At 45.3% G+C, this 144,179-nt stretch overlaps 1 protein-coding gene and 1 pseudogene across 1 annotated transcript; one reads left to right on the forward strand and one right to left on the reverse strand.

Moving 5' to 3' along the window:
* Nucleotides 1-4,956: 4,956 nt before the first annotated feature.
* Nucleotides 4,957-96,271, reverse strand: LOC119178107 (FUN14 domain-containing protein 1-like). The gene is made up of 6 exons (XM_037429266.2): nucleotides 96,135-96,271; nucleotides 77,696-77,715; nucleotides 55,656-55,749; nucleotides 18,237-18,312; nucleotides 14,647-14,766; nucleotides 4,957-5,141 (listed from the first exon to the last, which is right to left on the reverse strand). The coding sequence occupies exons 2-6, from the start codon at nucleotides 77,703-77,705 to the stop codon at nucleotides 5,061-5,063; spliced, it is 381 nt and encodes a 126-aa protein (XP_037285163.1). The 5' UTR covers nucleotides 77,706-77,715; nucleotides 96,135-96,271; the 3' UTR covers nucleotides 4,957-5,060.
* Nucleotides 96,272-117,703: 21,432 nt separating this feature from the next.
* Nucleotides 117,704-120,814, forward strand: LOC119178038 (uncharacterized; annotated as a pseudogene).
* The last annotated feature ends 23,365 nt before the right edge of the window (nucleotides 120,815-144,179 follow it).

Consider the following 144,179-nt stretch of genomic DNA (forward strand, 5'->3'; position numbering starts at 1 on the left):
ATGTTTTTTTTTCCGTGCGTCATTCGTGCGCAAGCGGTGCTCTGCACATTTTCATCTGCTTGTCATTCTCAGCATTATATTTCAAGTTGTTGCTATCAAGTTCATTGCTTCGCTATTGTGGCGAAACTGTGACTTTTCTTAATTTCGGACAACCGTATTGTCATCACTGAGGGAATATAAGACTAGGCGCTGATGGAAACTCTCCGAGACCACGGTAGAGTGTACTAGAAGTGTCGAGTGGCGTGACCGCGCCTCGCGACCTGATCCCTTCCGCGTCGCCTGCAGCGGCGGCGCTGCAGTCGAATAGTACTGAAAGAGCCACGCGCCGCGTGCAGAAATTGCTATGCGCTTTGGCTCCTCCATCGCGATTTCTTGATGCAAATTTCTTCGCACCTGCCCATCATTCATGTCTAGCACATGATGCCATAGGCCTTGAAGTATGACACGCCTATCTATTGAATTTGAGCTCCATAAAAGCCCTTGTGAAAGATCGAAAGTAATTCAAAAAGGGTGTGTCTTATACTGATTTCTTCTGTCCTAACTCTTTCCTTGTTGGTTAAGCGTCTACAATATTCAAAATAACTTAGCTGACTTATTGCAAGTTAGCTGTGCTCAGAAAGCTGTGAGATTAAAAAAACAAATACTGTGTCACACGCATGCACAACCAGAAAGCCACAAGGAAAGAGGGGAGAGGAAGGGAATCTGAACCCCCTACACCAAGAAATGTTTTGGTAATTTAACGTTTTAGGGTATACTAAAATAGTTACAGGCATTCACAGCGACCACCATAGGCGTTCTGCTGCACACCACACCCCCTCAAAAAAAAAAAAAAAGAAATCCTGGGTAGCCCTGCTCAACACTAGTTCAAGTCTAACGTAGTCGGACGAGAAATGCACCGCCTAAATATAGTAGCTGTGCTAAGGGGCATTGAATGTGTGTGTGTGTGTTCATGTGTGTGTTTACTGTGTACGTAAACAAGGAAGGTAGATTTCTCAAAACAACATGTACTACTGCCTGCCTACACTTTTGACGCTTATTAATAGAATTACGCCTATAATACAAAACATCGTCATAAACTTGCTCGCTTGCAATGGCTTTACGCCAATGGAATATTTGGAAAGCAGCACAATTTAAGCTGTCGATACAAAATGAGAACTGGTTACAATGAATTTACACAGATTAATAGATGGGCTATATATACAATTGAGACTTTTTAATACTTTGAGTGTTATCTTAATTAAGTTTATATGTAACAAGCCTTTCGGAAAGCAATAATTATTATCTTCCACAAAACTGGCATGATAAAAAGTCATCGCCAATTAATGTTGTGACAACGTCACTTTCACTCGGGTTTCTCGTGAAACAATCGAGCGCATGTAGGCTCATGTGGGGGACACTATGCTCTGGATATCGTAGAGACTGCTGACAAAGTGAGCGCATGATTTAATCATAGTTTTGATACTTCTCTCTTTGCAGTTCGTCAGAAGCCACCTATGATGTAACGCAGCTCAAAGCGCTGATTAAGTATGGAGCTAGGCGGACCCATGCAAATTTCGATTGACATTTTTTTTCCTGGGTCGACCGGTTCTTGAAACAGTGAATGTATCAACGCGATTTCGGCGTGCCTGCATATTTACTCGTGCACCAAGGCGCGTAGCAGGTGCGTCCACTGATGAAGGCTCAGAAACTCATTAAATGCACTGAAAACGAGCGTCAGTTGCCGTTTATAGGAGCAAAAATATGAAACAGCTTGCTGCCTGAAATAAAGAAAGCCCAAAGTTTTAACACTCCTATAAAAATTCTTTATCTAAGCTTGAATGATGCGAGCTAACTTTGGGATTTTTTGTTTCCTGGCATGTCGCGTTGCAGTCACAGAAATACCATACAAGCTGGATGGTTACTTGATACGTGCGTTTTTCAAAATGCATGCCGCTGTTTTGGATTGTGAATCTCGTTGTGGCCTAGCAACGAATGTTGTATTTGTATTGCATTTGGGAATACGGATACTGGTATTGTTGGCTACTTAATATGTCTCCGAGTTGTCTTGTTTATGTTATTATATACACTTTAGTGATTTGCCTGCGTTGGTGCACCTTTTGACACTATCGTGATTATAGAGTTCATTGTCGTTGGGCACGAAAATTGCATGCTAAAAAATGCTAGTAGTACTTGTACGGTACAGCACCCTGTGTTTTGGAGTGTTAGTTTCTTTTTTATGTAACAGAAAGCCTGCATCACTGAATACATTTTTCTTTTTGGATCCAGGACTAGCCATTGACTACGGGTCGAAGCAGTCTGGTGATCCTTTGTATTGTATGATTCAACAAATAAAAATTCAAAAATTCAAAATTCAATTACATGCTTTCGCAGGCTCGGGCACGCGCGCTCCCAATGCAGACGTTCTCGTGATCTTCAGTACCATGAAACTGCAGCGCCGCCGCTACAGTCACCCGCCGGAGAATCAGCCAAGATGCGGCGCGGCCGCCTCGTTCACTTCACTGCCCCCTTTTAGTACACTGTAACTACGGTGACGACAGATCTTTGGAGGTCGGCTTGTCACGCGCTTCTGTCTTGCGCCGCGGCGCGACTTCGCAGGCTCGTAGCTTTGGTGGTTAGCCGATTAGTTCTGGCACCAACAGGATGGTGCATTCAATGCAATAATGATTGCCATAGCAAAAAAAATTAATGTTATAAGAAGTAAGGCTGGCCGCCAGCCACCTCTTTTGGATCCGTTATCGCGGAACTCCTACGAAACGCTAGTGTGAACAAATACTCCTGGGACAAGTGCTCTTTTCCCACAGTCTCTTCCCGTTAAAACCGCACTAATACTCGCCGAGATAGAAAGCACGAACACGATCGCGTCCGCCCTTAAAATTCAAGTTCAGTATTGCTACTGACCCCCCCCCCCCCCCCCCCCCTTCAACCCGCGTTTCATGCTCGTACGAGACGGGTAGTGTACTTTCTGTTTGAGCAATCGCTAGCAGTTCTAACACGCGGGAGATGTTAGCGCTTTTTAGGCGATAAGGGTGAACCGACTTATTTGATCTGTGCTTCAGCAGCGCTCGAGCGCTTTTACCAGCTCGTGAAAGCTAAGATGCGCGGGGGCATGTTATCAATTTGGACTCGTTAGAAACATGGCGGCAACGGCAAAAACCCACCGAGTGTCCATATAATTGTTATCGCAAAATAACGCAGTTTTTACTGTAAAATAAGTATTTTGGGTTAGTTCTGCTTTCAGTCCCCCTTCTGTTTATGTTGCATGTTTATTTTCTGAATTTTGTACCGAACCTGCACATAACGAAATCCTTTTTATAACACATTTTTCCGAGAATTTCGTTATATACCGGTCCAATTATTAAAAGTGAGGATGCTTTCCCGGTTCTCAAGTTGAAAAATGCTTCTGTGCTGGGGCCTTCTAGAGTGCATGAGGCATCCATGTAGATTACGGATTCTTCATTAGGCATACTTTTAAAGTGTTCAATATGCCGCTGAGTGTAGTACCCCCTTCGCTGATTGTCCGAAGCTTGGTTCACAAGTTCTGGAAGCGGCCGATAGTCTGTGCCATACGCTGGGCAATATTGCTGGGCCATATGTCACAGTGTGTATCTTTTGGTAGGTGCTATGTATAGTAGGTAGCGACCTCTAATTTAGTCCTTAGAATATCTGTTAGATGGCGGTACTTGTTTATAATGAAAAGATGCAAGATGATGGTACTTGGAGCGTTCCCTAGATGAACGGATGGACACAGATACAGACGGAAGAACAGGCAGACGACAGACAGAAGAACACGGCCAGCGGACGGACGATTCACAGTTTACCGATAAAACCTTCCGAAGCTTCGTCCTACTTATCATCATTGACTCCGTGGATATGCTGCGATATCTTTTTGTGATCACATTGCGAACAATTACTTTGAACAACATATATCCGATTTTCGAACCATAACGAACGGCGTGGCCGCGAGGCTGATTTGGTCACATTTGATGCGTCACTACTTAATAACGGCCAAAACTATGCAATGTTTCTTTACAAAAAATGGTAGATGATGTCCTTGACTTCAATCAGGCCATTTAAAAATAGCCTTCTGAAAAACTATTTTTTAAACAATGGTGTTTTTAGTAAACCACTTACATTTGATCACAATTGTGTACCAAAACAAAGTGCGATAAAAACTTAAAAGTTATTTGGTATGAAAGCGAAAGTATAAGTTAATTACTGAGTTTAATTATCCTGATTGTTTACCAGCAGGAAACTTTGTGTGGTTTGGCATGTTTGTAATTTTCTGCTTTGAAATGTTTCACTAAGTAAAAAAAAACTGTTGCGTCACAACATTCTCCATTACTTGCACTTCAACAAGAATAGATATCGTAATTGAGAAGCGCTCAGTTTTTTTACTAATATGAGCTCCGATTTGGGAAATCGCGAAATTTACGGAAAAGTGTTTTTCAACGTCTAAAGTTATATATGTATTTTTCAGGCAAACGTTTTTTTTTTTTACAAGACAATGTTCCATACTACTATTCCAGCGCCGATGCCAAGGTCTACAGTAAATTTTATTAAAATGAGCAATAATGATTAGGAGATCGTGCTCGATCTTACGAGGACACATCCAGGGGTAGTTAGGCGCCGATAAATAAGTTTGTCGCACAAGGTTATTTGTCGCACAAGGGCGGAAATGAAGCAGCTTTTCCATCCCTACATTAATCACTATGCTATATCGTGTCAGCGGGGTTTTCATTACGGCATCGCAACATTATCACAACTCCGAGTTATTGCAGATATTGCTGCCAGGACAACTGCGCACTGGCCAAGATTACGAGCATTCTTCGTACATTGACAAAGCACCATGCGATAACAGTTTCTCAACAACCAGTGATTCCTTTTTCAACTTTTAGGAAGGTTAATGCAGCTCTCCACCAGCACTGGAAACTCGAGTAATGCCAGTCTGCAAGGACGTTTCACTGGGGGCCATACTCTTGGCCACAAAACAATGCTACATCATTTTTATTGCAGACAAACGAAAACAATCTACTAAGTTAAGCAGCTTAGGGTGCTACTTTTCAGGAGGATGCAACACCCAGCAAGAAGCCACCGGCAAACCCTGTAGCCAGAAATACATTGTCCTTGACGAACTTCTGGGCCTGCAAAGATATTGGGAGAGTGAAGAAGGCAGAACACATTAAGTGAAAGAACTCCTGACCTGCACAGAAAGCAAACACTGGAAAAGCCGCATTCATAAACTTTTTTGTGGCTACAATTACAAGTATACGCTTGCACGGTACTCACTGGATGCCATAAATCATAGCTTTTGCAAGTTGGGAAGTAAGCACTAAGCCATTAATCGGCATTCGGTGCGCTTTGTCGATACTGTGGCTGAAGAAGAATGATGCTAAAACTGCTGCTTGGGTGAGTTAGTTTATAATTAGGATAGATTTACCGGCTTTTCATCATGTCCCCTTTGCGTCGCTTCGATGGGTGCCATGAAAAAGGCCTTGCGTTCAAAGTAACAAATCAGTTGACAGTTCACTGCTGTGTTATCCTTCATAAGTGCTGGGTCTTTTTGCGCCGGTAAATCTATTTTAATTAGGAATGCTGACTGAGCCTTTAATAATGGGTTGGAAGCATTCAACGACCCACTCATTACGCAATTTGTGTAGTGCAACACCCGTGGTGTTTATTTTATACTTTCCTATACTACATATGTTAACATAGCTCCTTCTCGACATGACAATGTCTTTTTGCACAAGAGTTTCGAGCACTAACATAGCTCTACTATACATAGAACACCACGGAGACGACCCAAGTTTGAAGCCCATTCTATCTTGGATATTTATTTTTTCTTATTTTTGCTCGATTGTGGCTACGGACAACTACAGCACCAGGAACTGCCCTTGTTATCTAACAATAGCTTTCACTGTAAAACTATTCAGTACAGCCGTGTCCACGTTTGGTATAGCGTGCGTGCCTTGCTTCGGGGGGCGACAACTTGCGGCTGTCACAAGCTTTGATGTGGTGTTACCAGGAGCATGTGCTGACATACTTTGCACAACATCCAAGTGGCAACGTTCAAAGATACTAGCTCACCGAAAATGCACACTCCCTCAGGTCGCTGTAGACATCTCGATTCTAAAAGACGACTCATTTCGATGGATAACATGCGCGTGCTTCGTGCTCGAAACAATGTGCACATTTCCCCGAGCTGTGGCTACACAGGACAAACTGGACGGTTTATTCACAACTGCTTGAGAAAATGATTAATGTGTGTGGCTTAACGCTCCGAAATTACGATATGATTATGGGAGACGGCGTAGTGAAGGGCTACGAAAATTTCTACCACTTCCGGTTCTTTAACGTGCACCCAAATCTGAGCACGCGAGCCTACAGCATTTCCGCCTCCATCGAAAATGTAGCCGCCACAGCTGGGATTTGATCCGGTGACCTGCCGGTAGCAGCCGAGTGATTTAGCCAGAAGACCACCACAGCGGGCTGATCGCTTGAGAAACCATGCACTGCTAAAGTGATGCAGCACACCTCCTGGCGCATACGTTAAAGGGACCCACAACTGGCCAGAATGCGTGATTAGATTCAGGTGAAAAGGAAAAGAGCGTGCACTATGGTGACAGGTGACAGGATACCTTTGGCGATTTGAGTAGGATTTATATTTTTAAATTGCGTTTAAAAGTAACGAAAACCCGGCATGTCACACCCCTAGCACAAGTGCCATGAACCACAAATATGAAGTCTTAACTTTGCTGTGATTACTTAAAAGTGAACCAGAATAAGCGCTTAAATTTTGAATATGTGTTATCATCCATTTTTGTGTTTCTATGCAGGTTACAAGATAAAAGAAGTAGAGCATGAAAATCGGCGTTTCTTTCATGGCCTCTGCAGGGAAATGGGTGCAGCTGTGCATGCACGCAGTGTTTCCGGAGTAGCGATTCCCATCGCGTTGGGCGCGTTGGAAGAAGCACGCAAGCTTGTGAATGCGATCGCTGCGACACGCGAAATGCCATTGACCTACTGCTCTATGGAGAATTTCTTCCACTGATGCGTGCTGCTAGTGGCGGTGATGGTGGCGGTCCGTCGGATTCGTTGCCATTGCTGTCGTCCGTCAAAGCATGTCGCTCTGGCATAACTTGATAAAGGTCCGAATTTCGCGCTCGCATGCGAGCCAATATTCATTCTTTTAACTTCCTCAAGTTGTCAACTGATGACATATCAAAGCCGTCCAACTACAGTCGCACGTGAACCATAGAGAAATATACTATATAAAGAGTGACCACTGGAGCCCTTTCGCGGCCCAGCTAGAAGGGGCCCGACCGACCGCTAGATGGCGTAACCATCTTCGCTTTTACCCCTTTGTTAAGACATGTAATAGCCTCTTCAAAAGGACATCAAATACCCAAGTTTGACATCAAGTTTTCGCGAAAAAGAAATTTATTAATTTGTGCAATTTTGATATCTGCTCTACATCATGTCCCGCTGATGACATTTAATGCCTTACAACAAAAGCAGTAAAGTGTAACTAGAAAGCGTTGTGTTTCTGCATTTGTTTTGCACAAAGAAGCACATTCATGTGGTTTAGATGTGCTGTACATGTATTTCCTTTGTGGAATCATGCATGTGAGGCATAGTGGTAAAGACACTCGCCTTCGGAGCATGAAGGTAATATTCAAATCCCAGCATTGGAAAGATAACTTTTTGTTACTTTATTTATGCGGAAGAAATTATCGGGTCTGACCAGCCGCTCGTGGCGCTTGGGCCGCAGGGCCCTGTAACAGACCGGACTATCTGCTATCAGCATTCGCCCTAGGCGATATTGTCTCCTCCTCCTCTCCACCGTTTCGTGCGCTTTACTTTCCTTACTTTGCTTTCTTTCCCCCTTCCCCGCTGTGAGCGTGGCTACTTAAGCCCAGCAAATAAACGGCCAGGGGTCTTTCGTCATGGCGAGGCCCAGCCAAGTGTTCATCGTCGTCTTGTCTCTGAGCTAAACGTTACATGGTGTCAGAAGTGGTCCTGACGTTCGAAATGAACCTCGTCAAGCCCCCGGAACCGCTGCAACTGTCCGGCAACATCAGGAAAAACTGGCTGGTATTCAAGCAGAAGCTGCAGCTGTTCATCACCGCTACGGAACCAAAGAAGCCCTGCCTATCGGTCGTAAAAGCAGCGATTCTTCTGAGCACCGCGGGGGACGAGGCACTCGATGTCTACAACAACTTCTCGTTTGCCACAGGTGAGAGCAGAGAAGATTATGACACGTTAGTGCGCAAGTTTGAAGAATATTGTGTCGACCAGGGTAATGAAGTCCACGAAAGGCACATTTTTCGACTGCGAACACAGGAAGAGGCCGAGCCTTTCAGCGGTTCCTACGGGACTTAAAAAAGCGAGCAAAGCTGTGCAACTTCGGTACGCTTGAAGAGTCCATGATCAGGGATCGAGTGGTGTTTGGGACAAATAATGCGAAACTTCGAGAAAAGTTGCTGAGTGACAAAGACTTAAACTTGCAGAAAGCAGAAGAAATTTGCAAAGCCGCTGAGCTTGCTGCCATTCAGAGCGCAGCATGGTCAAATGAAAGCCTGCACGTTGACTTTACATGCAGCACACACCGCACGAAGTTTGCGAATGGAACTCGGTGTCGAAATTGTAACAAGGTACATGCCCTTGAGCGGTGCCCGACGTATGAAAAAACTTGTTATACATGCAAAAAACGAAATCACTTCGCCGCATGCTGCAACAATGCGCGCAAGATAACCAAGGTTCACAAAGCCGAAGAAAGCGATGAAAATTTTGACATCTTGGGCATCAGCATTTGCGGCGCCACCGGAGACATAGGAGCGGATTGGATGGTTCGCGGAAAAATAGCCGGTCAGGAGATACAATTCAAGGTAGATACCGGGTCTCAGGCGAATTTGCTGCCCCTAATCCTGTTCAACCGAATCGCCCACGCAAGCACTCCGCGAAAGAGCGCCGCTGTCCTCACAGCATACAACGGCAGTGCAATCAAACACGTTGGCGTGGCGAACGAAGACCTCGAGATAAGCGAAGCACAGCATTCAGTCTCGTTCTTTATCGTGAAAAAGGGGCGCCAAGCCATCCTTGGCTTAAAGACATGCCAGCAGTTTGGTCTGGTACCGGTGACGACGAACGCCGTGAATGTAGGCGATGAGCAAACGAAATTCCGGCTTGCATTTCCTGACCTTTTCAGCGGCACCGGCTGCGTCAAGCGACCCTACAAAATGGTGCTACAAGAGGATGCCGTTCCAGTCGTGCAGCCTGCCCGCAGAGTACCCATAGCGTTGAAAGGACGCCTGCGACAAGAACTGCAACGAATGGAAAAGGCCTCAATCATCGTCAAGGTGGACGAACCAACTGACTGGGTGAGCCCCCTGGTAGTTGTGCACAAGAAGGATGGTACCCTTCGCATTTGCATGGACCCTAGAGCAGTGAACAGGAGCAATAAGTGGGAGCACTATCCTATGCATTCACGAGAGGACATAGAGAGCGAGCTGGCAGGAGCACAATACTTCTCCCGGCTCGACGCTAATGCCGGCTTTCATCAGATTCTTTTAGATGAGGCCACTTCATGAATATGCACTTTTGCGACACCATTTGGGCGGTACCGTTTTTTGCGTCTGCCTTTCGGAGTTTCCTCAGCCAGTGAGGTGTTCCAGAAGACTCTAACAGAGATGTTCGAAGGGCTGCCGGGAGTGCGCGTCTACGTAGACGACGTTTTAATATGGGGCGACTCAAAGAAAGAACACGACGAACGCGTCATTGCAGTGCTAAGGCAAGAGAAAGGGCTGACATTTATTCCAGCTAAATGCGTGTTCTGCACCACGCAGGTTGCATTCCTTGGCGATGTTATCAAAAGAGACGAAATTCGTCCTAGTCTCGATTTAATCGAAAGCGTTTGTGCCATGCCAGCCCCAAAAGATAAACAGGGTGTGCGCAGATTACTCGGGGTTGTGAACTACTTTCGAAAGTACCTGCCAGCTTTGAGCAACAAAACGGCGTTGCTGCGTAGCCTGGTGAAAGAAGCATCGGTGTTTGAGTGGACAACAGCCCATCGGCGCGAATGGGACCAGATCTGCGCAGCGCTCGCTAAGCCTCCGTTGCTGGCTCTTTTTGATGAAAAAAGAAACACTAAGATAACTGCGGATGCCTCAGGAACAGGTATCGGCGCTGCCTTATTGCAAAGACACGGGGATGACTGGCGCCCAGTGACCTACGCCTCAAGAGCACTGACGCCGAGTGAAGAGCGATACACCCACATAGAAAAGGAAACACTGGCAATTGTTGTCGCTTGTGAAAAATTTCATCAGTTCGTGTATGGACAAAGCATTACGATAGAAACTGATCACAGACCATTACTTGCGATTGCTGAAAAGAACATTGCAGATATGCCACCCAGGCTACAGCGGTTTTTCATCCGTCTTATGAAATATGATTTTTTGTTGCAGTTTGTACCTGGTAGGGACCTGTTACTCGCAGACCTGCTGTCTCGTGCCGCACTACCAACTGGCGGAGGCGACCAAGTCGAGGACGTGGACGTCCACACAACGCAAGTAGTCACCAGCATCATAAGCAAAGCGACTATGTTGCAGCTGCAGAAGGAAACCCTCGAAGATCCGCTTCTCAGCCGCACCATGAAACAAATGAAAGATGGCATGGCAATAGACGGCGTACTGAAACCGTATGCGGAAGAGCTATCCGTGGTCAATGGAGTGGTGCTAAAGGGTTGCATAGTTGTGGTGCCTAAATCAATGCGTGCGAACATTCTTGAGCGAATTCACGAAGGCCACTTGGGTATGAACAAGTGCAAAGCTAGAGCCCGTAGACTGGTTTTCTGGCCGGGAATGAGCAGTGACATTGAGCAACGAGCGCAAACGTGCAGCGTATGTCGAGAGTACGCATACAGTCAACCGAATGAACCCCTCCTGCTACAGCCAACGCCCGACTGACCGTGGCATCGCGTAGGCATAGACCTATTTACATTCGCTGGAGAACACTACGTAGTTGTGTTTGATGCCCATTCGAACTTTCCTGACGTCGAGAAACACAGAGGTACCACGGCGGGGGAAGTAATCGACAAGATATCTGCTATCTTCTCGCGATACGGCATTCCCAACCAAGTTTGTACCGACAACGGGCCTCAATTTGCATCGCGAGAGTTCGCGTCCTTCGTGCGCCGATATGACTTCAAGCATATTACCTCGAGTCCAGAGTTCCCACGGTCAAATGGCTTAGCTGAAAAGGGGGTACAGATCGTAAAGCGTATTCTAAAGAAAACCCACGAGTCCCGGGGTGATGTATGGCTTGGTATGTTGGCTTATCGATCTTCTCCCCTTGACAGCGGTCACTCACCCGGAGAACTACTGCAAGGTCGCCGCCTGCACGCCACTCTTCCAGAATACAACGTCGACGGAGGCATACCTGTATGAAAACAGCGACAGTCTTCCCGAGGCAGGCCACTACCACCCTTGGAAGCCAGAAATGTGGTCCGGATCAAACATGGAAGCTGGTCACGCCGAGCGAAAGTGGTACAAGAGACTGCACCACGATCACACGTGGTAAGAACGGAAGACCATGGGCCCCTGAGACGGAACCGACAGCACTTGCTGCGAACGGACGAAAACTTCGACGACAAGGTCAGCACCTAGGGTAATCCGAACCCCGACGCAAGGCCCCCGATGAAGTTCAGTGATGGACACCGCAGCAACAACACGCCGGACAACCCACTGGAAAGTCACCAGGTGCAACCAGCTCAGCCAGAGAAAGATTATAACGCCACCACTTCTCCAGACACTCCAGGAAGCCCACTGGCTGGCCTGCGCAGGTCAGGATGCCAGCGCAGCGAACCGAAGCGCCTTCACTACGGGCCATCCTTCCATCAAGTAAATGAGTGCAAAAGAAATTAGTGTTTTGAAAGTGTGTGAAGAGAAGATGTAACAGACCGGACTATCTGCTATCAGCATTCGCCCTAGGCGATATTGTCTCCTCCTTCTCTCCACCGTTTCGTCTGCTTTACTTTCCTTCCTTTGCTTTCTTTCCCCCTTTCCCGCTGTGAGCGCGGCTACTTAAGCCCAGAAAATAAACGGCCAGGGGTCTTTCGTCATGGCGAGGCCCAGCCAAGTGTTCATAGTCGTCTTGTCTCTGAGCTAAACGTTACAGGCCCTACGGGAGTGTCCGCTCTTTATGTAAGTATGTTTCTCTATGCATAAACTACCACGCGTAAATTGTAATTTACATGTAAATGCATCGTTTCGTTTTCAAAGACTTGGCTTAAGTTGAAAAAACTACCTGTGCACGGCCAAAAGTACTTGCAGAAGAATCCCCGAGAAAGTGCTGTAACTCCTGTAAAATGATTTTGCACGCTAGAAAGCAGTGGTCGCGGGACTGCAAACTTTACAAACACAACATTACGTGTCTTTACTTAGGCTTTTACTTTTCATCACTGCTGGTGTTACACTGGCGTATAATCGCTGTAGCGATCACATTCACTGTTTACATCATGTCTCCTTAAGACTTCATAATTGCCGCAAATAAAAAAATTCTGATTATAAATGCTTTACGGCATCCGCATTACCAATCCGTGATTACATGCTTGGACCGATAAGCTTTATTATCACTCAAGAAAACGGGTACCATAAATATTGGTTGTGGGTCCCTTTAAGTCATGGTCGTAAACACATTTTGAGCATGTTAAAATTATTGGCAAGAGCAGAGACCAAACGTCGCGGGAACTACGAAACGCCTCTAATAGATCCCTCGCCTGCGTCGGTGACAAATCGATTGATGGAGCTAGGCATGCTTCAATTGATATTTTGTGTATTATATGACGCAATACAAGTATTGGCAGCACTTGTGTTTTGGCCGACAGTCGGCCTCTTATCGTGTTCCAAAAGACAAGCTTTTGCCTTAATTATTAGAATATGTACTGCACAAAATGTGCGGTTGACGTGGGCATTTGAATGAGTTCGAAGCCAATTTTCTGCGCCACTTTTTTTAATTGTGAAGCAGTTGTGAATGATGGCTAATGACAGTTTGTCAGTAATCACCAGCGTGACCGCATGGGCAGTGATATTGTGCCAACGGCCGCTGTTCAGCCGGCATCCATAGCCACAATGTAACCTGATTGTCAACAATATGTGCATGAATTACCTTCAAACACCCTTCAAGAATAGTATTTTTTTACTTCTGGCCAGGGGAGAAAACATCATACATATTTTGAAAGTCATCCCACCGCTTTTCGTTGCAATTAGTGTGCGAAATTGCGACCTTTGAGCTGTTAGTTGTAGCATGCATATGAAAGCTGCTATGGTGGAATATGCCCACCGCTACAAAACTCTTGTTTACGACGTTGTTTTTGCTCGTGGACGCCATTCATTAGAACTTATAGCAATATACCGCTTCACTGCAAAAGTACAAGCGTGCTTATCACGTGCAAATAAGTCTGCGGCACGCCGCCTGCACCGGAACATAGCGCCGCATTTTGTCTACTACGCACAGAATGAGTGGCTTCACTGCACAGCCGTTGAACACAATAATGGACCTATGCGCAACTCTGTTCCCGTAGGGGGCATATAGAGTAACTATATTGACAAAGTGCAGGTGTGTGTGAAAGCAGAACAATACTGCTCAAAAGAGAAAGCACCACACAGACGTGGTTTAAAACAACAGATTCAACCGTCCACTTCCCTTTCGAAAAGCGAGGCGAGATCACGTAATCCCACTCTGCAAGTGACAGAGATTTCAGCTGCGCCCGCGCCTACAGTGTTGGGCCTCGTGCCCAATAGTGCAGCATGTTTTGTAGAAGAACTTCCGCGCTATTAAAGTGTGACACTTATCTTTGGTCGCTTTTATGTGTGGTAAGTGTTGCAAGTCAAGACGAGCATGTTCAAGTGGTTTTTAGGAGTTTTATTGGCTGTACAAAGCAGCGATCGCATCCATCAGCGTCGATCAGTCAGCGTCAGAGTCAATCGAGGGTCACAGAGGTTTCTTCAGCGCTGATCATTTCATGTAAGTATTGCATTTACATTTTTAGAGTATTAGCGAAAGTTTGTAGTGAGTATTTGTGTTCTTTATTATATCAATTGTGTAAGAGTACACTATATGCCTGTTTGTGTAAGAATACTTTGTGTAATGCTGTTGCCTGATGGTGCACATGTGTCTGCAGCAAGGCTTGAGATTGAATTCATTTGACACCTAGTCAGTGAAGTATTGAATGAAAATAGGTCTCCATTAAAATGTGACCCCTTTTTATGGGTCAGTTTTTTGAGCATCGTAAATGATGCGATGGTGACCAGTAATAATCGGTAGACAGTTTTCCCACAGGGTAAACTGCACAGGTGCTTGTCAGACAGGGCTAACTAAGGGCTATTTTAACGTTCTACTGCTCAATGCAAATGGGTTCACATGTATGCTATTTAGTAAAACTATAGGTTTCCACATTACAGAAGACTAAGAACATTTTGGGTAAAGAATGCTCGGTTGCTGCATGAAAGGCAGAAACTGGGAACTTGAGCACAGTTGGTGTAACTTACACTGCCCTTAACACAGAAAGGTGCAGAAAGGTTGGATCGAGGCAAAATGGCGCAAATGGCACTGTTTTACCACCACTGGTCTCATAGCACAGGCCTCACTTACCTCTTCAAGCAGCCTGGGCAGCTTGCCATCAGTGCGCCGTGCCAACTCATTTTGTGCCTGCTGCAAATCCTTGTTGAGCCTGGACCAGTTCACCTTCACGTAGCCCTGGTGCTGAGCCACCTGCAAACCAGCATCCAAGTTAGAGTAGTGGTAAACAAAATCTGATTGTCTCCCAACTCCACGGTTTGCTCCCCTCTTTTCACTTTGCTTCAGGGCCTTGCTACATGGCGTCGAAACTTGGGCGTGTTTGTCGAAGATTGGAGGGAACACACAATGCAAAGGAAGTGTTGTGTGTGCGCCGCCCTTCTTTGTCCCTGCCTTGCTTTCTTCTACAGCTTGCTACTCGGCAGTCCATTTTCTACACCACAATGAACCAAGCGGCGTTTTCATAAAAAGCAACCTTTGCAAAACTCACAGTTGGCCCAGTCCTCTATTTTTTCAGTGCCCGTGCGAAAGAGCGAATTTAAATGAGAAACAATCCTCGGCGTTGGCGCGGCGTTTTGCCGCCAGGCACCACCACCGAAGTAGACATGCCGCCGCATCATCTCTCGTGCAGACGATTGCCATGGCTGCATTTGAAGCTACAATGCAGTTCGATTGTATTCTCACTGTTAAAGTATAATGGAAATTTGTAAATGAAAATGGTGAAGCACTGGGCACCCAGCTAGTTTCAAAGACACGTTACGTTCACAGCTACTTGATTGAGGCGCTTGCGTATCATCTGCTAGGCCAATAACAAATAGGTCATGCAGTAATCGGCGTAAGATAGTTCTGTGAGAATGACATTCACTTGACTGAGAGTTGCTTGTTTCAATTACTGAAAGTCGAAAGCTTTTACCGGGAGATATTACTGAAAAGCTTGGGTACCTAATGTTCCCTGATGCTTGCTACAGTCTAGTGGTATAGCACATTATACGCAAGCCCGTAGTTCATGCGCTAAATTGTACGAAATGCCACTGGACTGCTTCCAGGGTGATCATCCGTTCCGTTCGCAAAGCTTTTCTGTATTACATGTGTTGCCACCGAGAAAAAGAAAGTGCCAGAGAATGAGGAACTACGCCAGATGATTCCACCATTAGAAAGCTTAAACAATAAAATTGTGGTGAAACAAAAAAAAAAGGTCACAGCTTTGCCGCAAAAGCAAAGCAATGAACGTGACGAAATTCGACCAACTTCACTTGACACGCTGAAGACGCTAAGTGCCACATTCTTTTCAAGACACCCACAATGAGGGAGTGCTATAGTAATAGACCACTTTGCTTGCACATGTGCAGGCTACACTTGCCATGGAACAAATCGCACGTGTAGACTGAATTATGCAGATCGTTCAATCATTTTCGAAAACAGCATTATTCAAGACATTTGCTGGGGTATGGCTTCACTGGCGATATTCTCTGTGCAAAGCTTGCTAAACTATAGCTGTCTATAAGGGTGTTTGAGCAGGAGAGGCAATACGATAGTGCAATAATATATGGTGTTGAACGTCCCACAACTACAATATGATTAAGAAAGATGCCGCAGTGAAAGACTCCAGAAATTTTGATTACCTGGGGTTCCTTAATGTGCACCTAAATCTAATAGGCACACGGGCCTCAAACATTTTCGCCTCCATTAAAAAATGCAGCCCCCGCAGTCAATAGCATACTGCATATACTAAGGTATTAATTACTGCTTCGTGTTATTACAAGTACCCCTATGCAAAAACGCCTCGGTGTGTAAGATGATGTAATTTTTCTTTCTTTTTTTTTTCAACTGCTACTGCTCCAACACCACCCCACTTAACATGCACGCCATATCAAGTGATCAACACAAACATTCAGTTTGCTAGTAGTATATAAGGTATTACTGCTTCGTGTTATTAAAAGTACCCCTATGCAAAAACGCCTCGGTGTGTAAGATGATGTGATTTTTCTTTCTTTTTTTTCAACTGCTACAGCACCAACACCACCCCACTTAACATGCATGCCGTATCAAGTGATCAACGCAAGCATTCAGTTTGCTAATAGTATATCAAACATACAGTTCCCGAGAGAAAGTACGTGCCACATAAAGACAGCTTCAAGTCTTTCATAGAAGCCTAATTTGTTCTACCTGAATTCCTTAAAGGGGCCCTGGAACACATTTTGAGCATGGTCAGAAAATGCTGCTGTTCAGTAGTAAAAGCTCCCGAGAACAGGCGAGCCAACTATTATAGTACAGCAGGCGGCCTGCAATTCACAATAATCAAAGTCGGCTAAAAATTACTTTCTCTTGTCTCAACAAGTGACAAAGGAACCTCACAGATCACTTGTAGAAGGCCTTCTATCAGACATTGACTGATTTGAACACGGCACGCTCAGTTGTTACAGGGATTGCTGCAGAAGCCCACAACTTGTCCAGACGTGGGTGTGCGATCACACTGAAAAAGCCGCATATTCGAAGAAAAAAAAATAATAAAAAAGTGCACAAGGTCATGAGCATGATGTATTTATTTTGCCCATGCCATCCCCCTCCTGCTTAGTTTCCAGCACTTTAGTCAGGGTGGGACAAGAGAGAATGCAATTGTATTGTAGCGTACGACAAATCTTTGTAACTCTGCTTCTGGACGGATTCTTAAAATTCTTGTGTCGTTGAATTCGTGAGGCAATGAGCTCTTCAAGCATTCCATGGTTACTTAAAAGAAAGTGTTTCAGGGCCCCTTTAAAGATGGAGTCCTATTCCTTTCTCACAAGAAATAAACTTGTTCACTACTTCCAGCTGTTGTACTCCCTGTGTTCATTGTCACCTTGCAGCACTCATTTGCCTTCGACAACTGGCTTAAAGGGGCCGTGCAACACTTTTTTGAAGTTTCCATAAAAGGGATTTTAAAAAATGAGCTTATTGCCTAACGAACTGACCGCTGCAAAAATTTTTGGAATTCATCGAGTGCAAGTAGAGTTATGAAGATTTGTCACGCGCTGCAAGTGCTTTCTTTCTTCTCTTGTCTCGACGAAAGCCCTGAAAGCTAAGCGGAGAGGGATGGCACGGGGAAAGAACCTCATGCACGCTTTGTGACCTTGAGCGCTTCTATGTTTTTTTTGAAAGCATGACTTCTTGGTGCGATTGTGCTCGCACGGATTCGTTGCGGCCTTTCGTGGCAGCCCCAATAACTCCCAAGCGCGCCATGCTCATATCAGCTAATAACATGATACTTGGTCCAGTGACACAATTACTTTTGAGTACATAGCATCATTTGTCGAGACAAGAGACAGCAATATTCAGCTGACTTTGAAAATCTATTGTAAATTCCAGGCCGCTTGCAGCACTACGATAGTGGGCTCATGTGGTCTTGAGAGCATTGACTACCGATAGGCAGCCTTTTCTGACCTTGTTCCAGAAGTGTTGCAGGGCCTCTTTAAAGTATGGTTCAATTTCGTCACAACCACTTGTACAATGTGACAACTCAAGCAAACTCCTTTAAAGAACCTCATCGCAGGCCTAAAGATCATGCATAGTTTGATACCTCAGCCATTCTTTCTGAGCTGGAAACACAGATTGTAGCACGTGCATTCTGTTGTAAATAGAAGAACTCTCAAGCATGAAGACCTTGACGGTAATGCAAAAGGGCACACCTGAAAAAGCAGCAGGCTACCTCCAATGGCAGTGGCAGCAATCTTGCCTGCCTTGGTGAAGATGAACCCCACACACCTGGGCATTTTAACAACAAAAGATATCTGTTCTCTCTCCAAGCTGCCCAATCACAGAGTGATCAATGAGCACAAAAGCAAATGTTTGAAAACAATGTTGGTGTTGGTGACAATAAAAATTTAGTCACATGTTAATGCCAGAATATGCCTGGCATGAAAAATGCTGTTGTTGCAGAGGTGCCTTGCACAGTCTTCTTTGTTGTACCAGCATAATGAGCTTCACCTTTTTGTCAGTATCAAAAGTGGGCTATCCTATATGTGCACCAATAGCATTCGCCACTTCTTTACCACGCAGCTCCACGAGCGATACTAATGAGAGGTCAATAAATGTTTAGTGGCGTGCTGCCTCTGACAGCTTGTACCCTACCACTGCCATTTGTGTTTAAAGGGACTGCTGAGAAATGAATGACCTCTTGTTCATGCCACTTACGTAGCTGCATGGGCAGTGAGGGACGGAATAAATTGGTGCACATGCCCACTGACATGCCATCGAGAAAGATAAGCAGGCCGACCATTGTCCACTGCTTACACTGTAGGATGTCAAAAAAAAAAAAAAAACATTGAAACAGCTATGTCAATGATGTAATTTAAAAGTATAAATTCAGCTCCATGACCACGAACAAACAATGAGGTAAGACGCACAAAGTACCTTATGTGTAAAGCTTATGGGAACAAGCTCTTCATTTGAGATGACCCGAAAAACTCCAGAACGCAAGTCCATGGCGATCAAGATACTTCGAAGAATGCCTGACACACTCCACTTCCTATGAAAAGATTGCATGTTCAACCATTCAAACATTAATGCTGGTAGCATTGTTAATAAATCTCAAAATCTTGTATTAGTTATCTTCAGGGCTGGCCAGTATCGAAGATACACGTATCTTAAATACTTTTTGGGTCTCTTGTACCTGTGCCGTGATACACCTCGCAAGACTAGTATCTGTATCCACATTTCCAGTACATTCACTACGATATTGTGCATCTTTCGATAAAAGATACTGCCATGGCATTACTCTCTGAGAAAACTTTGCTTTTCAGGCTGGCACTGGTGCCACTAAGCCACCGGAATAAATCTAATGGCAGTGATATAATTTTATCTTTCCGTCAGGCTCCATGGGTGAGGGCTGGAACTGAGGAGCCTGTGCCCCTTTTGGTAGAGCAGAGCAACACGACACAGCTCACACAGTCTCGACGGAAACAAAGATCGAGTGCTTGCCCGCGTGCCCTTTTTTTTTCTCTCAATTTTTAACCTTTTGAGTTTTCAGGGCACGAAATTTACATTTCCCACGAAGCTTTGGTAGCTACAGCAATGCATTTTGAAGACGATAGTGTTTCTTGGGGACCTTCGACGTAAAAATTTTGGTCTGTCTGTCTGTACATTGTCTGTTTGTCCACTCTTAACAACACTGGGTACTTGAAACGGCCGACCCCATCTACAGCGCCAACCAATGTTGCTCAAGGCTGAGCATTCATGCTTGTGCAATTGTCAATTAAAAAGCAATTATTGCGCATGTCTGCGGCACCATAACAACACATATATATTCTGCATGCACGTCTGTTACTAGAAAAGGCATATATAAGATATTTTAAGGACCGTAGCGCTTATCACGCTGCGCTGACCATGCAACGCTTGCACAAAAAGGCGAGAGTGTCCAACGCTTTCCTAAGACGAGACGGAGGTGGCACCTACCCATCGCCTTGCATTCTACACTTTATCACCTCTGACATGGGCGCGCACACCCGTCTCAGAGCCGCGTGCTTTCTAAGAAAACTGCCAGATGGCACTCATGTCTCACGTGTGAAGTGACTTGATGTGCTTGTTCGCCTCCGTTGCACGCTCGAGGCACTTTAACGCAGCGCCTCCAGAATACCATTCATTGATTTTCTTGCGCAGAACATCAAATAAATATCTTGTTCCTTCTCTCCACACGCAAGACTATCGTCTTTCGATGACGTTTGCAGATTACATGCAGATACAGGGCAAATTTTTTCATCTTGAAATTCCGTTATACCGCCGTCAGATATTGGTTGTGGTCAACGAACCAATGGGTGCACAGCATTGTACCTTTATATGGTCGTATTTGAAGTACACTTTAGGCACTTCTATGTCTGCACGCTTTGACGGATGGTGCAAACTGCAAGTGGCCGATGTGGCCAGCATTTCTCACTGAATTTAGCGCACCTAAAAAAATTGACGGCAGATCCATGAGGTGAATGATAATGAGATTGGGCGAAGCTCCTGGAAGTAATACCGTGAAATTTTCTTCCGTTAATTCGCCTGGTGATATGCGCACTTCCTCGCCGCTTCCCATTGACGAACGTTTTCAAGATCTGCTTCGCGACGTTGACGTGCTGCGCCGGCCTTTTGTTCCCATACAGCAGGATCTTGCTGACGCTGCCTTGCTGATGTGGCCTCTCGTTCCCGTACGGAAGGATCTTGCCGACGCAGACGTGCCGCTGCAGCTTCTTGTTTCTGTACGGTGGGATCTTGCTGACGCTGCCTTGCTGATGTGGCTTCTTGTTTCCGTACAGCAGGATCTTGGCGGCGACATCGCGCAGCTTCCTGGCCCGCTTCTGCCTCGCGTGCTCTCACTTCAGGGTCTTGTCTGCGAGCGCGCGCCGCCGCAGCCCTGCGTGCCCACCTTTCAGCATCCTTATCCATACGAGGGCACACCGACGGCAACAAGCATTGGCGACTACAAACCTGTATTGATATGGTTTTGATTATAAAACCATTGCTTTAGAAAACACCTGGCGTCTTTCGTTAAGCAGCTGGCGTCTTCTTTTTGTTTTGCTTTAGAAACATGTGGCGTCTTTTCGTTTTGCTTTTAGAAAATATCTGGCGTCTTTCGTTGGTTTATTTCATCAATCAACAGCGTTTTGAACAAAAATTTTTTATTGTGTAATCACGCACAGGAGAAATCTCACCAGGCACTACCTTAAAGGTAAACAATGACTGCTACTGGAAATGAGAGACAGCAGAAGTCGGCTTTTAACACTTCTACTTCTACTAACGTTTCCTAATGGAACATGCCAATGGCTGCAAATGGAAAATAAGAGATAGAAGAATTTGTCTTTTAGTTAACGCGCACGGTGCGAATTTGTTTTATTGTTCAACAACGCACAGAAGAAATCTCCCACCGGCACCACCTTGGAGGTCAAAGCGTAAGGCTGGCTGGTTACACACTACTACAACTACAACTACGAGGGACCAACGGGTGCCGCTATAAGCAGGTTCGCCCCTAAAAATTTCGAGGCTGGCTGGGCATTTTGGCCACCGCGGGCGCAATTTCGTCACACTTCGCGGTTTTGGCACAGCTCGGCACGATTGGAAAATGTATCAAATTGGCGCAATTGGCGCAGCTATTGCAACCCTGCTTTAGCCGCTTGGGAGCGCTACGTACCACAATACGTGCATTGACGACCGCACAAATTGTGATGCCGCTTTTCAGCGTAGAAGTATAGTAACACTGGTACCAATGCTATATCTAAGAACCGGCTAGTCACCACTAGAGACTTATCGAACTTTTAAACGGGAAATTCCCAACGGTTTATGTTAATACTCGGCTTGGTTCCCTACTGTTTTAGGCCAGGATGGAAGTATTGCAAACCAAGACTTATCGTGCCACATACGAAGAGGTAGACACAGTATGCAGTGTGGCTAGTCGGCACTAGAGACCTATCGAACTTTTAAACGGGAAATTCCCAACGGTTTATGTTAATACTCGGGTTGGTTCCCTACTGTTTTAGGCCAGGATGGAATTATTGCAAACCAAGACTTATCGTGCCAAATACGAAGAGGTAGACACAGTATGCAGTGTGTGTGGAGAGAGGAAACTGCCGAACGCTTGATAATGTTCTGTGAAAGGCTTCACTCTATAGTTCAGGATGATGACACAAAGTTTTTCAAAGCACTGGGGTTTAAGGACAGGGAGGGCAAAATAGGCTTAAAGAGGGTAGAAATAACTAGAAGAAGGTTCTCTTATTTGTAGGTACCATCAAGGCACGAGTGAAAATTAAATCCTTCACTACAAAGTACCAGTCCTTAACTTCACTATTTAAGAGAAAAAAAAAGATAAACCTAGTTTTTGGCTCACTAAGTATTACGGCTAGGTTGCATGAGCCGCCACCCGATCTAAAGGGTACAGCCATATCAATCCATCGATCCATCCATCGCGACTCAAATTTTTATTTAAGTCGCGATGGATGGATGGTCACTGCTGGCGCTGCTCGCAACTGTTTAGCATAGTTGCAAAACTATGTTTTGACTTTTATTGCGCTGTTATTTTGTTGCATAATGGCTTGATTTAACATTATTTCGATCGTCAACGGTACTGACTATCATATCGAAATAAAATGAACAGATACATTACAAAAACGTTTTTTTCCCGCTTTTTTTCAAGGCCAAAGACTGGGTTCATTATGCAAGTGGGTTCATTACTGCTGCAAGTATGGTATACTGTTGCAATGAGATTACAGTGCACTTTGCTTGTACTTTGAGTTAGTTTTTGAACACAAGTTAGCCCAATAATGTGTTCTCTATCTCTATCAGAGTGACTCCCGGCGGCTATAGCCACCAACACATGACAGGTCTCGGGTGTTTCTGGGGTGCACAAGTTCCTTCACTGAAAAAATATTGATTGCACATTGCATAGAACACAGATAATGAACAGTTTAGGCCAGTAGATAAGAAGAATATGAGAAGTAATTGCAGCCTTATATGCGCTCTATGTAAGCCTATATACACAATGTGCTGCAATAATCTCTACCAGGGTTGTTGGTGCCGTACACTGTGATTATGCATTAAAAAACAGTCTCTCATGGAGAAAGTCAAACTGCACACCGGTATTTGCAACATCATGTGAAGCTTCTTACTGAAGCTCGTGTACTTAGATGGCAACCCACTAGCTTTTTGGCAAGTGCTACAACGACTCCCATCAATTACTGAAATGACAAGCAAAAACCGTTGTTAGCGAAGTGTCTACAGCACAGTCCTGTTAAGCAACTAAAACAATTCCTAATAAGTTCTCTGGAAGTAAATATACTTTCACCAAGAACAAGGAAACTTTTGAGGAAATGCACATTTCGTTAAAATGAAATTGACCACTTGCAATAAAATGAGCACCCCCTATAGTGAAAAAAAAAAAAAAAAGGCTTTGCTCGTGCTTTGGTTGGGAACATCTTCACCAACTAAGATGCTCAAGACAGTGTTTAGCGGTTCACGTGCGCTTGTTTTTTGCCTTAGTGCTGAAAACACATGCATATTATTAAAAAAACAACATTGTTAAGGAGAAACACATTCGATTTACATTTGTCTAAACAGTGTGGAACGAGGTTTTCTAGCGTTTCAGCATGAGCAATGACCAAGTGAAGTAATACTTGCACTCTGTTACCTCGATTGTTCGCCAGGCTCAATGCGCCTGCTCCATCAAGGAAGAACACCACGTTACACACTTGAAGTTGACACTTGAAACGTTCCACAAAAAACTAGGTTCGGTGAGGGCGGCTTGATCACTGTCTGTGAGGTCTGGTGATTACGCAAAAACGGAAGGCTTTGTCGTTACTGTGGGTCACATCGGTGGGTCACATCGTTGGAACACACTGCCATTGTGTTGCCAAGGTAGATACATGGTGTTGCTGAAAGAGATAACTTTTATGTATAGCTAGAGCGTACTGCAAGTGTTTCTAATACACCCTAATATAAGCATCTCCATTTAAAATCACCAAAGCATCAAATTACAATGTAAATAAATGTGCGTTATGTGCTCGTAAGTATAAAAATATTAGAGGCAGTATGCTCTTTTCTAATATGCAACATTACGCTTTCTTCACGAGACAGGAGTTTCTCCTACTGGACATGAAGCGGCTATGCATCCAGCTCCTACTGTTATGATTATAAGATTACTCCTGGTTCTATCTGAATCATGATTCGTGCAAATGCGCGAGAACACATTCTCGCGTACGAACGGCAGTATTGTGCGATCTATTAGAAGTGGTGATACACAAGAAACTGTGTGCTGCAGTTCTACGCTATATTGATTCAAGAATGTTAGTTCGGCAGCAACGCCGAGCCGCGTGCACGAAACTCCTCTGTTTCGATAAAGGTTTTCTCCTATTCCGTCAACATACCACATGCCGTGATCCTAGCATCTTTATTTTCTGCATGTAGCTTCGCGGAGGGGAGCCTGACCAAGTTATCTCTCATTTTTTCTCGGTTTAGATGTGAGAAAAACCAGCGAAAACTCATGTAAGGACGAAGAAGGCACAATCAATAGCACAACTATCACTGGCGATTTTCGTAGGGTTTTCTTGAAGCTAAACATTAACTATCCGACTCCGCTCTTCCCGCTTTTTTTTCTCGCTTAAATATTCGCGTAGTGTGCGTGGGCCTGCTGACACCCTGCTGTGAAGTTTTTTGCAACGCGTGGTGCACATGTCTCGTGCAGAAGCCATATTTCGGGGTCACAACTGTTGGGCGGTAAGAGGCGTTGTGTTCGAGAGCGTTGATCACCACTATCATCATCATGGTTAGATCGGTAGCGCCGGCGGTGACCCCTGGCAGCAAGCCTTGATGTGGCACGAGAGAGTTCAGCGAGTCTCTATTTGACTGGTGGCATTGGGCGCGAACGGTTGTCTCTCCCAACGATACAACGGTGCACAGCACCGCGGGCCGTCTGACGGGAGTCCTTGTGAAGAGTCAGGTGTTGGCTACACTACCTTGTTTGTCATGTTGCTGAGTGTTGTGTGATATTGTGTAAGGTTGTTCAGGGTGTGGATCACAATTATGTTAAAATAATTCGGCTGATGATATCGTCGTTCTAAATGTAGCTAAACAAATGTGCGTTTGTCTTGGTTCGTTCCGACCGCATTTGCCGTCTTCGTTCACTCCAAGAGCGTTACGGCGCTCCCCACATCGAGACTCCACATGTGCTGGCATATTTCCCCAAACTATGAAAGCAAGGCCATTCAACCATGACACACAAAAACACGACCAGCGACTGGCTGGGCTCATGTTTTTCAAACAAAACAAAAATGCCTCTAGAGGGCGCTACCTGTGCCGTTACTGCAAACATTAAGAGAGGCAGCGAGCAAAGTAATAATAAATGGTGAAGCCCCCAATGAGTGGAAATTAAGCAGAATGAGCATGATCTATAAAGGAAAGGGGGACAAAGCTAATATAAACAACTACTGTCCTATAACAATGACATCAGTAGTTTACAAGCTGGTGATGCAGATAGTAAAAAAAAAAAAAAGACTACAGACATGGGTGGAGAATTAGGGGGTGCTGGGAGAACTAGAAAATGGGTTCTGTAAACAAAGGGGGTTGGAGGACCATCTGTTTTCATTGATGCAGTGTATTGAAACAGTGGAAAAAGAACACAGGCCATTGTGGCTGGCATTTCTTGATATAAAGGGAGCATACGATAGTGTGATTAAAGAAGACTTGTGGAGAATACTGGACACACTAGATGTGGAAGATGGAATAACTAATCTTCTAAAGGATATCTATGAAAGTAATAAGGTCAGGGTGTCTACCAATATGCTTTTTAAAACTTCACTTACTTTTCCAGGTGTTCCATGATGATTTGAAGCAAATTCCATGACCCTTACGCCTGCTGCTTGGAAAACTCTGAGCGCTAGAAACAGACCTTCGTGTGATAAAAAAAACCAGGCACTCATATAAAAGTAAATAAATGAACCACAAGTACTCTGACTGTTCTGAGCATGTGCGGTAAACATGAAGGAAAACATATCTGGCCAAAATGAAACCTCTGAGTGAGAGAGTAAGCAAGTTGGCTGTTTATTGTTTGGAAGAACCAGAAAGCAAACGTACGAGTTAAAATTAACTGCATCTAAAAGCTTAAAGGAGACCACGACAGTCCTACAATGCAGCTAAAGCAGCTAAAAAACATAGAAGTGGCACCATCTCGTGGCCTCTGTATAAATACACAGGAGGACGCCAGAGCACGGTCGATTCCGCCACTGGAATATATTCTAGTTCACTTTAATGGTTACAGCCCAGGCAGTTTATAGGATGTGGATTGCACTAAATTGAACTGTATTTACTATTTAGGATGTGGGTTGGATTGGATCTGAAGCGACATGGATTGCTGTGTTTACTATTGATTTGCATTCGTACCTAAATACCTTTTGTACATACTTTTCAGGAAAAAAAAAAAAACACTACTACTTGCATATTCTGTGCACCTTGCAATGAAGAATGATTAACAATGTCACAAGAACGGAGCGTTACTGCATAATTCTCTTTCTTTCATTGTTTTATTTTCTACAACGAGCACAGACATGTTGATGTTTTATTTCTCTGGGCTCTGATGCTTAGAGTTCGACAAAGTCCTCAGATGCCTGCAATGAAAGCTAAGGGGAGTGTTTAAAGCAATGACGTTTGAACATGTGCTGGCAAAAAGAATCTGTCAGGGTGCAACAACTCCCTCGATTCCATAGATTTATCACAGATGCTGGCGGGTTACCTTTGTTTGTGTACTCTTCTAAGAATATAAGGCTAAAAGGTAATCACAGATTTAATAATACCATCTCAAGAAGCTGAAACGAAAAATTTAGATGAAGTTACCGAACTCTACCCTTGAAACACGAGATGCCAGCAATAAGTGTGTAGCTGAGGACATCTGGCGTTGCATCGCTCATAATAATGATGATAGTAATAATACTAATCATAACAATAAAAGGCATGACATAGCCCGGCAATCTTCTGCTAATGGCAGTCCTAGTCGAACCAAAAGGCCTTCAAGCAGAGCCAAATCATAGTCAAGACAAACATGCACAAATTTACTAATGTGAATGATTTTGTGGTTGGAAAGTCGAATATGTTGCATGATATATAGAAGCACCAGACATCAACAAAGGGTGTGTACGAATATGGAAGCTAGGAAACGTTTTCGACCATTGTTGCTAGAATAGGTTCAGTATACAAACTGTGCCTCATTGCGCGGAACCACCACCGCTTCCCCTTCGGCTGGCGCTGCAGTCGCATCAGGATCCACTCCCAACCGGGCTCGCCCATGCGCCCGTGCTTTGTCCCCCATTTTTGTCTCTGCGACGTGTATTTTTCTTCGGTTGCCATGTGTTTGTAAATTTTCTGGTGCTCCATAGCTCTGTAGCTGGCGCAGTGACTGCGACTCCAATAAAGTGTTGTGTGTGCATCTAAGCTGACCAAGTCATGCCGACGTGTTGTGTGCCTGGTTGTACGTGCGGGTACCGGAACGACACAAGCCGGACGGTCTCGCATTTCTTTGCGGCTCCGAGCAATGACAAACAACTTTCGGCGTGGAATCGGGCCATACCCCCCGCCGACAAGGACATCACAACCAAGTCCAGAGTATGCTCTTTGCATTGTCATGACCAGGACATTCAGAAAACGTATGTGCACGTGATAAATTGAGAAACTGTCGAAATTCCAAGGGGTAAGTGCGGTCTCGTTGACAGTGCGCTGCCGAAAATCTTCCCTAACTTGCCCTCATATTCATCGAAGCCAGTGGAGAAAAGACGAAAACGAAAGTGAGAAAGCAATGGGGCCACCAACCTTGAAACTGCATCACCACCGCAATCCAAGCAAGCTTCTTACAGCACAACTTCTGCTGATGCCCTGGAAGACGATATGCCCGAGCTGTCCGCGCCATCGTTTAACGAAATAGAATGTGCAGAGCTGCCACCATCATGGCAAACAATCACCATAGAGAAAGACAGTAGTAAATTTGCAGCATTTTTCACCCTGAAGTTTGAATGTAAGACGCTGCAAATCGAGAAATGTGTTGTTGTGGGCAGCGACAGAGTGGCAACTGCAAGTGTAAGAGGCCGCGAGGCGAACGCTTTCATGAATGTGAACATTGAGACTATGCGGGACCTTAGTGACCTCGCGAGCAATGTGCACAAGCTTCATGCATGCTCCGGATACGATGTACAAGGCAACAGCTACATGTCACTCAGATGCCAGGTACTTTCCAAGCAGCCAGTGTGTTCGTTCTGTCATACTGAAAGAAACAGGCTTTTGAAAAAATCTCAAAAGCAAAAAAGGCCCGCCTGGAGACAAAAAATGTGAAGAACTTGCAAAAAAAAAAGAAATCAGGGCCACAGCTTCAAAGGTGTCATTCATAAAGAATACTATTGCACAACTAAAAGAGGAGCTGAAAAGTGAAATTTCTGCATAAGAAAGTAAACATTTAACGTCGCTTTCACCCCTTCAACAGCTGGCATTCAAGATGTCGTTGAAACAAATGGCAGCAAAGGGTCCACTAGGAGCAGGGTACTGAACTGCCTTCTTTACATTACAAGCCTGAAAGCCTACAAGCTGACCTTCTGGATCAACTTCCTTCTTGTACCAACCTGCGGCTGACTTGACCAAGTACTTTCAGGTGTACTGTGCGAGGACGGTAACAACCTTGTGGTCCTGCAAGCGCTCGAGGCATTTTTCGCAGACAAGCGTGATGTTGAAAGTATGGCGCACTCGGGCTTGATGAAATCAAACTCAGGGAGGGAGTCGAGATCAATAAGTCAACATACAAATTTGACGGCTTCGTAGAGTTCGAAAGCACAGGAGAGCAAAGCAAGGCTATCTTGGCTGACCACGCCCTTGTAATTATGTTTATCCCTCTATTTCATAATTGGGTTCAGCTAATCACAAGCTTTGCAACAAGAGGTGCAGTTTCTGGTGTTGTGTTGGCCAAGATTGTTGTCGAGTCAGTGCAGCAGCTTGAGCGTTATATTGCGTCAGCTCTGGCTGTTGTGAGTGATGGTGCGGGAAACAACCGATCAATGTGGACGCATCTTGGAATATCGGAAAAGCTGCATGAGCCTGTGAACAAGATTCCATATCCTACATTTGAGGATGGACACTTTCTTCGTTTCCTGTGTGATGTGCCCCACATCGTAAAGTGTGTGAGAAACCATCTCCTGGCGCACACATATGCTATGGTAATTGAAATAATATTGCATTAATAGTTGCTGATTAAATAATTTGGAAATAACATGTGTGAAACTTGGTTTTGTATGTTATCCCATTGCTTTTTCTACCAGGCTGGCTCCAACAGCATCAATTTTAAGCACTACGAGCACCTGTATGATGCTGAAAAGGACAGCCATCTAAAGATCGTTCCGAAATTGACCTCCTCCCACGTCAAGCCAAGCAAGCTGGAGAAAATGAGCGTTAGACTCGCAGCACAAGTACGTTACCAATGTCATCCCTATAGCTTAAATTCTCTGTGGAGTTTTTTTTTCTTCTTTATTTTGTTGGTATTAGGAATGCAAATACTTGACTTCTTAAAATATTTTTTCCAATTGCTCAGCAGGAGTGTCGCCATTGGGCTCAAGTTTTACAGGAAGCAGCGTGCACCAGGCTTTTAGAACAGTGAACGAATGGAAAATTTCACAATGCAACTGAATGACCTGTTCGATGCTCTCAACGCCAAACTCCCTGCTGCTGGCATCACTAAAAACTCTACGAAAATCCAGGTAACGGGCATTCATTTGCTTGTGGTTTGTGGCATCAAGCTGCGAGCCAAATATATTCATGGAGGCAATCGTTTCCCATGCTACAGGTGATAAAAGATTTCCTCATCACGCTGAACACGACCGAAAAGAACGGTATTGAGAGAAACACAAAAGTCTGCGTCTCAGCTGACGACAAAATCCCTCAGAGTGACATTGATGTCGGTGCTGGATATAATCACCCTCCTGCATCACAAGGACGTGATATGTGTGCTGACTGCAAAACTCAACCAGAACCCATTGGAAGTAGTTATTTCAGGTTAATCTGGATTTAGTCTGTGACTGCCTAGCTTTGCAATTTACATTTACAAATGTTTACTTTTTCTCTACTCAGCACTTTTTTGGAGTTGTGAGGTCGTTTAGCGGTGATGAAGATCACCCTACAATAGGACACTTCGGCCAAATATTTAGGCTTCCGAGTCTCTGCAATTCCTTGAATATGGCGACAAAAGGAAATGTGCTGGCAATGCTGATCCCGTTCTTGTCAGCATAGAAGAGAGCTTAGGCTCGAAAAGGCTTGAAGTTCTTCAGCAAAAAAAAAAACAAGAGGACAAGCTTGCATAGCTCACCCACACAATTGAGTTGGAGAAATTTGCCAGAAGAGGACCAGAACCAGCACAGTTATGACCGACCCACTGCAACTGATGCTGCCCTGTACTACCTAGCAGGATACGTAGTAAAGAAAGCAGGAAAGTTTTCCAGCTGCCATGACTGTAAGGCCACTCTTCTTGCCATGGATGGTGTAACACTTGCAGCCATTTTGACAGAGATGCGCTCCTTTGTGCCGGGTGCCCTCCAGCTGCCTTCGAAAGCTCTGACAGCACTGCTTACGTGCATTGAGAAGGCTATAGCTGTAAGAACCAAGTCAAACGTAGTGTTTGGAGACTTGTTTTGGTGCATTATTGAAGACTTGACCAAAGGCAGCAGCCTTGTAGAGGTTGGGTGTTCTAGCCATTCTGAGGAGCTCTCTGCATGTATTTCAAAATTTTATTTAGCAACTCAGATGCATTTCTATGTAAAGTTTCTACGGGAACACAGAGACTCGAGTGTGCAAGTTAAAGTTGCAGAAAGCGTGCAAAGCTTTTGTAGGGATTGGATAAAGCAATGGTGTCTGAGGATTTATGTGTTGATTGCTATACCATTGCAGTGGACATATGTACCGGCCATTACTTTAGATTTGTGGAGTGCAAACTTGAGTTTACAGAAAAATCAGAGGACAACCAGTGCATTTATCCTTTATTTTGTGGCAGTGTTAGTAGAAAGCAGTGAATACACCTGAATAAACTTATGAATGAAATCCCTGTTGCTTTGTTATTTTCGAATTCATGTGGAAACACTAGCAAGTGCAGCGGGCAAGATTTTCCCGCCAAGTTAGCATGAAGCAACATTTACATTGAAAAGGGGTGCTCACAAGCACGGAAGCCACGGGCGTTAGTTGCGACGCGTGTGCGTTTCTGCGCGAGTCGTTTGTGTTCATCGTATTTGGTGAATACAATTGTATTCGGCGCAATCGAGGGAGGTGGGGGGAAGAATCACATTTTGGCCCGAAATTTTCAATGATTGCTTGCGCATATATGCACGCATGAACACTGATGACGGCTGAACAAGTTGACCCCCTCCCCCTTTCTGAAAAAGTTTCTGACTACGCCCGTGGTTTGTATAGAAATACAAATTCGAAGTGTTTTGTAAATGACTCTCCCCATAGCCTTAGGCAAATTGCAACAAAGCATGGCATGTGGGAAAGCAGTGAACAACGTTACTAAAAGATAGCGAAACCAAGCACCAATGCCTAACGCCTCATGTTTCGGGAGCTGTGGACTCGAGACTGTAGAGCATGATGCGTTCGCATACTTTGAAGCAAGTACATTGATTGATTGATTGATTGATTTGTGGGGTTTAACATCCCAAAACCACCATATGATTATGAGAGACGCCGTAGTGGAGGGCTCCTGAAATTTTGACCACCTGGGGTTCCTTATTTGGAGCAAGTACAGAAGCACCAGTGGTTGAGATAAGTTGCAGCGATGTAAGTAAAGTTTCCCCCCCCCGGTTAAATGTGAATACACGTGAACATTGAGTGCCCGACTACAGCCTTGCGAGCGGCGAGGATGGATCTCGATGGAACGCTTTCGCCATCTACTCGTCAAACCAAAAACGGAGAAACAAGCAAAGCACTGCGCCGGCGGAGAGTTTGTAAACTGAACCTAGTCTAGTAACGTTGCTTTATTGAGCCCACATATTTCGCTTGAAACGAACAATATCCGCGTTACCGTGAAAATATACATTGTTCCAATGGCACAAAATCGCACTTACAACGAACATCTCTAAGCTCTGCCGATCGGTTACAGCGAACGGAGTCACAGTCTGCAACTTCCCGGGAAACCACTTTCGACCACCCATTAGGCATCGGCAAGGTGCCCATAGATTCTTATGGTGAATTCCATTGAGACAGCAGGAGTAGAGGGGCCGGGCACTGAGGAGTGGAGGGCAGAGCACTGGGAGCAGGGCCACTCAACCTGTCACTGGAATGCACTGCGCTCCCAGAGGGCAGGTGAGAAGGTGACGAGTAGGGAGACCATGTGACTGAAACATTCCAAGCCCCGGCATTTTCTTTGTGGGGAAGCAGCAAAATACGCCTGAAATCAGTCAGCTACATATTCTTCAACACTGTCAAAATTTGGGCTTGTTGGTGCATTGTGACGACAGAAAATACCGTGACGGAAAACCCAAAGGTTGTAGTAAGAAGCATCGAACTGTTTATGTTCCCTGTATCATATGCGTTGTTTATCGTATCCCGCTTTCTTGTGGTAAAGAGTATATTGGACAGACGGGCCGTTGTCTTAATGATCGATTAAGAGAACATTGTAATAATGTGAAAAACGGCCAGGGAAGTTGGTTGGCCATACATTGTAAATCCTGCGGCTGCGCGCCGATATTCAATGCATGCACTGTTATCAAGAGAATGTTTGACAAGCTAGCTAGAGAGATTATTGAGGCTGAGGCTATCGCTTCACTGGGGTCTAAGTGCGTCAGCACTCCCTCTCTTACGCTCAGTGATAAAGAATTGTATTTTCTAAGAAATTAATTTTTTGTGCGCATCATTTATGTCAAGTGATGTTATTTTTTTTGGTGATATAGGCGAGTGTGCGGTGGCAGTAAACATTATGTTGGAAGCCGTGTGTCCTCGTCTTGTGTCCCCGTTTCTTTGCGCTATTTTCTGTCGTTACATATTCTTCATTATCCTAATATCTAGTATGCTTGTGCAATGACTCATTCGGCAAACACCCAGTTCTTATCGTAGCCATCCGTACAAAACAGCGGCGTCAAACTACACATGGTTGCTACCAATGCGGCCGCGCTCGCCGGCTGAAGAAAAATTTCGAGGCTGTAACGTTCAAAGACCACGTGACTCGTCGAACTGCACCTACTCCGCTTTTCAGGCAAGAGCACTGCAAACTGCTCCTCGCTGTTCTCGGCACAGCAAAAGCACTCTCGCTCTACCAATAGATGACAGTGCTCCTGCATATGTGCAGAACATCGTTGGCGCAAACTTAAAAGACGAAAGAAGAGACTCGGAAAAGCGCACACTCGCAACTGATTTTTATTGAACCGAAGCTCGTCTTATAAAACCCGTCTTATAGCAGCGCTGTGTGTGGTTCTCTTCTTTGTCTCCGTCTTTTTTGTGCGCCGCTTTTCTTTGGATATGTATTCTTATAAAACCCTCATGCATGCGTACAACCACAAGAAGAGACCAACCAACTATAATCACAATCTATCAGATAGAAAATCAAATTCATTATCATATAATGACAAAGATGGAACACTGATACATTGTTCGCCAAATTGTCTAATAAACATCGTCTCTGCCAATTCACATGCCACTTTGTCTTTGCTTCTTAGCAATATTCTCGTACGGTGCAGTAGGTGTTCACACGAGCATTCCTTACAATGACGCGACAAATTCGAACCCGTGCTGTGTCTCATTGACAGTACATGTTCCCTTAAGCGATCGTTTATACAACTGCCCGACTGGCCAATGTACACCTTGCCACAACTGAGCAGCATCAAGTAGACAATGCCTACCAAACAATTCAAAAACTTCCTTTCATGCTTCTTTAAACAATGAGCACTTGGTACGCCACACGAACGAGCACAAATGCGCGAAAGCCTCCGAGGTGCCGAGAACACGACAGGGACCTCAAAACGAGAGGCGACGTGCTTCAATGAATGAGCCACTCTTTGCACATACAAAATGACAACAGGTCGCTTCTTATGTGTTTTTTTCCTTTGTGCCAGAATCGCCGGTGGCCTCATGTGACAATTTCTCAGTAAAGCTTCGCACACTGTAGTTAACACCAACAAAAAAAATCCGCAAACACGAGCCTGGTTATTTGCTCCCTAAAACTTTCATCAAGAACATGGTGGCAAGACCTAGTAAGAGCCAACTGTAAGTTTGTACTAGCAATGGCCCTTTTTACTACTTTAGAATGAGCGAAATGATGCGGCAAAAAAGCCTTGTGAGCACGAGGGTGATCTGAGCACGAGGGTCGTCTTTTAAGTTTGCGCCAATGATGTTCTGCACAGTTACACACCAACTAGCTAGACAGCATACGTTACTGAGCTCCTGCATATGTTCGACAACTGAAGCACGCCCGCTCTGAAGAGAGCACTTTAAGCGTGCTTTTGAGTGCTCCTGCACTCCCAATGGAATTTGCCATTATTGTTAAATGCCGACCCTGCCTCCTCGCTCCTCTAGTTGCCGCTCTCCCCGACCGCTTTTCGTGGGTCAAAGGAGCGAGGGGTGCGTGTTTTAACACTGCCACCGATCTTTGGAAGACCGGTCAGCTATCTCCCCTGTTTTTGATTGCTACCAGACCATTTGCCGACATCGTTGGCCATCGACTGTATCCGATCGTCTGCGTCTTGTCGTATCGTATCGTTCTAGTGCACGCGTGTGCTCTACCCTACCGACTCTGATAATTCGCGATTCATCACGTGTTTAGAACCTGTTCTCGCTCTCTTCGCACTGAGCTCAGCATGCCCTCAGCACGCTTGTGTAAGTGGAAAAACGGCGATTAATTAGCGCAGAACGAATCACAAAATATCGAAGTCGGTGAGGCCACGCAAACCTGTGCTGGCGCAACAAAACGGTTCTTTGACCACGGCCGTCAATGCATTGAACACCGCCACACACGCAGGCGGGCTCTTCGATTTTTAGGCCTCTGGAGAGGGTCAGTCAGCTAGTTCTGGTCCCGTGTGTGGGGAATGTGCGTGGAGAACAGTGTTGTGGTCTCCTGTGTGGGGAACCCGAGACACCCCGAAGCTGTCCGAAGATTGCAAAATCGAACGCTAGGACAGCCAGCGTAAACGTAAACAAACTGTACCGTCATAGCAGCAAATGAAACAATGCGTCGTGTGCGTGTTGATTTTTTTCTGCATTGTCCCTTTAGAAGCTAAGCTCGCCAAAAAGCTAAAATAATATCCTCAGGCATACGCATTTGAGGTACGACTTCATGTGCTCGCACGATCACTCGCTCCGTCTGTGAACAAAAGAGCCAGCTGGCGCACGCCGCCTCGAGAACGATGCAAAGTGAGTTGCCGCAAAGCTGACTGCTTAACAAGCTCCAAAGTTGAAAAAAAAAAAAAAATAACAAGCCCCCCAAAAAAACAACAAAGTTGTCTCCATGCGTGCGTACGAACGTGTAGTACATAACTTTTGAGGTATGTGCACGACGCAGTTAGCAGGCAACAGTTTGCCACGTTGTTCAGTTGTCCACAGGAGGAAGCTTCACGGAAAACATAACAAAAGCGATGAACAGTAGCCACCAAACTGACTGATTAAGTGTGCGTGTTTTAGCCAAAGGAAAGCTTGAATCATGCCTGCACCTGAAATACCCACATACAGACAACTGTAGACATGCTGTACAGAAGTGATGGGACCCTTCCAACAATGTACTTCTGATGCTTATGTCACATACTTAGGCGTACTTCATTTTATTTTTGCATTTTCAGTTTCTGTTTAAAAAAAACATGTTATAAGATCAATAAATATACAGGCAAGGGTTTCAAAGTAGAAAAACTGTAGTGAGATAATGTGCCTTTTTTATGGCTATTTTTGAGAGCAAGGCTCCCATAGCGAGTGCCATAATGTCAGGAAACGTATTTTTTGGTAGGTGTATCCTTTCACGTCTTTACTACGAAGCAATAGTTGTGCACTGCTTTTTTTTTTTTCACACAGCATTAAACTGTTTATTGTAGTTGCAGCGGAAAGAGTGGCTTTTTAAGCTTTGATCTATGATAATGCTTATTTTTGTGACGGTCGCACAGGCTACAGTCAGTTTTCACGACCAGGCTAAATTTTTCAGGATATTTCCCAACTTTTCCATCACTTTTCCAGAAAGGTATAATTCCCTGACCTTTCCAGGTTTTCCAGATTTTCCAGTTTGGTAGACAGCCTGAAGGTCGTTATAAAATGGAAAAAAGAGATATCTGAACTTATATAAACAAATGCGAGCTTCGACAAGGATGTACCTTGTCACCTTTGTTATTTATGCTTCATTTACAGGGACTAGAAGCCAAATTAGAGGGGAGTCGACTCGGCTTCAGCCTCTCTTTTGCCAAGCAAGGAAAACATGTTGAAAAGTCATTGCCAGCTGTGATGTATGAAGATGATGCAGTGTTATAGTCGATAACAGAGAATATCAGCAGGGATCGAAAGACATCTGCGGTAATGAGAAAGGTAGGTTAAATTTGAAGGTCAGTAGAAAAAAATCAGCAATCGTGATATTTAATGATAACGAAGGCAGTAAGCATAAGATACAGGAAGCCACGCTAGATATAGTGGACAAATACAACTATTTGGGCGTATGGATAAATAACGGAGCTGAGTACCTAAGAGAGCAAGCAGGACATTGCAGAAGAAAAGATGTACGATGAGTCTCGGGGTAGTTCTCTGCTGTTCGAGGCCAGAACGGGAGTATTGTGAAGCAAGACGTATAGAGCCAAACACGAAGGCACAAACTAGTTATATAGTGCGTGTGAAAAAGAGGAGATGGCTGAACATTTGATAATGTTCTGTAAAGAGCTCCACCCTATAATCTAAAATAATGGCGCACAATTTTTCAAAGCATTGAGGTTTAGGTTTAGGGACAGTGAAGGCAAAACAGAATTTAAAACGGGTAGAAATAACCAGGATGAGGCTAACTGATCGGTGGCTACAATCAAGGCATGCGTAAAATTATATCCTTCGACACATAGCGATAGTACTTAACTTCATGGCTAGGTGGCGTGAGCCGCCGCCCGATCTAAAGGGCAAAGCCGAATACATACACCATTCATCCTGCTCATGCGCAGTAGCTTTCCCGCAAACAGTCAATTGGCTACATTTAGACAAATTTTCAAGCAGACCTTTTTCTTCAAGGCATTTGATACTACACTATGGGGGTCTATTCACTTCGAGAACGAACACTGACATCGCTGCGGTCGCGGAGCTGTGACTTCAGGGCAAGAACTTGCCTTCTCCGCCGCCGCTTGCCTTTTTTTTCTGTGCCTGCCACATATACCCGCTCTTTAACAATACGCTGGTGATTAATCTTCAATTGCGTGATGCAAATTTCTCAAGATATAATGTAAAAGGTTTCGTAACTAGTGAAAGGAATTGAGGCTGTAAAAAGTTTGCATAATTTAGCTTAGCATAAGCAGACTCTCGTCCGAACAGCAGATCTACTGTAAAAATCCTTGTTTTCGTTGTGTACACCAAGAAATGTGTGCTATAGAAAATAACCTAAAAGGTGCTAACGTGATTACAACTAGGCATAGACTCCGGGATGAGAACATATTGGTTCATGAGAAATCTTTTAATGAATTCAAAACAAGGCTTGGCAGCACGACAGCTATGGCTGGACCTAACTGGCTCGTCTTTGCTTTGCAGATTTTCCTCATCTTACACTCACCGTTGCAGTGGTCTGGAGGGCCTGCTGCCTCCAGCGGCACACACGCCTTGACAGACCTCCCTGGCATTCGTGTACTGTTCCACTGCTCTGCGCTGTCTACGATGAATGTGGCGCAGAGACCCCCCGGAACTCAGCAGCACCAAGACTACTGCGCCTTCCACTTGCAGGGCGTGAGCACACCATCTGATGCGTTGAACGATGATAACCCACCCCCGCTTCTGGTATCGCACTGGGCCTTGCAGCGCCATCACACCATGACTGTGACGTCATCGATGATACAATGATACTACTACAAAAGCAACCAGCCTCGAGGATCACGGTGTAATGGGCTTGGTAACACGACAGCTATGGCTGGACCCAACTGGCTCGTCTTTGCTATACAGGTAACTAACTGCCATTGTTTGTTTGCCAAAAAAAAACTAGCTGTCGTACGCTTGTTGTGCTGCCCTGCCCACGATGCACGCGGAAAGTGTTTTATGATTGTAGTTGCATATTGCTTAAACTGTTACATCTAGCCAGTGATATTGAAGCTAATCCTGACACTCTCTCCGATTCTTCGTCCCACGAACTTGTCAGCACAATGAAAGAGCTGCAATCAGGGCAGTTGGCGATACTTGAGGAATTGAAATCAATCCGTCTAACGCTTTTTGATCATGAGAAACCTTTTAATGAATTCAAAACAAGGCTTGAAAAATTGAATCAGAGTGCTTGTCATTCAACACTCTTCAAGCCGACATGAAAAAATTTCACTGCTGATTGCGCAAGCCAAGTTTCTTCGCTGTCTGCTCGGATGAGTGATACGGAAAACAGGTCCCGTCGTGATATTCTCGTTTTCTTTGGTATTAGTGATACGCCAAAAGAATCTTGGCAAGAAAGTGAACAACTAATCCTTGATCTTTGCAAGACATCCCTCAGTCTAACTATTGAGTCCGGTTCTATTGAGCATGCGCACAGACTGGGTTCCTACAAACAAGGCAGAATTCGACTCATAAATGTCAAGTTTGGCAATTTCAAAGTAAAAGAAAACATTCTTTTTCAAAGTAAAAAATTTAAAAGATCTGTCTATGGTGTCAGCGAGGACTTTTTGCCGCAAACATGCTTAGCCCACAAACAACTAGTGCAGTTTGGAAAGGCTCGTAAACTAGACTTCAAGCTCCGATACGACGCCCTCTATTGTAATAACAAAACCTATATTTATGACCATACTGCGCAAAAGGTCGTTGAGCGTATATCCTAGTGCCAGGTTACACAACATAACAATCCGAGTAGCCTGCGCCAAACGCCCCTGCCATTCCTATACACAAATATCCGTAGCTTGATACCCAAGCGGGACTTGCTTTGTTGCCTCATTTCCTCATCCTCAAGCGATGTAGTCTTACTAACAAAAACGTGGCTTAACTTGTCTATCCTAGTTTCTGAGTAGTTACAAGCATTTCCTAATTTTGATATATTTCGTAAAGAAATACCTGATGGCTCGCGTGGTGGTGGCGTTCTTATTGCTGCTAATTGATCTTTGCTTTGCACGTTAGTAAACGTATAATCAAATCTAGAATTCTTAAACATATGTTGTAATGCTACATCGCCACGTATGCTTATCGGTGTCTGTTATTGTCCAACTAATAGTGCCAGCTCGTTCAATGAAAGCTTCGATCTATGCTTGCAAACCATAAAGGAAGCCTATTTCAACTCTCCCCTCTTTATCATCGGTGATTTCAACTTTCCTCTGATCAACTGGTCTAACCAAGCAGTCACGCTATCATAGCATCGAAAGTGATTTCCTGAACGCATGTTTCACATTTGGTCTATCTCAACTAGTCACTCAGCCAACACGCATTTAACTCATTCTTCAAACATTCTTGACCTACTTTTTACCATACACGCTGGCATCTGTTCCTCATTAACTTATCTCCCACCACTGAGTGATCACTGTGTAGTTCATGGCACCTTGACTAGTTATATAACTGAAACCAAGAAAACTACAAAAACCTTGATGTTGTATGACAAAGGTGACTACGCTTCTATGACTGATGAAATAGCTGTCTTTTGTGATGAATTCGAAAATCACTATCAATCATGCTCCATGAAAACTTACTGGTCAATGTTTAAAAATGAGCTGTTAGGTCTAACCACAAAATATATCCCCACTATTATTGTTAAAGAGCGAGCACAGTCCCCATGGTTTAACGGTAAACTAAAGAAACTCAATAATAAGAAAAAAAGACTATTTAGATCTGCTATGTGTTCCAATCCTAACACGGCTTAGGCTAAGTATTTCGCTGCAGCTAAAGGTTATCTCACTTCAAATACACAGGTCAAAAGTCACTTTTACGGGACCACGCTACCTTCCTAGCTGCACAACAACCCTAAACATGTTGTTCAGGAAAACCATTAAACCCAAAGAACCGGAAGGTATTTCGCTAATTGATTCTGATGGTTGCCCCATTGCCAAAGAGGATGTCGCTATTGTACTAAACAATACGCTTTGCTTGGTTTTCACCCATGAATCCACTCAGATGCTTCCTTCATATTCACCCTATGCGCATTTGCTCATGAATTGTATTACTTTTTGTCCAAGTGGCATTGTGGGAGAAAGCGAGCCGAACTGGAGGAGAAGGTTATTACTCGAGTAGTGGCCCATACAGAGGACAGCCCATAACATCAACCACTCTCTCGGAACCCTTCCCCAGTGTATACACACGGACTGCGCTCAACGGCAAAACGAGAAAGAGAGGGGGGGGGTCCTTATCCCCCCCACGAGTGCTTTGAAGATGCCGCTGCTATGTAGTCTCCGCAGTAACCCCTGAGGAAAGAACCAAGTCGGTTTCGAAATGTCAGATTTCTTCAAAACTTTTGGTTGGAGTCTAATTCATCTCCCAGTTTCATACCCAAACAGACAGACTTCTGTCGTATGTTTACATTCAAGTGACATTGTGCATATCATCGACAACTTAAACTCGTCAGCAGCTGGAAATGATGGTATCAATACCAAAGTGCTCAAAAACACCAAACATATAACCACTATCATATTATCGCTATTATTTCAGCAATCATTAGATTCAGGTCCAGTTCCAGAGGACTGGTGGATCGGGAAGGTAGTCCCAGTCTTTAAGAAAGATAATCGGTCATCTCCTAACAATTACCGTCCCATATCCATCACAGTGTCTGTTGCAAAATAATGGAACATATAGTGCACTCTAAAGTAGGGCATTTTTTGTCTACTAATAATTTTTTCCATACCAATCAGCATTGTTTTCATCCCGGCCACTCTTGTGAATTCCAACTGGCTCTTTTCTTGCATGAAAATCATTCTCACCTTGATAATAATATCCCCATTGATGGTATATTTCTTGATTTCAAGAAAGCATTTGATAAGGTTACTCATCGTCACTTACTGCTTAAACTTTTATGCCTGAACTTAAACCCCTCCGTGCTGAACTGGATTCGCAAATTTCTAACCCATCATCAACAGTTTGTTGTCACTAACTCTTGCAAATCTCCCCTTTCTCCCGTTCACTCGGGCATTCCACAAGTTACTGTACTAGATCCTCCCTCTTTTCAATTTACATTAACGACTTGCTACGTAACATCACCTCTACTATTAGACTATTTGCCAATGATTGCGTATTGTATCACCCTGTAAATGATGCCTCACATTCTTCCATTTCGCAGTCAGATCTTAACACTATATAGCAATGGTGTGAGGATTGGTTAATGTCGCTAAATGTTAACAAAACTTTCCTAATGACTTTTAATCGTCCTAAAGACTACATAGCTAACACATACTTTCTACACAACTATCTCATAGCTGCTACCAACACTACCAAATACCTAGGTGTTTATATCTCATCTGATCTAACATTATACATCATTAGCATCACTAACTCAGCTAATCGAGTTCTTGGATACCTACGTCGTAACCTTGCTTCCGCACCTGCTGCTACTAAACTAATAGTTTATAAAACACTCATCAGGCCTAAACTTCAGTATGCTAATGCCATTTTTGATCCTCATCAAGCTAACCTTTCCACAATGCTCGAATCCATTCAGAACCGTGCTACCGGGTTTATTATCTCAAATTACTCAAATAACATAAGTGTGTCAGCAGTCAAACACCAGCTTAATCTTCCTCATCTTGCCTCTCGCCGTAAAATTTCACGCTTATGCTTGTATCATAACCTTTTTCATTCCTCGCCACCAGGCAATGCATTCATCAGACCAGCACATCGGACATCGCGATATTATCACCCCAGTGCAGTATATCCCGTACCCCCAAAAACAAAGACCTTCCAGAAGTCATTTTTCTTTCAGACAGCACATGACTGGAACGACCTTCCCGCCCACATCGCCATGTCATCTCAGTTCGATCAATTTAAAAACGCTGTGAAAAGCCAAATTTTATCTTTATATTTGTGATCTACTGCTATTTTTCTATATTTTGTTATTGTTTGTACCCCTTTGCTTTTTTTTTTTGTTTCATCTGTTATGTTTTTTTTTTTTTTTGCACACACCTCATGTAATGTCCCTCGGGACCCTAGAGGTACTAATAAATGAATAAAGGAATATGTATACCAAAGTATTACAAACAAAATTAAGATGTTCACAATTCACTAAATACATGGCACTTTACGATGCAAGTTACGCCTGCATCTGCCAATATACTAAATTATTTGACAGAATCGCGCTTTCTCTAATGGCAGACTTAACATGAATCTGACTGTGGTAAGCACAAACTTTACATTCAGAAAATAAATGAAATAGTATTCCCGCACACAATGATTTAAGAAATGTTAAAATATGTCCGTTTATTCAGACCATATGTACATGTTTGTTGTTAACAGTCGCCAGAGATTGTGTAGTCGTATACCCTAATTTGCGTGAAATGCTAGGGTGATCTACTGCCGTGCCGCAAACTGTGATGTTCACTTCACAAGGGAACATCGCCGATAGCAACTATTCGAACACGCACACAAGAAAGTCGAAATTATTTCTTTCAATGGTGAAGCCAGCTGTTACATGGCCGAAGTAATATTAAAACAAATTTTGCTTTGATGAGGTGACGACTTGTCTCCAACGTCATGCCCACGAAAAGGTGAGACGTCCCCCGCTACGCCACCGATTGCCAAAGAGAGGGAAGACCACTCAACCCCTTTTTATCCGGTTCCCTCTTGGCTACGTGTCTCAATCGCTTTCCACATACAGCGATTCGTGCTGAGGCCGGGAAGTAAGAGACGTCACGATCTTTTCTTAATCATGGACGCATTTTATTCAATAAGAAGTGCAAATGGCGTTCACACATATTGTCTGTGAACATCTCTGTTACAGGAAATGGTAACACATCAGCAAATAATCACGACACGCGAAACAGGATACATAAGCGAGTAACGGTGACAGTACAACGGTGCCTCAATACAGAGTAAACATACGATGACACAAATGATAAAGTGATAAATTAATAAAACCGCGCAATGTCTCAATGTGCCGCATCCCTTCCTGCAAAGCTCGTTTAAGTAAGGGAGGTGAAGTTCGTCTCACAGAATGTCCATGTAGTCGGGGCCTCGGAGTTGGCTGCTCGAATCGGGGCCGAAGGTTGGTTCTTGGCGTCGAGGTCTGATCTGTCCAAATCGTCAGTGTCTTCATCGTCTTCGTCATCGTCGCCTACGTCGTGCCTCTCAGTGATTTCCATCTTAGCCCTTTTTCGTAACCCTCCATTCACTCGTCTCCTATCCCAAACTTTCATTCCTCATCGTACCGTACTTGCCCCAGTCATCATCTCATCGCCACTCATCGCTATCTCTTCGCACCTTTATCTTCCTTTTCCATTTCGTCTCTCTACCATCTCGAGCTCATCACATCGTATATCTCTGACTCTCCTCGTATCGTCTCGTAGTCCCTTTTTGTAGGACCCGACTCCGCCCTACCGGGACACCAAACCAATCGCCATTATCGACGCGGCATATTTTCTTGTCAGTCAAAGTGTATCACCTTCGACGGCCGCCCCCGCGGCCCAAACCAGTAGAAAACCCTCTACCAAACAAAGCCGAGCAAGTAACGATGTACAAACTCAAGCCTCAGAAAAAGAGATGGGCGAGCTGTCCCAAGACACTTTAATTACGGGCGAACAATGGTCCCGATGCTTCCGACAAAGTGCGTCGCCTGCTATGGCCAACGTCCGGAGTTTGCAGTGTTGTGCCGAAAAGTTTTCGGCCGAACCAATTTCCCCGGTTTCTGGTACTTTATGAGCCGATGTCCACAACGAGTCTCGACGTCTCCATGCAGCTCGGTGTCTCCCGCGAAATTCTCCGTCGTCGCCGCTTTTTGGTCATTCAACGCCGCCGGTGGCCATCCACGCAGAACGCAGTAATGAGCCCTGGAGCCACGGAGGCTGACGGAAAGTCAGACCCGACCCGGCACAGGCGCTGTGGCAGGGTCGCATTCCCCGAACCAACAAAAGGTGCTCTGCTGCTCCTTCATGCCACAAATCTGAAGGGTGCGCGCGGATTATTGCCACCATACACTGTCACACTGTCTGTAGACAACAAGGCGCCCCCCGGTCCTCGTGTCTGCGTGGGGAGGCCCGCGAGAACAATAGAAATAATCCTTTCAACTACTCCACTCCAGAATGCCCATTCGTTACACCGAAGGTTTCCTTTTCCCTTTTTTTTTTATGCGTTGGTTTAAGAAACGAGCGTAAACATTTTGAAAGAACCGGGGTTCAGTCCGTGTTTGCGGGGACGTCACAAAGGTAATCAACTGTAAGTAAAGTTAATTTATGAGGTGGATATTTTGACTGGTAGATACGAGTGCGACAGCGCTGTTGCTACGATTCCGCACGAAGACGGAATCTGACAGCAATGAGAATTACCGCACATAACCTCAATCGCACCTAACTTCAATAATTTTGGTGAAATGAAGCTCCAAAATTATTGCGAGAGAAACATACAACTGAACAAAGTGTCGAGTCAGCAAGTACACGAGAAAAATAGTCACAACAGCGGCGGTGGTATTCTAGGGCAGGCGCATTCGAGATATTTTGTGAGGCTCGATAATGCCCGCAAGCGGAGAGCTTGGCACACCAGCAAAGATAGATGCGTGGATTTCTGTAATACAAATAACACTAGATATGAGGAAACCCTCATATCTTTCATGGGAATGACCCATGAAAAGCTCAACATAAATATGTAACTATTGTGCCTTGCGCCTCAAAATCACATGATTATGCGCCAATGAGTTTCTTGTGCGTTTTTGCTTTTGGCACTCATAGGAATGCAGCTGCCGTAGTTAGAAATGTAATTCATCGTCGAAGTTAGCAGCGTGACACAGACCTTTTCACCTCTTTCGCATCACGTGCGATCGAGCGCGCAATTATGCAGAAGCAAAAATAAACATTTATTGTTTTGATTGATTTATATGTGGGATTCATATGTGGGATTCATATGTGGGAAAACCGCCATATAATTATGAGAGACGCTGTAGTTGAGGGCTCCGGAAACTTCGACCACCTGAGGTTCTTTAACATGTAACAAAATCTGAGCACACGAGTTTACAGCATTTTCACCTCTTGAAAATGCAGCCGCCATAGCCGGGATGTGATCCCGTGACCTGCGGGTCAGAAGCTGAGTACCCTAACCACTAGACCACCATGACAGGTCAATATTTATTGTTTCACTAGGAACATTACCGATTCTGTTTTTGTCGTTCATGTGCTGTTTGAGATGAGCAGAAAGAGAACGCAAACAGCGGAACAGCGCATGAAGCAAGCACATCACTATGTAGGTACGTAGCGGCGGGCATCGAAGAGTCCGAGCCGTGACGTCACTTAGGTCTCTCACCAAGTGGCGCCAATCGAACTTCTCGGGGCTAATAAGACCAAATTTGCAAATGTATCGAAGTATTTCAAAATACCATTGGCAAGTATTGTATCAGATACAATTTTTGCGGTAGTATCTTGTACAGTCGCCGACAAATTTTTCGGACTCCAAAATTCAAAATTGTTAGATATTTCGGACTTCACAAATGCACCGTCAAGGATTGCACTAATGCATTTTTGTGATCGATTTTTCGGGCCAGTTTATGTGGTAAAGTTAGATTTTCCAGACTAAATCAACTGTTATGAGCGATGCTGCTCGATCTCGAAAGCCACCATCCAGTCTTTTATTTTGCTGGCTTGGTCGACTTTGGCTTGCAGTGGCTAATTGCGTGGCATCCAAGATTAGAACCGCACACCATCTTCTAGTTTCGGAGGCCATGTCTGATCCTTCTTAGCTAGCAAAATGGCAAAACTTATTTTTCAGGCAACCTTATCATCATCATTATTACTGCGATAGGTTGTTTCTATTTTCTAAGCGCTTGTTTTTCTGGTCATTTCACACATGGTCGTGTTGGTGGTGTACCAAGTTGGTTTGAGCTGTCGTGGGCATCACATGCTCGCTACTGTTCAAGGTTGCTTAATAGTTTCGGAGGCCATGTCTGATCCTTCTTAGCTAGCAAAATGGCAAAACTTATTTTTCAGGCAACCTTATCATCATCATTATTACTGCGATAGGTTGTTTCTATTTTCTAAGCGCTTGTTTTTCTGGTCATTTCACACATGGTCGTGTCGGTGGTGTACCAAGTTGGTTTGAGCTGTCGTGGGCATCACATGCTCGATACTGTTCAGGGTTGCTTAATAGCACTCCGTGGTCACGGTGCTCAGCTACTAACCTGGAATACACGAGTTCAATCACGGCTGCGGCGGTAGCATTGTGACGGTGGCCAAATGCTGGAGGCTCGTGTACTGTCTGGTGACAGTGCAGGTAAAATAACTTCAGACCGTGTTGCTCAATTCCACCAAACAGGCAGGGAAGTGGCATGAGCACACGAGTCTACAGCATTTTTCGCTGCAAATGTCTTTAGGCGGTGCCAAGGCAGCACAAACGCGCTGCATTGAAGGCGGTTTCAAGTCAGGAAGCATTTCTGAATACGGGGATGAATATCGATGGAATCGCACAGCAAAACTTTCCGAGTCAACTGCTCAAGGAGAGGCACCACGAAGAGCGATTCAGCAGCAGGAAGGATTGCTCACAAGGAGCGACGAGGTTATTTGTGGCCTGCATCAAGTTTTGTTTGCTTGGTTCTATGGAGCCACTAACTTTGCTGCCCGCAGCGATCGGTGGCAGCGATTGGCAACACGCTTGCCATCGATGTTACTGTACCTCAAATAGAACCAAATTCACTCATCCACAAGAACAGCAATAAGCATGGTGTTATTGAGAAACTTCGAGGGCTTTTCTTAAACCTAATAAAATATTTTCACGGCCCGACCACTTTTTCAGACTGTTCGATTTCACGGACTATTTCGTAGTGCCCGCCATGACTGAAAAATCAGTCGGGGACTGTATCTGTATCTCCAATACTTTTTGCCTGGGTATCTTGTATCACGATACAATTTTAAAGTATCTTTGCCCAGCCCTAGTTATCTTGAGTTACAGTACTGATGTAGTACTGCTGACAAAAACGTAGCTGGATGACGATATTGACGAGACAGTTGTTTTCCCTCCGTCTCATCAGGCTTATCATTGTCACACGTCTTCGAGAGGCGGTGGGGTCTCGGATTTGTTTAAAAAAAAATACAAGTGCAGTGCTATTCTGTCAAGCCACTAACTTAGAATCTGTTTCATCGAAGCTTTCTATTGTTTGCCTTGTACAGAGCCCCTAACTTGTCTGCGCAATATCTTTGTGAAGATATTGCATCTTTTACAAGTGATAATGTGTTGCTCAAACGTGATTTTAATTTCCCAAGCACTGACTGAGGAAACGCATCCCTTTTTACCGAATCGAATTTGCATGTGAACTACCTATGCAATATTACGCTTTATCATAACATGCAACAAGATGTTAAATGCCTGGCATGTATTCAAGAAATGCTAGCTACAATTCTTGATTGAGTTGTATGTTGATTGAGTGTTTGGAATATTTGAAGGTTGTTTTATTGTGTCACACGACATATTTGATTCAGTTGATGATATCGTAGATGTAAAGGTAGTTCAATAAATGTTTTGTTTCGGTTTCGTTCGACCGCGTCTGCCATCTCAGTGTGTTCCCGAGAGCGGCATTCTCATATCTAGACCCATGAATTATTATTGTATTTTGCTCCTTGTGCTTATTGTTTACTGTACTTTCTTGTATTACTGTTATTTATTTTAGTTGCATGCATTTTTCTTCTCCTGTTCTGTTCTAAGCATCGTGATGATGTTTTTTTGGAGGGGGCACTGCCACACGCATTTCTTATTTCACTTTTGCAGTATTCGGTTTGCGCCCACAAAGAGTGCCTGCAATACTCAACACAGATCACGCCTCAGTGTTTGAGAAGGTTCATGTTTTTAGTTGATCAATTTGCTAAGGTTGCGCTCAAGGCATGAACATTCAAGCTTATTCCAGAGCTTGCGTGACGACCAGTGAAAGGCTGAAAATTCGATGCATTATGTATATAAGGCAGCGTGTTCGAACAATGACCAGTTAATAGATGACCGACGCTCTGTGCACCAATATCAGTGTACAGCATAGGTCGGCGAGTCTTGTGCAGCTCACCCAGACTCACAAAAATTTTCCTGTACCGGACTCACACTCACAAAACTTTTCTTCAGCCGGACTCAAGCTCACCAAAACACTACTCACCTGGACTCACGGCTTGATATGAGTCAAAGTGAGTTGACTCATGAATCAGCCTAGAATTAGCATCTTTGATCGAGGTGTTAATGCTCCTTAATGGCCAACTGCAACGAAATCTGGCACTCCGCAAAAAGTCAATATCAAGGTCAAGTCAAAGGTAGTCTAGCTAGAGGTGGTGCTGCCTGCCAAATGTCGCATTCGAAATACAAGCACTTACCTTAAAGAAAAACTTACAAACGGTGGTGTTTTTGAAACCGAAACTAGAAAAAACGCCATTATGGCTGACCGGAAGTGACGTGAACAACAAAAAAGTTGCCTGCTCTGCACTCTTCGAGCATGCACATAGCGGACACGCCCTTTTAGTGTGTGTGTTTTTTTCTATGTTAACTTCAGATAGCTGCGTGAACATGCCTCATATCGAATGCTGGTCTGAGATTCCCACTGGTGGGTTTGCAGTGCCTGGCCCCAGTATTCAGAAACGCGACTTGACTTGCCATCAACTTCAATGCAGCACGAACGTGTTTCGAACGTGATGTCTTAGGTGGTGCCAAGGCAGCACAAACCCACAGACACATTACAAACGCGCTGCATTGAAGGCGGTATCAATTCAAGAAGCGTTTCTGAATACGCAGATGAATATCGAAGGCATCGCACAGCAAAACTTTTCGAGTCAACTGCTTGCGGACAGGCATCACGAAGAGCGATTCAGTGGCAGGAAGATTGCTCACAAGGAGCGACGAGGCGACATTCTGTAATAATAGTCATATCCAGTTATGTCCAATTTCCCTGGAAACATCGCTGGAGCTTTGCATTGTCTGCTTGCTTGCAATTAGAGCATCAATTATAGACTAAATACGCGACTGCAACATTTTGCACTGTCGTTAACCTAACTTACTATATATATACTACGTATTTCTAAGTAAAATTTCGTTGTAGTTGGCCTTTAAAGGAACTCTGCAACACTTCTTGAGCAAGGTCAGAAAACACTGCCGATTGGTAGTAAAGGCTCCTGAGAACACGCGAGCAAAATGTTATAGCGCAGCATGCAGCCTGGAATTCACAATAAATTATCGAAGTCAGCTAAAAATTGCTTTCTCTTTCTTCGACAAATGATGGAAGACACTCATAAATCACTCGTAGAATACCCATCTATCAGCCATTGGCTGATTTAAACATGGCGCGCTTGGTTGTTACAGAGAGTACCATGAAAGGCTGTCACTTGTCAACGCGTGCGAGCGTGGACAAGTGACCGCATATTTGAAGGAAAACCACATATTCAAAGTAAAAAAAGCAGAAAAATTTCTCAAGATCATGAGGCATGCATGACGTTTTTTTGTTCGCCTCTGCGATCCCTCCCTGCGTAGCTTTCAGCGCTTTCATCGGGACGTGAGAAGAGAGAACGAGACTGCGGCGTGTGAGAAGTCTAAGTACCGTATTTACTCGATTCTACCGCGCCCTCGATTGTAACGCGCACCCGATTTCCACCGCGAAAAAAAAACTTAAGACATCGATTGCAACGCGCACCCATTTTTCTCGCTGGCCCGCACGATCACACCACTAAAAAAAAACGACTCCTTTCGGGAGCGTCTTCCATTTAAATATGAGGTACGGGCGAAGCTTGTGCCCATCTGACGTGTAACAGAGCATTGCCGTCACTGTAGTTTTACCGTGGACCGATGTCAGCACGCGAACTTGCTTCGCCCCCTTTTCTTCTCGACGCTTGTGGTGCCAGGCATGTCGAAGTAAAGAGGCGTCTGATCGGCATTCCCGATTTGCTCAAGCAGGTAGCCGTTTAGGACCTCTGAAAACTGTGAAGCTTTTCATCGTACTCCTCTGCAAAACTTTTCTCATATGCATGTTACCCTTCGGAGAGAAAAGCCTTTCCTCTTCATAAAGTTAGTTAGCCAGCACCTGCTCGCTTTCAAGTGGCTCCGCATCAGACCTTTTTCTAAAAATAATTGCATAGCCCGCACTTGGAGCAGTTCTATACTCGCCGAGCAGCTCTTTAATTTGCGGAAACCGACCCTGCTGTGGTCCACTGAAGCCTTTGCGTGAAGCTTTGCTGTCGACAATCTTCTGCTTTTGTTTCCGCCAGTCCCGCACACACGTTTCGGGAACTCCGAATGACCGCGATGTGGCCCGATTTCTGTCCGTTTCGGCACACGCGATGACTTTTCTTTTAAAAGCGGCATCGTGGTGCACTCGAGTTTTGGGAGTCAGCCCTTCCACGCCGTCGATGCTAATGCATTACTAGATGACAAACTCCTCAGCACACGTACGAAGTGCCGCACATGGGAAACACATAGGCAGAAATGGCCGACGCGCCATGCCGACGCACGTAGGGGGCGGCCATTTTGGATTTGCCGATGGCAATAGATTAACCGTAATTTTTTTGTTCGTACTCGATTCTAACGCGCATGCGATTTATGAACTCGCTTAACCGGAAAAAAGGTGCATGTTAGATTTGAGTAATTACGGTAACTCCCCTCCTACTGGACGGATTCTTAAAATTTTGCGGCGTTGAATTTGTGAGGCAATACACTTTTCCAGTGAATCAATTCCATGGTTACTCAAGAAAATGTTTCAGGGCCCCTTTAACACCAACATCTGTCGTGGTGCCGTTTGACATAGTATCTTCAAAAACGAGTTTTGAGTGCTTCCAAACCAGTAAGGTCCTTTTTCTTGGAAGAGATGATGGCATACGACATAATAATTTAAAAATTCGCTGGAATGGTGGGGGAGATGAAGGCACTCCCTTACATAATTCACGCCTCCGATTAATTAAAATCACTCCATTGTTCAAAAATGGCAACAAAGCATCCCCATATAACTACCGGCCCATATCGCTTACAAGTGTCCCATCCAAAATTATGGAGCACATTTTATTTACCAACATCATTAATCACCTCGAACAGCATAACTTCATTCACCCTTCCCAACATGGTTTTCGTAAAGGCCTGTCGTGCGAAACACAACTTGCTGCCTTCATCCATGACTTGCACACAAATCTTGACCGGAACATCCAAACTGACGCCATATTTCTTGACTTTGAAAAGGCTTTCGATAAAGTTCCTCACCACCGCCTTATGACCAAACTTTCTTTGCTTAACCTCGACCCATTCGTCTTGTCCTGGATTAATAACTTTCTCACTGACAGAAAACAGTTCGTCGTCATAAATACAGCCAGGTCTCAAATCTCTCCTGTCCTCTCCGGTGTTCCCCAGGGAACAGTACTTGGCCCCCTGCTTTTCCTGATTTACATCAACGACCTTCCACACTGTATTACTAACAATATAAGATTATTCGCCGACGATTGCGTTATTTACGCAACAATCTCTAGTCATGAAGACCAAATAGCTTTACAAACAGACCTAACAGCCGTTCAAAATTGGTGCCACAAGTGGCAGATGAGTTTAAACATTTCCAAATGTAGATCAGTGTCTTTTCACAGACGTGCTAATCCGTTAGTGTACAACTACACCCTACATAACAGTTTTCTACAACTGACTAGCTCGTATAAATACCTTGGAATGCATATCTCAAGTGATCTGTCATGGACCCTCCACATCAATCACGTCATTTCAACAGCTCGTAGATCTTTAGGTTATATCCAAAGAACCCTGAAGTTTGCTCCCAGCCACTTAAAAAAATTAGCTTTCATCACAATAATACGCCCCAAACTGGAGTACGCCGCAGCAATTTGGGACCCACACCAGCATTATCTCATCCAAAACCTAGAAGCCATCCAAAACCGCGCTGCCAGATTCGCCTTTTCCGATTACTCATCGTTCACCAGTGTAACAGACTTAAAGAAACGTGCCACATTCATTCCCCTTAGTCTACGCCGAAAAACTGCGCGGCTCGCATTATTCCACAAATTCTATCACGCATCCCCATCCAGCATTTACGTCACCCAACGCCCCCATTTCTCTGATCGTTGTTGCAACACTATGCAAGTACATTACCCTCGTCCCAAAACTACCACATTTGCAGAATCTTTCTTCATTCGGACAGCTAAGGAATGGAACGCCCTACCGGAAACCATTGTTAGCATTCAGGATGCAGAAGCCTTTAAAAATTCCCTGACAACCATCACTGAACTGTAATAGCTAACTGAACTGTGACCTACCATGCTATTTCTTGTATAATGGTTTCTAGTGTCATCTCCCTAGTATGGCATGTATGTATATTTTATGTACTTGGCAATGTTTCGAAACCTTTTAAGTGGTACCTTTTGTCACTGAAAAATGTTTTCATCCAGAGTCCTCAAACAAATGTACCTGTTACCGCCCCCCCCCCCTCTTCTTGTATGCCCACCCCTCATGTAATGTCCCTTCTGTTAGGGACCCTTGAGGAAAATAAAATAAATAAATAAATAAAATAAATAAATAAATACATATTGGTATGGTATATGAACGACACTGCTTTGGATACCTGTGAGTAGACGCGAGTATAAACGTGAATCCAGGTAGTGCGGATAGTAATGCTGAAGATGACTAGATAGATCCTTAGGTCGGCAAAAGGAAGTGAAGCTCACTCGGACTCAGACTCACTAAAGTTTTCCTGGGCCGATCTCACTCAGAACCACACTCACAAAAATTTTCTTCAATCGGACTCGCCAAAATTTTACTCACCCGGCCGCACTCAGACTCACACTCACAGCTCGATCTGAGTCTGAGTGAGTCCACTGATGACTCAGTTCACCGCCCTATGGTGTACAGCATGCACCTCTTGCTGCAACTTGAGTTTCCATTAGGCAGCTACAAGTGCGGCCAAATGAAGAGTTTCATCTTGCATACACGGACTGCTGCCTTCATCAACATCATGACCCCATGACAATATACCTACTGCGGGAGCTAATTAAGAATGGCATTCCGACGCACACACAAAAAAGAGGGTAAACTAGCATTTCACTAATATGGAAGTTTAAAAACTAGATCCAAATGAATAAAAAGTTTAAAAGCTATTGTAGCAAATTTCAAGGTGGTCAATCTAGTTATGCTGGGAAAACTGTAGACTCATGAAATATGTGCTGGCCAGCGTATTTATTATTTGAAGATTATTCAACCTTGGTTGTGTGCCAAGCAGGCTCACACTAAATATAGCAACCAATTTTGCTGATGTGATATATCAACCATGACATGCTGCCAGGGCAGTCAGTCTCAGTGCCTATAACGATGCCCAAAAGTCCGTAACACTAAGCAGGCTGAAATAGAGGAATGTACTAGCCTAATTTCAACCCTTGCCACAAGTAACTAAAGCTACAAAAAATGTGCAGGTCACCAGACATGGCAGTAACTTCAGTCATTTCATTTATCAATAACCACAGATGCTGTTATTACAAGCACTGCAGATCAGCAGCCCGGACAACATGAATGCATACAGATCCAACATCTTGTGAACTAAAAAAAATGCACTGGAACCTGCTAAATGAAAAAAGCACACATTTCAAGCCCTTATTACATTCAACCATTTCATCTTACTTTATATACTAAATGATGTGCAGGGATGCAACAGCCTCAATAGAATTCGGAGCAATTTTCAGAGCACCAGAACCCACTTTTGGAGCGGGTTACGGAGAAAAACCTTAAGTTTTTATCACGAAAGCCTAAATAAAAATGAAGACTTGCATTTTAAAAACGAAATGCACAAAGGATTCAACATTTTCTAAATTATCTTAAGTGAATATGAGCACTGCTATTTCAATAAAAGTAGTATCTTGAAACACCCCCCTAGGCAAACAATGATGAGGTCCACATAACCATTTGCCACGCCTGTCAAATCTTTTCACAACCTCTGAGGACTCAAATGTGGATCTGCCAAGCTGCCGATCTTGAGATTCGAGAGATTAGTAAATTTGAAAAGTAGGGACAGCAAAAAAAAAAAAGCTGGTGCTTAATTTTGTTTTATTTCTTTAGGGCTGCAGATGTGTCATACAGTGCTCCAAATAATTGCCAGTAACTTTTTTAGACATCAGCAGTCCTATTAGTAATTACAATTTGTCAGCGTACACTCGCATGAGCAACTCGGCAAACTGTGCTGTGTTCAGCAAATAATGCTAACAGCACCTATGAAACCTTAAAATGCTTTTCCGCAGACCACTCGTGTACTGCGGCAAAGGTGGCTTAACGTGTAGCAATTGAGGCGAAGAAATTTTTAAACAGCTACCCCCCCCCCCTTTTTTTTTTCACAATGAGTTTAGGTTCAGGGCATAACTTGTCGGCTCGCTTGCAAGGCGTGTTTGACTTAAGTAATAACGGTGTGCACCCATTGGCCTGGCAACAGCACCAGATATCTATCGCATGTGCCATTGCTATGGCAACTAACATGGTGCCCGGCAACCACAGCGTTCACATCAAATCGAGTTTGCTCGCATGCAGTAACAGTGAGATACACTTCCAGCTTTAGTTCTCAACATGCCATTACCGCATTTGCCAACTAAGAAATTCATATTTCCCGCGAAGTGTTGCTGAATACGGCAACGCATTTTTGTTTTGAAGTTGCGTCGTCCCGCCGGTAGAGATTCGCTACGGTCAGCGGACTGATGGACATAGTTACTTCGTCTGGCCGATCACATTTCGAAAGTATGGTTTGTGCCCTTGGAACCTTGCATTTATGATGCAAACTGCAGGTGGCCAACGTGGACTGCATTTCTTAACGATACTAATACAACTCAGAAAAGTTTGAGGCTAGTCGGGCATTTTGGCACAGTGTGGCCTAATTTCGACAAACTTCAGGGTTTTGGCACAGCTCCGTGCATTAATAGACAACAAATCAGCACAATTGGCCCAGCTGTTGCACCCCTGTAAGTGGAAACTTGTATAGCACTATATATTTCTTTAATTAATGCACTGTTTCACATTTTTAACATATTTTGTTTGCTCAAACAAACCATGCACTACATAATTGCTATGTAGTAATTTCGATGTACATATATCTTTACGTTTATTGGCTACTCTGCTGCATATTGGAAGTACAAATGTTAAGAAGAAATGTAGAACTAGAGATGTTTAGATGCATGGTACACTGTTTTTGGCTGTTCAGAATTGAGGCAAGGACCTTGTCAAGCTCCTAGATGAAGCTTTTTGTATTTGTGTTCATTATAATGCTGCAATTGATTGATTGAATTACATCTCTAACAATCAAGAATGCAACACTGCAGTCATCAAAGACATCCGAGCAATACTTTCACTTTCACTGTCTTTGTGCAAGCAAGGTAACTCACCAGCCTGATATGCCACCTATTGTAAGCTGCTTTGCAGGGGAAGCTTTTGTAGCGTCCTTGAAGAAGCTCATAGGCCAAGACTCTCCCCTAGAACCTGCGAGGCGAATTCCCATCGTGACTTTCGCATCCATGCAGCAGCATTACAGGTGTCAGGATAACTCCATAATTATTAGTGACAAATGTAACTCGCAGGTTACACGAAAACCAAAATAGGCGGAAAACTAACGGACTGGGCGGGACACGTCATTGGCAAAAGGATGACACAGAAAAACAAATATTATATGAAATGCAAGAAGGGTGCTGTGACAATCTCTCAGCTTGGGAAATACTGAAATGCTAGTGTTGTACAGTTAAAAGTTATCGTGGCCTTGTCATGCCCCCAACAGTGCATCACTATTGCCAAAAATTTGTGTTGGGTGGGCTTGCTTATGCTGTGTGGGAATATTAAGTTGACCACCGGCCTCTCCAATAGCATTAACTGCTCCATTGAATCTATGCTTAAAAAACTATTATAACACTAAAGTAAGCTTGCGGAGTACATAACAGCGCTTAGAAAACAACAGGCTTAGATAATAAAAAAACTCGTGGCTGATCTTGGAACCAGATTTTCTGAGCTAAAAAAAACATTTAGCGGGTCCACGAGCTTGAGCAAAATGTAAAATCTCTTGAAGTGAAATTGACTGATCTAGAGAATGGGAGTAGATTTTCAAATATAACGGTCTTCAGTATTCCTGAAGACCGAGATGAAACTAGTCAATCCTAAAGAGTGAATTTCTCTATGAAATTTTCGCTACAAAAGTTGACATTAATTGTGAATCCGCTGGTAGGAATCATCACCTTAGTAGGCCGGGCAAACAAAGACCAGTCATAATTTATTATGATTTTAATGAATTTATTAAGATCCAGAATTACAATGAAAAGCAGTTAATATTGAAAAATGCTTATAAATTTGAAGGCTCCAAAATATCAGTCTAGAATGACTACTCACAAATCACACAAACCAAGCGAAGACTCCTATAGAAGAGTGCAAGGGCTGAGAAGAAGCAGGCAAAGAAAGCTTAATCAATGACGAACCGTGGTTGGGTAATAAGCTCTTAATTTGAAATGATCAGAAAAACCCAAGAAAGCAAATCAATGATGATCAAGGTACTTCAAAGAATGACTGACACACTTCACTTCCAGCTAAAAAATTGCGTGTTCTAAACATAAATGCTCGCAGCATTGTTAAGAAATCTGAGAATCTTGAATCGGTTATATTGAGTTACAGTCTTCATGTAGTAGTGTTGACTCTAACGCGGCTGCACGATGATATTGATGGCACAGTAGTTCACCCTCTGTCTTATCGTCTCAAGTGATCTTCTAGGGGTGGCGGGGTCACAGTTTTGGTTAAGAAAAACTTGAGTGCAGTGCTTTTACGTCAGGCCACTAACTTAAAATTTGTTTCGTTGCAACTTTCTTGTTGGGATAAATCATTTTTATTGTTTGCCATTTATATAGACCCTAACTCGTCTGTACAATACCTTAGTGATCTTTCTGAACATAATGCATCCTTTACAAATAATAATGCGTTGCTTATAGGTGTGTGGCAGCAGGACACAACGCTGCTTCTGCACCTGCGCACAACGTCGACGCTACTAACCTGAGCTCTGTTATGATAAGAATACTATGCTACAACAAAAAACAAACTGCCTGTGCTCCCGCAAGCTGATCAGCAATCGTTGCTATATCTTTCATGTGGACGCATAAAAGTTATATGTACCCACATCAGGCGACCCAAAAAACTAACTTACCGCACTGTCATGGCCAACCAGGTAGCCCTCGCCGCTCTTTGCCAAAAAGTACAATAACTTCAATAGCAACTTCAGGCCTAACAACAAGCTTTCAAAAAACAAGAGCAGCAACTCCACAACAACGCACCCAAAATAAACCACACTCATCTGACAAATTTGCACAGCTGCGCTTGGGACCCGCCCTCCGAAGCTCTGCTCCAGTGGACGCTACTACTCCTGTGGCCATTGTCGACACGGACGTCTATCGCATCGCCGTCAAGCCCGAAAATGCCAACCACCCTGCTGAGTTGGATGTCAGGGAAACTTCAACATCAGCCCATAGAGACAGCTGCAAGCTGCTAACTTAAGAGCCATCTCATTTTCGTTACCAATCGAGCCAGTTAAATAATGGTTCCTCATCGACTGCGGTTCTGACATCTGCTGCTTTTTCTAACCTTTCCTGCATGATTGCTGCTTTTTCTAACCTTTCCTGCATGACAAGTGCCCTTGCATGTCGTTCGAGCTAAGTGCAGCGAACCATTCTAGCATTAAAACCTATGGTGTACTCTGCCTCATCATAACCCTCAAAAACATACTCCATGAATTCACATGAAATCTCGTCATCGTTGAAGTCACAAAGTCAATCATCGAGTCCGACTTCCTGGAGTACTACCATATTTTACTAGCATGACCAACTTATTAATGCCACACTAGACCTCTCCGTGCTGGGCCAACAAATGACTACCCAACAGCTCAGTGTTAAAGGGACCCTTGAAAAAAACGATGCTGACTGCACAACTCGTAGTGACGCTCGCCAGAACTATTGCGAGCAGAAATGACGCCAGGAGATTCTGATTGGATAAATTTAGCGTCAAAATAGGGAATACTATTGGATTTCTTTTTTCTTTAGCATGATTTTTCTCTCAAAGTGAAAGAGAATAAACTCTGTGACTTTGGCAGCTTAAAAACTGCAAAGTTGTTAAATAAATTTGCCAAAGGCCACGGTGCTAGAAAAAACATGCCGGGGACACTCCAGGTGCCATTGTTCGAAGAAACTAAAGGAAAAAAAAAATGTGAGAGCATTGATATATTACTATTTTTATTTTTCTTTATCATACCTCAAAAGCCCCTAAAGAAAGGGGTTTTACATGAGGGGTGGGCATATCTACAACATCAGTTCTTCTATGACACCTTTGAACAGGGTTGGATTAGATCGAAGCATTGCTTTGGTGGGAAGGTCATTGCAGTCCCTTGATGTCAGATTGAAGAATGAGGATGCATGAGCGACAGTGCAAGTTCGAGGGGGGTATATGGTCTTATCGTGGTTGGTCTGGCTTGAGTGGCGATGTGTGGAAATGAGGTCGGCTTGGGGTGATTTGTAAAAGAACTCGTGAAAGAGAGAAAGGCGGGTGACTCAACGATGTGAAACAAGGCTGAAAAGGTTTGCTTTGAATTTGAGTTTTGATGAACTAGAGTTATAAGAATAGTCTGAAAAAATAAAACATACGGCATGGCTCTGCACTTATTCGACTATGGTAATATGGATATGTTGGTATGGGTCCCACAGAACACACACATGTTTGAGTTTCGGCCTGACTAAAGAGCAGTACCGTATATACTCGTGTAAGGGCCGCCCTCGTGTAAGGGCCGCACCCCAACTTTGAAAGCGGATATTTCGAAAAAAAAAAAAAAAAAAAGTTCAAAATGTCCCGCCAGAAAAGTGTAGTTAGTTCATTTACAGCCAGATGGCGCTGCACGCTTTTCCGCTTTTATTCTACTTCCGCCGACGCGCCGACCACGCTGTTGACAGCGCGCCGCCATATTTGCCTTGTGCGGCCTCTTTGTTGGCATCGTTCCTAGCATCGTGTCGATACGTTGGCAGCGCGACTTCAGATCGGTGTCGTCGGTGTCACTTTGTTGGTTGTAGTGAACCCTGCAGAAGCCAGCGCACGTGACGGACGATGGGCCGGCATCTGAGATCATTCACTGCAGCATTTAAGCTGCAAGTGATTGACTATGCCGAGGAGCACGGGAAGCGGGAAGCTGGACGAAAGTACGACGTCGATGAGAAGCGCGTGCGTTAGTGGATGAATCAGAAAGATGCCCTCGCCGCTACTAACAGGAGCCGAAAGGCGTTTCGCGGGAAAAAGTGCAAGTACCCGCAACTCGAAAGCGAGCTCGTCAACTACGTCGTCGACACACGAAGGGACGGCTACGCCGTATCGACTGACATGATACGCGTCAAAGCCCTCAGCATCGCTCGCCACATGGAAATACCCCCGGCACAATTCAAGGCAAGTCGGGGCTGGGCTACGCGGTTTATGAACCGTAACCAGCTTTCTATTCGGCGCCGAACGACGATTTGCCAAAAACTGCCGCGCGAGTACGAAGACCACGTCATTAAGTTTCATCGCTTCGTGAATGCTCTCAGGAGGGAGCATGAATACGACCTGTCCCAAATTGGGAATGCGGACCAGACACCTGTGTGGTTCGATGCACCGGAAAGCACCACAGTGGATTTAAAAGGTGCGAAAAGTGTGTCTGTGCGCACGACTGGTGCAGAACGCCAAAGGTGCACTGTGATGTTGTGCATCACGGCAGACGGCAGGAGGCTTCCGCCGTACGTCGTATTTAAAAGGAAGACTCTCCCAAAAGAGAAGTTCCCTCAGGGAATCGTCGTACGTGCGCAAGAGAAGGGCTGGATGTCCGAGGAACTGGTCGTTGACTGGATTAAGACCGTCTGGGCAAACAGACCTGGAGGGCTGTTACAACGGAAAGCCCTCCTTGTTTTGGACAGCTTTAGGGGCCACTTGACCGACCGCGTCAAGAACCGAGTTGCCGCAACTCGTACGGACTTGGCCGTCATTCCCGGTGGCCTGACGAGTGTGCTGCAGCCGCTCGACGTATGCGTCAACAGACCATTCAAAGTGGAATTTCGCCGATGTTACTCTGAATGGATGGCTGGAGGCGTCCACGAGAAGACCCCTACAGGACGGCTGAAGCGGGCGTCGCTCCAACAGGTGTGTGAATGGATTTTGAATGCGTGGCGTGCCATGTCAGTAGAAGTAGTTGCTAAAAGCTTCAAGGTAACGGGAATTTCGAACTCCATGAACGGCACCGAAGATGACCGTCTCTGGGAAGACGCGGACGCCGAGGCGAGCTCCTCCGAGAACGAGGACAGCGAAATGGAATCCGAATAAAAACATTTCTGGCATGTCATTTGTGACTCTTGCACTCTGCTACTGTTGCATAAACAGTACAGACCTTTGGCCTGTACTAAATCGGCCTGATTCGTGTAAGGGCCGCACCTAGCAAAATTTTCGAAAAAAAAGTGCGGCCCTTACACGAGTATATACGGTAGGTTAAAAGTTTGACTGAGGGGGGTGCTAGACCGAACGAAACGGGTGTAAACCAAGAACACGATTAGCAGATTTTGTTATGCTGGCTATGTGGGTGTGCCATGATAGGCCAGAAATGAGATGAACTCCTAAATGCTTGTACATGTTAACAGCAAACATTGAAGAGTCAAATATGACATAATGACGAACAGGGTATGACTTCTTACGATGAAAAGTGAGAAGAGAGATTTTCTACGCATTTAATGAGCCACTTGTGACAACAATCTTCAATTTTCCTGAGGCCAGATTGTAGGCATAAAACATCATTATTATTGTTAACAGGATGGTATAGTATGCAATCATCAGCAAACAATCGAATTCTGGAAGAAATGTTAGTTGGAAGATCGTTAATATAAATGAGAAAGAGCAGAGGTCCGAGGGCTGTGACCTGAGAAACCCCAGATAGAATGGGTGCGGGGGAGGAAAAGTGTTCGTTGACGTATATGAATTGTTGGCAGTTGGAGAGAAAATCATGTATCCAATGAAAACCAAAATCATGAAGGTTTAGGCGAGCCAAATATGGTTGTGGGGTACTTTATCAAAAGCTTTTTCGAAGTCCAAAAATAGCGCATCAATTCAGAGGTTAGTATCAAGGCTGCAACTGATGTAGTTGATGAAGGGAGCCAGTTAAGGGGGGACGCGGGTCTCAGAATGGTGAAAAATGGCCAAAATGTCGATTTTGAGAAAATGCGATATTTGAAATTTTCAGACCTATAAGCGCGTGTCCTCAAATTGTGAACGCTGAATTCGATCAGTTAATGGATTAAAATTGATTATGATGTCGCCACGGGAGCGGCAAAACAACCCACGGCAGGTCAAATTCGTTCAAACTTCCCGCGCGCGCCGCCGACGAGGCAGTCAGCCGTTTGCCGCCATCTTGGGCTTGTTTTGAAGCCGATTCCTTTGTGCGCATTTTGCCACCCTTCAAAATGGCGTCGCTTAAACAGAACGGCTGCGCTCGCCCCTTTTCCGGAGCCCTCTTCCGAGCTGCTGATTGGCCGGAGCGCGTGCGCACCAGGCGAGCCCCCTGTTCCTCGCTTCCCATTGGCTGATGTGGCCAAAGTTGCCCGCACTTTTTTTTGTTTATTGTTCGTCGGCCGCCGGTTCCCGTTGCGCACATTGTTCGTCTGCTTCCCGCACGTGCCTGCTTGTGCTACGCGACCAACGCACCGACTTTCCGTCTTTTGCCAGCATGATTGGAGACGCTCGTCCAAAGAAGAAGACGCGCCAAGCGTACGGCAAGAAACGGAGGCACCCTTGGAACGACCGCCAGAAGAAAGCAGCCGACAACGTGCAGCCGATTTCGCCCGATGCCGCTAAAGCGGCGCATTACGATGATAGCGCGCAGCCGCGGCCGCTTGTGTCCGAAGCGGTGCACTCTCCTGTGCCTCGCAGCAGCACCTTATCGAATTGTGTGGTCGTCGGATCGTCATCTTGCACTTCCAGCAGCATCCTAGACCACATTGACACGGCGTTTTATACAGCGGACGAGTTTGCTGAGTGCGCGAGAAATGCAGCGGGCTTGAAGGCATCACTCGCATCGCAGTGCGCGACGGAACGCAAGTTCGAGTTATAGATATTGATGTGGAGGATGGTGACAAAGAAAACGGGACAGAATTTGTTATTGTTGATCTGGCGGCGATACGCTCGTTATTTGGACTTGTCGCGTGCTCAGAATGCAGTGAAAGAAGCGTCACTATTTCAAAGGCCAAGAAAGAGTACGGGCTGTGTTCGAAGCTCACAGTCACGTGCGGCAGTTGTGACTTTCGCGAAGAGCGTTTTTCGTTCCCACGTATAGCCGATGAGACCGACACCAAAATAAGACCGTTTGAAGTTAATATGCGTGCCATGAAGGCTATCAACAGTATCGGCAAGGGGGCAACGGCTCTGTCGGACTTCTTCGCCGGGATGAATATTTCGCGTCGAGGGCTTCACCACAAGAGTTAACAAAGCCACATGAATATAATGAAAGAAGCCTGCTGTGCGACTGCTGCCGAATGCGAAGCGGCGAGGAGCTCCTTGCTAGGCTTCTTGCTCGCGTCAAGGAGCTCTATGCGGAGTCATTTATGACAGCCCCTGGCTTACGCGTGGACATAGCTCGCATATATGTGTTGGCTGCATTGTTGAGATGTATAGTGGCCTCGTGATAGACCATATCGTGCTATCGAACTTTTGCCTGGCTTGCACCAAAGGACCCAAGGAAGGAGAAGCAGGACATTCTGCCTGGCTCATTCAGCATGCCCCTCTGTTGATTGTAATGCTGGCCAGATGAAAGCGGAGGCAGCACTACGCTTGTTTGGGCGTTCACTTGAAAAGCACAAGCTTCGTTATACGACAATGCTGTCGGAAGCCGACAGCAGGACATTCCATGCACTCACAGAAAAAGAGGTGTACGGCTTCATAAAAATGGCCAAAAAGGACTGCATAAATCATGTACACAAGCGTATGGGAGCTGCCTTACGTACCCTTGTAGAGAAAAAAAAAAAGCTCAAGGTGGCTCACTTGGTGGAAAGGGCCGGCTTGCACAACAAAAGATAAAGATCACCTCATACTATGGCTACGCATTGAGAAGCCACAGGAACGATGTTCCAGGTATGCAGAAGGCTGTTCTAGCAACTTTGAACCACATGTCTTCAACTGACGAGGCACCAAAGCATGCATGACCTTTGCCCTGAAGGCCCTGAATCCTGGTGCGAATTTCAGAGAGCTTTTGGGAAAAATGAGAAGCCGCCACCACACAAGGACAGCCTGCCTGATTTCGTAACTAAGGCATTGAAGCCTGTGTTTAGGCGGCTGAGCGACAATGCCCTCTTGGAAAGGTGCAGCGATAGAATCACCCAGAACCCAAGTGAGAGCCTGCACGCTATGATTTGGCAGCAGGCCCCCAAAACTCAGCATGCATCCTTGCGGAGCATTGAAAGGGCAGTTGCCGAAGCCATCAGCCGCTTCAACCAAGGCACAACCAAGAGCAACGTGGAAATTGCCGAGAAGCTGGGCTACAGCGCTGGCAATAACTTGGTGCGTCGCAGCCTTGAGAAGGACAAGGGCAGGCTGCGAAAATCACGAAGAGAGCATCTCGACAGCAGTACAATAAAGGAAAGACTTTCAAAGCGTCCCAAGTCAGCAGGGGACTCTGCTTACAGCCCTGGTCTGCTGTAAACAGTCATGATGGCAAATAGTGAGAATTTTTGCAAAAATAAATATTCTTGGTTTTAGACCTAAACATTGTGTAAACCTATTGTCTATCCAAGGACAACATTATTACATGATTTTTGGGGGGTCCTTTCACTTGCAAGGCACTGGAACGACCACAAAGTAAAAAAATAATAGTTCTCATGCTGAGTCAATGACTATTTTATAGCTCAAGAACAAGCTGTGAGCAGTATTCTGGGTGGGTACAGTGAAATTTAGCATGGCCATTTATCCTATAGTATAAAGTTACAGAATCATGTCATTAATATCGCTGTAGCTTCACTTTAGCAAAAGTTAAAGTTGCTAGAAACTTCAAATGGGTTTTTCTCAGTTCGATGTTTTTGCACATTGCACTCGACCTTATGGGGTTTTTTTCTATGTTAAACTTGAGTGAATGCGACAAAGTTGGTATCATTTTATTTGTCTTGACATGATCTAGGGGGTGATGCTATTTCTATTTCTCTAGCATCATTTCAAAAATTACCATTGAAGACTTTAGTGAGAGAAATTTATTGTAATATAGTGACCATAAGTGTTCGTCCGTTTTCTTGCTTATAAAATGCCTTCAAATGGATAAAAATAGCATCACCCCCTACAGCCAGTCTCCAGCATTGGGATTATGCATTCACTTTTTGGATTTAGCAGGAATAAATTCCCAAGAAGTCCCATAAGAAGTACACAATTAAGATTCAAACCTTCATATTTTGTAAACCACTTGAAATATTAAGAAACAATTTAGAGATTTGAAATCAGCATGAAAAACTAGATTAGGTAGTGAAGTTTGGTTAAGATTGAGGAAAAAATAAAAAAAATTTTAGAACCCACGTCCCCCCTCCACCCTTAAGTGTCACAGGAAAGGCCCTTCTGGAAGCCATGCTGACTGGGATGAAAGAAATTGACAGAGCTAAGAAATTTCACGATAAGTGATAGAAGAATGTGCTCTATTAATTTCGAACATAAACTCATTAGTGAGATGGGACGATAGTTTTTCGGTGACGCTGGATTACCTTTTTTGGGCACTGGGACGACCTTTCAAACCTTCCATTTTTGTGGAAGAGTACTAGTGGAAAGTGATTACTGAAATATACAAGAAAGAATTACCGTATTTACTCGATTCTACCGCGCCCTCGATTGTAACGCGCACCCGATCTCCACGACGAGAAAAAAAAAACGCAAGACATCGATTGCAACGCGCACCAATTTTTCTCGCTGGCCGGCGCGATGACGCCACTCGAAAAAACGACTCCTTTCGGGAGTGTCTTCCATTTAAATATGAGGTACGGGCGAAGCTTGTGCCCATCTGACGTGTAACAGAGCATTGCCGTCGCTGTAGTTTTACCGTGGATCGATGTCGGCACGCGAACTTGCTTCGCCCCCTTCTTCTTAACGGTTGTGGTGCCAGGCATGTCGAAGAAAAGAGGCGTCTGATCGGCATTCCCGATTCGCCCAAGCAGGTAGCCGTTGTTGTGCTGCAAGTTTAAGACGAACCTCTGAAAACTGTGAAGCTTTTCATCGTACTCTTCCGCAAAACTTTTCACATACGCCCGTTCCCCTTCGGAGGGAAAAGCCTTTCCTCTTCATAAAGTTAGTTAGCCTGCACCTGCTCGCTTTAACCTGGCTCCGCATTAGACCTTTTTTTAAGGCTAATTGCATAGCCCACACTTGGAGCAGTTTTGTCGTCACGGGCCGCTGTGCCCCTCGCTGCTCAAGCACATACTCGCCGAGCAGCTCTTTAATTTGTGGAAATCGACCTTGCTGTGGTCCACTGAAGCCTTTGCGTGAAACTTTGATGTCGACAATCTTCTGCTTTTGTTTCCGCCAGTCCCACACGCACGTTTCGGGAACTCCGAACGACCGCGATGCGGCCCAATTTCCGTCCGTTTCTGCACACGCGACGACCTTTCTTTTAAAAGCGGCATCGTGCTGCACTCGAGTTTTTGGAGTCGGCCCTTCCATGCCGTCGATGCTAATGCACTACAAGATGACAAACTCCTCAGCACACGTACGAAGTGCCGCACATGGGAAACACATAGGCAGAAATGGCCGTCGCGCCATGCCGACGCACGTAGGGGGCGGCCATTTTGGAAATGCCGATAACAATAGAATGACCGTATTCATTTTTTTTTTTTAGCACTCGATTTTAACACGCATGAGCCAGAAAAAAAGATGCGCATTAGATTCGAGTAATTACGGTACACTGATTATTTGCCTTGTACTTTTTAGTATTTTGGTGTTGATGCCGATTATGCAAGCTGATGATGTGAACTTTAGGCTGTTGATCAAGGCAGCCATACTAACAGCCTCAAAGGCGATATCCTGCATAACAGAATCTTCGATCCGAGAAAAGCAAGGCCATTCGCAATCAGGTTCATTGGTGAAAACTGAGCTGAAAATGGCGTTCAATGATACGCGTGCCACGCGTGCAGTGTCATGTGATGAGATGGGTTGTTTATGTTCGTCACACAGTGATTGGGTTAACAATTTCCAGAATTTCCTAGGGTTGCATTTGAGCAAAGAAGTTGCGTTTGAATTTCACGGCAAGTGAACCGAACAGTCTTTCAGCGGCACGGTACTTTTTCGAAGCATACACTGCGTTACTAAATATGGCAGACCAGTAATGCCTTTTTTTTTTTCTTAGACACTTTAGTGCTATTCTAAACCATGGTGTCTGTGTTCACTCTGTTACCATTATAGTGGCGATGCAAGTACGAATGGGTTCATGTACTTTGTTTCTGAAAAAACACCTGTTTGTTTCGACTGGGCATTGTCAAAAGTCTTCACAAAACAAACTAAAAAAAGCTACAAGTTCCTCGTTAATGGTATGTAGTTGCCTTTTTCATAAAGTGTTAGGGTTTTCTTTACACTTTTTAATCTTGGCATGTCAAACTATAGTGTGGCATTTAGTATACTGTGGTTACTTATACCAGCCAAGTTGCTTATGGATAAAACTGTTACTGGGTGCGACGTTAGTAACAGGTCGAGAATACTTGATGAGTGATCAGTTCCTTTTGTAGAGAGGGAAGAAGTTGTGAAAGTCCAGATGTTAAACAGGAACTTACAAACTTGCTTTCCACCTTAAATCTGGACAAAGTTAAAGACAGATCAGACCAAGTTATTCCTGGAAAGTTCAAATCTCCAAGGAGCATAATTGGAACGATGGGATAAGAGCCAAAATAGAGAGTTCGAAACATCATGATATTCAGAAACACATGACCGATCTGCATCAGGTGGGCAGTAACACACATTGATAATGGCGGGGGGATAAAGTGCCTTGCAGGATACAAACAGTACTTCCAAACTACTGTGGATTTCTATAATAATGCATAAGAATATGCTGCAAGTGGCTATGAGCACACTACCGCCCCACCTACCAATTCGGTCGCAACAACAGACAACAACAACAGGGAAATAGATTGTCAACTCGAAATCAGAAATTGACTCATTCAACCGAGTTTGGGTTAACACGACAAAATCACATTCGGTAGTTTCTATTATAGGTATTTGGTCTTGTTTCATAATGAGACTTCCTATATTGGTGTAAATGATTTGAACGAAAAGAGTGCTAGCAGGAGAATGTAAAAAAATGCATGGCCTCCATAATGCCGAAATGTGCTCACAACGCAGCAGATCGCAAGTTGAACTCTGAACTCGAGGCTGGCTATGACGTCTGTGGGATTACGCTATCCGTGTTTTTGTCGTACACATACGTGACACCATCCATGACAAGCTTTTTGCAAGTTTTATCGGGTAATTTTTCGCTAATGCAAACTCAGCCAATTTTTTCGTGCGAGGCGCGTGCCCAGTGAGAAATCTTTGCTGATGCTGTATTGTGACCCTCTGAGGTTTTTGACACATGAGAGTACGATAACAGGTCTGGTCATAGCAGGGTTGAAACGCCCTAATCTGTGAGCCCTTTCAATGTCTTTTGGTGTTACCGGTACACCAAGGCTTTCATTGCATATGTCAACTGCTGATTGTTTCGACTGGGCCCACATTTCATTAGCACTGCCCTTAGGCCAAAGAATACAAGATTGGACGTGCAGGTGCGATCTTCAGAATTATCTACTCTAGTGGTAAAAGTGGCGATTTCACGCGAGTTCTGCGATGCAAATACCTGTACTTCTTTAATGTCATTTTTAAGAAAAAGGAGGGATGAGCAGTCTGTTTCAATTTTTCAAATCTTTCAGTGATAACACCGAGTGTATTGTAATTTTGCGCCAGTTTGGTATGGAAAGACTTCATCTCGGTTAAAAGCGCAGCTTGACCTGACTGGAGAACTTGCAAGGCTTGCAAAATATTGAAGGTTGCTTCCGAAAGAGAAAAACAAATAGGAGGATGAGGATTTTCCCCAATGTCACCAGCTAAAAGCAATAAGTAGTTCGAAGACAAGAGATGCACTATAGACCCCATCCCGAAAAGAAAGATCAGTATTGCTACAAAACATTATGTAAAAGCATATTGAGAACGCCATTGCAACGGCGTCCACAATACGTTGGACGGGCAATATGTCGTGCAATCTTCCTGTGTGGTGAAGTTTTTAGTTCACTTTATTGGGCAACCTTCAGACGTCACAGGATGGGGGAAACACGGTCAGGTGAGCCCGCAAAAATTGAGTTGAGGGTAAGCATTTATTTCATTGTATTTTGATATCCCTACGCTGAATAACTTTGCGCTGCGTGCCCCTATCCTTGCCGTTCCTGCGGCAATTATTTCTTAAGCTTTCAGTGTATGCAACCAGCCAGAAAAACATGTAAAACTACGAGGTCATAAAAGGTGTCACAGGGCCCCTTTAAAGCTTTCGCCATTGAAGATTACTTGCCATATCAAGCCATCTTAGCAGAATTTCCTGACCCGACACGAACAAGCAGGCATTCCCAGAAGGTACGCTAACCAGCTGTGCATTACATCCACACTACTCCAGGCCCCCCGGTCTCTTGCTGTGCACGTCGCATAGTTCCAGACCGCCTTCGAATCGCCCAACAGTGCTACAAGTGATGCTCTACAAGGGTACTCCTAGCCGTTCAGAGGTGCCTTACTCCTCACCACTTCATTTGGTGCAGAAGAAGACTGATGGCTGGCACCCCTGTGGAGATTATCGCACTCTCAAAGCCTGAACCATCCAAGACAGATACCCGGTCATCATATACAGGATTTTGCCCACCACTTGCACAGCAGCATCGTATTCTCAAGTGTTTATGTAATAAAGGTCGACAAAGAAATTCCTGTGAACCCAGGAGATGTCCTGAAGACCGAGATTATCACGTCCTTCGACTTATTAGAATTTTTTTTTGTCAGCTTTGGCCTCCGCAATGCTAATTATTCGTGTCTGAAAATTTCCTTTGGTGGATAAGGAGGGTTACTTTGTGAAGTGTTTATGTAATAAAGGCCTACAAAGAAATTCCTGTGAACCCAGGAGATGTCCCGAAGACCGAGATTATCACGTCCTTTGACTTATTAGAATTTTTTTTTGTCAGCTTTGGCCTCCGCAATGCTAATTATTCGTGTCTGAAAATTTCCTTTGGCGGATAAGGAGGGTTACTTTGTGATTTTGCCGGAGAACCTATATTTGGAGAACGCCCAGGCCGCTAAAGATAAGAATTTTCGGACAGTTGATGAGAAGGTCAGCCTTGTAAAACGTCGGGCCGTTAGGTAGCTAGCTGACTTAAACCTGAGCAGGTTGTCAGCGGTAAAGGACGAAAGGGGTTTGTTGCTCGAAGCGTTTTTTACGGTGAAAACACACAAAAACCTTCTGTTCCGAACCATTGTCTCAGAAAGGGGTACCTGGCTAGGCCTTGTGTCCGATTGTTCACAAAAACATTTCAATGCGCTCCGGTTGTATGACCTGTTTTTGGTTTCCAACTCCATGGAAGTCGTGGACTACCTAAAGAAAGATTATGAAAGCGTCTCCAATGCCTTCAGCATTGATGTCGTCAATCTGTACTATTTCGTTCCGCATGGTATGTTACTACAAAGCGTAAAAGTGCATCACGCACAAAAATGAGGAAGTGGCTTTTTGTAACGCCAGTGGTGTGTCCGTAGAAGGTTTTATGCCGACTTTGGCATTGTACCTGACTTCCACGCTAGTGGGCTGAAATGACAAATTGTACATCCGGAAGAATGGGATTTGCATTGGTTCTAAGTCGCCCCGATCTTGTGCAATGTTTTTTTGAGCACACTCGACACAGCAGTAGATAAGGAGCTAGATGGCATTGATCTGAAGCTGTTCAGATTCGTAGATGACTACCTTGTTTTCGTAAAAAACCATCCGGGTATGAGCACATTAGTGAACGTTTTGAAAATTTTTAGGAAAAACGGGTGCGGCCTACAGTTTACCTTTGAGGTGCGAAAGGAACAATGTATTGTTTCGGGACCTAAAAATTAAGTTGTCTTCTTTTCACACGTGTTGGATGTATCACCCTAGATCAGAAAAACCTTTGCTGAGCTATCATTCGACACATTCGAAGATAGTAAAGAATGGGATAGCAACTTCATGCATCAAAGCCGCCTTCATGAAATCGTGCGTACACTCAATGAATGAGAGCGTTTCCACAGAGATGTATCCTATTGGCCTGTGAAAAGAATCGTCGGGATGTAAAAAAGACAATGATCGGCACACGCGAAGAGGTGAGACAAGTTGAGGGTGAAAAACAGCGGACAGTGGTCATCACCTATCTGCACAACATATCACATCGGTTGAAAAAAGTTGCATTAAGGTGTGACATGCACGTTGTTTTTTTCAGCTGAAAACAGATTATCGAAGATTTGCCCAGCAGTAAAAAATCTAGCCAAAAAAAAAAAGGAACGAGAGAATCGGACAAATGTAGCATAAAACATGGCAGGAGGTACGCCGAGTGCAAAAAAGATGTATATGAAACTGCTTTCAGACGGGCCGTGGCCTGAATGTGCGCCTTCGTGAGCATGAAAATTCACTGAAGGGGGGCCCTTACTCACACATAGCGTTGCACTGGAAGGAGTGCACCTGCCAACCGAAATTTTCTGACACATGAATAATTGACAGACACAAGGAGCGGACGAGAGAAATAATGGAAGCGTATAGAGTTAGGAAAGGAGGTGACAGTTGCGTCAGTCAAGCACCTGTTCTACTAACAGATGCGGAATTTGCTTTTTGAGACGTAACATAACCCAGTGCATTTTTTTCTACGTTTTCTTAGTTTTTGAGGGGCTTTACATGTGTTTGTTTATTGTTGTGTGCCATCGATTATGGCAGTGGTTTTTTTGGTATATCACAATGTTGATAATTAAGGGGGGGGGGGGGGTCAAAATGGCGTACATGCGGGTTATGCATATATTAGTGCTCACTTTGAAATAAAAATTTTCAGTTGCTAGTAAGCACTCATCTGTGTCCTCTCCGAGTGTGTGTAATTTTTAGCGCTTGTTTCATCATGAAGGTTATCTTGCACCTTAAAAGAAAAGTTACCTACGTGCTTAACTCTTTCGTTACCACGCCTATTCAAATCGATCACCCGTGATTGACGCTTTTGGATCGTCGATTTTGGCATGTTCAATTTGTTTCTCGTGCACCGAGGACTTTCTAGTAGTTAGTTCCGGCACTTAAATTTCAGAATCAATTTGAATTTGCCTGTTTCGGCAACATAGTGATTTTCAAAAGACATTTGCATTAACCAATGTGCGTGTATTGTTAGAAAAGTGCACTAGGCTGGCGAACTTAACAGAAGTGAATGCAACTCATAATTATGGTACAGTAACATAGAAGTTCTGTATGAAAAGAATCTTTGCAATCCGAATATCAAATTTGAGTGTCAGCTTCGCAGTTTGACAATGTTAAACAGTAATAATTGCCATAATAATATGCCGATATGCAATAGAGAGCTGTTTCAAGGAGTGAGGGAAAATTTGTTTCTCAAAAATTATTTGGAAAGGTCTGCCGCGTGTTCAAAGTGGCCCTCCATGACAGTTTCCAGAAACTTTAGTTTTGCTTGCATTGTTATATCAGACACAGGGCTGCATCCAGTGTCACTAGTCGCTCCTATGACGCTGTCGTCACGCATGCATGAGTGTGCACTAGCGCTGCAAAGCTTATGCGCTCGTCAAAACTCTCTTGTTACCCCACCTGAATTGAGTGAGGACAAGGTTAGACTTCAAAGATGACAGCACCTCAGCTTTAAGTTCTATGGCGATGATGTCTTGTGTCAGTCTGAGACATCCGCATCTGTTCATCGGTTTCTTTTGTATATATCCTCAAGTAGTCTCCTCCGCCACAACAGCGTATAGCTTCTGACCTTTGTGCACAATCTCATAGCTACTCTAGTTACATGCGTGGTACACATTTCACTGGGGTGCAGTGTGCTGGCGCTGCCTGCAGAACTTCTCCCAACTACAAGAAGGCTCCCGGAGCACATCTTGGCCATGCCTACGGAGGAGTGCAAAACCTTTTAGAACTCCACTCGATATTATTCTTTTTTTAAATACAATATGTGCAAAAATGAAAAAAATATGTGCTTGGATGCATATATGTGAACGCCAACCTATACAGAGTGAGGTGGCTGATGAAAAGAGGTCACGCTAGATGAAATAGAGAAGTTAATAGGACACTTCATTTATAGAGGAATTATTTACACCACGGGTATCCATCTATATTGGAACACCTCAAGACTCTTATTACAAGACAAAAATTTGCTTAGAAAAAGAGTATGAGTAGACTTGCGTCTCACGAAAAACTATGCAATGCTTCACCGCATGGCACGAGCAATGGAGCAGCATCTCGGTTCTGATTTTCTTCATCTATGTGAACAGGAACATTTCGTACAACATTCATTATTTTTTACACTGTTCCTAGGTGATTTATCTATGAAATGTATAGTCTGAATTTTTTTAGTTTTGAATATTTTTGCATATATAGTGTCATTTATTGCACTGTTTAGCATCTAGCAACCAAAAATTCCACACTTTCTACATTTTTATTCATTGTTAAATATTTTTGTTGCTCTTTACAAAAAAAAAATAGGTTTATTTATTTTATTTATGTTTTACATACTGCCAGTCAAAATTGCACGAGGGCAAACAAAATGCAGAAGAAATACGTATACAACCAAATACACAATACACTTGCACTTACATGCGAAAATGCGTGACTACAGATATTCTATAATGATACATGAAGAGCTAAAGAGCACAATCTATGTCTGGCAAATATACGTGAAAATATTATACTACGTAATCCACTGATAACACTGACATATTCAAAAAGCAATTAAGAACTGTACAAACTAGAAAAGAGGCATAGAAAAAAAACATCATTTCAGCTATGAGTGTCACAAATGTGGTTTTCAAGCAAAGTTTAAAAGTATTCAAATCTTTACTATTAGTCAGACAAGCGGGCAATCTATTCCATTCTCCGATTGACTGCGGGAACAAGGAATACTTGAAGAGTTGGTGCTGAAATTGTATTCTTGTAATGTTAGTGGATGTTTATGGCTTGACTGTCTGGTTTCTGAAGCAGATATGAATCTCGAGCTATTGATGTTTAGCTGCCTATGAATAAGTCGGAAAAGCATTTTTAGGCGTGCGAGTTTAGCGTGATTTTGCAATGTTGGTAGCCCCGCTCTTGAGATCAGTTCAGAGGGTGAGTCGAGCAAACTGTATTTATTATAGGTAAATCCAACTGCTTTCCCTTGTACCCCTTCTAGCTTTTTAATTAGTTTCTTTGTTGCCAGGAACCAGACTAAGTTGGCATATTCTAATAATGGGCGAATTAAGGTTTTATAGGCTAAGAGTTTTGCTTGATGTGGTGTGGAACGTAGTCATCAACTTAGAAAAAATAATCTTTTTAAGGCTGAACATGTAACACAGTTAACATGCGCCTCCCATCTAAGATCATTAGAAATCACTAGTCCTAGGTACTTCTGCTCTTTTAGAGATGTTAGCGGTGTGTTGTCAATAGTGTAGTCAAAATATGATAGCGTTGATTTACGCGATAGTCTTAACAAAGCTGATTTTTTTACGTTTAGGGTTATCTGCCATTCCGTGCACCAATTTAATACTGATAATAGGACATTGCTAAGGGCAATATAGTACGAAGGAGAGTTAATTTTTTTATAAATAATATAATCGTTGGCAAAAAGTTTGATGTTTACTCCGATGGACTGGGGCAAATCGTTAATAAATATAAGGAATAGAATAGGGCTAAGACACTGCCCTGCGGTACGCCTGATGTAACTTTTGATAGCTCCGATGTTTGCTGGTTTATTTAAACGAATTGCGTTCGCTCGGTCAGATATGAATTATTAACTTTTGATGCGAAATCCGGTCGAATGCTTTTAAAAAGTCTAGTGAAATAAGGTTGATCTGCTTTTGATGGTCAATGGCCAAGGACAGCTCATGTATTAATTCAATGAGTTGCGTAACGGTAGATAGGCCTTTACAAAACCCATGCTGAAATGGTGACAAATGTTGTAGAGCATTTCAATGTGCAAAGCTTAGTATGCTGTGATGCGCGCAGGAGTACTTTTCAAACTGGCAAAAACGATCTTCCTGAGACATATGAAAAACAATCATTTTGGCGGCATGCTTCACATATGAAGCTTTTCAAGAAATTCAAAATGACAAACTAATAATATGTGGGGCATGTAACCGATGGCTGATATGTGGGGTTTACCGTCCCAAAACCCCTATATTATTATGAGAGACAACGTAGTGGAGGGCTCCGGAAATGGTGACCACCTGGGGTTCTTTAACGTGAACCCAAATCTGAGCACACGGCCTAAAATCCACCACAAGCGTGTCACCAGCCCCACTTGAGCGAAAGTCCACACACATGTCGTTTTTTTTTTTTTTTCAAAGCATTAAAGCACATGTTTACATGTGCCCTTAATTATTGATAACTAGCGATGCACCCGCCACATGTTAGTAAGGGAACATCTGCGTGGCATGCTCACGGTCTCATAAATGGCGACAAAAAGCGGCACATCTTGCTCGCCGGTTTCTCGAGGAGGCGGCGCCAAGATGGATGGATGGATGTGGCTGTACAGATCGGGCGGCGGCTAACGCCACCTAGCCATAATAAGTAGGCAACTAACCACTAGTTCTCTTTTTTTTTTCCTTTAAATAGTAAAGATTAGGACTGGTACTTTGCCGTGAAGCGTTTAATTTTCACTCATGCCTTGACTTTAGCCACCAATCAGACAACCTTCTTCGAAATAATTCTGCCCGCTTAAAGTCCATTTTGCCCTCCCTGTCACTAAACCCCTGTGCTTTGAAAAACTCTGTGCCGTTATCCTGAACTATAGGATGAAGCCATTTACAGAACAATATCAAGTGTTTCGCAGTTTCCTCCTCCTCTCCACATGCAATGCATACCGTGTCTACCTCTTCGTATTTGGCCCCATATGTCTTCGTTCGCTGTACTCCCGTCCTGGCCTCAAACAGTAGAGAACTACCCTGGGTATTATCATAGATCCTTTCCTTGGCAATTTCCTGCTTAAAAGTTCGATAGATCTCTAGTGCGGACTTGTTAATTATGCCAATTCTCTATATGTCAGTCACCGTTTCCTTCACTTTCTTCTTAACTGATAGTTCTTTTTGGTTTGGCCACCTGCTGTTTTCTAAGTAATTACCAGTCAATTTCCTGGTTCACTTGCTCCTTTTTGTATCAACATTCTTCATGTACAAGTAGCTGAAAACCTTCCTAGCCCAACGCTCCTCCCCCATTTCTCTCAATCGCTTCTGAAATTTTATCTTGCTGCTAGCTTCCCTGCTCTCAAATGATGTCATCCCATATCACCTTGTACTCCCTGATTTGGTGTATTCTCGTGAGCTCCTAAAGCAAGCCTACCTATTCCACGTTGCTTAATTTCTAATCTTGTGTGAACTTCTGATCTCATGCACAAGACCGCATTGCCGAACGTCAGACCCGGAACCATGACCCTTTTCCATATTCCTCTCACAACATCATGCCTATTGTAATTCCGCAGTGCCCTATTTTTCATCACCGCTGCATTCCTGTTACCTTTAGTCATCACGTATATTTCGTGTTCCCTTAGGTACTCGGTCCCATTGCTTATCCATACGCCCAGATATTTGTATTTATCTGTTATCTCTAGTGTGACCTCCTGTATTCTAAGCTCACTACCTTCAATATCATTAAAAATCATGACTGCTGATTTTTCCTTAGTGAATCTGAAATCTAATCTATTTCCCTCATTACCGCAGATGTCCATCAATCTCTGCAAATCTTCCTTGTTGTCGGCCATTAGCACTATATCAACTGTGTAAATTAATGCTGGTAGTGCCTGATCAATGAGTTTTCCTTGTTTGACGAAAGAGAGGTTGAAGCCAAGTCCACTTTTTTCTAATTTGGCCTCTAATCCTTGCAGGTACATCATGAATAACAAGGGTGACACAGGACTCCCCTGCCTAAGCCCCTGTTTTACCTCTGTGGGCTTGGATACCTGTTTTTCCCACTTTATAACTACCTTGTTACTTTTATAGATTTCCGTTAAAATATTAGTGACTCCATCTTCCACACCTAGTGTGTCCAGTATTACCCCAAGTCCTCTTGAACTACACTACCGTACGCTCCCTTAATATCTAAAAATGCTAGCCACAGGGGCCTGAGTTCCTTTTCTGCTATTTCGATGCTCTGCGTCAGTGAGAACAGATTGTCTTCCGACCTCCTGTGTTTCCGAAACCCATTCTGCAGAGTAGACCATCAAAGTAGACCATCATAGAGTAGACTATCATAACGCCATCTAGCAGTGTTTGTATCGCCTTCCCAGCTGCTAGTTTTCCTTCACTTTTCAGTAGAGACCAAAACCGTGCCGCAAGGGAAGCCAAAGTTCGCTATTCAGCTCACGTTTTAATTGGCGTCTACCTCGAATTTTCTGTAATAGCCAAGGCTGCTTTCTCACTCACAACCTAAGATGCCGCTGCTGGCAATGACATCGGAATTTCTATGAAATGACCTAATACCACTGAATGAAATGTCTCTGTTGAAAGAACACAAAAATGCACGCATAAGGTGCCCTTGTGGGTTTGGCGTCGTCATCCATGAGCAGGAGGTCCAGCTCTTGAACTTGGGTTGAGATGTCCAATATTTTTGCAACACGCATAAATCCCCCCCCCCCCCACTTTAAAGGCATAAAGGCACAAGAAAAGGAAGCGCATAACCGCTAATGCCAAGAATGATTTTACTTAAAGGGACACAAGACCGAAAGTGCTTGGCAGGTATCATAAATGATGGACAACCAATATTTACAACCGTAGTTGTTCAATTGAAGGCTAGAAAATGCAAACAAAACATTCCCGCTATGATGGCCCAAAAGTGCCTAATCACAACACAACTCTTAGGTGTGAACTGTAGTAGAGCCGGCAGGGCTGGCATGGTACGTCAAGGCAGTCACTGAATGAGCTTCCAAGATTTCGAGCTACCATGCACTACTCACTTGGCTGGTTTAATGAAAGCGAGAATGCTTTTGTGCTGAAAATTGAAAGTGGGCACACAGCTAACAGAATTTTGGCACTATATTTGGAGGCCCAGAAATTATTCTTGCCAACATGCTTACGACATGTTGCAGCAGTTAGTGCAGCTAGAACCATGCAGTGAAGGAAACATAAGTGGCACAGCAGTGAAGATAGCTCACTTAGCATTGATGTTTAACAGATCCCAACTATCACCAGTGGTGTCCATGGGTCATTTGCTTACCTGGCTTCATTGTTGAGTGTCTGCAAAAGAAAAGAGAATATTTTAGCTAAAAAGCATACCAACACATCCACATGCGCAAAAGAAAAGAGAATATTTTAGCTAAAAAGCATACCAACACATCCACATGCTAGAAGTTACAAACATACGAATATACATACTATACAAGCAAGCCATACTTTATTGTCACACCTAAAGACTAATTTACAGATGGGTTTGATTGGGCTATTGACTTTTGTATTTTGTATCTTTAAAAATGATGGATCTTTCTTTTTAGCCAATGCAGATTTCTTTTTTTCTTCATACATATCGAATCAAAGTGTAAAGTATGGGACAAACAGAATAGTCGCCACAATCTTATCTAAATGAGCCCCAGGACTTACGAGATAGCTCCTTGTTTTTTTTTTGTTTTTTTCTCATGAAGTCACAAGCTCACTGGCATGCTGGCGCAAAGCTCGATGATGAGTAGTTTTTAGTGGCGCAAGGGCCAATTGATGGCCAAAGAGCGCCATTTCAATTGACTACAGATATGAACAGTGATATGGTGCGTGGCTGTAAAGGGGCCTTAAAATTCCTCGCTCTAACGAGGGTTAAAACATGAAAGTAATAAAATCATGACAGTGGTGTGACATATGTGTAGTGATAGCGGATGGCAAAATGTCATGATAATAAAACCACGAAGATGTAGTCACCGCAGCCACGACCACTCTATAGAGGTCGTGCTACGGATGACCTCGATATATCGAGTGAAAGCTTTGCATATCTTTTAAAAACGTGAAAAGTGTTTGCAGTTTAAAAAGCGGATCCCAACCGATGAGCATCCCAAGGTGTAGAGGGAGCTGCTGTCGGTAGGGCAGTAAAAAGTGCCTTTTTCTTAGAGCATCTAGCTCGCTGCACTGGACGAGAATGTGGAGAACCGTAAGAGGCTCTCCACATCTCTCACAATACGGTGGATCACCGGTAGACAGAAGAAATGAATGTGTAGAATGTGTCTGTCCTGTTCTAAGCCTTGTTAGTATTACTTCTGTGTGTCGCGATTTTGATAGTGGCGGCCAATAACCTAGTTGCGGCTTAATAGCATGGAGTTTATTATCTGTGTGTTTATCCCACATGCTCTGCCAATACCCCCTGAGCTTTCATTTTATAAAAGGTTTTAAGTCAAGTGCAGGGACTGGTGTTGATGCATTGGCAGTAGTGACATTGGCGCAAGCAGCCAGATTGTCGGCCAAAACGTTCCCTTGTATTTCACGGTGCCCTGGAACCCAGCAGACAACGACATGCTGTTTTGATGTGTGGAGTGTGCACAGAAGTGAGTAAAGTGACACCAGCACGGGGTTCTTGTGTTTTTTAGGAGTTTTCAGGGCTTTGACCACACTTAGGGAATCTGTGTATATTACCGCCTTTTGTAATTTTATCTGTTTAATGTGTTTCACGACCGCCAGTATTGCGTAAGCTCCTCCTGTGAAAATGCTTGCATTAGGATGAAGAATGCCGGCCTCGGAAAAGGATTGGCCTACCGCTGCATATGACACAGAAGTGTTTGACTTTGAAGCATCGGTAAAGAACTCAGGGCATGTGTATTTATGTTGTAGTTCCAGGAAGTATGTATGTATGTGTGCAAGTGGTGCGTGCTTTGTGACATCAACAAAAGAGACATTACAGTCTATTAGCTGCCACTGCCACGGTGGCAGATATGTTGCAGGAGCCATCAAACTGTGTTCAAGAAGAGGCACACCTGTTTCTTCAACCAGGCTCCTTACACGCAGCGCGTACGGCTGCCTAAACGAAGGACTGTTCTCGAACAAGCCAGAACAAGATAAATCAATAATTGTGAAATGGGAAGGGTGTTTCTTGTCTGCCTTCACCTTCAAAAAGTACAAAAAGGACAGAGAACATCTTTGTAGGTGGAGCGACCATTCATTCGAATCCACGTACAGACTCTCCACAGGGCTGGTGCGGAAAGCACCCGTAGAGAGGTGAATGCCTAGATGGTGGACAGGGTCGAGAATTTTCAAGACTGATGGTGTTGCCGACTGATAGATTATAGCACCGTAATCTAGGCGTGTGCGTACGAGGCTTTTATATAGGTTAATTAAACATTTCCTGTCACTACCCCATGTAGTGCGTGACAACACTTTCAAAATGTTCATTGTTTTTAAGCACCTGTCCCTTAAATACTTGATGTATGGGATGAAGGTTACCTTAGTGTGTAATATGAGACCAAGAAACTTGTGCTCGGTCTTCACTGACAGAGGTTGACCATGCAGGTCAATGACGGGGTCAGGATGGAGGCCCCTCTTTCGGTTGAACAAGACACAAGTGCTCTTTTGCGCGTTGAGTATAAAACCATTCACGTTTGCCCATTGAGATACCTTGTTCAACCCTAGTTGAACTTGACGTTGGCACATTGAGATGTTGCACGATTTGTAACCAATTTGCACATCATCGACATATATGCAGTAAAAAATATTTCGTGGGAGAGACAGGTGCAAGGAATTCATTTTAACTATAAAAAGTGTGCAGCTCAATACACCTCCTTGTGGCACTCCTGTTTCTTGGACAAATACTCGAGATAAGACAGTGCCAAATTGGACACAGAATGTACGGTTGGACAAGTAGCTTTTGATAACTGTCAGCATTCTACCCCGCACACCTAAATGTGACAGGTCTCGCAATATGCCGAAGCGCCATGTAGAGTCATATGCCTTTTCCATATCGAGGAACACAGAAAGAAAAAATTGCTTATGAACAAAAGCGTCGCGACTTTGTGCTTCGATACGGACAAGGTGGTCAGTGGTAGACCGAGCCTCTCGAAACGCACACTGGTATGGGTCAAGTAGGCCACTAATTTCAAGGAAGTGCATCAGACGCCTGTTAATCATTTTTTCAAAGACTTTGCAAATACAGCTGGTTAATGCTATTGGCCTGTAGCTGAAAACTGAGGCCGGGTCCTTGCCTTGTTTTAGAATTGGGATAATGATAGCTTCCTTTCAGGCTGAGGGTAGCTCACCAAAAGACCATATCACATTATACAGAGAGAGAGCTTTCTGGTTTTCAGTGGGCAGGTGTTTTAACGTTTCATATGCCACACGGTCCGGGCCTGGGGCAGATTTATTGCAGCAGGCAAGTGAGGCCTGCAGTTCAGCCAAACAGAAAGGTTAGTTGTATTCCTCATGTGTTGTGGGCTTGCGCTCTAATCTCTGTTTTTCTATTGCGGTTTTGTATCGTCGGAACGCTTCACTATAGTGTGTTGAGCTGGAGACCTGTTCAAAGTGCGCTCCGAGAGTGTTTGCCTGGTCTTCCAAACTCTCCCCTTGTGTGTTCACTAGAGAAAGCGAATGTGCTCCTCGTCCTGCCACCTTACCAACCATGCTCCAGACTCTCGACTCATCTGTGTATGAGTTAATGCCCAATACAAATTTGTGCCACCTTTCTCTTCTCGCCTGTCGACGCGTTCTCCTAGCTTGCGACTTGACGTTCTTAAAGTTTACAAGATTCTCGGCTGTGGGCAAGTCTCTAAGCAACCTCCATGCCTTATTTTGTTTTTTTCGAGCTTCACGGCATTCATTATTCCACCATGGGACTCGTCGTTTGCTTGACGGTCCACATGTTTGGGGAATACATTTTGTTGCTGCATCAACCAAGAAAGCTGTAAAGTAGCATACAGCATCTTCTATGCTCAATGCCGCCATGGCAGTCCAAAATAATGAAGTCATTTTTTGAAACTTTTCCTAATCAGCTTTGTCGGTGAGCCATTTGGGAACTTGTGCAGGACATGTATTTGTTATTGATGTGCTGATAACGATAGGAAAATGGTCACTACCATAAGGATCATTAATGACTTCCTATTTAAGTAGAGGCACGAGTGATGGGGATATTATGCTGACGTCTATTCCCGAGTACGTATGGTTAGCGATGTTGTAATATGTTGGGTCTTTCCGATTCAGCAGGCACGCACCGGAAGAAAAAAGGAGCTGTTCAATCAGGCGACCTCGAGCATCGCAGCGAGAGTCACCCCACAGATTGCTATGTGCATTGAAATCTCCCAGGAGAATATAAGGTTCTGGAAGTTCCTCTATGAGGGACTCGAATTCATGCTTTTCAAGACGGTGTTGTGGAGGTATGCAGAGAGAGCAGATGGTGACGAGCTTATTTAAAAAAACTGCTCGAACAGCCACCGCCTCAAGGGATGTTTGTAGTGGTACGTGTGTGCATGCAATCCCTTGATTGACTATAATGGCAACACCACCGGATGGCACAATGGCATCATTCCGGTCTTTCCGAAAGATAACGTAGTGACGTAAAAAGTTGGTGTGTTTAGGTTTCAGGTGTGTCTCTTGTACGCACAGCACCTTAGGTGTATGTTTGTGTAAAAGTTCTTGGATATCGTCGAGGTTTCTCAACAGTCCTCCGACGTTCCACTGTAGTATTTGTGTCATTTTAATGTTGTGTGGTGCTGTGTGTACAGAGGTGTTGCGTTATTTTACAGGGCCTTTTGAGGGCCCTGTGATTAGAGGTTTTTCTTTTTTGGCGCGCTCCAAGGAGTTGCACCTATCCTTTGGCGTCCGAGGCGCCGGAGAAGTGGGACTTGTATCCATCACCTCTTGTGAGGTGGTGGATGGTGCCTGCTGGGCAGGCACATTCACTGAACTTTCGGACCTAACTGCGCCTGCAGTGGTCCGAGGTTCAGCAGACATTGGGGTCTGCCGGCCCTGTTTGTCAGGCGGCGGAGCAGTACAGGCTGCTCCAGCCGGGGGCGCTGGCGGCACAACCGCAACCACACACAGTGTGACATTCGCGGGTGCTGAGGCATGTGGTGCGGTGCCCCGGCGCGTCACATCTGCAAAGGAGGGATAAGATGGGTAGTGTATTGCGAAACGTTGGCGTGCTTCTTGGAATGTGAGATTGAATTTATGAGTTCTACTATTTGTTTCTCTTTTTTCCATGCGGGGCATGATCATGAGTAGGCAGCGTGATCTCCTTCACAGTTCGAACAATGAGTTGTTTCTGAGGTGCAGTTGTCCGATATGTGTTGAATGAACGCGCACTTTGCGCAAGTGGCACGCCTTCTGCAACTCTGCGATCTATGACCGAAACGTTGGCACTTGAAACATCGACGAGGGTTGGGAATGTATGGCCTTACACGAAGCTTACAATAGCCGGTTTCGATTGATTCTGGTAAGTCACTTGTTCCGAAGGTCATTATTTTGTGTTTTGTAGGGGTCAGTTTGTTGTTGCGCCTTATTGTTATTCGTTGGACTTTGACCACGTTCTGGTCCTGCCAACCTTCGAGCAGCTCACTTTCAGAAAGCTCAGTAAGATCATCATCAGAAATTACGCCACGGACAGTGTTCATAGACCTGTGTGGGCCCACTGAAACAGGGGTTTCCCTAAAGGCTACAAGCTTAGACAGCTTTTCATACTGAGATTTGTCACGAACCTCCAAAAGAAGATCGCCACTTCCCATCTTTGTCACTTTATAACCTGGGCCTATTGCTTCTGTGAGATTTTTGGAAACAAGGAAAAGTGAAATGGCTCGGACTGTCTTCTTTTCGTTTTGACTGTGGATTACATGGTACTTTGGGAATGTCGGCTTAGGTGTATTAGACAGGAAAGTATCTTCGGTGCGCCACCTTTTTAGGGAGCGATCAGGAAGGGGGGGAAAAGCTTTTGCCATAAAAATACAATAAAGTTCGGCGGCGATGGTGGCCGCCCACCACTGAGCCCAACAAGGAGACGCTACAAGGTTGACTAGTGAACACTTGGAGACGCCAGCCATGCATTGCCGCTATAACCGAATATAACTACCCAAGGTTGGGTAACTACACAGGGTTAACCCACGCCGCCAGGAAATTCGAAAGTAAACGGAAAAGAGAAGATGACAGGACAGATAAAAAGTGAGAGATAAAGACAAAGATGTAGGAAGAGAGAGATAGGAAAAGGCGACTGCCGATTTCCCCTGGGTGGGTAAGCCCAGGGGTGCCGTCTACGTAAAGCCGGGGCCAAAGGGGTGTGTTGCCTCTGCCGGGTGGCCTTAAAGGTCTAATCACCCAGCATTGGCTCAATCCCCAGGATCCCCTTTTCCTCGGACACGGCAAAGCCACGCACGGCTAGGCGTGGCAGAGAATCAAAACTCCCCCGTTAGCTTGGGTCCGTGGTGTCGCTACACACCAAACGCCTACTTGCGCAGGCCCCCTTGCAGGGGGCGCAAAGCTCATCAGTGTATTCTCACAGGTTGAAGGCAGGAAATTCAACACATTCACGGCCGTTAAATGGTGTCTTGTCTGTACGTTCAAGTGCTTCTTTTAATGTTGCATATTCTAAACGTTCTCCATATGTGTTAATGGTTACGTTTCCTCGATATGGCCTTGAGGCGTCCGCCTCCTTTTTAAACTCATGCTTCAGTTGCCTCAGTTTCTCTCCCAACTTGGCATGGAGACCGAGGACTTCCCTTCCTGATAGATCGTTGATGAATTCAATCATGTCAACATTTATTTCAACACACACTGGTACAATTGCTGCAGCTGCAAGCACCTCTTTCTGGAACAATCCAGGGGTGTTTTCACGTTTAGGTTTTCTGTGTGGGTAAAGCCGTTCTGCAGTCTTGAATCCGGTGCCCACAGTTCCTCCTAAGGTTGTGTTTTTTTAGGCAAGCAGAAAAAGATGCTCTGGCCGGCCACAGCCTTTCTTTCACAAGCAATCACATGTTTTCACTTCCTAAGACAGTTTTGTTAGACGACTCTGCAGGCTACCCAATGGTACATCACTTCCTATTGTCTGCTCGTGCTGCTGCATCACACAATGTCCTGGTCGCTGATTCTGTAGATTACTCAGCATGAGATTTTTCCTGGTGCAGCTTCTGCATCGTGCAGGCAGAACTCAAAAGCAGCTTTTTCTCTAAAGAATGATACAATCTAGGCCTTTCCTCATTAACATGTCATGCTGAGACTGAAAACTTCATTGACATATGTTTAAATGCCAACTTTAGCCAATTAGTCATGGAACCAACACGCGCTACACAAAAAACAGCAAACTAGGCCTAATACTAACCATCAGTCCTGAGAACCTCATCTACCAGTTTCCTGCCAGAAATCAGCGACCATAAAATCATACATGCCCAATTCTTATTTATTTCTGCCTCAAAGTTTACATCTTCCAAAACGATATGCCTTTACAATAGAGACAACTACGATCAATCAATGAAGCCTTCAACAACTTTCTTTCAGTATACAAATCTGTTTTTTACACTCACACAATACATGAAAACTCGATCTTGAGAAATTAAATGTGCTCAATAATATGTTCATTCCAAGGGTTACTTTTTGCACTAATAACAGTAAGCCATGGTTTTCTGTACATTTTAAATGGCTAGAAAATAAAGAGAAGCGATTGTTTCGTTCGGCCAAACGCTGTGACACGCAAACCCATTGAGAAAATATTTTGAAGTGGAAAAATTATATCTGGCAGAAATCCGGAATGCCAAGAATTAATTTTATTACAATGACTTACCACATCTACTATAGTCAGTAACCCCCGGCAATTTTGGCAAGTTTCAAACTCAAAGCACACCCACAATATCACACTGACTAATGACACACATGAACCAGTCACAGACCACGAGAGTGGCGAAGTATTTAACAGCGCACTTGCACCCGTCTTTACTAAAGAACATGACCCATCTTCACATTCAACATCAGTCAATATACAAGAATTCATGCCAGCTATCCCGTTTTTCAAAGAAGGCATCACATTCGTAATCAACAACATGAAACTTTCATTATCAGCTGGTATGAACTCAACTATTTGTAAACTACTGAACAATGATAAATCAATTTGTGCCATGTATTTGAGCTTGATTTTTCACAGTCTCCTCAAGAATCATTCCAGATGACTGGAAAATGGGGAAGGTTGTTCCAGTGTACAAATCGGGAAACAGAGACTCACCCCTGAACTACCGCCCCATTTCATTAACTAGTGTACCCTGCAAAATCATGGAACATGTCATATAGTAAGTCTTTTACAATCCTGTAACTTCTTCCATCCATCACAACATGGATTTCGAAAAGGCCTTTTCTTGCAAAACACAATTAGTGCTCCTTCTTCACGACTCGCACACTAACCTTGACCGCAACATGCAGACCGATCTAATATTTCTAGACTATGCTAAAGCCTTTGACAAAGTTCCTCACCACCACTTTAAGCTAAAACTTTGACAGCTTCACCCACACCCTAACATTCTTATAGATTGACCAATTGCTCACTAATCATTCACAGTCAGTCTCTGTTAACGGTCATCTATCTAACGCTCTCCCAGTCACATCAGGCGTTCCCGAAGGATCTGTCCTTGGTCCTCTTCTATTCATAATGTATAGTAATAATGACCTGCCCAATCATATAACCTGCAGCATTTGCATGTTCACCGATGACTGTGCCATTTACCACACTATCATTAACCCGCATGATTCCCTATATCTCCAAACTAATCTTAACAGTGTGCTTAATTGGTGTAACACATGGTTAATGACCCTTAATCCTAAATGTTAACTTGTGTCTTCTTCCGTCATCACAGTCCATATCGTTTCCAGTATTCCCATATTGTTTCCACTTAAGAGCCCAATCTGATCAGTCATCATCATCATCAGCCTGACTACGTCCACTGCAGGACAAAGGCCTCTCCCATGTTCCGCCAGTTAACCCGGTCCTGTGCTTGCTGCTTCCAATTTATACCCGCAAACTTCTTAATCTCATCTGCCCACCTAACCTTCTGTCTCCCCCTAACCCGCTTCCCTTCTCTGGGAATCCAGTCAGTTACCCTTAATGACCAGCGGTTATCCTGTCTACGCGCTACATGCCCTGCCCATGTCCATTTCTTCTTCTTGATTTCAGCTATGATATCCTTAACCCCCGTTTGTTCCCTAATCCACTCTGCTCTCTTCTTGTCTCTTAAGGTTACACCTACCATTTTTCTTTCCATTGCTCGCTGCGTCGTCCTCAATTTAAGCTGAACCCTCTTTGTAAGTCTGATCAGTACCATCTTATAAATATCTTCGAATCACCTTATTATAGGACTTATCATGGCGCACCCACGTCGCTAATATAGTCTCAGCGTCCAATAAAGCACTCGGTTTCCTTAAGTGCCATCTTCGCTTTGCCCATCCGCATGTTAAATTACTTGCATATTAATGCCTGATCATACCAAAGTTGAAATATTCATCTCCCATATGGAGCCCTCATCAAGCGTACTTAATCAATCCATTAGAAGCCGTACAAAATCGTGCCGCCAGATTCATTACTCATCTTACTCATAGATATCAGTATTATATCTTTGAAAGCGAAATCTGGACTACCCCCCCCTTTCTTTGCGTCGCCGCACTGCAACTCTCATGCTTTATCCCAAATTATTTCATTCCACACTCAATCAATCAGCTTATATAACAGCTGCGACATGCATATCTCATCGAATCAGTCATCCAATTTAGGTTGCCCACCCATCACTACGCACCACTACTTTTTCTGCATCCTTTTTTCGAGCAGCCACAGACTGCAATGGCCTCCCGCAGGACATCGTCACCATCGCCTCATCATCTGCTTTTCAATATCGTATATTTGATCAACTTCAAGACCAAAACTATGCCAACTGCATTTGATAACCTAAAATACAAGCCTACCCCATATGTAATGCCTCTCTAAGAAAGAAGGGCCTTGAACTGAATTGAACTAAAAGCAGCCACTTGCAAACCTCATCCAACTTCTGGGTAGTCAACTTTTCCACTTTTGACTCCTTTGCCACGTGCGCAGCTTCCCTCATGACATCATTCGCAGCTCGACCATGTTAGTTCCGTTGAAGTGGCCGGCTTATTCATGTGTATATGAACCTGAACTTTACACAGTACGTCATGCTTGTCCTCGACGGTTCACTTATGGCATCACGGAAGACAGGCGACTCCGCCTTTTGCTGGCTCGAACACGATTGCTGAGTTGGATCTCATGGCACTAGTGTTTCCGGTTTTCTTTGCAGATGAGCTAGACCAGTTCTCAACGCTTTGTCTTATCTGGCAGGGTGGTCACGTCCATGATTTGGGAGTCAATCGAATTTGTCAATGAGGATTCCGTGTTCCCTTGAAACGTCCCTTCGTACTTTTACATGTTATACAGTGCTTTCTCCAATCCAATTTTGAAGAGCTCAGCGGTTACTCTGATGTCTTCACATGGCATTCCTCTTAGCTCCTCTGGGTCGCACATACTGGAGGCATGACGACCTCTGCTGCCCAAGCATGCCATTCTGTGCCAGCAATCTTTAGCATGGTGGCATTTAATGGTGCAGCGAAAGCACTTCATGTCAGCGGAAACAAGTTTCTTTTTTTTTTTTGCCAGTGGCAAGTTCGTACCGCATGGCTCTATTATATGCTGCGTCAATTTGCAGAAATTGCAGCTTGAATTTGCAGGATAAGGACGAACTCGACAATGAAGCACTGCTGCCATTGTTGTTGTGTTGTGAAAGTGAGTACTTTCACTGCCTCTGGTACGAGCCACATTAGCATACCCTCTCCAATATCACAATTTTCAAGGCTTTCTACTTGAATACGGAAAACAACCTGGTTCTGTGATGTGCCGAACTTAAAGGTTATCAATGGTGGAACTTGCAGGGTCTGTTGCACAAGATTTGTGATAGGCAACGATGATGTCATGCGGCATAGTCCTTAGCAGGAGGTCGCATAATATCAACGAGAAAGACTATTTACTTGCCCACTCAGAGTACCACCCATCTCCTCGAATAACAATCCGTATATGGTCATACAAGTTGATACAATTTTCTGAGTTTAGTCTCCCTCTTGGGCAAACGCACTGGAGTGAGCCTTCGCAAGCTCAATAAGTACTCCTGCCTTCAGCACTTCCTGCCACTAAAACGTCTTTTCAGCCCGTCTATGGCGTCTGAATGATACGCTTCAGTTTCAGTGATTATTGTTGCCGCAGCGTTTCCTTGAGACAATAGCCTCAAATAGCTGAATTTGTTGCTAGCGGTAAGATGGTGGTTCTGGTTGATGACCTGGTAAAATTGCTCCCAGAACTCATTCCACTTGCTCAAGTCCGCAGCGAAAGGATTGATTGTCAGGTTTGACAACTTGGCTCCTGGTCTTTCAGCAGCTTCCATAGACGCCTGCACATCGCAAACTTCGGTGGGCAGTGACAGCACAAATGTTTCATTGTGCTGTCGGCGTTAGCTCTGAAGCTCATTTGAAATGCGAGCCGCATTATCCTTATATTCCTCGTCAGTTATGTGGTTCTCTATTTCAAAAATCTTCTTCACCTCTTTGTTACTGCTTTTGAGCCTCCCATAAATTGAGTTGATTTATGGGAGGCTTGAGCTTAGAAGCTCACACCAACAATTATTTGCATTCACATAAGCCCAGAATGTTGAAGATTGCTCCTTTTTTTTTTCCTACAAACTCGCCGGCATGCTGACGCAAAGTCATCTTTTTGCAGGCTGAAGACACAAAATTTTGCAACAGTTAGGCTCCTGTCCTTCCACAGAAAACCTTTATGTCAAGGCAGAAATACTCTGATGCAGTTAAAATGAGACTGATTGACTAATTAAGAACACTCGCTAAGTAACTAAGTACTTAAGAACTAACCCTAGGGCAGTTATTTATCTCTGAATGTTGTGATGCATTATAATTTAGGACATGCCCATTTTACAGGAATCGTCAAAGCTGCCTTCATTTCAAGATTTTCATCATCGAATTTCAAAGATGAAACAAGAACTGATCGCATATAGCTTGCTGAAACTCAGCTTCTGCGCTATATGAGACTAAAACCCACCACCACATCGAAGTGATGAAACATGAATCAAGACATGCTGAAGCAGAATCTGACCGCAAAATCGGCAAACAGCAGGCTGTCCAAACAAGTAGACAGCCTGCTGCGTCCAATGTGTGGCACTTTTGTGTTTCATTCTTAAACTATAGAGCTTTTAACTCAAGGCGTTCTGAGCACTGCCATAGGGGCTGCTCTTTGCGCGCGTGACTCCCCAAGAAATGCACTGCCGAGGCTGTGACATTGGCTTTCGTACTCTCGTGCAACAGCCCAGACAGGAGGAAATCCTCCTCTCCGTAAAAAAGGGCCATAAGCAGGAGCAAAAAACCATTCCATTTTGCCTGTATGCAAGACGCACTGCAGTGGATGCCTCTAACTATATCTTGCAAAGAAGGAAAAGGTTTATATTTTAGCGGATATCACGAATGTCCTATTTACAAGTTTTATTAAGGGCGAACTTGTGCCCAAAGCCCAAGCAATGACACAGCAGCTGGGAAAAGGAACCGAATGTCCATAGTCGTTGCGTACCTCTGCCTCGAGCATTGTAGTTTTCGTCTTCACCCGCGCTGGCCGCTCAGTCGAAGCTCATGCGCATGCAGGACCCGCTCCCCCATTGTGGATGGCTTCCTCTCTTGTAGCCGATCGGTCAGCGTTTCTCTTGTTCGCGATGTCTGCGTTACACTGAACGTCGAGTGTTTCCCGTGGCATTATCCCCCCTCTCAAGCGGCATCGCCCCAATGCGTTCATTGCGGTTGTAGTATAGCAAGCGATTGGTTGACTAGTCTTCGTATCGGTCACAGTAGGGCTTCATGCATACAATGTGTGCGAGCTCCGTGGGATTGCGTCGTCTCGAATGCACGTGGCCTGCAGGCTTGACTTCACAGACGAGGTAAACGAGTCGGTGTACTAGTATCTCATATGGGCCGAAATATCGGCAGATGAGTTTTTCAGATATGCCTCGTTGGCGTACTGGGGTCCATATCCACACTTTTTCATACGAATAACATAAACTCTTCAGCTAACTTATAGTCCAATGTTTCTAAAGTCAAAATTTGAAAAATTAAACCTGGAACCTTACAGAGTGTATGAATACACGGTCTATGGAACCAGTGGAAAAAACACCGCAGCGACAACAACGGCAGAAAGAAGGACGGTAAAGAGGGCAGCACCAGCAAAAAAAATTGCTAGATTCGGAGCCAGCCACACAGTCACCTCTAAGAAGGGACCGAATCAGTTCTGAAACATCAGGTCAGTTTACAGTTTTTAAAATTTTAAGTTTAGAAACTTGGGACTATAAGTTGTCCGGAGCATTTATGTTATTTGTGTTATTTTAAATAAGAGTCAATCATCTGTGTTGCATGGAAAATGTAGTTCATGCCTGCCGGATGTGCAGAACAACACAGAGGCAGGGGATGCTGCACGCCACTCAACGCCCCTTCACAGAGCTAGACCATGTTGCCACAGCCCTGCTGTCCAATCATGCATCAAGAGCTGTGAGAATATTTTTGTCACTCTGCAACCCCTGATATGACATAGAAATGAAAAGGTTACAATATTTCAGCCTCTTAGAAATCAACAAAACAAAGGCATTCACATAGACAGCGTTGTGAAGACATATATTTGTGAAGCTACACACGTATTGGTTTAATTGACCTCCCGGTGAGAGCGGTACCAGCCATTCTGAATCGCCATATGCACAGACAGGTGAAATAAAACATAGGGCATGCTTATCATCGTGTATTGAACATCTGGTCTCTTTCTCAAAGCTCTGTGAAGGCAGTCCCAAATACAGACTCTCTCTTAACAGTAAATATCTCAGTAAACATGCTCAATATCTCGAGGTATCTTTGTGCAAGTAGACCAGGGGTGCCAGACTGAGCTAGCGGGCCACAGTCACAAATTTTTCTCATCCGAGGGCCACGACAGTGAATATGGTCAGATTAGGATGTTGTCAGGTAAGGCTGCTATTAGGAAAGACAAAAAGATGTCTGATTTCTTAAGTAAAGGACATTTATGAATTCACGTCAGGTTTCAAGAAACAATGACCATGAGGTTCAGAAGTAATGAAATACAAAGCTCTTATTGTACAATCATGTTTGACAAATGAGGCATGGGGTGCATAAAAAAATTATCAGCCTGGAGTACACATGTTGATCACCCCCCCCCCCCCCATTAAAAGTTGTTGGTAAGAAAACTGCACTGTTCCGTAAATGCTTCATGCCACTAGGCCGTTACACACTTTTAACGGCCCAATGCTACACTGAATACACTGCTTAATCTCTTCCAACTCTGCTAAGATGTCAGACTCTGGAGTTCTGCATTCTGCAGACTTGCAGCGCCACCTGTCGGAGCAGTATTTGGTAGCACAAAGTCAGACTTCCTTGCACAGTTTACTGTGCAACCAGGTCCAAGCAGCAAGTGCGAAACAATGATTGAGCTAAATATTGTGTAGCTTTTTTCACTAAAGCTTAGCAAAAAGAGCTACGAATTTCTCTCCAATGGTCAGATGTGCCACTAAATCACCATGAAGTGTTCGCTGAATCACTCGACAGAATGAAAAAAAAAAAAAACGAGCGCCATCTCTCAATGAAATGCTACATCGACGATGAAACACTCCTCTTTTTTCCACTGCGTTGACGCTGAGTAGGTGAACCCTTCTTTACACTTTATTTTTTTTGGTTGCCATGCGAGCCCACTCAGTGCAGTCGGCAGCACAACCATCCAACAAGACCAGAGGGAACTCGGTGTCGCATCTTCCTTTGAAATCGCAACGTTAAAATTGTGTGAACGTGGTATACACACGTCAGACGATAAGTCCCGATTTCACTCAGCTGCTGCCGCATCGACACCAATTCTTCAGGTGCTTCAGACGTGCACTTGTGTTCGTTGGTCGCGGTGCAAAATGGCTTCATACAAGATGGCGTTTTTCTTTCGCAACCAACTGTGGGTGTAGTAAAGGCGTAGCGGCAGTTTGATGACCAGAGGAGAGGAACAGGTGCTATGTACTTCATAGGTACCGCTGGTACGACAGCAACCTTTATGAGATTACTGTAAATGCACGATTGTCCTCCAGCTGAAACACTGCGCATGGCTTCGCAGTATGCTTGATACCACTGTGTGATAACAAGTGTGTTATCTTTGTTGCGTTGGTTAATACTGAAATGCAATTGGATTACCATTTTTACAAAGATGAGTGAGACTGCAAATGGTCACCCTTCTGTATGCTTACTAGTCCACGAACATTGGTTCTATATTTGCATATTATGTGAATTTTCACATACCAGAGGAGATTTTAGCATACAATGTATACATATTACATGCGTGCGCATTTGTTATATAAACGTCATTAATTTCATGCCTAATTTAGAACTCCTTCGATAGACGATTGTGGCTTAAATGGTGAAAGTGATTAGATTTTCAGAAATGTGTGATTGTATTGCATTCTGAAGTTTCTCATCATTTTTATGCAGTCGGTTAGATAAACGAATCGACACTGTGCGAATGTTTGTTGGTCATTTGCTCTGAAGCTCTGTGACCCCTGTTATAATGTCAAAGAAGTTATCTTTTCATGTTGTCTTTCATAATTAGCTGTATAGTTGAGGGCTGGACGAAGTTAAAAATATGCCTTTTCTGCTTTTGGAAAGCAGGCATACAACCGTGATGAACATTGTTCTTGTACTGTTTAGATTATCCAATGAAACAAAAGTGCATTTTATGTTGCAACAATTTTATTTTGTCAGTGTTAACAGATCATGAAAACAACTCAACGAATGCACGTTGGAAACGCATGAATTGCATCACGCGTATGCACGGCAATAAACGAGCCAGTCACTTTTAAGCTAATAAAAAGGACGTTTGACGTTACAAACATCATGGCTCTGCTGTGAAGCCGCGTCAGCTGTGCAAAAATCAAACAAGAATAAAAATTAAATTTTAATAAATATTGGCTAGTAGTGAGCATTTTGCGCAATGCTTATGCAGCAGCGCATGAGGCCAATACCCAAATTAAATGTATTTAGGCGTTAAAGAACACACATCCGAGTGCTTGCCTTACACTAATCTCTTTCGTGTCTTGTGCCTGCAGTTCACTGTAATAAGATTTCTACTTTTATGAAGCAACGATGGATTGATGGAAAAAGCTTTTCAGGTCCTTGATTTTCAGAAAACCGCGCCTAAACACTAACTAAAGAGAAGGCTTCTATAGTGGCCTATGCACACTCCCTCGCGAACAGCTCTCTTTGCACCACCCAGATTTGGCCAGGGCAGCAATCAGGGCGCTGGAGGCGGCGTTTTTCGCAGCTCCGCCTGGGCAGAGTATGACGTCTATGCACACTTTTTTAAAAATGGACACTCTGCAGACAAACGCGCTAAATAATTTCTCCAGCGACCACAGACATGAGCTAATGCTGACTCACCATGTGCAGGAATAGGCTACGCCAGGGAACTCTAATGGCAACAAGCTGCATTGGTTTGTGGGACGCAAAACCACACATGGTTGTTGTCGTTCCGCAAGGACGTGACGCTAGCCTACCACATGCAGCGTTGTTATGAGCTCAATACTGGCAGCACCGTGAAAAAGGATCGGGCATGTTGGCAATACATTGTGGTACCTAGTGCATACACGAGCACAGGTCGGCAATTAAAGGCCGAGCTCACTCAAATACATTTTGTGCTTAGGACTCACTCACACTCGATCTGGTGAGCCTGTGTGAGTGGACTCATATGAGTGCATTTGCCGACCTTCCTACATGTACGAGAAAAAAAATATTGCGCTATGTTCACCTGTATTCGTCGGTGTTATTACAATTTTTACAGCACAAGCTGTTGTGAGATCACAATACAGGTCACGCGCAGTGCCGCAGCCATCCACCGCCGCCGGTGTCTGTAACCACTCTCGCAAAAAATAGGAAAAAACTGTGGTGGCATAACCAGATACGAACCAGGATGCAAAAACATGCAAAAACACAATATGTAAGGCAACGCGTCCTGTTGGCACACAAGGCAGAACCACTTGGTACTCTTTAGTTGACCTGTTACCACGGCCCTGAAGGGCCGCTGTAGCCACTAGGACGGAGTTCTGCATTTGGCGCCCATTCACTATGGTGGCCGAAAGCAGAATGCTGAGCCACGCCGGTGCTTAGGATATGTTCGCAAACTTGCCTTAGGCAGGTTGATGTCGGGAAAGAAATCGTGTTATTATGAGTAATAAAGTGTTTTAGAACAGCAAAGAAACAACCATGCATCCCACAATGCAAATCGCGTAACGAGTGGGTCGTCCAATTATCCAACACAATACAAAAGCTTCATCACCCATTAAAGGGCCACTCAACAAGTTTGGCAATTTTCAGCTAACAAGTGCAATGCGTAGATGAAGCTTTCACGATCACGTATGCCGAAATTTGCAACGCTACGCACCACAAAAATGGGTCAAATTTCAAGATAAACGCTGCACCCCCTTCCTTTTGCGAGCGCGCCCAGAGAATGAGGGCATGACGTGCGCGTATGAATGACCCTATGTACACCGCAATGCAGTGACGTTGGTCCTCTACGTAGACGATTGTGCTCTGATGTTGTCAAAAGTGGCACGTTACATGGCGAAAATTATAACACGACGTGCGTAGTTTATGTATTTGTTGCTTAAAGAGATTATCAAATCACTATATAAATAATGAGACGCCATAAGGGCATGTGAGCGCTCTGTTTTTTTTTTTTTTTTTTTTCGCGTGAATTGCACCGACATGCGTTGCCGCGGTCAGCACATCGAGCAGACAAAAGCCGTGGAACGCTCCTACGCGTTGGCGCACTCATTGTGCTCATCTATTCTGCCGCGTCTAAACAGCGTTCCCAAACCATCCTGCAAAACAGGCAGTAGTAGACCTCAAAACAACGCTGGTCAACAACAACGAAAAAAAAACGCCCCTCGCGTGCATTGGGGTTGAGCTTGTTCGCAGACGTCATGCGCACGTGACCTCTTGGTCCGATGCCGGAGAGGGTAGAGGAGAGACTTAAAGCAATTTTCTCAGCTCGTAATGAACCGATTCAAAAAAATTTTGTGGTAAAATGTTCTTCATCGGACACCCAACAACTTCCACGGTATAACTAAATTTCAGTATATGGCCTAGTGAATGGCCATTTAACTGCGGCACATTCCCACTCCAGGCGTAATGCTTCATCGCCGTCACAAATTCGTTGCAAGTGTTTAGCGGAGAATGACGAAGCATAGCGTACCGAGTGCCGACCTACTATGCAGAAATTATGAATATTAATGGCGTAGTGAGTACCTAGCAAGTGTGCTTCTAGCATTTACATAAAGAGTGCTTAGAAAAGCCTTTGTAAGGCCGCTCACGTTTTGGCCGTGACGGTGTTACGCCTTCAACGCAGGGCTGACGTTATTATTATTTTTAATGATCTACATACTGCAATGATACGACATACCGGGCTCGCCCTCTGCATTGATCATGCATGCTCGTAGCGACGCGCACTCGTTCCGCCTTCGTGTTTTTGATCTAAGTGAAATGCCCACGCAACTGGACGTGCCCAGCCACGCCAGGCGGAGGTGCGCTTGCGCCCCGTATCACAGCGGACAGGTACGCAAGCACAGCTGAACTATCGCACTACTGAGGCTTACCACAGAACACCTTGGGCGTCCCTTCGCACCGCCTGTCACTCTACACTTCACAGGTAACTGTTTTCCTAGCTTGGCCACAGAACACCTGGATGGATGGATGGATGAATGAATGTGGCTGCACACTTCGGATTGGGTATTCACTAGCGCCCTCTGGCCATAATATTTAGTGAAGTTGTTTTTTTTTTTAACAAACCCACAAGCAACTTTTCCCACCTTATGATCATATGGGGGCCGCCATCTTGTGTGGGACTAAGCCACTCTGAGGACAACAAGTCATATCTCGGCTTTTACACACCCCAGGACGACAAAACAGGTCTCAATTGAGTCGTTAAAATCCGTAGATAGCCGTCGAAAAAACCGCGAGCGCCCAATTCAACCAAGAGCGTCAAAAAAGACTTATTCAGAAGACAAACTCAGTGTCGCCGGACTGCTATCACTGATTGAGCTGGGTTTGACGAAACAGCTTCCACAGCGAATTAAGCCCACCGGAACTGCTCCTCCACCTCTTAGCCAATAAGCAAAGATTATTCCAACTGCGGGAGCGGGAGCGGCCGCGTCAGCAGCACGGGTAAGTGAGCTCTGCACATATCTACCTATAACATATCTACCTATAACTTTAGCAATTTTGGTCCTAGGAGGGTCAGAGTGGTGTCTATTTGTTCGTGAAGAAACAAGGAGTTCAACCGCTACAAATACTGCTATTACAAACGAAAATTTTAAATTTTAGGAACGGAAAACAGTGTGAGTCTGTGAAAACAACACCAGTCGGACCACGTGCCCGGTGCCGCGCCGTTCCCAACCGGGGAAAAAAATGCGTGTTGATGGAACTACAATAAAAGGCCTGAGGTGCGGCCTCACCGGTAACCACAGCCGGGAACGCACCCCCTCACCAGAGAAGGATTGGCCACCCTGGTGCAGTGTCTGGCCACTACCTCCCACATGGATGCGCCAAATAACTCATGGCCCTCAGTCCTTACCAGCTGCGAAGCAACTGACTACGGCGGCGGTCAGATCTGCAACGCAGCAGAGGATGCTAAGAATCTCTGGACTACAGGCCGCCATTGGAACCTGAACTTGGCAACGTTTAACGCTAGAACCTTATCTAGTGAGGGAAGTCTAGCTGTACTATTCGAAGAGCTAGAGGGTGTTAAATGGGATATAATAGAGCTCAGTGAGGTTAGGAGGACAAATGAGGCCTATACGGGGCTACAGAATGGGCACGTCCTTTGCTATCGGGGCTTGGCAGACAGAAGAGAACTGGGAGTGGGGTTCCTAATTCACAGAAACATAGCCGGCGACATAGAGGAATATTATAGCATTAATGAAAGGGTGGTAGGTATTGTAATTAAACTGAATAAAAGATACAAGATGAAGGTAGTACAGGCTTACGCGCCTACATCCAGCCATGATGACGCTTCAGTTGAAAGCTTCCATGAAGACGTGGAATCAGCAATGAGTAAGGTAAAAACACAGTATACTACAGTGATGGGCGACTTTAATGCAAAGGTAGGGAAGAAGCAGGCTGGAGACCAGGCAGTAGAAGATTATGGCATCGGCACTAGAAACGCCAGAGGAGAGCTACAAGTAGAATTCGCAGAACGCAATAATTTGCGGATTTTGAATACCTTCTACCGAAAACGAGAAAACCGCAAGTGGACATGGAGGAGCCTTAATGGCGAAAATAAGAACGAAATAGGCTTTATAATGACCGCACACCCAGGAATCGTGCAGGATGTGGAAGTGGTTGGCAAGGTACGATGCAGTGACCATAGAATGGTACGGTCTCGGATTCGCCTAGACTTGAAGAAGGAACGACAGAAACTGATACGCAAGAAGCCAATCAATGAGCTAGCACTGAGAGGGAAAGTACAGGAATTCAGAGTGTCGCTGCAGAACAGGTACTCGGCTCTTAGTGAGGAAACCAACCTTAGCGTAGATACAATGAATGATAATCTGACGAGTATCATTACGGAGTGTGCAGTGGAAGTTGGAGGCAGGGTAGTTAGACAGGACACTGGCAAGCTTTCCCAGGAAACGAAGAACCTAATTAAGAAGCGTCAAACCATGAAAGTGTCAAGTACAACAGACAAAATGGAACTGGCAGAGCTTTCGAAGTTGATTAATAGACGTAAAGTATGCGATGTAAGAAGGTATAACATGGAGAGAATTGAACACGCTCTGAAAAACGGAGGAAGCTTCAAAGCAGTAAAGAGGAAAGTTGGGATAGGCAAAAGACGGATGTATGCACTAAGGGACAAAGAAGGCAAAATAACTACCAATATGGATAGGATAGTTAAAATAGCGGAGGAGTTTTATAGAGATCTGTACAGTAGCCTAGACAACCACGACCTTAATACTATATTAACTAGCAGTAACCCAGACGACACCCCACCAGTAATGATAGAAGAAGTCAGAAAAGCTTTGGAGAGCATGCAAAGAGGCAAAGCTGCTGGTGAGGATCAGGTAACATCAGATCTGCTGAAAGATGGAGGACAGATTGTGTTAGAAAAACTAGCCACCCTGTTTACGAGGTGTCTCCTGACGGGAAGGGTACCAGAGTCTTGGAAGAACGCTAACATCATCTTAATACATAAGAAAGGAGGTGACAAGGACTTGAAGAATTACAGGCCGATCAGCTTGCTCTCTGTAGTGTACAAGCTATTTACAAAGGTAATTACTAACAGAGTAAAGAAAACATTAGAATTCAATCAACCAAAGGAACAATCAGGATTTTGAACTGGCTACTCAAAAATTGACCACATTCATACTATCAATCAGGTAATAGAGAAATGCTCAGAGTATAACCAACCACTATACACAGCCTTCATAGATTACGAGAAGGCGTTTGATTCAGTATAAATATCAGCCGTCATGCAGACACTGCGGAATCAGGGCGTAGATGAAGTATATATAAACATTCTGGAAGAAATCTACAGGAAATCAACTGCTACCATAGTGCTTCATAAAGAAAGCACCAGAATACCAATCAAGAAGGGTGTAAGGCAGGGGGACACAATCTCCCCAATGCTATTTACCGCGTGCTTACAGGAGGTTTTCAGAAGCCTACAATGGGAACAGTTAGGTATAAGAATTAATGGAGAATACCTTAGTAACCTGCGCTTCACCGATGACATTGCATTGCTGAGTAACTCAGGGGACGAATTGCAACTCATGATTACGGAGTTACACAGGGAGAGCAGAAAGGTGGGTCTTAAAATTAATCTGCAGAAAACGAAAGTAATGTACAACAACCTCGGAAAGGAACAGCGCTTCGAGATAGGTAATAGTGCACTTGAAGTTGTAAAAGACTGCCTACTAAGGGCAGGTAATAACCGCAGAGCCTAACCACGATATTGAAGTAACTAGAAGAATAAGAATCGGGTGGAGCACATTCGGCAAGCACTCTCAAATTATGACAGGTAGATTGCCATTATCCCTTAAGAGGAAGGTATATAACAGCTGTATCTTGCCGGTACTTAGCTACGGAGCAGAAACCTGGAGACTCACAAAGAGGGTTCAACTTAAATTGAGGACGACGCAGCGAGCAATGGAAAGAAAAATGGTAGGTGTAACTTTGAGAGACAAGAAGAGAGCGGAGTGGATTAGGGGACAAACGGTGGTTAAGGATATAATAGTTGAAATAAATAAGAGGAAATGGACATGGGCCGGGCATGCAGCACGTAGACAGGATAACCGCTGGTCATTAAGAGTAATTAACTGGATTCCCAGAGAAGGAAAGCGGGTTAGGGGGAGACAGAAGGTTAGGTGGGCAGATGAAATTAAGAAGTTTGCGGGTATAAATTGGCAGCAGCAAGCACAGGACCGGGTTAACTGGCGGAACATGGGAGAGGCCTTTGTCCTGCAGTGGACGTAGCCAGGCTGATGATGATGATGATGATGATGATGATTTTTTTAAATAGTAAAGTTGAGGACTGCTACTTTGCAGTGAAGGGTTTCATTTTCACTCGTGCCTTGACTTTAGCCACCAATCAGACAACCGTCTTCTAGTTAATTCTACCCACTTAAACTCTATTTCGCCCTCGCGGTCCCTGAACCCCACTGCTTTGAAAAACTCTGTGCCATCATCCTGAACTATAGGGTGAAGTCCTTTACAGAACATTACCAAGTGTTCGGCAGTTTTCTCCTTCTCTCCACATGCACTGCATACAGTGTCGCGACTATGCTAGCCACCATAGTCGCGACATTACATTCTAGCATCGTTCCAGACAGGTGACTGCCGTGCCACGGCGAGCCATGGCGCGAACTAATAAGAGTAGCCCCCTGCTAGGTGCTTTTCTCACGACCGCGTGGCCTAGTTGCCGAATTGCGCGAACATCTCTAGCAGTGCGCCCGCGCTGGCTAGAGCGGCGCGGGTATGTAAAGGCGCCACTTGCTGTGTTATGTGTGTGTCAGCGCTCCCTATATTTCGATGTTGTGCGGCGGTTTGTATTATTGCGATATTATTCCTTGCAAATATGGTGATGCTTGAGTGCTGACTGTTCTGTGTGGACGTTAGTTCTGAATGCGCGGTGCGTTCTGACGCGCTTTAGTGAACGCTGTCACACGGGTACTTGCTGCATGTCGTCGCGCTGCACTGTATTTGATCCGGACCATGTAGCGATGACTAATACCGGTTTTCCTCGAGAAATTTTGATCGCGCGCAACAACTTTGTCGCTGCTGCGCTGTACAGCATCGGGTTTGCCGCAGATGTCGTGACAGCGATCACAAGTGGCTGTGTGACACCAGCGGTATGAATATCGCATTATTTCCACTACTCGCACAGGAAGTCCAAGTAGCATAGAGAAAAAAAAAGCTGTGACTGCGATATCCCCTGTCGATGATCACACGTGAATGCTTATACCAAGTTAAATTGTTCAGTTATGTACACTTTTGTGGCCTCTACTTCTTTAGCTGCTGCTTACATGGCAATGCAAGAAAAAATCAGTCTACTAATTACATCAAAACTACGCAGAAACGGTGCATCACACTTAGGCAAGTCTCTAGAAAATATAAAACGTCTGCGAAGAAGCCCATGTACATGTTCGTTCTTGCAAACAGGCTTATTGCTCACGATTTTGGCAAATTTTGTTGTTAGGGTTGTGCTGACATGAGCCGCAGTGGACCACTCCATTATACATATATTGTACGATTGGTGTGTCAAGTGGTCACCTGTAAATTGCGATCTGCATAAAAAGCGAGTGCTTTGCCTTCAGCGCAACTTTGGCATTCCCACTTTTTGCTTAACACCTAAATCTAAACCATGACCTTCTGTAAAAACTCCCGACCTGCTCACCGGCACGCTCCCTTACGGCGGCGCATGGGACTGGAAATTGATGTGTAGGGACCGAAGACTTACCTTCAACATCTTTTTCGTCAAACAAGGAAAACTCATTGATCAGGCACTACCAGCATTAATGTACGCTGAAGATATAGTGCTAATGGTCGACGACAAGGAAGATTTGCAGAGATTGATGGACATCTGCGGTAATGAGGGAGATACATTAGATTTCCGATTCACTAAGGAAAAATCAGCAGTCATGATTTTTAATGATAACGAAGGTAGTGAGCTTAGAATACAGGAGGTCATGCTAAAGATAACAGATTACCAGATGCCGCCAGAACTTACCCATATAGGAAAACCAGGCAATGGGCGAGTGTATGTCAAAGGACGTTGAGGAATTAGGAGGAGAGAAATAGACTTTATTAATTTCCGGCAGATTGCTGGGATGGGCTCCCACCTAGGGGCCAACGGAGAGACCGTGTCTCCCGGCAGCTTCCTTGGCCTGCTGGATCGCCCAAAGTTGTTTGTCCAGGCCCGAACTGAGCAGCGCAGTCCGCCAACGCGCCCGAAGGTCTTCATTGGAGGCCGCGACCCCAGAATTTCTGAATAATGCTGGACATTCCCATAGTATATGGTCGAGAGTGGCTCTGGTGGTACAGTACTGGCATAGATTAGAACTATAGACGTCAGGATATATGTGGTGCATGATGACAGGGTTCGTGTATGTGCGTGTTTGTAGCTGTCGCCACTGAACGGACTGGGCCCGATTTAGCTTGGAGTGAGGCGGAGGGTACTCCCGCCTTTGCAGTCGATAGTGTTGAATTATGTCATTAAATTTAGTGAGCCGATCGTTCCATTCCCACACCGGCGCAGAAAGGTCCGTTTGGGTGGCCGCTTCGTCTGACGTGACTCGGAACGTAAGACCTCGAGCCACGTTGTGCGCCACTTCATTCGGATTGGCCTCCGCGTTACCTAGTGGTGTGTGGGCCGGGAACCACAAGATGTGTACGTATTTGTCCGCCTCGTGAATTTTGCCTGTATTAAGAATCCGCAATGCCTTGGGGGAGATTCTGCCGCTGGCGTAGTTTCTAACGGCTGTCTGCGAGTCGCTTATTACGCATGAGGCGTTAGTGTGGGCTATGGCCATCGCGATAGCCACTTCCTCTGCCGTTTCTACGTTCCGTGTTATGATTGACGCGCTGCTTTTGCATTGTTGTGTGTGGTCTACGACAGCAGCCACGAAGCGGTGACGCTCCTGGTAGCGTGCTGCGTCGACAAAGACTGCCTCATGGTTGCGCCCAAACATCTTTGACATGGTCTTGGCTCTACTGACACGTCTGCCCCTGTTGTGTTCAGGGTGCATGTTTCTTGGTATGGGTGGTACTGTTAGCTTAGCACGGATAGTGCGTGGTATGTCGTGTTTATCTCCGTGTTGAGTGTGGTAAGTAATACCGAGATTACATAGAATCTGGCGGCCTGGCTTAGTCTTGGCTAAACGCTCGAATTGGGAGATTTGTTGCGCCTCAATAAGTTCCTCAAGGGTATTGTGTAAGCCAAGTTGAAGGAGTAGTTCGGTGCTGGTGTTTTGAGGCAAACCTAGCGCTTGTTTGTAAATTTTCCTAATTAGGCAATTGAGTTTTGACTTTTCCGCGGTGAACCATCGGTGGTACGCCGCTTTATAGGTGATGTGAGTTAGAACAAACGCTTGGATCAAACGGATGATGCTGGCCTCTTTCATGCCTTTGTGTTTATTGGTAATGCGCCTAATGAGGCGCATCGTGTTAGACACTCTGGCTTCAATGTTGCGAACTGTCTCTCCGTTGGTACCCTTACTTTCTATGATCAAACCTAGCGCTCTGATTTTGTCCACGGTTTTTTTTTTTTTTTTTTTATTCACATACCCTAAAGGCCCTTGCCGGGCATTACATAGGGGGGGGGGGGGGTTACAGTAAACGGGATGAGGGTTAGGTTACATTTGAACAAATAAACAGTTGGTAACACCACTAAAGCACAGCAAATAACAATGAAACACTATCGTACAAAAAAATAATTCACTTTTTTTTTTTTTTTTTTCATACAATATTAGGTGAGCTTTTTAACATTTCTACAAAGGCGTCGAAGTTTCTTACAGACACAACATCATGTGGTAAGTCATTCCAAAGACGGAGTGCGCACAACAGAGGCGAGTTATAGAAGATGTTTGTACGCGCATATGGAACTAAAACTTTGAAGGGGTGATCTAGGCGCGGAAAATAGTGATGGGCAGGCAATATGTAAGTGGTAGCAAATGACGAATGATTATGATAAAGTTTGTGAAAATGGGATAGCAGGGCCAGCACTCTTCTTTTCTCTAGTAATGGGAGGCTCAGTGATGCTTTGATATTAGTGATGCTCGAATGACGCAAGTAGTTTCTGGTTATGAATCGGGCAGCTTTATTTTGCATGGATTCAAGTTTGTTAATTAAGTAAATTTGATGTGGGTTCCAAATGAATGAAGCATATTCTATTTTAGACCGAACAAGGGAGGTGTATGCTGTAAGTTTTGTCTTCCAGTTAGCTTGATGTAAGTGGCGTCTAATGAATCCAAGTGTTTTAGATGCTTTAGATGTTATTGCGTCAATGTGGGCATTCCATGACAGGTCGGCGGAAAGATGGACGCCTAAGTACTTTATTGATGAAACGTGTTCTATTGGCATTGCATTAATGAGATAGGAATTGATCGGGGGCTGGGTAGTATTCGTAAAAGTTATAACTTTTGTTTTGGAAGCGTTAATTTTCATTTGCCATTGATCGCACCAAGTAGCGATGCTATCAAGGTCTTTTTGTAAAGCAGTGTGGTCGTTTGGGTTAGTAATCTTTCTATAAATCACACAGTCGTCGGCAAATAAGCGAGTAGTAGATGCCAGGTTTTTAGAAATGTCGTTAATGTAGATGAGAAACAGTATCGGTCCAAGTACAGAGCCTTGGGGTACCCCGGATTTAACTTGAATCAATGTAGATGAACAATCATTTACAGTCACGAATTGATAACGATTACACAAAAAGTTATTTATCCAAGTGGTAACGTTTCGGTTTATCTTAAGGCAGTCTAGCTTCATTAATAGACGACTGTGGGGAACTTTGTCAAATGCTTTGGCAAGGTCGATAAATACGGCATCAATTATTGTAGACGCATGAACGGCATAATGGAGGTCAGTAACTAATTCGAATAATTGTGTTTCGCATGAACGCCCGCGCTGGAAACCATGTTGGTTAGGAATAAAGTAATTTTGCTCGGTTAAGTACGTCATTACTGCAGATGATATGATGTGTTCTAATAATTTGCAGGGTATGCTGGTGAGTGAAATGGGCCTGTAATTAGATGGCATCGATGAATCACCGGATTTAAATATCGGCGTCACGCGAGCGATTTTCCATGTGTCAGGCACACATCCAGTGTCAATTGACTGCTGAAATAAAGCTACAAAAATACGGGATATGACTGGCTTAGTAATTTTAAGTAACTTCGGGCATATACCATCTGGTCCAGGGGATGAATTGTTTGCAAGACGTTCAATAGCCGATTCGATACCTTCCGGAGTGATCACGATGTCATTCATTGTGGCGTTAATGGAGTCAAATTTTAAATCGGCCGAAATGGGCTCCTCTTCAGTGTAAACAGATCCAAAGAATAAGTTCAGTTCTTCTGCAGCCTCTGACGGTGACAACAGTTTATCGTCTTTAGTTAGATGAATTGGCTGTCCCGAACATTTCCTAGGATTTACCACTTTCCAAAATTTTTTAGTATTGTTTGTTAGCAGCGCAGGTAGATCCTCATTAAAAAATTTGTCTTTAGCTGTTTTTATTTCTCTGTCGCATATCTTTGCATAGTTTCTGTACTCTTCCCATGCAGCATCGGTGCCCGAGAATCTTGCCTTAGAATACAAGCGCTTTTTTTTGTTGATGCACCGCTTGACATGCGAGGTGAACCATGAGTTGTGAGTCGAAGATGTGATTGTAATTGTAGGAATGTATTGGTTTTTTAGTTGCATGAGTTTCTCGTGAACGATTCGCCAGTTTTCATTCGTGTCACGAGAATGGAGGCTGGTGAGAAAGTGATCAGAGAAAGACGACAGGTCGGACAGAATGTTCAGTACGTCAGCTCGTTTGTAGTCGTACAATACTTTCATCTGTTTTTCTGGTTTTACCACTTTTATCATGGCCTCGCAGTGTAGAACATTGTGGTCACTAATACAATCTAGTACGTGGACGCGCATATTCTCAGGTTCAGTAGTGAGCACTAAATCAAGAACAGAACTTCCGCGTGTAGGGACAGAGACCATTTGAGTCATGTTAAATAATGAAAGTGTATCAAGGAAATCAATACATTCATTTCTTCTTGTACCACCCGTAGGTGTGCATGTCCGCCAGTCTATTCCCGGATAATTAAAATCACCGGCTAATATTATTGGTGATGTTGGATGTTTGCATTGAACAAAACTAAGTGAGTCATTCAAATTATCGACAAACTCGATAGAAGCGTCTGGCGGACGATAGCATACCCCGACAATACAAGTTTCACCTGCTGACAGTTGCAGTACAATCCACAAAATTTCTAAGTGTGCGTCTGTGTCTAATAGTTGCGCCTTAAAATGACTTTTTACGGCAATCATTACGCCGCCACCCCGCTGGTATGACCTGTCCTTTCTGAAAATATTGAAATCAGCAGACAGAGCGAGTTCGCCGTTCGATACATCAGCATTTAACCACGTCTCCGTACCGAGAACTAGATCCGCAGTGCAGCATTCAACGATTGTGGCAAGTTGATCTTGTTTGTTCAAGATGCTGCGAAAATTACATACAACGAGAGATAAGGTATGCGCACAACGATTCCTGCGTCAAGCCGTGTTTACACGTGGTTCGTGCCTTGGTATTTGAACAATTGTGCTGTCATTAGTATTCCCTAATCCGTACAATCTATTTCCCAGGAGAACCTTATCAAAGAGCAGTTTATACTTTTCGCCAGGCTTTCGTTCTACTTTTACGAAATCGCGAAGTTTCTTTCTTATCATCTGTATCCTTGGCGAGAAATCCTCCTCTACCCAGACTCGAGGGGAAGATTTCTGTAGCTTGTAGGCGTTTCTTAGAATGCTACTCTTATCTTTGAAGTTCAAAAATTTCACTACAATCGGCCGAACTCGATCATCTGTGACTCGCCCTACTCTGTGGGCACGTTCTATTTCACCCGATTGAATTCCAAGATGCTGTGTGACAAATTCAGATACTATTTTTTCTGTGTCCTTCCATTTTTCTGCTGTCTGCTCCGGAATACCTTTGAAGACTAGGTTATTCCTTCGCATTCTGTTATTCAGATCGTCGACCAGTAAATCTGCTTGCTCTGTCTGTTTCGTTTCAAGGCTTTTCAGCTGGGCGTGTGATTCTTGTAGGACCTCGTTCACGCTTGTAACGTCTTTACGTAAGACGTCTATAACGTCAAGTCGCTCTTCTATTTTCGAAAGTCGCCGTTTTGTATCTGTAATAGTCGTTTGAAGGTCCTTCAACTTGCTTGAAGTTTCTTTCTGGAATTTGTCAATTGTCTGTCCTATATCTTTCACCAAAACTAATAGCTGCTCTACTTTGTCAGGCCCTGGATTTGTTTCGATGTCACCAGCGCAAAGCAGTATGTGTGCAACACTGAACAAAACTACAAGTAGACGGCATCCTGGTCTCCAGTAACCATGGAGACCATGGTATGGCGTGACCATCGCTTGTAGTGAGTTTTATATCAGCGTGTGCCTGCGCTTGGGGATGTTGTTTGGGTGGCCGACCTCTAAGTGTAGGGCGATATAGCAGTAGCTGAGATTTCTCCGCCGAGCAGGATAGTCCAGTTCCTTGTAAATATCGCTCGACTGTGTCAATCCCCTCCTGTAATCTCTGTTCAATGAAACCGTCACTGCCGTCGCACACCCAGAGGGTGATGTCGTCGGCGTAAATGGTGTGATGAAGTCCTTGGATGGTTTGAAGTTTTGAAGGAAGACCAATGAGGGTGAGGTTAAACAACATGGGAGATATCACGGAACCCTGCGGGGTGCCCGCACTTCCTATGGTTATTTCGGACGACCTGAGTGCTCCCACAGTGATCGTGGCCGTTCTGCCCGTAAGAAATGCCCTAATATAGTTGTACGTGCGAAGCCCCAAGTTTAGGGTATTTACCTGATTTAGAATGGTGCTATGCGTGACAGAGTCAAAAGCCTTCTTCAGATCAAGACCAAGTATGCCCTTAGTGGAGCGTCCCGTACTGTCTATGATGTGATGCTTAAGCTGCAACATGGCATCCTGCGTTGAAAGATGCCTGCGGAAGCCAATCATGGTGTGTGGGAAAAAATCATTGTCTTCGAGGTAATTTGTCAGTCTAGCCAGGAAAGCGTGTTCCATCAATTTGCCTATACAAGATGTTAAGGAGATGGGCCTAAGATTGTCAGTATTCAGTGGTTTGCCTGGTTTCGGAATCAGAATCACCTTGGCCGTTTTCCAATGCGGGGGCAAGATTCCGGTCTTCCAGCAGTTATTAATATAGTCTGTGATATGCGTGATCGACTCATCGTCCAAATTGCGTATCATCTTATTCGTGATGTTATCCGGACCTGGTGCAGATTTGGTGTTAAGTTTTTGTAGGGCGGCACGGATATCCGCTTCGGTGAATTCTTCGTCTAGAGTAGTGTTGATCTGGCCCGTATAATCTGGATGCTGCTGAGTAGGAGCCTGAGAAATATATTTGAGCTCTACCTCCCTAAGAAACTCCTCCTCGGTGCCCTTGTAAGCATGTATTAGTTTGTTGATGGTTTGTTGTTGGGCGGTTTTGCTGTCTTCTGGGTCGAGGAGGAACCGTAGAAAATGCCAAGTTTTACTAAGACTTAGTTGCCTGTCCATCGCATCGCAGGTTTCATCCCAGTGTTGCCGGCTTAGCTGTGTTGCATACATCTCTATCTCTGTGTTGAGGAGTGCTATGCGTTTCCTGAGGTTTCTGTTGTGTTTCTGTGTCTTCCACCTCTTTTGGAGCGATTGCTTTGCCTCCCACATGTGGAGGAGCCGGCTATCGATCTCTTCGAGGTGTGCCTCAGGAGGCACGATTCGGGTGGCATTATTAATATTCTGTTTAAGCGTGTGTATCCAGTCCTCTATGTCGCTGATGGGTTGGACCTGGTTCTCACGTGATTTGCGGAACTGGGTCCAGTCTACCAACTTTAGCTCTTTTCCCGTGAATTTACGTGGGCCACCTTGAACATGTACCTCGATGATGTAGTGGTCGCTACCCAGGTCCTCTAGGGTATTTTTCCAGGTGGCTGCTGATGTGTTTCTCGTGAACGTCAGATCAGGCGTTGTGTCTTTACTGGAGCTAGTGCCCGCACGTGTGGGTGTGCTAGGGTTGGTGATGAGAGTTAATCCCTCTTGCTGCGAGTCAAACCAGAGGGCCCTACCTTTAGGAAACACATAAGAGTATCCCCAGGCAGTGTGTGGTGCGTTGAAGTCCCCCGCTATTAAGATGGGATTTTGGCCAGCGATGTTGAGGGCGCGTTTAAAGAGTGTGAGAAATCTGTGCTTTTTTTGTTTAGGGTTGCTGTATATGTTTAGTATAAAAAGGCTTTCCTGTGTCTTGCGTTGCGGAACGAGTTCAATAAATATATTGTCTATATTGGTAATTTCCGTGTCGTGTTGCGTGAACGTAAGGTTTCGTCTAACTAGGGTGGTAAGGACAGTCGTCTCCCCGTTGACATGTCCGATCGAGCGGTAGCCTGCCAATTTAGCGAGACAATGTGTCTCCTGCAATAAAATAATATCGGGCTTAACTTTCCCCTTAAGGTATTGGTTAAGATTTGCTTGCTTATTCGCGTAGCTTCTACAATTCCATTGCCAAATTGTGTAGGCGTGATTTCTAGCTATGATGAGATGCAGGGGGTAGGAATGTCGCCGGCTGTATCACACTGAATGCCGACGAGGAAGGTTGCTTTACATTCGCTGTGGGGTCCAGTCCGCTAGGTGGCAGAGGGGTGATTCTAGCCTCCACAGCGATGAGTCGCTGTTGTAGGTGTTCGTTTTGTTGCTGGGTAATTTTAGCTATAGTCTCTACGCGGTCAGTGAGGGATGAGATCAGTCGAGATGCGTTGCTCATCCACTCATTTAATTCTTTGACTGATTGCTGAACTTCCTTCAGGACTTTATTCTCGGGCGTTACGCGTGCGGGTTTGTATTCATTGGCCTGGGTTTCGGCTCTGCGCTTGGGAGGTGGTGGTGTTGTACCTTCCTCCAATTTTTCACTGGGTGTAACAGCTGAGTGTGGTGGTACTACTGGTGGAGCATGTTTTGTTGTTTTATAGTGGTGTAATTCCTCCTTGAGGGTCCTGTTTTCCTCTCCTAAAGCTGTCATTTTCTGGTTACATTGTGCTAACATCTGCTTTAGCTGTGCTATTTCAGCCTCTAATTTATCAAGTTTGCCTTGAGAAGCGGCCTCCTCAGACCCCGAGCGCGCCCCCTTGACTACGTCTACCCAGCCCACCTTGAAGGTTGCGCCAGGTCCAGGTGTACGGCTCCGAGATGTTGACTGCGACCGGGAGCGGCGCCGGGAGCGGGGCCGGGAGCGGGGCCGGGAGCGGGGCCGGGGGCGAGACCGCGACCGAGACCGCGACCGAGATCTCGACCAGGCTTTCTTTCCGGGCTTCCGGGTAGGAGTAGTGTCCCGCTGCTCGAGGCTGTTGTCGACAGGCGTTGGCTTCGTCGGGTAGTCTTCATATCGTTGTTGTTGTCGCTCCCATCGCCGGCGTTTCACCAGGTACGGCGTCTTGTAACGTGCCCTGCACGCCTTCTCGGCCGTCTGGTGGTCGCCGCCGCACAGTTGACAAGTGGGCTGGCATTGGTGATCTTGCGGGGGGTTGGTCGTACCACAGCCACGGCACACGTGGTCTTTCGGGTTTGGGCATACATCTGCGCGGTGCCCCAGGCGACCGCATTGGTAACACGTCTCTATCTGTTTGCGGTAAAGGGAGCACTTCAACATTGCCCCACCGTATCGAACGTATGTTGGCACGCGAAGACCAGCGAACAGTACGATCACCGTCGTTGTGTTGCTGAGGCGTTTTGCAGCGATGGCTGTAGGGTTCTTTGTTGTAATCACATTAGCTGTAATATCTCGGGCAGTATCTTCCAACGGGATATCACGTATCACGCCTTTCGACGTACCGTCTGGTGCTGCTTCATATGCGCTGGTATCGTACGTCTTGTTGCCGACCACAATGCGAGAGATTTTCTGATATCTATCAGCATGCGCCTCGATGGGTGTGCTCACAACGATGATATTTTGCTGGAAATTTGGGCATATTGTGTCCTCATCTTGGGCGTCTCTCGGAATTTCAGCGGCGTGGTAAATGCAAGTCGCCAGTCGGGCGGCTCCATAATCGGTGAGTCGAAGGCCGCCTTTAGGTCGGATGATGATCTTGTAGTCACCTCGGGGCAGTGGAGGCATCCGGCTTAATCTTGTTATTTGACTCAGGCATTGCTCACGCCGTTTCCTGCTGTTATTCCCTCGTTGAGAATCCGCACCGGGTTCTAGTGATTGCCCGCGGGTCGACTTCTTTGATCCTACGGTGCTCCATCCTGTACTTTCTTCGAATTCTTCACGAGAAATGGGTTCTCCCTCCACAGTGACCTCCATGTCTTCTCAAAAAGTCGGACGCGTCAAACGCGCCGACCGGCGTTTCTTGGTGCCCGCAGAGCTAGGCCGGCCTAGGCAGCAGCGTCTCTTGCAGCTGCGCTGCCGGTGGCTTGGCAGGCGTTAGGCCTATCTCTCTCGCTAGCGTGGTTGACAAAAATGCGTCGGTAAAGGTGTCAAAACTCAAGTCCCCACCTGGAACTTGGTGCCGGGCGATTCCTGATGACAAGATGAATACGCGGGTACCAAAGTCTTGTGGGCTTCTAGGTGACTTCCGCTGCAAAACATTCGTTGAAACCGGAGCCGACACGACGCGCGTCCACTCGCTCCGACGAGAGCAGCCTTCACCGAATTAGGAGGAGAGTGCGAGATAATTAAACTGGAGATATGAATGCGCACATAGAAGATATAGATGGGTATACTGACTCAACAGGCAAAATGATCATAGATATGTGTGAAAGGTTTGATTTGATCCTTTGCAACAGTACTGAAAAGTGTGAAGGGCAAATAACATGGGAGGAAGGAAGGCTGCAGTCGACGATATATTACGCACTTATGTCACTTATGATGTACACTAACCTCAGGGGAATGCACGTAGACGAAGGTGGCTCCAGAAGGCTGGGTAGTGATCACAAACGTATCAAGCTAAGTTTCTGAAGAGCAGCGAAAGTGGGAAGGAAGCAAGATGAGCAACTACAGGAAAATTTTCATTCAGAAAAGCAAATAGCAATTGCTACTAAACAAATTGAGAAAGTAATCACTGAGGATAATAATACAGTATGGACATACACAAATCTAATTAGACTGTTCGAGCTAGAGCTTGCTAAGGCACGTGGCAAGTCACCACGGAAAAGAAGACAAAAGCCCAAGAGTTGGTGGGATAAGGAAGTTAAGAGAGCCATAGAAAAATGCCAGGAAGCCTCTAGGGAACACAGACATGCTAAGCAGCGGGGTTAACCGACAGATGATGTTGAAAGAAAATGGGACATCTTTCTAAGCTCTAGAAGGAAAGCATCCCTCCTTATCAATGAAAAAATTAGAAGAAAGGGTGCTCAGTGGCTGGCAGAGGTACATCAGAAAGGCAGCTGCGAAATTTTGGAACCATCTAAACTCCCTAAGAAATGAAACAAGCGAAGAGCAGAGTTTTATAACTACAGCTCAAGGTGCTAGGCTAGAAGGGGACGAAGCTATTGAATATAAAAGAACAAGGGTGACAGAAAAATTTCAACAAAGAAGTGCCTTATGCACCACAATAGACAAGGCTGAATCAAGTGTAGCAATGGCATCATTTTCACAACGAGAGTGGGAAAGGGCAGAGAAGTGGGCTCCAAGTAGTACATCAACAGGCCCAGATGGCATTCCAATTATGATGATAAAGACTTTGGGTCCGAAGTCTAAACAGACTTTGAGAGAGGCAGGGAGCAGAACAATAATCGATGGTGAAGTCCCCGATGAATGGAAACTTAGCAGGATGAGCAGGATCTATAAAGAAAAGGGGGACAAACCTGACATAAACAACTACCGTCCTATAACAGTGGCAACAGTGGTCTACAGGCTGGCGATGCAGATTATAAAGGAAAGACTGCAGGCATGGATAGAGGATGAGGAGGTGCTGGGGGAACTGCGGAATGGGTTTCGAAAACACAGGAGGTTGGAAGACAATCTGTTCTCACTGACGCAGTGCATCGTAATAGCAGAAAAGGAACTCAGGCCCCTGTGGCTAGCATTTTAGGATATCAAGGGAGCGTACGATAGTTAGTTCAACAGGACTTGTGGGTGATATTAGACACACTGGGTGTGGAAGATGGAATGACTGCTCTTTTAAAGAAAATCTATAAAAGTAACAAGGTAGTTATAAAGTGGGGAAAACGGGTATCCACGCCCACAGAGGGGAAACGGGGGCTTAGGCAGGGGTGTCCTCTGTCACCCTTGTTGTTCTTGATGTACCTACAAGAATTAGAGGCCAAATTAGAGGGAAGTAGACTTACCTTCAACATCTTTTTCGTCAAACAAAAAAAACTCATTGATCAGGCACTACCAGCATTAATGTACGCTGAAGATATAGTGCTAATGGTCGACAACAAGGAAGATTTGCAGAGAATGATGGACATCTGCGGTAATGAGGGAGATACATTAGATTTCCGATTCACTAAGGAAAAATCAGCAGTCATGATTTTTAATGATAACGAAGGTAGTGAGCTTAGAATACAGGACGTCACGCTAAAGATAACAGATAAATACAAATATCTGGGCGTATGGATAAGCAATGGGCTCGAGTACCTAAGGGAACACGAAATATACGTGACTACTAAAGGTAACAGGAATGCAGCAGTGATGAAAAATAGGGCACTGTGGAATTGCAATAAGTATGATGTTGTGAGAGGCATATGGAAAGAGGTCATGGTTCCTGGGCTGACGTTCGGCAATGCGGTCTTGTGCATGAGATCAGAAGTTCAAGCAAGATTAGAAATTAAGCAACGTGGAATAGGTAGGCTTGCATTAGGAGCTCACGGGAATACACCAAATCAGGGAGTACAAGATGTTATGTGATGGACATCATTAAAAGGCAGGGAAGCTAGCAGCAAGATAAAATTTCAGAAGCGATTGAGAGAAAGGGGGGAGGAGCGTTGGGCTGGGAAGGTTTTCAGCTACTTGTACATGAAGAATATCGATACAAAATGGCGGAAGCGAACCAGGAAATTGACTGGTAAATACTTGGAAAACAGCAGGTGGCCAAATCAAAAAGAACTATCGGTTAAGAAGAAAGTGTAGGAAACAAAGAGTGACATGTGGAGAATTGGCATGATTAAGAAGTCTGCACTAGAGGTCTATCGAACTTTTAAGCAGGAAATTGCGAAGGAAAGGATCTATGATAATACTCGGGGTAATACACGCACCAAGGACGAGGCGCCTAGTGTAAAGTGCGACAACTGTGGCCGATGGGTGTATAGGGATGAAACACCCTTCCCGGATCTAGACGCAGCCAAAGAGGCGGAATTTCGATGCTTTATATGTTAAAAGATGGATGACTTGGAGGAGCGGCTTACCTCACGACACAAACGGGCCTGTGAAGTGTAACAGGCGAAGCTTGTACGACTTGAGAACTCTGTCCAGAGTATGGCCAAGCAGTTGCAGCAGCTACAAGTGCAACAGCAACAACCACCAGGCTCCTCCCCCCCCTCACCCCCGGATGTGGAGGATAATGATCTGCCGGGACAGCCTCGGGGCAAGGAGGAAACAGCACCTGCTGAAAATCTCGAGAGAGCTGCTGCGCAGGAGGCACATAACATGGATACCATAGATAACTATGGTTCCTCAGTGGTAGAGGACAAGCGCGGAGAGCGGGTGGCCTCAACACAGTTGACCACAGAGGGGCAGTCGGCGACCACACAAATATAAGACGGGGTACTACGGCGACACCCACCTCCGTGCCACGCCCCCAGGAGTGAGCCAACAACAGCGGATACCGTTCCCGTGACAAAACAGAACTTGGGGGCTGGGCCATCTCGCCCCGAGACCTCAAGAGACATCCAAGTGTGCGCAGCAGACATGCGGCTTGAAGCACAGAGCGTCAAATCGCAGCCAGGTAACACTAATCAATAGATCCACCGCAAGGAGTCACCGGGTAAGAAAAGGCGGACCACCGAGAAAGGGAACGCACTCGCAAGAACATATGACTGTGCTGGCTGCGGCTCCCAACAAGGTACCCCATTGAAGCAAAAGGATGCGACAAGTAGGACGAGGCTGAGAGCCCATGTTCTTGTCGGAATTCATAAAGCTGCCCACAGATGGGAACACAAAGGGAGGTGGTGCTAGTTGGAGATGAGAACATCGATATTGTAGCTGAGACTGTTTCACTTCACTTCACTTCACTTTATTTCCTTAAAGACCCCCGAGGGGGTATTACATAAGGGGTGGGTTAACAAATAAAGTTCTGTTTTTTTATTGACATGGTTTTTCATTGCGAAAGATGTGCAGACAGTTGGTCGAAAAATGTTGATGGGCAGAAAATGGCCACGACGTCGTTGCAGAGCTTGCATCTTCGACCGCCCTTAAGTGCATATCTGGCAGAACTGCGACGGTTGCTGACGCCATCGCCTATGCAAGAAAGTACGGCAGGAAAGCTGAAGCCGACACGTGAAAGTATATCATGCATGCTGGGTTACATGACGTACTGACAGGAAAACCAGAGGATGTCGCACAGATTTCAACCTACAGTGGGCAGGGAGGCCACGAAGTCTGATTGTCTGTTCCATTCCAGAGATATACGGCAAGGGGGGGTGAAATACGGGCCGCTGTTGGGCTTGACAATGCCAAAATCAAGAAATGGTGCTGGAGGACGGGAAAGCGCTTTTTCGACTTGGCGGAAATGGTGCAGTCGACTGGTTTTCAAAACGACGGGCTACACTATAACGAGACGACAGCAACGGAAGTCGGACGAGTCATAGGCAGAGTGGCGGCCCATTTTTTAGGACTTGGGGTACCCCATTTACGGGGAAAAGGGGCAATGAAAACCAAGACGCCATGCCTCGGCAAAAGCCTCTGCAACGGCCCTCCTGGGCCCCCGCATAGGAGCTGGGAACCGACACGACATCGTCTGTCGAACCACAGGAAGGGTGGGCAAGGGAACAGGACAGATTCGTTGCAAGAAAGACTGGCCCAGCTCATCGAGAAGATCCTCGAGAGGGTGCTCTCCAAGAAATGTCCCACTCTTTAGGTGACGTTAAGGGGGCCGACCGAGTGGTGCGAACGCGTGTGGGACGCCGACGGAAGAATCGAAAGCACCAACTTCTCTGTAGAGTGGGCTTCCTAAATAGGAACGGCGCACGACATGCGCTGAAATGGGAAGAGCTCTATCGTACTATGTCCGCAGAGCATATGCTGCTTTATGCGGTAGCTGAAACGCATCTCCGCGAACTTGAGGAGCCACCTACCCACCACGAGTAAATAAGGAAGGGCAAAAACAGAGCTGGTCACGGTCGAAAAGGAGGTGGTGTAGGCTTCCTGTGGCGCCGAGAAAAGCAGTGGCAGCAAGAGGACAGAGACTGTGCCGACCATATGTGGATGACGGGCGACTTGATGGGGATACCATCGGCAGTGTGTGTGGTGTATATGGCTGTCCCAGGCGCACACTATGTGAAAAACGAGCGACTGTTGGAGTGTGTTTTTGAACACGCGGAGTGCCTTGCAGGCTGCAGGGAAGTGCTCATTCTGGGCGTCTTTAATGGCCATATTTCCGAGTTGGATAGATATACAGACGCAAATGGCAAACTGCTCAGCCAACTGTCAGAACGTCTCCAGCTGGAAATCTTCAACAATATTCCACGTTGCGAGGGTCAAACCACCACTTGGTGTGCTCGAAAAAGCGCCACATCTATCGACTACGCTTTGGCGTCCGATGGACTGGTGAAAGCCCTCCAGCGACTCCACATAGATGCGGAGGGTACGCACAGAATCGGGAGTGATCACAATCGACTTCGCCTGGATTTCTCTAAGGCCTATCACCGAGAGCCGAATGCAGAACGACGGGGGACACCTAATAGGTACCTGCCGGGCGTCTCACTGCAAACAGTGGTGGAGCAGTTTGAGGTGAGCCCGAAAAGCGAAGCTAAGACATACGAAGAATATGTGTCAGAGCTATGTCGCAACATAGAAATGCATAAGGTTTGTGGCGGCACAAGACCTGCACGCCACCACAGAAAAACCTGGTGGGACAAAGAAGTTGCCGTAGCAAGGCATGCCCGGCGGGAAGCAAATCGCTCTCATCGCCGAGCAGTCAGAACGAAGGACGCTGTACAAACTGAGGTCGCGTGGCAGCGCTACCTTCAGTTCAAGCGCGACATGCAGGCCCACTAGTAGTGCAGGCTAAACTTGCCTGGTTCAATGCATTGTTCCAACAGAAGTTGAAAACACAGGGCAGGAACGTGGCCCAGAAATTCTGGAATTACATTTGAACATTGGACCGGAGTGAGCAGTCTGTCCAGTTCATTGTACACAGCAATGGCAACCCTACCCAGGACATGAAGGAGGCCTTGACAGGGCATTGAGGCTCTGTATGGTTCACGTGGGTGCACGAGGGACCTTCAGGTGCATGACGGAGACCCCCAGTGTGGCGAAACGAGAACTGAACAGGGCTCCCTAAAGGAAGGAGCCCTAAAATAGGAATTCAGTCATATCTTTATAAACAGTGCTTTGTCCCATCTCCGAGCCCAAACAGCCTCTAGGCTACATGGCATCCCATCTCGCTTACATAAGTGCTTGGGGCAGGAAGCGAAAGAACAGCTAGCTGGCCTGTTCAGCGGCATTGTTGCGGGAGCTGCCATTCCAGACGACTAGCATCAGACAGAGTCTCACTCATCATCAAGCGTGAAGACAGGGCAGGGAACCTTCAAGATTACCGACCAAACACAGTCACCAGCACCTTGTCCAGGCTCTTTACCCATGTGCTTAAGGACTGGATCAGTGGCTGGGCTGAATCAAAAGTGCGGCTGACAGAACTGCAGAACGGTTTTCGCAGAGGTCGACGACTTGAGGATAACCTATTCGTCCTTACACAGTGTGCGGAGATTGCCAGAAAAGAAGGGCGTACGCTTCTATGCTGCTTCATGGATGTGGAGAAAGCTTACGACAACGTCCCACATGACATCCTGTTCACACTTCTGGAGACACTGGGAATGCCGAAAGAGCTGTTCGCGACAGTGAGACGCCTATACGCCGGCAATAGCGTCATTGCACACTTCGCCAATGTAGAGAGTCGGCCGGTAGGCGTCTGCAGGGGTCTCCGTCAGGGATGTCCGCTTTAGCCAATTCTATATCTGCTATACGTGTCGGGCATTCAACAAGCATTGCTCGAGTCCGGCCTGGGGTTCCATCTGAAGTATAGCACAAGCGAAATCGATGAAAATCGACGGCTGCCTGGCTTGACGTTTGCGGATGATGTGGTCCTAATGGCGGATACCAAAGTGGACCTGCAGGCTCTCCTGAACCTCTGTGCCGCAGAGATGACTGAGCTGGGACTACGCTTTAACGCCAAAAAAAACTAAGGCTGTACCGTTCGCGGGCAACAGGGCTGAGGCGGCAGACCTCAAGCTAGGAGGTGAGAGCATCCCCACTGACACTGCCTATTAGTACTTAGGCATGCTACTGTGTTCCGAGGACAGTATATACAGCCGGCAAGAAGTCAATGTCCGCCAAGCTGCGCTGCGGGCACAGTGCATCCTCCGGCGCCGCATATTGTGGGGCTGCAACCATTTCATCAAGGTCCGAGACCCATGGAAACTCGTTCACGTCCCCTGCTTGATGTTCGCAAATGCAGTAGTCTGCATGACGGCAGCAACTAGAGAATGGTTAGAGCTGCGACAGCGAGAAGTAGGCCGCACGGTGTTCGCATGCCATGGAAGGGTGGCAAATGAGGCAGTCCGGGGGGACATGGGCTAGTCTGGTTTTGAAGCTCGGGAGGCATCCAGCAAGCTAACGTACCGGGCCACTTGCAATTCATGAGTCGAGACCGGTAGGCACGGCGGGTATTTGAATACCTTTCGGCAACTTGCATTCGTACAACCTGGGTGAACCGGATGTACAGCCTGGAACAGAAGTACATAACCTTTACTGAACCTGTACAGGCTGAAACCGCAAGACGATATACCAAGGAAGTGCGAGAGCGGGTTCGTGAGAAGGAGAGGGAACTTTGGCGGCACGCAATGAGTGTCAAAGCCACCCTCGAACTATACCGAACCTACAAGCACACCATCGACACAGTTTGTCTGTACGACAATGGCACCGGGAGCTCACTTCTTTTCGAGGCTCGCGCAGGCGTGCTCTAAACCCTCGCCTACAGAAGAACGTTCGACAATGCGGTGCTTTCGGTGTTGTGTCACGCGTGTGGCAGTTCGGAGGAAACAATTGCGCACATTGTGCTCGAGTGCAGCCAAATAGGCCTCCTGGGGATAGAGCCATTGCACACAGCACTGGGCTTTGCGGGTGAGGATGGCGTGAATAATCCACAAGCAGTGAAGGAGACGATGTGGCGTCTCGAGCGCTGGAGGGAAGTGGTTGTATCTCACCCTACTTCCGAGCTGTGCGGACGTGTTTCCGCGTTCTCCGCCTGTTCGGTGGAGTCAAGGTCGTGCAAAGTGGTGCAAGGTTGGTTGGTGCAGCAGCAGCGTGCAACGAGGGATAAGTTTCTCTTTATTTCTTTGTGTTTGTGAACACCATTATTATTTTTTTCTCTCATAATAATTAGCGTTGCGAGTATTGTAGGTTTAGGACACGGGCAATGTTTTAGTGACGTTGACCACGTGAACGGGCTAGGCGGCTGTTTTGAAGAAGGTCGAGGCACCCGGTTAGTTGTTAAATAGCTAGAGCCGAACACGAAGGGGACCTAGTGAGAGGGTACTAGCGAAATCGAACACGTATGTGTGCGGTGTAGGCGGCAGCTTCAAACAGTTGTTAAGGTAGGAGAGTTAACGGAGGTGGCTGGATAGCGGGATTAGGGTTGAACGCAAGCCTGTCGGGCACTCAGTCCGATGGTCGGGCGGGCTATGGCTAAGGAGGCTAGAAAAACCACGAGCGAGAGTGAGCTGGTGCAGTGCGAAGAAAGCAAGCGCTGGTGCTACTTAGATGAGACAGCATTCACGAGTTTGGCCGACGCGCAGAAGGCGATCTTCGTGTGCAGGCTGTGCGAGGCACTGAAGGCGGCCGTGCCGCGCATGGAGGCTAGCATCAAGGGGTTCCAGGGGGAGCTTAGGGCGGAAAGGGAGCAGAGAATATAACTCAAAAAAGAGCTCGGAGCGTCGCGAGAGCGGGAGGAGGCTACCGCCAGCCTATTAAAGCAAACGAAGGGCGACCTTCAAAAAGAACGGGAAGGGCGGACCGAGCTAGAGCAGTGGGTGAAGGAGCTAATGGCGCTTTGCCCCGGCCCCGAGTGGTGTGAGACGGAAGGCGTGGGTAGCGGAGAAAGCGAAGGGCGGGAAGGAACAGGCGAGAAGGGAGGTCAGGTGGTCACAGTGTCTGGCCACAGCACGGAGGCTCCGAGAACATAGAGCACGGTGGCGCAGCAGTCTACAAGCAGGGCAGAAACACAGGACAGATGGCAGAGAGAGAAACAGGTGAAGCAAACAGGGGCGCCATCACAAACAGGAAGCCAGCGTTTGGAGCGCAGAAGGGTCCTAGTGGTGGGGGACTCTAACGTGGCCAGGGTTAGGGATGGCGTCTTCAAGACAGTGAAGGAAGATTGGAGAGTCAAGTTGGAGGCACAGTCAGAGAAGAGCATGGTGAATGCACTGTCCAAAGCTTAGGAGGTTGTAGAAAACAGCATGGACGGCGAAAATCTAGTCATTATTCACGCTGGGCTTAATGATGTGTTGAAGGGCAAGCAACATAACCTTCAAAGAAAGTTAAAAAACGGAATGCGTAAGCTCCGAGAAGCCTCTGGGAGTGTGCTTGTGACCATATGCATAGTCCCAGAGGTCTGGGGGCAGCCTCGTGGGATTGAAAGAAGGGTAGTGGAGGCCATTTGTGTGATCAAGGGTTTGAGCCGGCAACTCGGATACAGCGTAATGGAAGTTAACCAAGACGTGTACGAGCCTGGCGCTCGTCCCTTTGCACAGGATGGCATTCACTACAGTGGTGCGACGGGCAGGAGGGTCGGTAACAGAATGGGTCTCCAAGCCATAGCTTTTTTAGGAAGACCCTGAGCCCTGAGGCCAACAGTGTAGCCAAAGACGGACCTAAAGGGGCACAAATATTCGAGCCACACGAAGTTCATGGGACAAGAACACGACGTAAGCACAAGAGCTGAGCTAAATCTGACGTAGGCTATATTAACATGCAGGGTGGCAGGAATATGTTAAAGTAGGAAGAGATAGAAGAGCAGTTGAGGCAGGAGGAGCTGATGGTATATGGGGTTGTAGAGACACATCTTCTTGACCTGGAGCAATCACCCTGCAATCCAGACTACGTATGGGAATATTGATATAGAACAGAAGGCAGCAAAAAGGGGGGTAGATTTGGTGCATTTATACATAAGAGCATGGGTTAACAAAGAGTCAAGCAGGGATGCAAGGAACATTTATGGCTAAAATGGAAAGTGGCAGGGCAAATGACACTCCTTGGTTTCGTGTACTTGTGGACGGGAGCGAAGGCCAGAGAGGAAAACAGGCAATGGTAGAGTGTATATTATATGCCATTCGGGAGTTAGGAGGAGAGTGCGAGATAATTATACTGGGAGATATGAATGCGCATATAGAAGATATAGATGGGCATACTGACTCAACAAGGAAAATGATCATGGATATGTGTAAAAGGCATCATTTGATCATTTGCAACAGTACCGAGAAGTGAGAAGGGCAAATTACATGGGAGGTAGGAAGGCTGCAGTCAACGATAGATTACGTACTGATGTCACATAGGATTTATGATAAGCTCAGGTGAATGCACATAGATGAAGTTGGCTCCAGAAGTCTGGGTAGTGATCACAAACGTATCAAGCTAAGTTTTGGAAGAGCAGCAAAAGTGGAAAGAGACAAGATGAGCAACTACAGGAAAATTTTCATTCAGAAAGGCAAATAGAAATTGCTACTAAACAAATTGAGAAAGTATACACTCGGGGTAATAAAACTGTGTGGACATACACAAATCTAATTAGACTGGTTGGGCTAGGGCTTGCTAAGGCACGTGACAAGTCACCCCGGAAAAGAAGACACAAGCCCAAGAGTTGGTGGGATGAGGAAGTTAAGAGAGCCATAGCAAAACGTCAGGAAGCCTCTAGGCAACACAGACATGCTAAGCAACGGGGTGAACAGACAGACGATTTTAAAAGAAAATGGGAAATCTTTCTAAGCTCTAGAAGGGAAGCATCCCTCCTGATCAATGAAAAAATTAAAAGAAAGGGGGCTCAGTGGCTGGCAGAAGAACACAAAAAGGACAGAAAGGCAGCTGCGAAATTTCGGAACAATCTAAACTCTCTAAGAAATAAACCAAACCTAGAGCAGAGGTTTATAACTACCGCTCAAGGTGCTAGGCTAGAAGGGGACGAAGCTATTGAATATATAGAAACGAGGGTGACAGAAAAATTTCAACAAAGAAGTGCCTTATGCACCACAATAGACAGGGACGGATCAAGTGGCACATTGGCTCCATTTTCACAGCCAGAGTGGGAAAGGGCTGAGAAGAGTGTTTCAAGTAGTACATCAATAGGCCCAGATGGCATTTTAATTATGCTGATAAAGACATTGAGTCCGAAGTCTAAACAGACTTTGAGAGAGGCAGTGAGCAGAACAATGACCGATGGGGAAGTTCCTGATGGACGGAAACTTGGCAAGATGAGCATGATCTATAAAGGAAAGGGGGACAAAGATGACATAAACAACTACCGTACTATAACAGTGACAACAGTGGTCTACAGGCTGGCGATGCAGATTATAAAGGAAAGACTGCAGGCATGGATAGAGGATGAGGAGGTGCTGGGGGAACTGCGGAATGGGTTTCGGAAACACAGGAGGTTGGAAGACAATCTGTTCTCACTGACGCAGTACATCGTAATAGCAGAAAAGGAACTCAGGCCCCGGTGGCTAGCATTTTTGGATATCAAGGGAGCGTACGATAGCGTGGTTCAAGAGGACTTGTGGAGAATACTAGACACACAGGGTGTGGAAGGTGGAGTCACTAATCTTTTAAAAGAAATCTATAAAAGTAACAAAGTAGTTATAAAGTGGGAAAAACACGTATCAAAGCCCACAGAGGGGAAACGAGGACTTAGGCAGGGGTGTCCACAGTCACCCTTGTTATTCATAATGTACCTACAAGAATGAGAGGCCAAATTAGAGGGAAGTGGACTTGGCTTCAACCTCTCTTTCGTTAAACAAGGAAAACTGATTGATCAGGCACTACCAACAATAATGTACGCAGATGATATAGTGTTAATAGCCCACAACAAGGAAGATTTGCAGAGATTGATAGACATCTGCGGTAATGAGGGAAATAGATTAGATTTCAGATTCAGTAAGAAAAAATCAGCAGTCATGATTTTTAATGATATTGAAGGTAGTGAGCTTAGAATACAGGAGGTCACACTAGAGATAGCAGATAAATACAAATATCTGGGCGTATGGATAAGCAAGGGACCGAGTACCTAAGGGAACGCGAAATATATGTGACGACTAAAGGTAACAGGAATCCAGCAGTGATGAAAAATAGGGCAGTGTGGAATTACAATAGGTATGATGTTGTGAGAGGAATATGGAAAGGGATCTTGGTTCTTGGGCTGACGTTCGGCAAAGCGGTCTTGTGCATGGGATCATAAGTTCAAGCAAGATTAGAAATTAAGCAACGTGGAATAGGTAGGCTTGCTTTAGGAGCTTACGGGAATACACAAAATCAGGAAGTACAAGGTGTTATGGGATTGACATCATTTCAGGGCAGGGAAGCTAGCAGCAAGGTAAAATTTGAGAGGCGATTGAGAGAAATGGGGGAGGAGCGTTGTGCTAGGAATGTTTTCGGCTACTTCTCCATGAAGAATGTCGATACAAAATGGAGGAAGCGAACAAGGAAATTGACTGGTAAATACGTAGAAAACAGCAGGTGGCCAAACCAAAGAGAACTATCGGTTAAGAAGAAAGTGAAGGAAACAGAGACTGACATGTGGAGAATAGGCATGATTAAGGAGTCCGCACTAAAGATCTATCGATCTTTTAAGCAGGAAATTGCCAAGGAAATGACCTATGATAATACTCGGGGTAGTTCTCTACTGTTTGAGGCCAAGACGGGAGTATTGCGAACCAAGACATATCGGGCCAAATACGAAGGGGTAGATACAGTATGCAGTGCGTGTGGAGAGAAATAAGAAACTGCGAACGCTTGATGATGTTCTGTAAAGGGCTTCACCCTGTAGTTCAGGAGGATGACGCAGAGTTTTTCAAAGCACTGAAGTTTAGGGACAGGGAGGGCATAATAGACTTTAAGCGGGTAGACCTAACTACAAGGAGGTTATCTGATTGGTGGCTAAAGTCAAGACACGAGTTAAAATTAAACCCTTCACTGCAAAGTACGAATCCTCAACCTCACTATTTAAAGGAAAAAAAAGGTAAATATAATGTTAGTTCACTGAGTATTCCGGCTAGGTGGCATTAGCCGCCGCCCGATCTAGAGGGTACAGCCACATTCATCCATCCATCCGAGCGAAAGCACTGTGTGGCACAGTGCAGTGACAGTGTAGCATTGGTTACGAGCTCGAGCAGAGCGTGATTTTGTGTGTGTTTTTTGTCACCGATTTATATGCTAGGGTGCCACGGCACCCGCCCGCTTAAAAGGGAACAGCATCAAATCATCATCATCATCATCATCATCATCAGAATCAATGCCTCCTAGATATTTGGAACGCCACTTCGCCGGCCCATAGAACCCGGCAAGTGGTAGCAGTGTATAGGTGTTCTGTTGTTGTAGTAGGTTTTCTGTGGTACCCGGTGAGGCCTGATCACTGGCTGATTCTCATTCTCGAGGGCTGCAGAAATTAGGCGTTTCTTCATTTAACCACCACCACCATTATCCAGCTAGCACCTCTAGTGAACGTTCGGGAAGTACCATTCATCGTGCTTTGTCTCCGCAAGTCATGCAGCTTCGTGAAGACAACGCATTGCGTGAACCGGTGCTTCGTAACGATTTCGTCAACGTCGTGGTGACTACGCTTGCTCGATCGACAGACTATGTAATAAACCGGTGCCCCGTAGCGATTTCGTGAACATCGTGGTGACTGCTAGATCGACAGACGTCGTGGGCTCCAATGCGCTGCTTTGCAACAACTGGTAAGCAGTTGTCTCAATTATTTGTAGTTGTACTCTGCCCTGTTGGTCACTACGCCGTATGTAATAGCCAGAAATACATGTACAGTACATATCAGGCAGCGTCATAGGCAGCGTCATATATAGAGCTATGCTGGTGGGATTCGAGAAGACTTTCGCAGTGACGCCATTTTCGCCTTCTGGCCATTTTTGAGCGCAGTACTGAGCTAGGCTACATTCTGCGTGCGCTCTACTTTCACTAAGTCCGTGCGTCATTAGAGAAGTGTCAAAGGTCTCTACTGTGCAAGCCGTCCTCTTTAGTTTACATACAGCACTGTCTTGTGTGCGGTGTGTAGAAAACAGATTGAAGATGGAGCTCGGATGCGAAAAAGAAGAAGTAGCCAGGGGCACGCTCTGCATATTTTTTTCCTGTTCTGTCAACATTAAACCGAAGACGTATCGGTTCTGGGGTCTTTCTGGTCCTTCTGAAACATGGTGCCGTGACCAGGAGGATCTGAAGACAGACGCAAAGAGTTCAACCCCATTCGCAACAACGGGTTGAAGAACGAAGCAGCGGCGTCTGGCTCAAGGACGAACCGTCGAGAGAAGGACCACGACCGATGACTGTTGGCGACGCACATAAACAGGCAAGAGCTCTTTCAACACGTTTTAAGCATGAATAAAGAGGAGGTCCTATCGAAGAAGCGGAAGACGCTTCGAGCAAATGTGACGACGCTTACAAGCGAAATCGATAAGAAGATAGAAGATGACGCCGATCGAGCGCAACTTATGACGGTTCTGAACCAGATGAAGAGCGTGTCACAGACGCTAAGACAAGTTAACAAACAGATTGAACCGTTCATTGAAGAAGACGACGCGGAGGCGGAATTCGAAAGAGTTTTGCATTATGAAATGAAGATCGTCGCAGCAACGACAAAAATAGAAGAGCAATTACGCGAGTTAGAACAAGCGACGCAATTGACTACGAGAATAGTCACAGAACAGGCGAACTCAGTGCAAGGTACTAACCAAATCTCGGAAACGCAACAGCTTGTTAAGTTGCCACGTCTTGAGATGATCAAGTTTGATGGAAAAAAAACAGCATGGCCAAGGTTTTGGCATCAGTTCGAGACATCGGTGCATAACAGAGCAAACATGCCGAAGAATCAAAAATTTAATTACCTTCTGACGTCTCTGAGCGGGGAGGCTGCGTCCCTCATAGAAGGTTTGCAGTTTTTAATCAGAATTACGAGCATGCAGTCACTTTTCTGAAAGAAACCTTCGGACGAGAAGATAATTTAAGAGAGACCTACATAAAAGAGCTTGCAAACTTGGAAGCAGTGAAGAGTCCTAAAGATGTAGATGGGTTGAAGAAACTCTTCCAAAAGTTGCAAGTTGCAACACACGAGCATTGTAGTCATTAGGAGTAAAAATGGGTAGTTATGCCACTGTGATAGCTCCTGTTGTAAAATCTGCGCTACCGGTGGATATGAGGATTGAGGTGAAGATGAAGGAGATACAGAAAGGTGACAACAGACCAGCAACTACGGAATCGGACTCAGCATCAAGAGACAGCACGAGAAGTTTGAAAGAAATTATGGAGTTTTTAAACATATATATACGCAGCAGAGAAGAAACTCGAGAGGAAAAATACGACGTGACCCAGTCACCGCACAGTATGAGGCGGACTAGAACATCTACGCTTCAAAGCATATCGATTAAGAAATGCCTCTTCTGGGAGATGACTGGACACTACACAGAAGATTGCAGAAGAAGCATTAGTATGCAACAGAAGAAAGAAGCCTTGCAACGGGAACGAAGGTGCTTCAGATGCACCCGACCTCACCACACGGCGAAGATATGCCGCGCTAACGTACGCTGCAAAACATGCAAGGGAATGCACGCGACATCCATGTGTCAACAACGTACGCCTGCAGGAAAGTCAGCACAGCAGCAAAGCGGTGACGTTGAGCAAGTGCGTAAAAGCGCGCAACCTGACCGGTTAGACACCAGCAAGTCCTGCAACATGCACGCACAGCAGTCTGATGAACACAAGTGCATACTACTGCAGACAGCCTTTTCATGGACGGAGGGAGAAGACAGCGGTTACTACGCACGGATTCTGCTGGACAACGGGAGCCAGAGGACATTCATCCTCAAAAGATTTTCAAAAAAACTAGCGTGCAAGGTAAAAAGATCTGAAAGGATAACTGTAGGATCATTTGGAGGAGGATAGACGGAACTAGACATGAAAGTCGTCGAGGTCAGCGTGAGGAAGGATCCCACATCAGAGCCAGTCACGATTGAGGCACTGGAAATAGAAGTTATATCCTGTGACGTGCTACCATCGCCACCAATTGCTCTTTCGTGACAATACACGAAAGAGCAAGGTCGATGGGAATGTGTTTGGCTCATGACAACGAGAAGATGGACAAAGAAAGAAAAAATTTGGAAACTTCTATATTAATTGGAGCAGATTATTACTGGACTGTAGTCACTGGTCGCATTTGCGAGATTCATCCAAAAGTAATGGCAATAGAAACAATATTGGGATGGACGGTCCAAGGTCCCGTAGGACTTCATTGTGTGCCGTTGAAATCATTAATGGTTATGGTACTCAAGGTGAATACTAAGTCGGACATGACTGTGGACGAACTGCGGAGATTTTGGGACTTGGAAAACATGGGCATCAAGGAGAAACCAGCAACAAAGATGAGTGATGAACATGTGCTAGAGTACGTCCGACAAACAATGGAGTTCAAGGCAGGAAGATACCAAGTGCGGCTACCATGGAAGGAAAACGTGACATTGAACAACAACAACACCATTGCAGAGAAGAGGCTTATCCAGGTGACCAAAAGATTATGCAAGGATAAAGATGAACTACTAGCCTATGACAAAGCTATTCGAGAGTACTTTGAGCAAGAAATAGCAGAAAACGTCAAAGAAGATGCTGGATCTGATATACAGAACATATTTGTATATTACTTGCTGCATCAAGCAGTAATTAAGAAGGACCGAACAACGAAAAAAATACGGATCGTCTTTGACGCATCGTCAAGACAGAATCCAGGTGAATTCTTGAATGACAACTTGGAAAAGGAGCCAAACCAAAACCCAGACATCACAAGCTTGCTGATGAACTTTCGGCATCACAAGATCGCTTTGTAAGCCGACGTGAAAAAAGCATTCTTGCAGATCAAGATACATGAAATTGACCGAGACGCACTGAGATTTATGTGGTGGGAAAGAATACCCAGCGAAGATATGCCAACCCCGAAGATAAAAACGTGGAGGATGACGAGGGTTACTTCCGGAACTGCACCAAGTAGCTTCCTTCTAGCGGCCACGATTCATCGACATTTGGATAAATTCGAAGAAAAATATCCTGCAGTTGTGGCGCAACTCCGGAAAGGAATCTACGTCGATGACGTTTTACTAGGAGCCGACGAATACTCGACATAGACAAAGATATACAGAGAAGCACGAGATATTTTTTCGCAATGCGGGAAGAAATTTAAGAACATGAATTTCAAATGATGCCGAAGTAAGAAAACTATTTCATGAAGAAGGAGATGATCTGGATCGAGGGATAAGAAAAGAGGGACAAATCAAGCTTTTGGGACTGAAATGGAATTTCGTAGACGACGTATTGAGCTTTAAGACATCCATGGCAAAAACTATAGGTGCTCGACTTTTGGATGAAGAACTACGGACTATGGTTGTTGAAGCAGAAGGAGTACTTAACAACCGGCCTCTTACTTATGTGTATGACGATCCTAACGAGCCACAACCCATCACACCGGCGGATGTTATAGGAGGCAGGCAAGCAATGAACAAGCAGGAAGAAAACAGACTCGGAGAATACAGTTTGCTGAATTACTGGAATGCAAGAAAACGGGCAATGATAACATGGTGGACCAGATGGAAAAAGGAGTACCTGGGGGAGCTCAAGTGTGCCAGCAGAAAAACAGAGCGTCACACAAATGTACAAGAAGGAGATGTACTTCTTCTTGGAGAAGCTCGAAAAAGAACTCAGTGGAAAGTCTGCAAGGTCGAAAAGATTTTCCCAGGCAAGGATGGAATAGTGAGAACATGCTTGCTTCGTACACCTGAAGGAAAATTAGTCAAGAGGCCGATTCAACTGTTGTATTTGCTCGAAGGTTGCTTAGGTTGAATCTGGCCGGCGGGAAGATCTGGAAAACAGATTTAAGATGGAGCTCGGAGGCGAGGAAGAAGAAGTAGCCAGGGGCACGCTCTGCATATTTTTTTTCCTGTTCTGTCAACAATAAACCGAATACGTATCGGTTCAGTGGTCTCTCTGGTCCTTCTGAAACACGGTGCGTGCCTATTACGTGGAAAATCCTCGAACAAGTTTATTTGCGTTTGTGGAGAGGTGGTGCGCCCCGTGGTTGCACGCAAGCCAGCAGCAACAGTGGTGAACTTTGCCGTATTTGGTTGTAACAGCCACGCAAAAAAGAAGTCAGGGGATAATAATGTTGCCTCGGTAGGGTTTTTTTTTTACACCGAAAATGCTGAACCTTGCCAGAAGACCGCAGAGGTAACAGCGCGACAAAAGATATGGTGGTTTCACCACATGAACCGCCGAGACATCCTGCCTTCCCTTTATCGTGTTTACCAGATTCACCGGGCTAGCACGACTAAAGAAACAACATTAGAAATGAACGCAAAATGAGCTCACCTTTCCGACAACAGCGATCGTGCTGTACTGCAGAACTTTCACACCTGCACTAAACAGCTTCGATCACTCGGCTACACAAGCTCTGAAGATCACTTCAGCTATATAAATGTTCTCTCTACTCTTGCTAAATCTTAATATATGCAAGCTTGTTTGGACAACTCCCTTCGCTAACATCTGTGGCATCCCCTGCTGGTCCTTTAATGCCGAAGCCTGCAAGAGACACTAACTAGCTTTTGCTTCTCAAGTTCTGTTTACTTTCAGCGTGAACTTGATTCTTAAATTTAATCTACTCGGTAGAGTGCTTGAAGTAAACTGCTGTATTAAATTAAGAATATAGCATCTTAGCCAGTTTAGCAAAACTGCAACCCAAAAGCAAATGAAACAATGTGCAGCGAGAATCCAGAGAGAGCACCTCGGTACTCATTCCTGTCAATTAGATGGCAGTGCACATTTGTGGCAGGTCATTTCATAAATTAGGTTCATGCTCTAACAGTGAAGAGAATTTATTAGTCTGGGACACTGCACAAACAAAGAGAGACGCATTCACGTGAGCAGTGGCGGCCCGTAGTGCCAAAATATATGAAGCTATTTATGTTAAAAAGCATACCTATTTATATGACAGAATTAATTCAATTAAGATTTAAAGGCTTTCTTTCTTAGTTTCTTTAGAACATTAGTGAAATTTTTCAAAAAAAAAACATGGCTAAAGGCATATTTTGCTGGACTGGGCTGTTCTACCTATACAGCAGTAGCAGCAGACAGACTGCATTTACTATCATAAAATCATGCATTGAAATCAATTACTCCACTTGTTTTACACAGATGAAAGTACTGAGTAATTGAATGATCATCCTAGGCCAATTCATGCAAATGTAGATAAAAGCGAGGGGGCTTTCAATTTAAATTAACCATTGTTGATATCCACGTGTTCAAATTACTTGTAGATTTCCCCCGTTGAAATACATAAAGCTGTGCGAAGATTAGGGTGTCACATTTAATTAAAGCAGCCCTGCAACACGTTTTGAGCATGGTCAGAAAGTGCTGCGGATTGGTAGTAAAGGCTCCTGAGAACCTGTGAGCCAAATAATATAGCACAGCACATGACCTGCAATTCACAATAAATTGCCAAAGTCAATTAAAAGTGCTTTTTTTCTCTCGTCAAATGATGGAGGAAGCTCGGAAATCGCTCGTAGAATGCCATCTGTCAGCCTTTGGCTGATTTGAACATGGAGCATTCAGTCGTTACAAGGATCAACGTGGGAGGCCGCGACTTTTCCATGCATGAAAGCTCGATCACACTAAAAAAGCGTGTTCGAATAAAAAAAAGAAAAAAGTGCTCAAGGTCACAAGGCACACGTGGCGTATTTTCTTTGCCCCTGCCATTCCTCTCTGCTTAGCTTCCAGGGCTTTCTTCGAGACAAGAGAAGAGAGTATGCGATTGCAGCGTGCGACAAATTTTTGCAACTCTGCTCGTACTCGAAGGATTCTTAAAAATTTTTGCGGCGTTGAATACGGGACGCAATAAGCAATTTTAGTGAATCCATTCCATGGTTAGTTGAAAAAGTGTATCGGGGCCCCTTTAACGTTCAACTGAATGAGGTTTCACTGTAATATGTGCCAGGCCATACTTCTGTGACATAGAGAGCATGCTGGGAAAACTGAAATGATGTGGGTGATGCAGCATTTGGCGTTGTCCTCTGCCAAACATTGTTTACAGGTGCCGGATGGGCACCTGTTTCACAATATCCCTCATAAAATAAATCTATTTGAATGTTTGCGTATTTCTTGCAATGTTTAAAATACCGCTTGTGTAAGCAGCGAGCACCAACTAGAAAGCAGCCCCAGAACGCAGCAAAAGAGGTGGATGACTATAGTCTTCGTCTTGGACCCTGCAAATTCGTATGTCATTGTCTGCTATACTCGCAGAGCAGGTGAATTGTAGCACTGGGCGTGAGCAGCCACTAAATTCATTGTACTGGTAATGTGTTCAGAAGGGGTCATGACCTGATAGAGGCACTTGTGCTTACTTTGAAACCATATTTAAATGTGTTTGACATTACAAAAACCAGTAATAAATGGTTTGAATAAGAAGCTCAACATACAGTCTGAATATTTTTAAATAGAAAAATCAAAGCAAATTTTCACATTGTTATTTTATTGGCATTTCAGAAAACAAAATGGCAAGATCACTAAAGTATGTGCCAATCCTGGATGAAAATTGAATGTTCAAAAATGGGTTGCAAAATGTAAAAGGCAGATATTGGAATTCTTCTTGAACCATCAGCTGTCCAACATCTGCAAGGTGCAAAGGAAAACAAACTGTCATGTAAACAGGGCCATGTTCATGCACTGATACAAGTTTGTTGCTGTTGTAGAAAGGTTCAAAAACATTTTGGTTATCATGCACCGACAACAGAAATGAAGGCCAAAGATCAGCTCCACCAGTTTAGGCAAGTTTCTAAGAGGCTGCGTATCAGCATTCAGTCTGCTTGACTCGATCATAATTACTTATTCCTTTGCTCTAATTTTGTGTTCATTTACCTGCCAGGTAATCATAATCTAAACAGATTGTACTACTTTGGTTTTCTGGCACTATAAAAAAACAGGCGAGTAACTATTGAGGGCAGGGCTCTAGCTCGTCCACGGTTCTCTACCCAAAAAACGAAAAATGGCCTAGTTGGTACCTTGCATGTGTACTTGTATTAGTAGCCCCAAAAGACTCTACATTAACCTTTAAAAAGACCAACCTTTGCTGTGATAGTCTGCTGCGTGTTCCATGGAGGTCTCGTGAATTTTGTTACAGCTGAGTGGAGCTCTTCAGCGGAAAGTTCTGCAAAGTGGATATGTGCCAAGCAGCTCTCGGCATAGCTTCGCATAGAGTAAGGGTGGGAAAGGGAAGCAAGGGTGAAGACGATTTTAGGAGGAGTTGATAGCATAAAGCATAGTATAGTCTATCGTAGTATAGGGACGAGAAGTTGTGGAGTGGCCGCCACAAAGGATGCACCTCGCTTGCTTACTAGGTGGGACAGTGTCCACACACTCTTCATAAATTGACCATTTGCAGAAATCTGCAAGGTTACTTTCCAGCCAAAAGGAAAAACCCTCATGCCAAGACTATTTTCTTACTTACACATGCAACAAAATGACCTTTTTCCCAACAATTACCGAGTGGTTGTCCCACCTCGAATGAACCCTCAGATCGCATGGTGGGTGAGGCACCTGTGGTTCGTAAAGAAGAGAGTGGGGTAAGGCAACACAATGAGTGAGAGAAGCAGTCCGAGAACGAGACCTTCTGGTTGGAAAACAACTTTGCAGGAAAACCAGCTTTGAGATTTACGCATAATGCCACGTTCCATTTCCCAAGTTTTTGTTATCGTCCCGAAACACCACACTATTCTCAGCGCAAACCGCGCCTGCAGTTTTCGAGAAGGTTCTGGACTCTAGTAGATCATTTCGATAAGATCACGCCCACTGTGCGAACGATACGGATTGTTCTGGAACCTACGCCACCGCCAGCGATAACGCTAGAACATTCGACGGCAAGAGTATAAATGCCGACGCGCTTCGCCGCTTGTCAGTTGTTGATCGAAGACAGATGCTCCGTTCGCCGCTATCAATGCAAGACTTCTATCTGTGCAAGACTGCTGCTGTAGCGGATTTTCCGTTTACTGGGCACAGGTTCGCCCAAATAAACAGTTAAATCCCAACACGAAGTCTCCCGTGTTCGGCTACGTCACGACCCCGTGACATCTGGTGGAGGTGCTGTTTCTTCCATGTACCGGACGCCTCCGTCAAGCCGTGAACCCAGCCCACGCCGTGAAGACACCGACGCCAGCAACGAGCAGCGAGTTAGCCGCAGGCAATAAGGTCTGCCACCGGAGTACGGGCTTTTACTGGACAAGGCTCGGAAAACCAAGACGTTGACGTCAACCACGGCAACCATGTCATCGCTGGTTCTACCTGCACTACTCCTGCTCCGGCAACCCAAAGAGCCGCCAACTTTCCGTGGTTCGCCACTGGAAGACGTGGAATGCTGGATCGAAAGGTTCGACCGCGTCGCCGCCTTCAATGACTGGACAGACAAAGAAAACCCCGGCATGTGTGTTTCGCCTTGGAAGATTCTGCTCGGACCTGGTTCGAGAATCAAGAGCGAAGCCTCACAAATAGGGACGCCTTTCGCGCCAGGTTCCTCACCACTTTCGCAAGTGTGTTGCGCAAGGAGAAGGCCGCAGCTCTCCTCGAAACAACCATGCAGATGCCAAATGAAAACGTGGCAATATTCACGGAAGATATGATTAAACTCTTCCGCCACGCTGACTCCGAAATGTCCGAGGAGAAGATGCGTCTACTTATGCGAGGAGTAAAGCAGGAACTTTTCGCCGGGCTGATCAGAAACCCGCCTAAGACGGTCGCCGAATTCACTTCAGAAGCATCTACGATAGAGAAGACGCTCTAGATGCGCACGCGGCAATACAACCGTAGCTTCTCGTCTACAAGCTACGCCGACATTGAAGCGCTCGGAACCACTGACTTGCGTGAGACGATCCGAGCGATCGTGCAAGAGGAGCTGCGAAAGTTACTTCTTTCAGCGCACCCTCACGTGGAATCCATCGCTGACGTCGTACGCCAGGAGATCCAGCAGTCGCAGGGCGTTCCTCAGCCTCAAGAGCCGCAGCTGCAAGTCATGAACTATGCTGCTGCAGGATGCCGCCACGCCCCTCCTCTACGCGCACGCCAAAACGCCGCCCCATCGCACTTCCGTCGCCAGACACCACCGCCGCCACCACCCCCACCGACGACCTACCGTTCGCCAGCGGGCCAGCGCAGTGCGCCGAGGAAAACCGACGTTTGGCGCACCCCTGACCACCGCCCACTGTGCTACCACTGCGGCGAGGCCGGGCACACTTACCGCCATTGCCAGTACCGACAGATGGGACGGCGTGGCTTCGCCGTCGATGCACCACGTCCGCAGCCAGGGTAACGGCCACGTGACATCGCCGACTACCTGACAGGAACTTAATGGACACCACGAAGTCCTTCCCGTTCGCCGTCGCCCAGCCGCCGCATGTCACCGCACCCCCGGCAGTACTCCGGCCCAACGCGGGGCCGGTCTTCTAGCCCGTATCCAGGAAACTAAGGGCAGCAACCGGTGAAGGTGTGGTTGCTGTGCGACGAACTACCGAAGATCCTCCGACGACGACGACGCCGCAGCGGAGCTTTCCGAACACAACGCCAACCAGGCAAAGCCCTGACGGCGAAAGCTCACTTACCGAAGGTGGCCTGACGACGCAACGTGGAAGCAGCGGAACAAGCCGACGCAGCCGTGACCCGAAGCCACGCCCTAACTGTAATGCGAGACGGCGAACTAGCGACCTCGACGTTCTTATCGACGGCCACAGTGTGACCGCTCTCGTCGATACTGGAGCCGACTATTCTGTCATCAGTGGGTCGTTTGCCGCGAAGTTGAAGAAAGTTAGGACAGCTTAAAAAGGCCCTGAAATCCGTACAGCCGGAGGTCATCTCGTAACGCCTGCGGGAATCTGCACAGCGAGAGTCACCATTAACGGCCGTATTTATCCTACAGACTTCGTAGTCCTACAGCATTGTTCGAGAGATGTCATCCTTGGCATGGACTTCTTATGCCTCCATGGTGCTGTCATCAACCTAACAACAAAGTCGATAACGTTATCCACAGAAGAAGCTATACCGCCGCGCACGCCGTCAGGACACCATTCCTTGAATGTGCTGGAAGAACAAGTCACCATTCCGCCTCGCTCAAGCGTCATTATTTCAGTCTGCGCTCCTAAATAACCTGATTGGAAGGCGTCGTTGAAGGCAGTCAGCATCTGTTGGTTACCTGGAACATTTGCGTCGCAAGAGGAATAGCACAGCTGCGGGGAGGCAAAGCAACGGTTATGCTCACAAATTTCAGCAATGAGTACAAACATGTGAACAAAGGAACAACAGTCGCATACATCGAAGAAATTGTCGACGCCACCAGTGCTTTCGCCCTCGCCGATTCTGCGGAACCTGCTCAGAGGAACCAAGCCCCTCCCATAGCTTTCGACGTCAATCCCAGACTTCCGAACAATAAGCAAGAACTGCTCAAGGCCCTGCTCCTGCAATGCGAAGATTGCTTTTCGTCGTCATCGAAAATTCGGCCGACCCCAATCACGAAACATCGCATCATAACAGAAGAAAATGCCAGACCACTCCGTCAGAGTCCGTACAGGGTTTCGACGCGAGAACGTGAGGCCATGAAGAGACAAGTTGATGAAATGCTGCGGGATGACATTATCCAGCCATCGGAGAGTCCATGGGCATCCCCCGTGGTGTTAGTGAAGAAAAAGGATGGGACCCTACGCTTATGCGTCGATTATTGCTTCCTGAAGAAAATCACAAGAAAGGACGTGTATGCTCTCCCACGAATAGACAGTGCACTTGATCGGCTCCATAACGCCAAGTACTTTTCGTCAATGGAGCTCAAGACTGGCTATTGGCCAATCGAAGTCAGACGAAAGAGACCGAGAGAAGACGGCGTTTATAACACCGGACGGCCTCTTCGAGTTTAAGGTGATGCCCTTCGGCCTTTTCTCAGCGCCTGCAACTTTTCAACGCGTTATGAATACAGTATTGGCAGGATTGAAGTGGCAGACTTGCCTTGTGTACTTGGACGATGTCGTCGTGTTTTCCTCGAGCTTCGACGAGCATCTTAGGCGCCCTGAAGCTGTACTTCAAGCCATCCAGACGTCTGGACTCACACTGAAGCCAGAAAAGTGGAGATTTACGTATGAGGAGCTCTTGTTTCTGGGGCACGTTATCAGCAAGTCTGGAGTTCATCCCGATCCACGAAAAACAGCCGCCATCGCCGACTTCCCGCCGCCCACTGACAAGAAGGCCTTGCGCCGATTTCTGGGCCTGTGCGCCTATTATAGGCGGTTCGTGAAAAACTTCGCCCGCATCACCGATCCTCTCACTAACCTTACCGAGGCCGACGTAGAGTTCAAGTGGGAAACGCCACAGGAACATGCTTTCCAGAAGCTTAAACATCGCCTCTAGATGCTTCCGTTACTTGCCCATTTCGACGAATTCGCCAAGACAGAAATACATACTTACGCAAGCAGCGTAGGTCTTGGCGCCGTTCTTGTGCAGAGGGCTGTCTGACTTGAGAGGGTTATTAGTTAGGCCAGCCGATCGCTATCCAAAGCAGAAGCAAATTATTCCACAACAGAAAAAGAGTGCCTCGCCATCATCTGGGCTACGTAGAAATTTCGCCCTACCTCTACGACAGGCCCTTCAAAGTTGTGAGCGACCACCACGCCTTGTGTTGGCTAGCCACCTTGAAGGACCCTTCAAGTCGCCTCGCACGATGGAGCCTAAAACTTCAAGAATATGACATTACTGTCATTTACAAGTCCGGCAAAAAAACACTCCGACGCCGACTGTCTCTCTCGTGCGCCTGTCGACCAACCGCAACCCGACGACCCGGATGACGATTACTTCTTGGGAACAATAACTACCGACGACTTTGCTGAACGACAGCGGGCCGACCCGGAACTTAAGGCCCTAATAGAATACCTCGAAGGCAGGACCGCCGAAATCCCGAAGGTATTCAAGCGCGCACTTGTGTCGTTCTTTCTACGAAACGGTCTTCTACAAAGGAAAAACTTTTCACCGCTTCGAGCTAAGTACCTCCTTGTGGGGCCTTTAGCTCTACGACCAGAACTCCTGCAGGCCCTGCATGACGATCCGACGGCAGGGCACCTTGGTGTTTCTCGCACGCTCGCGAGGATACAAGAAAGGTACTACTGGCCACGTCTTACCACCGACGTCACTCGTTATGTGAGGACATGCCGGGACTGTCAGCGACGCAAGACACCGCCGACAAGGCCAGCGGGACTTCTGCAGCCAATTGATCCACCATGCCGAGTTTTCCAGCCGATTGGTATGTACCAACTGGGCCGTTCCCGATGTCGGCTTTCAGAAACAAGTGGATCGTGGTAGCTACCGACTACCTCAACCACTGCTCCGAGACAAAAGCTCTGCCAAAAGGCAGTGCATCCGAGGTAGCTAAGTTCTTCGTCGAAAGTATCGTCCTACGTCACGGCGCCCCGGTGGTCCTTATCACCGACAGAGGAACGGCATTCACTGCTGACTTAACTCAAGCGATCTTGGCATACAGCCAAACAAACCACCGCCGGACGACAGCGTACCACCCACAGACCAACGGCCTCACCGAGCGGCTTAACAAGACGATCGCCGACATGCTGTCAATGTACGTCGATGTCAAACGCGAGACGTGAGACGCCATTCTTCCGTATGTGACCTTCGCATACAACATGGCGGTGCAGGAGACGACGCAGATATCTCCATACAAATTGGTCTACGGAAGGAGCCCGGCAACGACGCTCGATGCCATGTTACCCAACGTCACCGATGAAGAAAACGTCGATGTGAGCGAGTACCTTCAACGCACCGAAGAAGCCCGACAACTTTCGCGTCTCCGTATCAAGAATCAACAGACGACCGACAGCCACCGTTACAATCTTCGGCGACGCTTCGTGGAATACCAGCCCGGTGAACGTGTTTGGGTGTGGACGCCGATACGCCGACGTGGACGTGGAAAAGCTTCTGCGACGGTACTTCGGACCGTACAGGGTGGTTCGACGTCTCGGCCCACTTGATTACGAGGTTGTCCCCGACGGCATCACGAACTCTCAATGACGCCGATCGTGACCTGAAGTCGTCCATGTCACGCGCCTCAAGCCGTTTCATGCGCGTTAACAAACCGAAACAGTGTTTTGTTTTGTATTATTGTTGTATCGTAATTTATTCAATGGAGGCGGAAATGTTGTAGGCCCGTGTGCTCAGATTTGGGTGCACGTTAAAGAACCCCAGGTGGTCTAAATTTCCGGAGCCCTCCACTACGGCGTCTCTCATAATCATAGTGTGGTTTTGGGACATTAAACCCCACATATCAATTAATTTATTCAATGTACTTTCTTGCATTATTGTTGTACCTTCATCTTTAGTTAAAGCATCGGGACACGTCCTTTTTTCAGAGGGGGGCAATGCCACGTTCCATTTCCCAAGTTCTTGTCATCGTCCCAAAACACCACACGATTCTCAGCGCAAACCGCGCCTGCAGTTTTCGAGAAGGTTCCGGACTGTAGTAGATCATTTCGATAAGATCACGCTCACTGTGCGAACGGTACAGATTGTTCTGGAACCTACGCCACCGCCAGCGATAACGCTAGAACATTCGACGGCAAGAGTATATATGCCGACGCGCTTCGCCGCTTGTCAGTTGTTGATCGAAGGCCGACGCTCCGTTCGCCGATATCAGTCCGAGACTGCTATCTGTGCAAGACTGCTGCTGTAATCGAACTTTCCGTTTACTTGGCACAGGTTCGCCTAAATAAACAGTTAAATCCCAACACGAAGTCTCCTGTCTTCGGCCACGTCACGACCCCGTGACAATATCGTCAATTTGGCTATCAGTGCTTTGTAAAAAATATCATGCGGAAACCCTGATGGTTATTTCTGTAAATACTTTCTAAGGAAGGGTTTTTTTACTGTAAAAATATTAATTTTGAATGCAAAAAAGCAAAGTTGTTTACAGGTATTATCTGTTTAAAGGAATTGTACAGAGAGTTCACATTGAGCATAATTGATGCTAGAAAATACTGTCCCCAAACAAGCTTCTTTCAGAAAATGCTGGAGATCCCTGAAAAGTACACTCTTACACTGGTTTGTTTCAGTTAAGGGATGGCGTGGTGCAGCATAAATAAGCATCTCTAACTGTTTACATGTATAACTGATCTTGCATGGATATTACCGAAACTTTTTGAAAATGAATTTTTGGTTACAATGCGAAAACGGCGAAGCCGGAGGACTGAATGAACACAAACGAGCACAAGTGCTGTGTCCCCCAGCACTCGTTTGTACCATTTCTTTTTTTCGTCTTTGTCATTTTTGCGCTGTAATTGAAGATGCATCTATACCAACTAGCCAAGCTTTCAATAGTGCTGCAATATATTTTTTAACATAATTTCCCTGAAAAATAAGAAAAAGTTTCACCTTATTGCACCCGCTTTCGGCAAGATGCTCTCTTGGGTGGGAATACATACGGCTCAATTGAAAGCAAATAAGGTTGAGATGGGGACAAGCTACTTGAACTTGAGAGTGAATATCAATCTATAATTTTGGGGAAGATATGGAAATATGCAACATATGGGCCAGCTTATGCTAGAAAAGCATCAGTAGTCAGCCAGGAGGCTCTGGCAAACGTCTCATTGAGCGCTTTCTGCTACGCATAGAACATCGCAGCTCCATGTGGATGAAAAAATCGTCCTCACGGAAAAGCATTCACTGCAATCACGTGTTGTAGCCACAAATTAACAAAAAACTTCGAGCTCACTCAGACTCGCGGCTCTACCTGAGCCTGAGTGAGCCAACTCACGAGTCCGTTAGTGTAAAACGAGCTTTTTAATTATGGTGTCAATGCTCTGTACTGCCAATATCTCTTATAATCGAGGCTTTGCGATATGCCTTTTGGTCTTGCCCGTTTCCATACGAGTTAACAGTGATTGAGATATGCGACTGACGAGATATATTTTTACCAAGAGCTCCTAGTGAAACAGTTTACGGTGGAAGGCCATGGCATTTTTCCTCTAACTCACGTCTCTGATCAATAAATATTGGGGTGGTGCATGAATGCTAGTGCATTATGGGTGTGAATATACTTGGATTTCTAAACAGACAAAATGCTGAAGTTGATTTGATCAAACCATAGGCTGGTGACAAAAGGTGAAGCTCACTCGGGGCATCTTCAGCTGGCAGTACGGGTGGCATTTTCTGTGCACTCATGCGTTGCCGTACGTTTGTCTGGGCACTGCGCTTGCGGAGCTACATGTTTGGCTGGGCTGGCCATGACACTAGAGCACGCCACCGTGGAGGTCGATGGTGGAGTGTGGTACATCAGCCCGTGTGTGCTGGCAGACGACGTGATGACATACCATTTCAGGCGTAATATACAATTGGCGCTTCCACACAGAACACAGCTGGACGGGACGAAAAAAACATGCGTGGGCTTACATCGTCCGACCATACTCGGACAAGCCACTTTTGCTGCCAGGATTTCAAGGCGATGAGAAAATTACTGTAACCCTCTGCGAGTTGGTACAGAACTGATGCAGCACAACTGCGTGGAGAACCGATGCGCACTCACTGGATATGTAGCGTCTCGCAAGTGTCTCTCACGGTATGATTTTCCGTCGTTTGATCTTTCATTCTTAGTATAAACAGGATGCTTGAAATTGTCTGCTGAATGGCATCTCTCGCAGACGGCGCTGTTGCCGTGGCATCGAGTCTTATGGCTCACACGTTCGTCTGACCTGTTGCGGGACGAGATCCTCGGGTGGTGTTTAACGTAACTTCCCTTCCTTTGTCACGGTGCCAGTGCACCTCAGCCCTCAAAAGGCTTACTTGGACTTATACTCGCCTAAATATTACTCAGTCGGTCTGTCTGGACAAGTTGACTCTTGACTCTGTTTGTTAAGTTAAGGTTGTAGCCAGTGTAAAGTTTCACAATCCAACCTTCACTCATACCCCTGCCACACAGCCTTCCTCCGAAAAAGAGATTCACCCTCGGACACAAGACTGAGAGCGATCTCTTTTTTTAAAACAAGGTTTGTCACTCTCTTTCACGACCATAAAAGAGTAGCTGCAAAACCAGTGGGTACAACTAGTTAGCAACTTAACCCCTGGTTAAATTACTAAATATTTATTCTGTTACCTAGGCTTATAAAAGTTTCATTGCTCGTAGAAGACGTAAAGAACACTTTAAAGGCTTTCCTTGTGAACTCTCTCAGCAGGTAGAATGCATTGGGTATATTATATAAAGATGCAGAGCACATCACATCCACGGTCTCAAGAAACGTGGCACTGCACCGGTAACCAAAGAGACCTGGATCCAAAGAGACCAACAGAGGTAACCAAAGAGACCAACAACTACAATTGTTGTAGAACGAACAGACTTTATAGGCCAAAATACGCAATTGTGTCTTGCCTAGTTCTCTTTGTCAAAGCTATTCCCATGCTTTTGGTAGCATGTTTGGAAAAACAAACACTAAATAGGGGTTCTTGGTGCCGTGTGCCTACAAAACAATGCCTTCGCATTAAAAAGTCTTTCTTTAAACTCTGTAAAAGATTGCTTATGTAAGAGAGTTTTGTGCGCTCATGTAACATCGTTTCCACATCGATGGTGCCACCATCTTTTCCAGTGGTATTGCAGGTATTAAGTATATACACTGCGATCACACCGGTATTGAGGGGTAATGTTGCAATTTGGCTGTTATATACTCAGTGACAACTTATCTTGATGTCGGAGCACAGGCTATGGGGGCGGGGCTTCTGTGCATTTGTGTTTTTATTTATTTATTTACAGAATTTCTGCAACGCCCTAGAGGCATTACTGCAGGGGGGGTGTACATGGGAAGTCCAATATAGTTACTAATAATTCTGCAATAGTACACCTGAACATCCTGGAAAATTATAACAACACATAATGTTTACAGCATGCAATAAAAAAATATGGCACGTGGCAAACGGATTCAAGAAGTTATTAGGCTCTGCAAATTGATAGATAAATGCGGGTAAACGTCCCGAAACCATCATATGATTATGAGAGACGCTGTAGTGGAGGGCTCCAGGAATTTCGACCATCTGGGAATCTTTAACGTGCACCGAAACCTGAGCACACGGGCTTACAGCATTCGCCTTCGTCGAAAATGCAGTTGCCGCAGCCGGGATTCGATTCTGGACCTGCGGGTCAGCAGCCGAGTGCCTTAGCCACTAGACCATCACGGCGGGGCATGTTGCTCTACAAGTTAGGCAGTTTTTGGTTGAGGGACAATTCTAGGCACCTAAAACACCACAAGCGAAACAAACAAGCACACGGTCATCTCCTTATATATAATATCAATAAAAAAAGCACACGGTGTGCTTCTTCATTCTTGTGGTGTTTTAAGCATCTAGAATTTTCCCTTCAATCATGTGCCAACTAGACTACCAACAAGTATTTCTAAGTTTTCGGAGGATTTTAATTTTTGTTAGCTCGCATCGTTAAAGCCTGTGGCAGAGCACGCAAGCTTACAGAACGAAGGTGCACACAAAGGGACGACACAGTGTGTCTACCAACCTGGAAAAGTCAAGGAATTTGGACTCTTTTGGAAAAATCATGAAAAAGGCAGGGAAATACTGAAAAACCTGGCCAGGTCATGAAAATTGACAGCAGTTCTGTGCGAATGTCATGAAAATAAGCATTACCATTGATCAAACCTTAAAAAGTCTCTCTCTCAGCTGCAACTACAGTGAGCTGCTAGAAGGCGTGTGAAAAAAAAAGCCACCCGCATCTTCTCACGGGGGGAACCTAAGTAAATGCGTCGCAGAGTGTTGGGGGTATCTCGTGAATGTTGTTTAATTGGGTATATTTTGGGACCCACCGGGTAGCGTGTATCTCGGGTAGGTGTGCGGGTCGAGGCAGGTAACAGTAACCGTAGGTGACGCTCATCGAAGGTACATGCCCACGTACCAACAAGTCCTTACATGATGCGCACACCAAGTACGACTTGAACAGCTCCAGCAGTCTCTCGTTGTCATCTTTGTCGCTGTTAACGTTGTCTTTGACGACGACGCCCTTCAAGTCGACGTTGCCAAACGTGCTCCAAAGAAACCAAAGCGCGTTGGTCTGCTTCGCTTTGTTCGTGATGCTCTCGATTAGCGTAAGGTCACTGTCGAAGTGCAGTCGGTCGCACTCCTTACAGCTGTGTTCGAAGCTGTGGTCTTCGAAGTCGCGTTTGAAACGAGCGGCCGGCTGCGCAAACTGCTTGGCTCGCCCCGCCCCTTTCGCAGCACGCTCGTGTTCACGAGCAGCATCCAGAACCGCCTCTCGTTGACGACGTTTGCACGCCACTTCTCGCTTTCGTACCTCTGGTCTTAAAGCTCGCTGCTCACGTTTCGCCACTGCTTCTCGCGCACAATGTTCGTTATCCGCAGCTCGGCGTTGTCACTTAGAAGTATGGTAGCTTGGGCTAGTTGGTATGGCATGAGGATAGTTATAGCGCGAGAACAAAACGACGACACAGAGACAAGAAGGACACGAAAGACACGAGCGCTAACTTCCAACTGAGTTTATTGCGCAGAGCACGAAAATATATAGAGGAGACAGTGACCATGTGATAAAAACCGTATGGCACAAAGAGCAGAACATGAGTAAGAGAGAAACCAAGACAAAAAACACAAAAACGAAAGCACAGAAAAACGGCAAAGAAAAATCTATAAGAAAATGAAACAGAAAGGTCGAGATAATATAGCTACCAGCGCGCACCGAAACCTTCGAGGAGCCTGAGTTCCTTCTCGGACAGAGCCACGGAGGGCTTGCTAATACAAGGCACCTGTTCGCATGCCATCTGCGCGGCCTCGACAATGACTCAGGTGCGCTCATCTCTGTGCTTGTGCAGCGTCGCTGTGTCCTTGAAAAGGGGCGCACAATTGCATTCAGTGCACTGCTGAGCAAGAAAACCATCTTTCCCGTTTCTAACA

The sequence above is a fragment of the Rhipicephalus microplus genome, chromosome 1 (assembly GCF_043290135.1).
Source record: "Rhipicephalus microplus isolate Deutch F79 chromosome 1, USDA_Rmic, whole genome shotgun sequence".
NCBI classification, from domain to species: Eukaryota; Metazoa; Arthropoda; class Arachnida; order Ixodida; family Ixodidae; genus Rhipicephalus; species Rhipicephalus microplus.

Excerpts from the sequence above, each read along its gene's own strand:
- LOC119178107 (XM_037429266.2), bottom strand. Across the intron at positions 14,767-18,236 it reads GTAGCCTGCTGCTTTTTCAG|GTGGCTCAGCACCAGGGCTA; the intron begins GTGTGCCCTTTT and ends GCTGGTTTGCAG. Across the intron at positions 5,142-14,646 it reads TGCCCAGGCTGCTTGAAGAG|GCCCAGAAGTTCGTCAAGGA; the intron begins GTAAGTGAGGCC and ends ATATCTTTGCAG.